The sequence below is a fragment of the Dunckerocampus dactyliophorus genome, chromosome 8 (assembly GCF_027744805.1).
Source record: "Dunckerocampus dactyliophorus isolate RoL2022-P2 chromosome 8, RoL_Ddac_1.1, whole genome shotgun sequence".
Lineage (NCBI taxonomy): Eukaryota > Metazoa > Chordata > Actinopteri > Syngnathiformes > Syngnathidae > Dunckerocampus > Dunckerocampus dactyliophorus.
Genome location: NC_072826.1, coordinates 20,788,944 through 20,933,084, shown reverse-complemented (window position 1 = coordinate 20,933,084; position 144,141 = coordinate 20,788,944). Strand labels below are relative to the sequence as shown.

The window sequence follows — 144,141 nt, the reverse complement described above, 5'->3', positions numbered from 1 at the left end:
GTGACATTGTTACTGCTGCCTTTGTAGAGACTCCACAAGGAACGTTGCTCATCACATAAAAGTCTGCCCTACATTACAACAGGTTTTTCATTCATTCATTTAGTAAAAGACATAAGATTAGCTACACCTGCACAAATCTGCCTTGACAGATAATAATGCTCAGTTCTGACACTGTTAAAGATGTATTAAATTTAACAATATGCTCATTATTGTGGTTACAGTCTGCGTGGGTGTACATCAGCAGAGCCATAAAGGAGGCATCATGACACTACAAGCAAGTCTGCTGCAACCCCCAAAGTCGCATACTGCGTTGTTTGGCAGCGTGCCTCACATTCTGTAGGAGGGAATTAACATAAGCCTGCAGTGAGCGTGTGTAAACGTCTATATGCATGACTGCGTACTGTACATGCCGATGAATACAGTTGCTTCTTGGAGGCCGGGTGCCAAACAGACGCATATTTCCCCCAATCGGCATGAAGGGTTAGAGGTCCAGGGTGTTGAGTAGAGTAGGGGGAGGAGGGCTCATTGTGGAGGCTATTTATAGATCCTCACCGAGGGCCCTTGTGTGTTAGTGATTGTCACTCGCTGCTCAATAGATGAGCAATCATCAAATCTCACTCAGTGCTGTTCCTATAGGAACGCCAGCAAAAACCAGTAAGCACTCTCCTTCATTGTCATATTGACTGGAAACCTACACAGGGGGATGTTGTGTTGTGTTCAGGGACATCCTTCCAGATGTACCGGTAGTAGATCAGTACCTAATGAAGTTTAGGTGAGTACATGCCTCTGATTTTTATGACAGCAGAACTTCTCAAGCGGCAGTACTGTAGAACGTAAACTTGGATATACTTACACAGAGTAGTCTGTGTACTGCTTGTATAGCAACAAAAATTTACTATCCACTGGGGTGTCACAAGACACTCACTTTACGAGACGAGACGAAACACGATTGGGTCTACGAGAACGAGACAAGACGAGATTTTAACATTATTTTTAAGAAAAGTAAAAGGGCTGGAAAACATTATGAAGAAAAATACATTGAACTGGTATTTTTATGTTTAACTCAAATGTTAATCAAATGAAAGACAGGGTCATACTGGTATTATAACAAAAATATGTATTGAAGTTAATGAACCACAAACGTTTTGCAATGAAAAACATTATTTATAGTGATTAAATAAAATGATCAAATACATTGCACTGTAAGGCCACACGGTGGCTGAGTGGTTAGCATGTTGGCCACACAGTCAGTAGATCTGAAAGATCTGGGTTCGAATCTCCATCTCTGTGTGGAGTTTGCATGTTCTCCCCGTGCATGCGTGGGTTTAGGGTCCAGTTTTCTCCCACATTCCAAAAACATGCATGTTAGGTTAATTGACAACTCTAAATTGCCCACAGTTGTGCGTGTGAATGGTTGTTTGTCTATATGTGCCCTGCGATTGGCTGGCGACCAGTCCAGGGTGCACCCCGCCTCTCACCCGAAGTCAGCTGGGATAGGGTCTAGCATACCCGCGACCGTAGTGAGGATAAGCGGCATAGAAGATGGATGGATGGATAGATAACAGTGTCATGACACAGGTACATTTTAAAATGTTTTTTCACAATAGCAATGCCATAGCTCACAGTCTGATAGACTTTTGGCTGCCATCGTCCCACGAGATAAATTTTCTCTAAACGAGGAATATTGTCACGTTTTAATCTCGCGACACACCGACTATCCACTGAACATGAGTCAACATTGTCGAAATAACTGGCAACACAAGTGAGTGGCAAGATGCCTACAGCAGCATGAGTGCTGCCAGCACCGAGGAGCTGTGGTCCAATGAGGAGAAACATGAAGTAGTTTGTGAACTATTGTAAGTGCTGGTATTGATGTCAGAGGAAGCAGGGCACAGGCCAGCATTGTCATCAATCAGTAAATCAAAGGTTTCATCCCTACTGTCTACTGCCAGATTCATTACCAATGGCGCCATCCTGTTTCCTGTATGGTTTGGTGTGAAGCGGATAAAGGGTTGATGGAAGGGGGTGTGGTTCTCCATATAAACAAGATGATCTCACCTCCTGTTTGAAATACAGGAAGAGTTTTCATTCATGAATTTGATGCGCTGACATTGGGCACACGGGTACAAGCAAGATGCCTCCCAACAGGAAGTCAAGGATACAGCAGAGCCAATAAAGCAAGTGAGATCACTGCCGGACTCTAAGGTTCCCTTCAATGAGTGCGATGCTTTCATCATATGCCGCCTTGGCCCACAGTGCTCTGCAATACACACTAAATAATATAAAATGAATCATGTGTTAAGTAAGATTCTTAACTTGTATGGCAACTAATGACTGCATAATAAAACTAAAATAAAGTAAAACTACTCACCTTTTGACGGACACATAATGGAGAAGGCACAGGATGGTGTTTGTCAAGTGTAACTGTCTGACCTGTCTGACCTGTCTGTGTCTTACAGGTAAATTCATTTGCACCCGTGGTTGATGGTTTAAGTACACTAGGTCCCCAACTTACGAACATCCGACTAGCGAACACTCGTGGATACGAACACAAGCCGACTGGTCTATATTTTATTTTATTTTGCCTTGTAGTCAGTCGCTCAATCAGTATTTATACTGCTACTGTACATGCTTGACCAGTAGAGGGCACTGTGACACTGCTGATGCAGCCTTAGACCTAATGAGACCAACAGAGGAAGAGTTAAACGCTGGGGAGATACAGTGTAAAGCTAAATGGAAAGCTGAAATGTACAACCCGGACAGAGCGTGTGATTAAAGTTTATGAAGAGTTAATAGGCCTGCTTAATTCTACACCACCCACAGAACAGTACCTCTTTTAGAAGAGTCTAACGACGACGACAATGTGTCCTTTTTTTCAATATCTCCTCCTCCAACTCCTCCACAACGACGTATGCTCGGCGACTCCTCTTCAAAGGTAAATAACATTTATCATTACGTATTATTATATCATTTTTATTATTGTTTTTTTCATTAATTATCCTGGTTTAATATTACTACTGCATCCAAACTCATATTTACATACATACGCATATACTGTATATGTATACACGTACATGTACTACCTATATCATTGGTAATATTACCTTTGCCCCTACTTAAGAACGATTCAACATAAGAACGGTCGTCTGAAACCAATTGTGTTTGTTAGTTGGGGACTTAGTGTACTGTATTTCATTTTACTATAAGAAAATGTTAAACACTGTAATAAACCAAAACACAGTAAAACTTGCCTGCCACTGTATAATCAAACTTAAAGTAAAACTACTCTGCACTTTGAAGACGGCTGAAATAAATAAAAAAAAAAGTTACATCAACTTGTGTATGTGATAGATGTTAAGTAACATTCTAACTGTCATATAACTACAAAGAGAAGTTAACCGCTATATAATAAAACTAAGATAAAGTAAAATTACTCTGCACTTTGAAGAGGCTTGAAATTAATAGTTTAAGAAGTTAAATTAGTGTATTTAATCAATGTTATGTAACATTTCTAACTGTCATATACATGGATTGAGTAGTTAGCCACTGTACTGTATAATAAAACTACCATAAAGTAACATCTAGTAAAGTAAACCATAAGGTAAAAACCACTGCACTTTGAATGCTCCTGAAATTAATTTTTAACAATGAAAATTCTATTACATATTAATATGTGTATTTAATGTATGCTAAGTACCAGTAACATTCTTAACAGTCAAATAAGTAGAATGAGTGGTTAACCACAGTAAAATAAAACTACCATATAGTAAAACTATTGGGTACTTTGAAGACACCTGAAATTAATTAAAAATATTTTATAAGTTTAATTAGTGTATTTAATTATTGTTAAGCCACATTGTTAACGATCGTCGAAGTAGAAATAGTTAATCACTGTACAGTTAAACCCCGACTTTTGTACACCCCAATTTTTGTAGGATTCGGTTTTCGTCAAAAATGTTGCCTCCGTTTTCATACACTGTCTCAGTTTTCGTGCAATATTGCACATAACAAACTAGGCAGTTTGCCCTGTTCTCAGGAGCGGACTTACCATGAGCTAAACACAGGCAATTGCCCACGGCCCTGAGATTTCCAGGGGCCTCCAAACATCTGAGTGATGCTTTTCATCACAAAGATGTGAGTATTAAAGCGGCAAACTATATTAAATGTTGGTTAATGTTCTTATCAATTACAGTAAACACATTGAGATGATTCACTTGTTAGGTAAATTATCCCCCAGGAGAATTTGAAGGACTTTTAAGGACTTTAACTAGCTCAGGAAATATGTGTTAGTAAATGATAAACAATATTTAAAATGTTATTTTTTTTCGGGGGAGGGGGATATATAAACATGGCTATGTAACTAGCAACTTAAGATCACAGATAACTAACAGATTTAAAAAGCAGGAAAAAGGCGGCCTAAATTACATATGCACCTTTTGTAAACATTTAAATTGAATAAAATACAAAAACTTTGTCAGTGCAGTACAAGGATGTGGAGGGCCCCCAAATGACGAAATACGCCCCTGCCTGTACTGTGTCATTCCGCAAAATCAAAATAAAATTGTTCTACACTTTGAAGACGCCTGAGATTAATAAAAAGTATCATCATAAAAGTGTACATTAAAGTCATTCAGTAAAACAGAATAAAGGTAAAATGCAGTAAAATTACTCATCGAAGACTCATAATGAAGAGTGAACCGGAAGGTGTTTGCAGAGTGATTCTACTGTCACTTGTTTCATGTTCCATGGTTGTCATTACATTTTTACCTTTTAGGCATCATACCACAAAAAAGTGAAACACATTTTCTTTAAATGTTCCAGATTGTAGCACTTTTGGAGGTTCCACAGCATCTTCCATATCTCCACATTCCTCACACCGCCCACACAATGCAATCTCAAGTGCAATGAGTCATTCCGGCGCGTTGCAAAATATGCTAATGCAACATTTAGATCAAATGCAGCTTTGATCTGTCGGGGGAGATTAGAGATGCGCCCGGTTTCCCTTTGAAACCTCTGAGAGGCGAGAATGAAGCCAACAGCGTGGAGAGGGTTAATCACCGCGCAGGGGGTGGGGGTGTGGAGAAGCTTTCCTGAAAGTCACATGGTCTGTGCCGGGAACCAGCGTAGAAGAGAGAGGGGAGAGGGACGTAGCGGGGGGCGGGGTTTGGGAGCATGTTGCCGTAGAAACAGAATCCTCAGTCGGCCGGTGTGAAGTCAGCGGCGCAATATGAGGTGGCGACTGCACTTGAGATGCTGCCGGTGCTGGGAGGTGGGTGGATGGTGGCGGGGTAAGGCAGGGCGGGGTTGTGACTCACACAGCGGAGGACACACTCTGAATTCTAATGGACACACATCCTTGAAAACACAGCTTCTTCCCATTCCACGATGGCTCAGCAAAACCTTGCATATCTTAAATACATCATATCGATGCCATTAGTGGACATTGTGGTGATGCGTTGAAAATGCTTACACAGGCACTTGTAATTGGTAAGAGTGTAATTGCACAGCCCGCCTATTGCAATTAAAGCAATAATATGTGTAAAGCAAGGTTAGAATTTGATTAACTACACTTTCCCCAAATAGCCTCGAGTGGGGCGGCTCACCAGCTGTGACGGGGGAAGTTCTCCTAATTATGCGGACCACTGCTGTTATTATAGAGGGTCTTTGATTTTAGCTAAAAGAGACATGTTGTGGTTGCACACAGAGCTCAAAGTAGTAAACATAAGGATGTAAGAAAAAAAAAAACTGTGCAATACCAACCACATGTTTTCTCATTTTGCTTGTCTTCCACAACCTAACATTAAATTATTATTATTTCTGCCAGTTTTCAATCTTATGACCATGAATTATTCATACTGTATATTATAATTTCATCTGGCATCTAGTGTGTGTCCTCGAAACTTGAGTTACTGCATCACTCTGTGTCTTTTTCTCATGTATATGTACTTCTTACCATGCAAACCATAACTACATATTTCACTTCACAAGCAACAATAATTAAAACAATAGGTTACCTCGCTAAAGTGAGTACACCCCTCACATTGCTGCAAATATTTATTATATCTGTTCATGAGACAACACTGAAAAAAATGGAACTTTAACACACTGTTAAGTAGTGGTGTAAGTGTGAATTTACTGCCCCCTCAGAATAACTCAACACACAACCATTAATGGCTGGCAACAAGAGTGAGTACAGTAATCCCTCAGCACTCCACGCTTTGAAATGTATTAATGAGTGAATCATGCTGTTTCATGGTTGAAAATGTCCCATCATTAGTTAAAAAATGTTACTCTATATGTTATATAATGTTACTGTTGGGTGAGATGCACAAGCACCAGACTTGATTGCTGGAACAACAGACTTTTATTGCAGGTTTGAATGTTCTCACAACAGGCACAATAATCCCTAACACGGGCTATTATTGTGGCCTTAACCCATGCCAAGCAAAAACTCAACTCTGAACCCATGTCGTCACTCCCTGTCTGCCCCTCACTCACCTCCCCTAGTTGGAACACATTTACAGCAACACACTTGAGCACCAGTCTTATTTATGTCTTAAATGGCTTATTTTCTTTTATTATGCCTAGACTAGATTGGGTAATACAAGTGTAATGGTGACTATAGGGGTGTTATTTCATTTTTAGAGGGCTCTAATAATGTTTAAAACCCTATTTAGAAGGTTGTAAAGAGGTTTTCTATGCTCTAACTACCAAAGTATTCCATTTATAAATAAATAATCCTATACTTTGTGGGAATTTACCCGGGTCGAGTCTGGAACCAATTAACCGCGATAAACGTGGAATTACTGTACATCCTTAAGTGAAAACATTCTAATTGGGCCCAATTAGTCACTTAACCTCCCCGGTGTCATGTGACTCGTTAATGTTAGCAGGTTTTAGATTGTCAACAAAATGCAACAGTGAAACTAACTACGATACCGTCTTTGCCGATTCCATCTGTTCACGGATCATCTTTCATTATCGTCCACTAGTGGCGAGTACCTACTGTATACATTCTATAGGCTACTTTAATGTATAATACGTGCGTGAGGTATACTGAAGAGAGAGGGCGAGGGTTCTGGTACTGAATCTAGTCTAAAATTGATCACTTTTAGAATATCAAAATCAAGCTAGCAGGAGGGTTTGCAGGGGGATTGGCGAGCTTTGTGTCAAAAATAGACATTTTTATGGGAGTGTCAATTATTTCGCCTTTCGAAGGTGGCTAAAAGGTCGATGGATGGCTAGACAGACAGACTCGAATTAATATATATTTGTCGTTGTGATTGAGCGGGCCCATGCACTCCGCTCTTCCTTTTAAGGCAAGCAGAGACGGGCTCATTTCCTGTCATCGCTGCGTGTAAAACTGGAAGTGGGGAGAAAAAAAAATCTGTGTGTGACGTTTTCTCGGTCACCACCCACAACTGCATCTCAAGGTTTGGGGTTGAGGAGGGAGGGAGCAAAGCGGACCAATAGGGAGCTTGCAGCCTTACTGACTGAAGAAAATAGCATGAGGCGGTCTGATGACCATCATTTAGTTTATTTGGGTTTGTCTTTGACGGTGACTCATCTGATTTTTGGTAACAGAAACAGTAGTGAGTCCCCTAAAGTGAAACTGTTTTTTGTCTGTTTCGATTATTTCTGTAAATGTCAAGCCTCCTATTGAGCCATCAACCCAGTTATGCCCTTAATAAACAGTCAGGCAAAGTAAAGATATGATTATCCTTTCAAGCAGCAGCATTGTTCCCCCCCAAAATTGGTATTCTGAGTGGCTAATCATACAAAGTTATGTTAATGGGCCACTTGACTGCATTAGCTACATGAAGGGTCATTCATTCAGCTATTGAGGATAAAAGACAAGCTGTCATTTGTGACAAGCGCATTTACAATATGAGGGTAAAACAGCAGCGTGGCAGACGTTTTGTTTTGTTGCAGCAAAAAGCGATTAGCCAACATAATCCCATAAAGAGGAGGGATGGATGTTCATAAGGAGAGTATGATGTATGCATACAGGGTGCTGTCCATGGTTCTGATTCAATACTAGGAGACGCTGTTGGCAAGCGGTGCTGAACACTTTTTAGTGCACCGAAATACTTGAAAAAAATGGAATATTTAAAAGGTTAATAGAAGAAAATTAGCTGAAGTAGCTTTAATAATGATACCAGTGTAACACTTTCTTCATTTCATTACCATGTAAGTTTTAATAAATCAATCTGATTATGCACACACACATATACATATATTTAAAATTTACCATTATATATCTCATATAACCCGCAACCCTAGTGAGGATAAGCGGCATAGAAGATGGATGGATGGATATCTCATATATATTTTTATATACATATTTTTATTTTATTATTTTGGATAAAACCCACAAACAGGGAGAACATGCAAGCAGAGCATGTCAAAGCAGAGATTCGCACCCAGGTCTTCCCTATCTCCTGTGTGTGGCCAACATGGTAACCACTCAGCCACCGTGTGACCTTACAGTGCAATGTATTTTATCATTTTATTTAATCACTATAAATATTTTCATTGCAAAACGTTTCTGGTTCATTAACTTCAATACATATTATATACCAGTATGACACTGTCTTTCATTTGATTAACATTTAAGTTTTATCATGATAAATATTTTTATATACTGTACACATAAATATACCAGTTTAATGTATTTTTCTTCATTTTTCTTCAATAATTCTACAAATGCGGGCCGCACGATGGAAGAGTTGGTAGCATGTTGGCCACACAGTCAGGAGATTGGGAAGGCCTTGGTCTGAATCTCTGCTTGGGCATCTCTGTGTGGAGTTTTCATGTCCTCCCCGTGCGTGGGTTTTCTCCGGGTACTCCGGTTCCCTCCCACATTCCAAAAACATGCGTGTTAGGTTAATTGGCAACTCTAAATTTTCCATAGCTATGATTGTGAGTGTGAATGGTTGTTTGTCTATATGTGCCCTGCGATTGGCTGGCATCCAGTCCAGGATGTACCCCGCCTCTTGCCCAAAGTAAGATGGGATAGGCTCCTGCATACCCCCACGGCCCTGATTAGGATAAGCAGCATAAAAAATGCAAATTTAGATTCACTGAAATTGAATTCAAATAAAATTGTCCTTTTCTGAAATATTGATGTTTAACTCATTGCATACATACACAGCATACAGACGATTTACTGATTTGCTGATTTGTATAATACAGTATATAGTTAATAATAACAACAACAACAACAACAATAATAATAATACATAATAAGTTTGTTAAAATGATTAATTAAATCATAAAATCTCCTTTACATCACGATTCGGTATATTACATTATTTATTAGGTCAAACTCAATGCCGTAGTACTGTATTGTATAGTAGGACTATAAAAGCAAGACGCTACAGTACATAACAGGAGCCCAATCGACCTTCTGCCACCATCTGCCGGTTGGAGGTGGTACTTTTACTGCATTGGTCCAATGCGAAGGGTTGGCGATACTGCATGTTTGTAATTACAGATACAGGGCCAGTATTACTCATACTGATAGCAATACTTTTTACTTGGACATTTTTGAAGATCATTTAATGATTTTGCGAGATTTCAAAGGTGCATTTTTCTTTATGTCTTTGTTAAAAACTCTATAATAATCTAAAATAATATGTCGTCAGTCTTTGAGCTTCACGTGTCGCATTATTCCGTATAAAAAAATAATGTGTACAGTAACGTAATGTCCCTGCTACGAACCGGATTCAAAACAGCTATCTGTTTCCGCGGACCGGCAATAGAGACGCACCACATCCGGTCCTACAGTTAAGTGCGTCCTCGCCCGCTTGCTGCTGCATTATTCATTTCCCGCTTGAATGAGGCATCTGTGCATGTTCGCAGCGACTTTAGCCCGAACAAAATATTTTGTCAACCCAAAGCACAACCACACTTGTGTGGCTACACTGCGTAAGTCGCAGTCCGGCTACAGTTGTCAGCGTGTAACATTTCACCTGCACGTCACAGGGAGGCAACGACACATGTCAAGTGAAGCCAAGAGGCTGTGTACCGAAGAGAGAATGGCCAACAAGAAGATAGGAACCCACAATGGAACCTTTCACTGCGACGAGGTTCTGGCCTGCTTCTTCCTCCGTCAGTTACCTGAATATAAGGTGGGTAGAACTTAATGTCGCCGTTGTACTAATTAGTCATTATAATATATGCTCAAGTGAGTTTATTATCATGGATGATTTAAGGCGTTGATATACATTGAGTATGTAGGTGATTATCATGGATGAGTTAAGATTATACCTTTCACTCCATGGTCTTAACGTGTCTTATTATACAGTAAGCCACTGGGGGGCGCTCTTATAAAGACATTGCTAAACAATGGCTGCCTATTTGTTAAAGACTCCAAAATGAAAAGCAATGCTCCCACAAAGCTCCCATAAATTACTAATATTACGACCTGTGTTTAAGATGCTGCATGACAAACACATCTTGTTTTACTATGGTGTCATAATTAACCTCATAATGATGATTCAAGCCTCCCTGGGACAGTCTATTCCACATTTGTGGTTGCATATTGCATAAGGACATTTGCAGCACATTAAATGTTACCCCTGCTTGGGAATTAGATCTAGTACCATTGCTATATCACAAATGCACCCTATATATTGTTAATAAAGCTTGGTTTTGATTGACACAGAGAGAGAACAATATGGCTATTATACTTGTTCTGTATTGTTAAATGAATATCTCTTTCACAGTTTGTAAAGGCTCAATTTTTGATAGTTTGTTCATTAGCTTCTGCAAGCGTGCCCTAAGAAGTGTTCAGTGAACATACAAGGTTACCGAATGATTGATTTGGCTTGTTAAAGGTCAAACTCTGCCTCCTTTGGGTCCAATTAGGCCAAGTAGGCCTCCACATTCAACAGTGAAGGGATTTCATTTTATGAGATACCTCTTAGACTGAGATGGTTTACGGAACCCAAAAAACAACATTTGAATGAATTAGATGTCATCGTGTCCCTCTTGACCACCCTTTGCTTGATAATTACACTTTCCCTTTCATTCCTTGGACAGGATGCAGAGATTGTACGGACCAGGGACCCCGCACTGCTGGCAGACTGTGATATTGTTGTAGATGTGGGAGGAGAGTTTGACCCGAAGAGGCATCGCTACGATCATCATCAGAGGTACGATGCAGTGATGTAAGAGTAGCTGGAGAGGGACAGCAAGCTGTGGTTCCAGGTTATTCGCCCGGTGGGAGAAGCCATGTCAGAAAACTTGATGTACAATTTCCAAATTGATTCCAAATTTTGGGAATAGATGTTGAGCTGTCAAAGTAGAAGATGGTGTTCAAATGAAGCCTGTCGGTCCAGGCTGTATAGCTTTGGCTGGCGATAGTGCCAAAGAGAAGCCAGAGCTTGAAAACCCTCTTCTGTCGTTTAAGTCTCCTGTTTTGGAACACTTGGCCTTTCCGGTGAAATAAAAGTGGAAAAGACGAAAGCAGTGTGTCGCCATTGTTCAGTAGAGCTGGGGAACAGGGCTACAACCTCCAACTATATTAATGTTACACTTCAACCAATAACACAATGTATATACTGTATTTGTGTGTGTGTGTGTGTGTGTGTGTGTGTGTGTGTGTATAGATACATACATACATGCATAATGTGTATATATATACTGCTAAAAAAAAGGGGGACACTCAACACTCAATTCACACTCAGTCAAAAGTGCTGCGCCATTATTCAAACTGTCCACTTAGAAAGCAACACAGATTGACAATAATTTTCACAATCTGTTGAGCAAATGGAGTAGACAACAGGTGGTGTGTTTTTCCACTTCAATTTTGAGCATTACTCCAAACCCAGACCTCCATGGGTTAATAAATTTGATTTCCTTTGATAATTTTTGTGTGATTTTGTTGCCAGCACATTCAACTATGTAAAGACAAAAGTATTTAATAAGAATATTTCATTAATTCACATCTATGATGTGTTATTTTAGTGTTCCGTTTATTTTGTTTAGCAATATATATATATATATATATATATATATATATATATATATATATATATATATATATATATATATATACACACACATACACACACACACACACACACACTCTCCTGATCAAAATCTTAAGACCAGTTGAAAAATTGCTAGAATTTGCATTTTGCACATTTGGAACTTAATGAGGTTTTAAGTAGAGCTACAATATGCAAAAACAAGAAGGGGGAGTGAGACAAAAAGCATTTTGAAAAAGTAATTTATTGAAAACAACAATTAAACTGAAATTGGCTGTTTATCAGCTGATAAAAAGTTTAAGACCATCGCTCAAAAAAATAACAGAAAACTCTCCAAACCAGAACAAAAAATGTTCTCAGTAGGACTCAGTAATGAGTAGCTCCACCGTTCTTGTTAATCACTTCCAAAATTGTTTTGGGCATGCTTGATGTGAGTGTTTCCAGGAGGCTAGTGGGAACATTGCTCCAAGTGGTGAAGATGGCTTCACGAAGGGCATCAACTGTCTGGAACTGATGGCCATTTTTATAAACTTCCCTTGCCATCCATCCCCAAATGTTCTCTATGGGATTTAAATGAGGGGAACATGCAGGATGGTCCAAAAGAGTGATGTTATTCTCCCTGAAGAAGTCCTTGGTCAAGCGAGCATTGTGAACTGCAGCGTTGTCCTGTTGAAAAACCCAGCTGTTACCACACAGACGAGGGCCCTCAGTCATGAGGGATGCCCGCTGCAACATCTGCACGTAAGCATCCGCCGTTTGACGACCCCGCACCACCTGAAGCTCCAGTGTTCCACTGAATGGAAAAAGCACCCCAGACCATGATGGACCCCCCTCCACTGTGCCGGGTAGAAAACATCTCAGGTGGGATCTCCTTGTCATGCCAGTAACGTTGGAAGCCATCTGGACCGTCAAGGTTACATTTTTTCTCATCAGAGAATAAAACTTTTTTCCACCTTTCAATGTCCCATGTTTGATGCTCCATGGCAAAGTCTAAACGGGCAGTTTTGTGGCGTTGAAGGATTCAAGGTCTTTGAATTCGAATTTGAATTTTTAAAGCCTTTTCCCGCAGATGCCGTCTGATGGTTATTGCGCTGCAGTCGGCACCAGTAAGGGCCTTAATGTGGGTAGAAGACCGCCCTGTGTCTTGATGGACAGCCAATTGGATCCTCTGGCTCAGCGCATGTGTGATTTTTTTTTTTTTGGGTCTACCACTTGACTTTTTTGTTCCATAATGCTCAGGATCTTTCAAAAAATGTAGAATGACTGTGAGAGACCTTGCTTATTCAGCTCGACAATCCGACCACGTTCAAAAAGAGAAAGCTTCTTAGCTTTAGCCATCAGGAGGGCATGACAGTGTGAATGCCTGACAGAAAATGACAATTTTGAGCAGCAATTTTTAGCCTGTGGTCTTAAACTTTTGATCAGCTGATAAACAGCCTATTTAATTGTTGTTTTCAATAAATTACTTTTTCAAAATTTTTGATTGGTCACTAGGTGTCAATAATGTTACATTATGTTACATTGATGAGACAATAGCCACCACAGGAAGTATTAAACCAGTAGTAAAAAATGAACAAGAAGAAGGAACTCTCCCAATTTTAAACTGTGAATCTATATTATGTCTTATTTTCTATTATGTCCACTATATTGGGTAATATGAGTGTTACGGAGGCGATAAGGGTGTTATTTCATGTCAAGTGTGCTCAAAGAGTGCTCAAATAATGAAACCGTATTAAGAAGGTTGTAAACGGGTTTTTTCTATTCTTTAACGTAAATACGAAAATATTCCATTTATTAAAAAAGGGAATCCTGCTTCTCGGAAAGTCACTTATCGCAGTCTGGTTGGAACCAATTAACCACGATAAATGAGGTATTATTATACATGCTTTCTACTGTATGCGTCATTTTAAAAATCAATTAAGCTCTTCACACAAAAGCTAGGCAGTTTTTGTTTGCAATTTGTTCCCTTACTGTATCAAAAACGAACTGAGCCGTCACCTTGAAACCGAGGTATGCACTGAGCCGTCATTATGGTGCTGTTACACCCATACATAACACCGATTTTCAGTTTTTTAGATGCATGAACCCGGTTAGACTTCAATCTATTGAATATGCTCTTTTTCAAAATATTTCCCTCAGTGCTGTGCTATTAATGTTAAACGCTTTTCCATGGCTCCCACAGTTCCCTAATTGCAGGTAGCCTGAAACGGCGGCTGTATTTTTGCTATAATTTTCCCAACAGAATGATAGCATTCACTCGCATAGTCATCAGCCTGTCACAGGTGAGCGGTCAGCTTGGCACACTGATAATAATTAGCCATCGATTTTCTTTTCTTCCACTCTCACCAAGCATATGATAAAGACATACTGGGTCCCTTTTCCTGGCAGGTGGCTGGTGATAATTAGTGCTCTTCTATTGATTGTCTGCCCCGCTGTGTGTTCACGAGGCACACAGGCTGCCACGACACCGCCAGGGGCCACAGGGGAATGTGTGTCGCTCACGTTTGCGCCGATGGAGGAGCAAGATGGTTGTGAAGGGTCTAAGTAGGCTGCGGTGTTTGTGAAGTTTTTATCGGAGAAATTCAGTTACAGTCAAACAGATGGAGATGACAGTTAAGCTAATAACTCATAGAAATGTAAATACACTCAAGCACAATCCATTCTGTGACCCTGCAATGTGTGTCCCCTAATCCACAAAATCAAACCCGACAGCACATTTGCTGAAATAAAGACGCGCCATATAATTAATGTGATGACTTCTCATCAGTTAGTACAGTACAGATAAAAGCTGTCACATTTTCTTAAATATATTAGTTGAAAAACTCCAAAGTAATCCACAAAGTCAAACCCGCAGCATGTTCGCTTAGATGAACATGTGGTAATGGTTTAATTTATCTTGAACATGCACACAATTACAGTGGAGCTCATCACATAACACAATTCACAATTCAAGAAGCAAAGCTTATTTAATCCTACCCTTGTGTGAATGCTTCTCGCCAGTTACATATGTTAATGGCACATTTTCTAAAGCATTTCTAAAAGCAATACCAATTCTCCAAAATAATCCACAGTCAAAACGTGTGGCAAGCTCATTTGAGTAAAGATGTTTTATACAATTTATGCGCTAAGTTCTCGCCATTTACAAATGCTAAATGTCACATTTTGTAAAATTAAATTGGTAGAAAGATTCCAAAATAATCCACAAAATGAAAACCTACGGCATGCTCCCTCAGGACGTGTCATATAATTGTAATTGTCATATACTGTAATCACCTGTTGCTAGGGATGCTCCGATCAGCATTTTATGCTGCCAATTCCGATACCGATAATCGACCACCGGTGCCGTATAAAGGGGAGAAGTTAGGACAATTCCAAGGTCCCCTGACTTCCAGGGGGCCCAAAAAATAGGTAATTCTTAAAAAATAAAAAGGCGGGGCGCCCAACATGATTATTTATTATTGTTTTGGGTTTGGCACACCTGCGCAGTGTGAAGGAAAATCATCCCCAAAATCAAAACCTACAGCACACTCCCTCAAATAAGGATGTGTCATATAATAAATAATAATAATAAACAGGACGGTCATCAGGGACTTTGTCAGCTGGAGTGAGCTTAACCAGCTGCAGCTCAACACCAGCAAGACAAAGGAGATGATCATTAACTTCCAGAGGAAAACATCTCACTTTACACCGGTGAACATCCAGGGAGCGGACATAGAGTTGGTAGACAGCTACAAATTCCTGGGTGTTCACCTTAACAACAAGCTGGACTGGTCCGTCAACACCCACGCCCTCTACAAGAAGGGCCAGAGTCGCCTTCACCTGCTGAGGAGACTGAGGTCCTTTGGTGTGTGCAGGACTCTTTTACGGACCTTTTATGACTCTGTGGTGGCCTCAGCCATCTTCTATGCTGTGGGCTGCTGGAGAGGGGGCAGCACGGACAGGGACAGGAGCAGGATAAATAGACTGATCAGGCGAGCTAGCTCTGTCCTGGACGGTCCTCTGGACTCCGTGGAGGAAGTGGGGGAGAGAAGGATGTTGGCTAAGCTGACATCCATCATGAACAACACCTCTCACCCGCTACATGACACTGTTGTTTCCCTGAGCAGCTCCTTCAGCACCAGACTGTTACACCCACGGTGTAAGAAGGAGAGGTTCCGCAGGTCCTTCATACCGACCGCTGTCAGGCTCTACAACACCTGCACCACCTGAACCATGTTGTAGACACTATGCTTTCTTTACACTGTTCTCTTTACTTGTCTTGCTGCTGTAACAAGTAAATTTCCCCGCTGTGGGATAAATAAAGTACATACAATACAATACAATACAATAATTAATGTGATTGCTCCTCACCAGTTACATATGATAAATGTCACATTTTCTAAAAGCAGTTTGTAAAAAGATGCCATAATAGTCCACAAAATCAAAGCCTACAGCTCGCTCGCTCAAAGATGTGTCATATAATTAATGCAATTGTTCCTCACCAGTTACATATGATAAACATCACATTTTCTAAAAGCAGTTGGTGGCAAGACTCCAAAATAATGCAGAAAATCAAAACCTACAGCTCGCTTCCTCAAATAAAGACATGTCATATAGTTAATGCGATTGCTCCCCACCAGTTACATATGATAAACATCACATTTTCTAAAAGCAATTGGTAGAAAGATTCCAAAAGAATCCACAAAATCAAAACCCACAGTTCGCTCGCTCAGTTAAAGACGTGTCATAAAATGAATGTGGTGACCAGTATCTTCAATGATGGGAAAGGGCTGGTCATCCAGCACCAACCTTTCCATAATAAACGCACAGATCGCTTTAGCCCTCGGGGCGTCTCTGTTTGCACTTTTCAAACGTTGGGCATTATAGCATGCTGGCGTTTCATGTGGCTGATAAGGTTTGATGTGTTGAAGCTCGATGTTTTGTTTTTTTTTTTTTTTTTCCCCTCATCGTGGAATGTTTACAGAACATTTGGCTAGATGTCTTCCTCTGAAAAAGTGACAAGTCCCACATGATCGGTGCCATGTTTGTTTACTCTGTGAGCTCAGGGTACGACAGGCCGTTTGGAGCACGTCACAGAAAAGGAGCGCTTAACTGGCTGAGCCTAACACACCTAAAAGACCGTATGGGTAATCTCATATATCTTTTTTTATTGGTTATTGTAGCTATGTTTTCAGATTTATCGATATAACAGTATGATGTCATAATTCCTAATATCGGTACAATAATTATCGTGCACCCCTGATTAAAAGGAATAAATAAATGTTGCAAGATGAATCCTGACCTGCATTGTGTTGGTTTTCATGTTTTTAATAAACAAAAGGTAAAGAATATGTGCATGGCTCAGATCAAGGGTACCCAATTTCCCTGCTGTGGGATTAATAAAGTACAATACAAGTGTTACATTTTGGGTAACATTTCAAACTTGTGGATAGACCTTGGTAATGTTATCAACACAAACTTCAAACATTGTAAAACACACACCCAACATACCAGAGCTCAAGACATCTTCCATTTCCCATAGCAACCCTCCGTACTTCACTGTTTCTTAAATGTAAAGTATATCACTCTGTGTCCACTTTATGCTGTTATCTCTGCATAGATTTGACTTTTGTCAGAAAAGTAACTTATATTTGAGAGAGTATCATAAAGTAAATAAAAACAAGTGACAAATCTAGATCTTGAGTTAAAGCTCTGAAAATATGGCAAAAATCAAATGCGGACACCGAGTTATGGACATTACATCTTCCATAGTGGCATGCAAACTTCCTTGCCATTCTGTAATCTGTGAACACATTACCCCACTACTGTTTTATGTTACATAGAACAATACAACACACATGCAGAATGTAGTTTTTTCAACTTAAACAACCCAACTTCTATATATTTGCATGAAATGCCACTCATCACAAACTGTAATGTACATAACTCGGTGTCCACTATGCCTTACATCTCTCTAGAAATTAATCTTTTGTAGGTAAATAGAACTGTATAGCAAAATTTAAGTAAATGTAACAAATATGCAACCACAAACTTACATATAGTGCAAATACTGTAAACATATTGCGAAAAAACAAATGCAGACACCGGATTATTTACATTACATGGAAAGATTTACCATTCTCAACCACCATACTTTCTCCGCACATCTTTTCTCTGGGACTCTGGTAACTTTGAACAGATAACACTTAAAATTTTCATGCATATTTCTACAGGTTTGAAAAAATATAAAGCGAAGAAAATAAACTTAAACCTGTATATCCACATTTAACACTGCTGTTATGGTAATTAGTAATTTGTGTTTACGGCTACCTACGAGAGGTCAAAACAACGGCTGTCAAAACGAGTTACACTGCTTGATAAACACAAAATTTGTAACTCACCCGACGAAAAAAATCATTTCAAAGTGCATAAAGATCTTCCCCAATATATATAAAAATGAAAAATTCTTACCTTAGACTTGACAATGGTTGTTAAACTGCCGATTGCTCTTCGAATTCAATGATACTGCTTCTCCGAAATCGTGACTGAACGTACATAACGCTGACACAAAATGGCGGACACGACGACAAATTGCCCTGCTGAACGCGTATTTGGCAAATAACCGGCGGAAGGATACAAGTTTTGTTTGGCCCAAGAGGGCACTTTTTATTTTCTAATTCAATATTTACTAGCAATACGCAATTTACGCTGTGAGCTCCAAGTGCACGTACATACCGGGCCGGACACGAAATTTGGGTGTGTTAGACTTTTGTTCAAAAAAGTCTTGTTTTACTCTTTTTTATACACAAAAAATCATTTTAGTTGCAGAGTTGAGTAATGATTCCATGAATATATACCATTTTAATCATCATGGGGTTTGTTTTTCCATGGAATTATGTTCTTCAAAATTTCATCGGCAGCCGGACACGAAGGTTATGTACGTGTCACTAATGATTACACAACGGTTATTTTTTTTTTTTACACTGAGAATATTTGAATAAAACACATTAGAAACGAATTTCAGACATCATTCTTTAATTCTAAGTAGAAATCATGACAAAATTATCAGAGAAAATATTGTTAATTTCACAACAAAAGTAACATGCTTTACATGTAACACTTCAATGTCCAAATATAGACACTTTTTTACAACGTAGCCGTGCTAGCGCAAAATAAAAACATGAACAGGCTTAATTTATGGTTTGGTAAGCTTCCTCACTCTATAAACCTCAGAGTGATAGGGACAATTTCAAATACTACTCAAGTGAAGTTGAAGACAGCAAAGGGTACCCTTGATCTGAGCCGTGCACGTGTAAAAGTTTAGATGCGCACTGAGCTGAAGTCTCCTGACTTTTGGTCTGAACGACGGCGTTTTGTTTGACTTTTGCAACGCATTCTTCTGTAATATTTGGTTAAACTGTGGATTGTACCACTTTGTGGGTTCCAAAGATGGACATTGTCTCCTAACCACAATAAAGTCCAAATTCACCACCATTTCCATCCATTCATTTTCTGAATGAAAGAGGATATGACACTCCAGATCCTTACAGTCTTCACTGGCCTCTTTTTCTGTTAGCATCTTTTTTTATTCTTCACTTTTCAGTTCAATTTTCCTCTCACTTGTTAATGAGCACAGAGATGCCCAGCTTGGCCAATTAGGCCCCTCTTAATGGCCCTGATTACCCCCCGCCTCCCTCACATGTCACTCATTCATTCGCCAGCCTCTTCTTATCTGCTGTGCCGCAGCGCACGCCTTCCAATTAAGCCTCAATTAAATGACCAGCAGTGGCTCGGTGCCACCATAGCCCACCCCCCATCTGTGCACGTGGCCCTGAGAATGGCGTTTTATTTGTGCATGCATGCTCGCAAACACGCTGCAACCTGCTATCTCTCCACTGCTACTCGATGCGAAGGCAGGGGAGCTTAATGGACTATTTATGGGCACCTCCAGTTATTGCTATTGACAACTGATACGCATCCAGTAATGCACATCAGATATCAGGATTTAGAACCAGGGTTGGACATTTGAATTGGATTTGATATTAAGCGAGCAATGGTAAATATTGATGTCATTGATTTGACGTTGGGTCAATTTTATGTACATTATGCAAACACTTGAAGATGTATTATTAGGTATTTTTACAGGTATTTATTATGCCTTAAGCTATTTGACATTACATATTAGGTTATGTCTCTGGCCCTAAAAACTCTTCACATCAATGCTATTTAAAAAAAACACAAACAGGTAGGATTGTAAGTTTTCTATTGATCGTCCTCCCCAGACGAATAACCGTTCTGGCGAGGAAGAGTGTAATCACTGTAAGGGTGTAAAGGTACGGTACAATCACGGTTCGGTATACTTTGGTTTTAAGGTCACGGTTCAGTTCATTTTCAGTACAGTAAGGGAACAAAATGCTAAACATAAAACTGTTTAGCTTTTGAATACACAGCTTTTTTTTTTTATTTGCAAAAATGGGAGTGTGTATTTACAGCACCGATGGACACTTAAAGTGCATATTTACATATGTGAGGGGGTTATAGAACACAATAATTATGGTAATGGTTTAATTTGAGCATGCATACAAGTTACAGTGAAATACATCACATAGTACAATTGGCATTTTCACATGTCCAAAAGGAGTAGGAAAAAGCAAAGCTTATTTATTTCTACCCCTCGTCCGTTTCGCATCAATTGCAATACATTTATTCACTTACTGTATTTCATTTCATTTTACCAGTTATTACATAGGAAAATTATAAATGATGTAACAATATGGTAATATAATTGTCAAATAGACATAACAGAACATAATGACAATGAACTCGCAGGAATGAAGAGTTAGTAATAATAATAATAAAGATAGAACAGAACATAGTTGGATCATGGGTGAATGGGTGAATGGGTGAAAACATAGGACAAGTAACAATGTTGTACAAGAGGAAGGGAGAGTTGTGCGATGTCGGTAGATTGGTCACTAAATGAGAAGGGGGCTGTATACTGGCAAAGACTTTTTATCAAATATGAAAGGAAAGAAATTCACAATAGTGATAAATAATAGTAATTGTGCTGTATTGGAGAGAGAAAGATAGGAGTGTGTGTGTGTCTGTGTGTATGTCTATGTGTATAATAAATAAAAAAAACACACAAAAAAGAGTAACTTTAAAACAAAATAGGCAGAATAAAAGTAAAATTGATTAAATAACAGCTTTAATGATTTCATAAACATAATTAGGGCTGGGAATCTCAGGATACCTTACGATACGATTCACGATACATGCTCACAATACCAATCATATACAGCAATAGGGTGAACCAAAAACTAAAAATGTTATATTTTGCAGCATATCGCTGTAGAAGTAGTACAACTGCGCGACATACTGTAATTATAAACAGGATTTTATTTTAGTAAACAAGATTTTATTTTAGTTGTCTGACAAACAGGGACACTATTTAAACTCATTCAAAAAACACATCTCATGTCTCCCAAGTTAGATCAAATCTTTTCAGAAAAATAATAAAAAGTAAATATTTAGTGTAATATAGTAGTACTGGGCCACACGGTGGTCTAGTGGTTAGCATGTTGGCCAACACAGTAACAGTCTGGAGATCGGGAAGACCTGGGTTCCATTCTCCCCTGGGCATTTCTGTTCGCATGTTCTCCCCGTGTGTTCGTGGGTTTTCTCCGGGTACTCCGGTTTCCTCCCACATTCCAAAAACATGCATGTTAGGTTAATTGGCGACTCTAAATTGTCCATAGGTATGAATGTGAGTGTGAATGATGGTTTGTCTATATGTGCCCTGCGATTGGCTGGCGACCAGTCCAGGGTGTACCCTGCCTGTCGTCCGAAGTCAGCTGGGATAAGCTCCAGCATACCCCCGCGACCCTAAAGAGGAGAAGCGGTATAGAAGATGGATGGATGGATAGTAGTAGTGACGTAATCAGCGGAAAGAGAGAGACAATGATGCGGACGAGGTTGAGGACAATGTTGACAATAAAGAAGTAAACTAAACACACATCTCCTGATTGAATCACACAACATTTAGCATTTGAATAGAAAAATCAACATTTCTCTTACTAGGCACAGTTTTCTCATTGAGCATGATGACGAACATAGTGTGGCTTTGCATGTATTGCTGTGCTGCCCTTGTGCCCTTTTTTGTGAGACACTTCTTATATAAGTCCGTGACCAGTAAAAGCCATAAAAGCCAAAGTGAGTCCACGACGCCGTAGTTTTCATGTGTAGCTACAAGCTGCAGCAAATATTGAGCAGAAATGGAGGAAGAAAAGGGGTATTTTGATTGGTAAATTTTGCTTCAAAGTCCTGGCAGATGGCTCTCACAACAAGCCAAAGTTATTTGTATCTACTGTTGCTGTGATTGTAATTGTCACGGACTACGTCCCTAATGAGGAGAACCGGCATAGAAGATGGATGGATGGATACGTCGTCGTCGACTTGCCAGAGAGAAGCGGGACGGTACTGAAGCACTGCCGTTATTTATTTATTTATTTTTTATTGACATAAAATTAAAATAACAAAAAAAAGACAGGTACAGCCTGGACTTTTTTTCCAAAGAGTTTATATACCACAAATATGCACATTAGCACTCAATAAGGTCATCAAATCTAACTGTATATGATTTTTTTGAATAAAATAAAACAATTTGATAGTTATCGTTGTAGTTGCATATCGAATTGTTTACCGCAAAGAGATTTACATCCCTACTTATTATAAAAACTTTTTTCATCTGCGATTGAATGTGATTAATTATGTGTTAACTGTGGACAAAATGGGATTAATCGCAATTAAATATTTTAATTGATTGACAGCCCTAGTCAAAACATGTATATTTAATATATTTAGGCAAATGTTACATATTTTTTGCCTAAATTAAGCATTTTCAGCCATATAAATGACCAAAAGCACTAAACAAATACAAATATAAGGTACTGTATATAAAAGACACATTCAATGATGTTGTTGAAATGTAGTATTCTACACTGGTCACTATGTGTCAGTGATGTTACTGTAATGTTCGGTGAGACACACAGACTTGATCACCGGAACAAAAAGCTTTTATTTCAGGTTTGAATGATCTCAAAATATTCACAATAATGCCTAATAAAAAAAAAAAAAATAAAAATAAAAATACAGGCTACTTTTGTTTTATACTGTAATTTTGAAATGTATTTTGTTAAATAAGGTTTGAACACATGACATAATGTATTTCTTATGACACTAGCCAAAAAAGCTCAATGTTACCCATCTGTACACAAACACCGAAGCCTGTGTTTAAAAAAACAAAAACAAAACAAACTCTTCACCCAGGCTGGAGATTTCCAAAAGCAATAGAGAAATATATGCATTTTGAAAAACCCATGTTGTTGTGGACATAGCCTGACGTAAAAAAAACAACAAAAAAAAGACTAACCCCAAGAAGTGGTGTAAAGTGTAAAGAGATGTGAGGAAAAAGAAGAATAAGAATATAAGAAATAATGCAAATCCAATTACCTACGCCGTTCCGGGCACCCAAAAATGTTCACACAAAACACTTTTTTACACGCAGAAAACAATTACAAATGCATATAAATGACGAATGAAATGGATAATTGAGCTTATAACATCACTTTTACCTTGATTGAAGACTTGGTTGTTGACAAAGACAGCAATGAGGCAGCGACGACTGTCGAGCAGAGATCCACACGGACACCACCTCCGTGTTTTGCTAGGAGTTAATTTTGGAGTTCAATAGCGTTGCTCACCTGTGTCAAAATGCTGCCACTTGCAACTTTTTTTTTGGCTCCATTGTGGGTTATTTTGACATGGAAGAATTAAAAAGGTCAAATGAAGAGCTAAGAAAGTCAGTGGAGTTGATGAGCCATCGAATGGAAGACATGACAAGTAAACAAGACAAACTAATCGACATGATTAAGGAGATCAAGAAATTAAAAAGACAAAATGAAGCGAAATATATAATTATTGCAAAACTAGAAAGTAGATTGTCTGTCTGACCTCGAACAATATACCCGCATGAACAATGTGATTGTTACTGGATTGCCAACACGACCCCGGTCTTTTGCTGCTGCAGTAATACCTAGGGGGGAAGGATCATTTTATGGAAATCAGGATTTGAATTCAATTGAACAGCAAATAGTAGACTTTCTGCAGGACAAGGGCATTAACATACAAAAGGATAATATAGAAGCCTGTCACACTCTCCCTCAGAAAGACAAAAGCAAACCAGCAGCCATTATCATGAGGTTCAACAACAAAAAATTTAAACACAAACTATTGAGACAAGGTAAGATGCTATAGGGAACAAACAGGTACCTTAATCAACACCTGACCAAAAACAATGCGGACATAGCAACAAGAGCTAGACATCTACGTAAAGAGACCCCATGATAATGGTTGCTGGTCAATATACGTGGAGAAGAACTGCCAAATTCATACTATAAACAACTGAAACTGGAGAACGATATTGATCCGCATATAAACTTCTTTTCACATATCAGAAATGACTGCAGTTACTACACAGAGGAACAATTCAATAATAACCTTCATATAGACAACAAGTTGTCCATCATTCACATCAATAGCAGAAGTATTTATGCAAATTATAACAACATCAGACAATACTTGAGTGAATTTAAGGAACCCTTCAAAATAATAGCAATCTCAGAAACTTTAATCGACGCTGACAAGGGCATGGACTTTGAGCTAGAAGGTTATGACATGAACCACGTCAATAGGAACAACAAAAGTGGAGGAGGAGTGGCCGTGTATGTAGATAAACATCTGAACTAAAGAACATGTCATTGGCTATTGATAACATTTTAGAATGCTTAACCATTGAAATTAGTAAAGAAAAAAGCAAACATGTATTAATAAGTTGTGTGTGTATATATAAGACATCTAAATGAAGTATTGAAACATTCGATGACTGGATCAAAGAAACATTTACAGATATCAGTCAAAAAACAATTTTTGTATGTGGAGATTTCAATAGACGACTTTATAAATACAATGCACAGTTTCAGTCTATATCCTAAAATCACCAGGCCAAGTAGGATTACAGATCATTGCGCAGCATTAATTGATAATATATTCTTTTTTAATAACAATGCAACTAGTGGGCTGCTAATTAAGTGATCATCTTCCAGTGTTCATAATCTATAATGAAAACTATTAAAAGGGAAAGATGGAAGATATCAGGACCTTCAAAAGATCAAATACAGAGGAACGTATTAGCGCCTTTAAGAAAGATCTAGATAAACAAAGATGGGAGTGCGTTTATAGTGAGAATGATATAAGTGAGGCATATAAAATCTTTCTTAACATTTATATGAAGTACTACGATAAACACTGCCGACTGAGAGTAGTATCTAATAAGCAAAAAAAGAGGAATCAGCTGTGGTTGACAAAAGGATTGCAAAATGCTCGTAAGAAGAAAAACACATTAGATAGAAGATTTAACATTCAAAAAACTAAAGAAGCAGAAAAACATATAAGATATATAAAAATAAGTTAAACATTTTGAGAGTGTGTAAGAAAGAATATTACAGTCAGTTATTAGACAAGAATAAAAACAATATCAGTGCAACATGGGGCATTCTAAACAGTATTATCAGGAATGGTGCTAAGAAAGCTGATTACCCTCACTATACAGAGGGAAATATTAGATATGATAATATGAACATGGCAGCCGAAAGGCTCAACACCTCAATACCGTAAAAGATACCACATTCCAGATACCAAAGATCGCAGAACCGCTGACATAGGTAATTTATCACTCCAGACTGGTAAATTTCCTAACAAAATGAAAACGGCTAAAGTAGTTTAACAATGGTTTCAAAAATGGAGACAAATATCAATTTACAAACTACCGACCAGTCTCCTTATTACCCCAATTTTTAAAAAATCATTTAAAAGCTATTCAACAATAGGCTGGACACATTTATTAGTAAGAATTCATTACTAGCGGACAGCCAATGCGGATACAGAACTAACATTTCAACTTCCATGGCACAAATCGAAATCACTGAGGAAATTATGCTATGCAGTGCTGTAGACCACAGTGTGCAGCTGCAGTATTTAAAGCCTTCGATACAATGAATCACAACATCCCAATTACAAAACTAGGAAGATATGAAATCAGAGGATTAGCTTTGAAATGGGTTAAAAGCTACGTAGCAGACAGGGGGCAATATGTGAAGCTAGGAGAATACACATCTGCGAGTTTGAAGGTATCGTGCTGCGTACCCAAGGGTCAATACTGGGACCAAAACTGTTTCCCCTATATATAAACATTTGAAAAGTTGTAACGGGCTTGAAACTGGTATTATTTGCAGACGATACAACCGCATTCTGCTGTGGAGATATCTTACATTGAAAATATACAACATAAAGTGGCTAGAAATACCTCAATACTGAATAAAGCTAAATTTGTTCTAGACCAAAAATCACTCCATACTCTCAACTGCTCTTTGATATTACCATATCTAACTTGTTGTGTGGAGATATGGGTAAACAACTATAAAAGTACACTACACTTATTAACTATGCTACAGAAAAGGTCAGTTAGGATGATCCATAATGCCGCAGGGAACATACAGGGAACATACAAACCCTTCATTCCTAAAATCACAATTATTAAAATTTGCAGATCTGGTAAACTATCAAACAGATAAAATTATACATAAAGCAAACTATAACATTTTACCCCAAAATGTAAAAAAAATTCTTCTCAACAAAAGAGAAGAAATATGGTCTTAGGGACAAATTAAACCTAAAACACTTATATGCACGGACAACACTAAAAACCTTCAGCATTTCTGTGTGTGAAATCAAGTTGTGGAACGGATTAAGTAAGGAACTCAAACAATGCACTAAAATGAGTGATTTCAAGAAACGTTACAAGCAGTTGATGTTTATAAAGTACAAGGAAGAAGACACCTGAGCCACTGTGCACGTACAATGCTATGTGTAACCAGTCTTGACTCCAAACTCTTCATTTTCAGTGGGTACTTTGTCCGTACTCACCATCAAACTGAGTCTCTGTCATTTAGCTGTATTTCATCAGCTATGATCAATTTCTTACCATGATAAAGTTGGTTGTACATTGAACAAATGTATTACAACTAATGTGAAACTGATGATTGGTTTGCCTCTTCCTACTCCTTCTTGGACATGCAGAATTGTGTTATGTGATGAGCTCCACTGTAATTTGTGTGCATGTTCAAGATGAATTAAACCATTAACATTCCCATTTTGCAGACGTGATCGATAAGAAAAGCAGAGAGTTGTGGCGTAACTGTGTTATGCTGATGTTATAGACGGGCGATGGAGCTGGGAGACAGTGACTTCGGGTTATGGTTTTTCCAGTTCAGAGCATCCTAACAGGCTTTTTTTGTAATAATGATATGTTACAAACACCGTTGGACTCACACGTATTAATAACAGGACAAGACATGTGCCTTACTGTATGCTAACAGGGAAATGAATGCGAACCGAGGCACAATTTTTACGTACATTTTTAATGTAAACCGAAGAAAACTGTACGCTAACTGAGGTACCGCTGTACTTTGGAAATTATGTGATGGAATTTCACTTTCAAAGCAGTAAGAATCCAGCATTGAGACACACATTACGCGTGGTATGTTGAGGTAGAGTGGTTTTTTAATAGTTGAGAATGTTACCGTAATCATTAATTCATGACGAGGCAGCCACACAAGACAGTTTGTTTGAACCCGTGTTGAAACTGCAGACTTCAAACTGCATACAAGTCTTTGAATGGTTTAAATGGGTCAAGTAAAAAAAAAAAAAAAAAAAAGATCAATAATATCCGCCATGATTTTGCATTGTGTCGTCATGTTTGTTGCTCATATTTATTCACTTTCAGGGCAGGACAAAAGGAAAAGCACCCACTTTCAAAGTGAAAGTAAATAAATCATGACACCACTTTCCTATTTGTGGAAAAAAGCAAAAAGCATCAGTCAGTCACAGCATTAGAGGCCATTTAGAAAGGCCTACATCAGCCTGGGTTGTTCCTCTGGATATACCATGATGTTATTCAGCTTGGGATGAGACACAGTATGTAGTACATTTTACTTTGTTGTTTGTTAAATTTTTATGTACGTTTTTGAATTGTGCGTTTTATTATTTGCATTGTAAGCTGCAGGATTCAATACACAGAGATTTTTACTGTAAAAAAAAATCTAATGTTACCCTTGGCAGATTTCAGGTTTTAGGGTGATTTTAGGCCCAATGTGTTAATATATTGCATACTGAAAGGAAGCCAACTAAAGCAAGATAAACAGTCTTTAAGGTGAGCTATAAGGGTAAACATAAACATACTAGCGGGAAGTCCTGCCCTGCACTACGCAGGGTTACTATATCAACTCTAATGAACAGTAAAAGTGTCCGTGTTAGTCTGGACATGTAATTGGTCACAAAACTCCTAAATTAACAAAAGCTCCTGTCAGGTAATGTGACAGGAAACATGGCACTGGTGCATCGCAGATAAGCTGCATTGTGACCTTTTTATATAAAACAATAGTGCCTTTTAAAGTCCACAACTTATTGTACATTTGTTATCTGTCTTGTCTTCCCTCTTAAACTTCAGGACTTTTGCAGAGACCTTCCACAGCCTGTGTCCAGACAAGCCGTGGGTCACCAAGCTCAGCTCAGCCGGCCTGGTTTATCTCCACTTTGGCCGTCAGCTGCTGGCCCAGCTGACGCAGCTGAAGGACGACGATAAGCAGCTGGAGGTCCTCTATGACAAAGTGAGATCCAGATGACCGCATTTGGCACTATAGCTGCGGATTCGCTTGCGCTGCGCACTAAAACAACTCAACAATCTTATTTTCCATTCCACATGGAGTCCAACATAACACGTGTCTGCTGTGTCTGTATAAATAAAAATGGATGTACCAATATGTGTTTAAATAGTGTTGTAGTGCTCTAATTATAGCTAAGCTGTTTATTTACTTAAACCGCTAAGAGTACATCAACAGCATCATTTTGAAACTTAAATAATGATTTGGATTTGAGAAAGTGGAAGAAAAACTTTGTAGCCCTCTTTGGCCACATGGTCCTTTATTAACAAGCATATTGCTACAACACAGCAGCAACAGAACCAATGTTGTAGTCGTGGTAAGGAGAAAACTGCTCAGTGAGCATGAATACCGGTGATGAGTTAATTGTAAACAACACTACGGCAAGTATAACACGCATGAGTTTCACATCTACAGTTGAGTAGTGCAAACTACTCACGATACTTCAAATGCAGAAACTGCCGTCTTGTGGGGTTAATTATTGGAAAAAAAAACTTCAGGAGGTTAACTACTTCGTTGGTTTGTCAGACCACACACCTGGTGACCATAAGTAGATACACTTATGGTATGGTGATACAAGTTTTAGAACACCACAATTTTTCCAGTTATTTACTGAAATTCAAGGCATTGAAGCCCAATGAATAGCTTGGAATGGTGCAAAGAAAAGTGCTAAACTGAAAAATAATGTGTACCGTATTTCAGAATTATACAAAAAGGCCTGTTTCACGGACCGCAAATTGGGTCAACAATTTAAAGCTGTTCTGCAGAAATGGATTGATCAAACCTTGGAAGTTGGTGCAACTAATTCCTACACGTTTTCCAAGTTCTGGAGTACTTAGTACCTCCTCTGTCTGCATAAAAACAGTGTTCGGAACACACTGTGGTACTATACCCTAGTGAACATGAGTTGAACAGCATTGTACCGGAGAAAGTAAGTTGTTGCTCCAAAAATGGCAAGAAAAAAGGAATTAACAATGGAAGAAAGACAGACCATCTTAACACTTAAAAATGTAGGTTTCCTGTCTGCAGATAAATAGGTCACCAAAATGTTAGAAACACATTTTTTATGATGCAGTACAACCACAATAATAAAAACATGTTTAAAACAAAAGACACATGCTCACAGCATGCAGAAAAAGGAAACCGTTTCTAAATGTTCTTTCTGCCTTCATCAGACAGTTGGCAGCGCAGAACGAACAGAAATAGGAGCATCTAATCGGTAATGTGACAATTCCACTGCGCCAGCTTCCAACTGAGGGCACCACAGTTCTAGTCAGTGTATTTTGGACACCGGGGGTCCGCCAGCATGAGGCCCCAGCGTACACTTTGCCAAATCTTATTGTCGCCCTAAAAATATTCACTGTTAACTTACATCATCTTCAGTCTGTTTAACGCCTCAAAAACACCTCAATTATTTGTTGACGTTTCATGTGTTCTTCCCATGCTTGTCTGGAATAACATCTTCTTTTCACACTTTGACTTTTACCTCATTGTAAAATGTCAAATGCTTGGTGACTGACCTTGAATGCACAGAGAAGAGTCTTTTATTACTTCATACATCCATTTCTGCACTGCTCTCCTATTGCTTCCAGTCTAACCTTTTGCAGTTAACTGTGAAATAGCAGCAGTCCTCTCTGGTTTAACGAGCTTGCCTTGCACTTAAGCCCTCGGTAACTACCAGTGCATTTGGACCTAATGGCTTTCAAGCACAATCTTAATTCCAACGTCCCTTCCTGCTTACCCGGGTTGAAAAGGGAGACAACGTGCATTAACATAAAACTGCAGATTTTCCGTGTCATTACAGATTCATTAAGTAAGCACTCCTCTGTCATTTTTTTTTCTCAAAGCTCTACGAGAAATTTGTGGAGGAGGTGGATGCCATTGACAACGGCATTTCACAGTGTGACGGCGAGGCACGATACACCATCACCACCACGCTGAGCGCACGTGTCAGCCACCTGAATCCACGCTGGAACAGCAAGAGTCAGGACACTGAGGTGTGTACGTGCTTTGTAGTGTAAATCATTCCATCTTGTGACAGAAAAGCCATATAAGCTCAGCATAACAAATAGGCAGTCAGAAACTCAAGCTCAGCAAAAACTCAGTCATCCCATTCTGTGTCAATATTCCAACTACAGAGGATGTCAAAAGCCCCAAAAGTCTTATAATTCGATTTCTGCCCTAATTTTCAGGATAAATATTCCTGAAAAATCTAACTACATTTTGAATTCTAACCATTATCATGCATGATGTCAGCAAAACTCAGTCTTCAGCTCAGTGAGCATCTAAAGCAGGGGTAGGGAACCTATGGCTCGGGAGCCAGATGTGGCTCTTTTGATGCCTGCATCTGGCTCTCAAACGTCTTAAAACGATAAAAATGTATTTTTGTTTTTTTGTTCGCTGACCTTTTAATGTACATTACAGAAATCACAGTGTTAAAAATAACACTCAACATATAAAACTTTGTTATGCATTTTAGTCCATCCATCCATTTTCTACCACAATGCGGGTGGCCAGAGCCAGTGCCAGCTGTCTCCAATATTTTCCGGGTCAAACACCAAAATTCGATTATCACTGGATAATGCGGTAGCCTATTCGCGGTAGCCTATTCGCATGAACTTCCCTTCCTTAAATCAAATAGTCAGATCGCTAATTCTGGAAAAAGAAAAAGAAAAAGATACGGAGTACGGAGTACGGTGCAAAAGCACATAGCACCAGAAGTCGCATTAATGGTAAGAAGTAATTTATTATTGGATTACTTCAGTGTAACAATGTTAATAAAAAGAATAACTTTAGAGGTCCTCCTTAAAAATGCCCACATTTACTTGTACTCAATGTTAAAAAATATTATATGGCTCTCAAGGAAATCCATTTTAAAATATGTGGCTTTTATGGCTCTCTTAGCCAAAAAGGTTCCCGACCCCTGATCTAAAGCAATGGTTTTCAAAGTGTGAGGCATAGCAACTTTAGAAAAATAAAGAAAAGCATCTTTTTCCAACCTGCTAAGCTAACTTTGAAGGTAAAATTGTTTTTTTAAACAATTCACCAAAAAGCTCTGTCAGCCGTCCCTCGCTACATCGCGCTTTGAATATCACTCCCTCCCTCTATCGCAGATTTCTGATCACTGTTTCTTTGTTGACTATGGCCTATTACTCTGTGTTGGAGTGGTACGTTTTTGCATGCTTATTTTGCACTTAGTTTCAAATACATTCTTACGTTTAGGATAAATACATTGGAACTTTCCCAATGTTAACAGTGACTTATGTCATATTACAGTATTGTCTGTCATATATACTATAATGGGTAATACAAGTATAAAGGTGACTATAGCGGTGTCATTTCATGTTTACAGGGCTCTGACAATGTTAAAAAAAACATTTTTAAAAGGTCATAAGCAGGTTTTCTATGCTCTAACTAAAAAAATATTCACTTTATTAATATTGAATCCTACTTCGGAAATGTACTTATTGCAGTCGGGTCTGGAACCAATTAACCACGATAAGCGAGTGACTGTACGGTTTTTACCATTATTAGAGCCCTCCAAACATGAAATACCACCTTTTATAGTCACCATCACACTCATATTACCCAAGATATTAGTTATAATCAGAGAAAATAAGACTTAAGAATTGCTTGTGTGTGGGCAGGAGGTGATGTAGGGGATGCAGAGTTGTGTTTCAGATGGAGTACGGCTGCAACAGTAGCCCATGTTATGATGATAATGATGACTATTATGTTTTTATTGTTCCTGTTGTGAGACAAATAATTATAAAATAATAAAAGCCTGTTTTTGGCGATCAAGTCTGGTGCACGTTACTAGTGACACCGAGTGTGCAGTGTAGACTACAGGTCATTTAGAACATTTTTATGCTTTAGGCGAAGAATATGTAACATTTGCTTAAATATGCATTTTTTGGACATAGCCAACCATGAAACAGTTATCATTTATTAATTAGTTTTGAAAAAACATGAGCGTGAGGCAGCAATCGAATCACAATATGTCGATGGACGAAGTAAAAAAAATAAAAATAAAGTCGGGCGTTTGCTAAGGCAGCTAAGATGTTTGTGTGAGAGCACACAGTGTGCGATGCATCCTGGAAAACATTTGGGACGATTGACAAATTGAATGACCAGCCCTCTGCTCCTATCCTCCTCCAACCCTTTGTATGAGCTACATTACCTAATCTCCTGGAAATTATATGGTGACATAATGTCATATATATTCAGAATAATGAAAACACACAATTAATTCCACAATTAATTTACATGGTACTAGTGCTGCAACTATAAAGGTATTGGTTAGGTCCTGGACAGGCCAAATCAACATAAACCAAATACAAACACTTAGTGGTTAGGTCCACAACATATCAGAAAAGAGGCAGAAGTGTCAATCACTGTTGTCCAAAGTCAAAGCTGATGTGTATGAATATCTTGTTTAGCCTAAAACACAAAGATAAAAGGTCTGATTTCATGGATGACTAAGAAAATAAAAAAAATTTACATTTGAGAGGCTTAACTGAGGATAAAAAAACGATTAATTGAAAATCAAAGTTGTTGATTAATTGGATAATTGATTAATCACTGACTCATTGATAAATTGTTGCTCTGCACATCTATTTAGTGAGTCTGGAAAAAGTGTGGAAATTTGAAATGTCAAATCTGTAGCAACCCTGGTTGAACAAACCCCTTGCAATCATCAATGTTTGTGTAGTGCACTCGCACAGGATTTATTTTTTTTAAACCACTGGGACTCAGATAACCCAGAGAGTTTGACTTTCCGCTTCCTCATTAGCGTAGTCAGGGAATGCCAGCAGGGAAACGGCACGTGTTATTGCGCGGACTCTCACAAGATAGCCACAACTCTACCTGTGCGTGTATGTGGACTATGTCAGCTGATATTTTTCCATTCTTTGGCCCCGCTCTCAGTGGACCATTGTGGCCTACTTCATTTGTGCCATTTCATTTCACACATTTCTAATTGTAGCTATGGCAGTTTCCGTCAATAACCTGCAACTCATGCAGCGATGTCGAGATCATACAGGACTTCATTGAAAAATTTGCCTGGCAAAAATCCTCAACAAACAATAATGGATTCTCATTTCCTCCATTCATTCTTTTTTAAAGCTCGGGATCATCACAGTTCCCTGCAGTGCAAGCCTGTTGCGGGAATTGCACACGTTCAAGTGTATTATATGCCTTCATTTTTCTTTGTTTCTCAGCAACGAATGGCATTGGTGCCAGACTTGTTTTCAATATAAATAAAAAGGGTAAAGACTTGTTAATGGGTTAGTTTATAGTGAACATGCTTAACATACACTTGCACATTCACCATGTCTGAAAAGGACTAGGAAGAAGCTGATTTTATTTCATCGAAATCCTAATGCTGGACTAGTTACTAAGCTAGTTGTTCTTTTTCTGTGTTTACAAGAGAAACTGGTCACACTTTGCAATCAAACAGAAGATGGACCAAGCTTTTTTCATTGCCTTAACTGTATGTGTTAATTCTACATGTCACCAGGAGGGTTTCAAAAAGGCTCTGGCAATGGTTGGGCAAGAGTTTCTGGACTGTTTGGATTTCTACAAGTCCTCATGGTTGCCAGCACGCCAGATTGTGGAAGACGCCGTCAACCAGCGACACAAGGTACAAAATCAATTTATCTCATAACATGACAAAAAATATAAAACCTTTTAAAGGAAAACAGCACTTTTTTTTTATTTTGCCCATCATCCACAATCCTTATGTGAGACATGAACACGCATATTTATCTTTTCTGTGTTCTAAAGATATAAAAACTGCTTAAAAAGAGGCAGCTAAGAATGCGTCTAATGAGACACTAGTTTTCCCGCTTACAAAGCCCTCTGAAAAAAACCTTCAGTATCGCCACATTTGCATAATGTGACCCGCATATTCGCGAAGCTACAGCGACATTGTTACAGTCATCCCTCGTTATTTGCTGTTTGAATATCTCTCCTTCACTATATCACGGTTTTTCAAACAATAATGAATTAACAGATGATGGCTGTTTCGTGGTTGACTATGGCCTATTATTAGTCAAAACAAGTTAATTTGTAGTATTGTGGTCACTAGGCATCAGTAACAATGAGACATGATGTTAGATTACATTACCCTTCACACTGCACACACTGGCTAGTTTGCTTGCTATATGCTAGCGGCGGCCGTCCCTGCAGTGATCACATAGCCTGCGAAATGTGAAGTATATAAAACGTGATGGAGGTTTTTGGAGGTGTTTTTGGAGGTGTGCTTTGTAGGCAGAATGGGTGTGTCCCATTACGTGCATTAATTAGCTGCATCTTTTACGCTGCTTTTATATCTCTAGAAGGCACAGAAGAGAGAGACGTGTGTTCTTGTCTCACATAAGGATTGTGGATGATGGGCAAAATTAAAATGCATAAAAGTGAAATATATCTACTCACCAGAGATGTCAATTTCTCCTCAGTCAGCCATTGTGGGTGTAACTTATCTTCTTGAACATTACATTGATTTGGCAACACATACAGTGAATGAAAAAATTATTAGACCTTCCTTGTTTCTTCAGTTTAAGGTACATTCGTTTGGACAAATATAATTACATCAAATTCAACTTTTGCATCAAAATTCTGCCATATTTAGTTATGTCACAGGAGCAAAATAGTAAGCCCCCGTCACACTAAGCACGAATCAAGCAGAACCAGCTGGATTGAAAAAGTTTCAAAACTTGCGCCACATTTGGGAGAGGATTTGAAATTCCTAAGAATGCCGTTTGAGTACTTAGTTTACGTTTCGAACCCGTCTTGCATTATTCTTGCTCGTTGGACTTGAATGCAGTTGGAACACAGTGGGAATATTAAGAATACTGTTAGAATGCAGTCAGAATATTTAGACAGCACTTCGAACGGCGTACGAATGCATTCAATTGCTGCCCGAAGTCTGGCTGCAAGCTGTTGCATCATCAGAAATAGGAGCTGGCTCTTCAGGGGCTTCTTGGGTTGCAGCACCTCTGTGCTGTCCACGGTGGCAGCCGGTGGTGGAGTTGGCGGCATGACACGATGTGCCGGCAGCCGGTGGTGGAGCTTGGTTCCTTTTTTCCTCGGCGACATGATGTCATGTGAATTGGCAACGCATCAAAGATGTTTAAGCGGCCTTAGCGTATGAATTGATGTGAAAAAGGCGACACTTTATAGTGATGTTTCAGCGCCACCTGGCTGCGTTTTTTTTCCCAATGTGATTAGAATATTTGGAATGCTGTTAGAATACCATAACAATATTTACAATGTAATCAGAGTGCAGTTAAAATACCTTTCAAATACCGTTGGATATTTTTCCACTTCGAATCCACCTTTAAAGTTTTTAGCATGCTCAAAACATTCTGGCCTGCCAAAAGAATGGGCCTTAATATTTGGAATGCGCTCAGAATGCAGTCAGAATGTTTTGAATGCACTTCAAATATCTAGGAATAAACCAGGAATTTTCATTCAGTGGCATTCTGGCTCATTCCACCTCTAGTGTGACGAGGGTATTAGAAACTGTTAGTGCCAGCTTTCTTGCAAAACATCAATAAACAGTCGTCATACAGTATTTGTCTTCCCAGAATTGTAATTCAGCGTTTTTAATTTGTTCCAATTATGCATACAACATCATAGCCTCTGCACTCTTGTGCGAAATAACATTATTGTCCTCTTTAGCTAACCTGTGGACTTCCCTGTCACCCCTATATATATATATATATATATATATATATATGGTCAAATCATTTGTTTCCTCTTACAGCAAATGGTTGGCTTACATCTTAGATGTTTATTGTTCTGTCAGCCATGTTTAGAAGCAAATGTGACCATTCAAACATATTAAAATTAAGTATGCACATTGTCATTATGTGTAGATTAAAATGCCCCCATTACCAAACACTTGAGTAACATCTTTTGTTTGTTTTTTTGTAATTGAATCTCTTGTATCACCTCTGAAAGTCTACCATGAGTGCATATTGATGTTCAGAAACTTGTTTGGACACTACAGTACATGACAGAATTTCCCCCTCCTGTCATGTGTCCAGGTAGATCCCAGTGGGCAGGTGCTGCTGTTCTGCCAGGGCGGGTGTCCTTGGAAGGAGCATCTGTTTGCCCTGGAAAAGGAGCTCCAAGTAGAGACACCAATCAAGTTTGTGCTTTACCCCGACCAGAACGGACATTGGAGGGTCCAGTGTGTCCCGGCGGGCCTCAACACCTTCCAAAACAGGTAATAACAGGCAACAGCAGCGAGTGGATTTGTTAACAACGTCTGCTTGACAAGGTTCTAGCTATACTAGAGCTCCTTGCACAACACAAATTATGCATGCGGGACCCAATTGAATACATAGTGACAGGCTGCACAGTCTCCCACATGTGTTAAGTTGACTCACTGCTTGCTGGAGCGTTTGACAACAACTCATGGAAGTACAGAAATCCTCGCTTGTAGAATGAGCAGAATCCTTTAGCGGAAACAGAGATCATTGCTCTGTAGAGAAACGAAAGGATGTAAACACATCTCAACAGAAGCAGCCCTGCCATCCTGCGTACTTCCCTTTTTATTTCTGGAAAACACCACATGTCCACTTGCCTACTGGACGAATGTTTTCATTTACAGCCAATTATTAGCAGGAATTCAACTCCTTTTGTGAAGGTGGATTTTAATGAATGCGAGTTCCAGAGGTGTAATCTCGGCAGCACCGCCCTCTATTGAACAAGTCTCTTTAATTAGAACGTCACCACAGGCGACCCACATCAACCCAGGGGAATGCTATGCATTGGAACAAGGTCAGACCAAATTTACATAACTATCTGCAACAGGCCACTATATTCAGTTTTAAAATTAGGGCATTTAAAATAAATGTGATTGTTCTTCATGTTCTCCTAAACTTGAAAGTTGGTAAAGTTAAAACAACAACAACAACAAACAAAACATTTATGGCTTCAAAACAGGATAGTAGGGCAATCTCCTAGATCAGGCGTGTCCACAGTGCGGCCCGTGGGCCACAGCTTTTTTTTATTGGCCTACAGATAAAATTAAACACATTATATAGAAAAAGGAAAACTGTAAAATGGTCCAAATCCCCCCAAAATGGTGGTGATGTCTAATTTGCATGTGCATGTATTGGGGAAAAAAAGGCTAAAAAAAAACAAGATACACTCCTGAATATTAAGTTAAATGTTAAGACCAGATGAAAAATTGCAACAATTTACATTTGGCACTGTTGGATCTTAAGGAGTTTCTATGTAGAGCTTCAAAAGAAGAAATGGGCGTGAGACAAAACACATTTTGAGCAAGCAATTTATTGCAAACCAGCATGAAAGTGAAATAGGCTGTTCATCAGCTGATCACAAGTTCAAGACCACAGCCTTTAAAAGCCAAAATCTTGGCAAAAATGTTGATTCAGTGTCATTTTCTGTCAGGTATTCATAATGTCATGATCTCTTGATGGCAAAGGCAAAAGATGCTTTCAGTGTATATATATTTAACCAGTATATATTTAAATAATTTTTTTTTTTTTTAGGTTATCCCTTTTTGCTCTGTTTTTCAAATTTTTGCTGGTTTTTAATGTTTATTTTACTACTACAATGAGCCACGGGCTCATAAAAAAACAAGCCGCTGCCCGCAAATGGCCCCCAGGCAGCTCTTTGGACACCCCTGGTTTACATATCAAACGATGGAAGAGTGTTTACAGTCTTGATAGCGCTATTGCTAGTCATGGCTCTGGCCAGTCAAAGGCTTGGCTGCACGCTTGTGGGGTTGTTCTGCATGTTTCACACCTTGCCTTTCACAGCAGTGGTAATTCACACTAGTCAGGCTTGTGGAGGTGCCTTGCATGTTTGGACCTCTGCTCCCACGGTGAATATTTTGCCTTTCGTGACCGCCTGTATTTTGATTAGAGTAAATGCATGATGTAAGAAAGGTAAATGCGTATTGTGTGGGAATTCAGAGCGGAGTTACAATGCATACCGCCACCTAACCAGTAGCGAGCAGGCTGCCACATGAAATGAATGTATGGGAAACACTGGTGTCGCAGGAATTCTCTTAAGTGTTTTTCGTGGTTTCGTGGTTGTGTAAATTTTGTCCAGTATAGTAGTAATAATAATAGTAAAGAATAATAGTAAGAATTTCAAGATTCAAGGTCCCTTTGTCACCAACACCACAAAGCTGAGATGTAGCCTCTTTGAAATGTGATTTGATTGCTTAGCATAGCTTCACCCACATTGGATTGATTGGATTACTGTGTTTAATGAGTTATAATGTTGGAAATAAAATACCTTTTGCAAATTAATTTCTCCAAAAACCTGCACATTTAAATGAATGATGCTCCTCATCCTCTAATCTTGCTGCTTAATGGCGACGATGCAGGGAGCAAGGGCTATGGTGTGACTGTCTCAGGTGATTAACACCTATCATGTCTGGCTCCTGTCAGCTCTGGAGGGGAAATGTTTACCCGGCGAGCCCGTCCACAAAGCTGCTCTATTAACGTCATCGGTGGCCCCACTGGGGCTCTGGAGTTGTTGACTCGCCGCCCCGAATCCCAGCATGCTACACACTTTGTAAAAGCTTGTATTTTCTGTGTGAGATATATATTGTTTTCATATTCAACCAACTGCTTGTCTTTTTCTCACCGAACTGTGGTTACTGTGCTGTCATTTGCAAACCATTCTGCTATTGGATATTGATCCCAGCTTTAACAAATGACACTGTACCACTGAATGGACACGCGTTGACACACGTTTACTTTAACATAAGTGCTTGTCAGATGGGCGCACACAGTGGAGCAGCCTGAAAGCGGGCTGTCTTCCTTGCTTTTTTTCTCGCTGGCCTCAATGTGTCTTTTTAAAAATGGCTGCAAGAAGCCTTTGTCTTCAACTGTGCTCTAGAGACAACCTGAAAGCAGGTGACAGGGTTGATTTGTGTTTTCTAAAGGTGAGGCAACGATTGAATGAATGAATGAATGGTATTGTAAGGATCAGCAGTTCAAACAAATGCCAATGGGTCCTTAGAGAACAAGCTACAGTATACAGGAACAGTTCATTATAGGGGTGTAATGTTTTAAGATGATGGGTCTGTTCAGTTTACTGGTACAATAATGGAACAAAAAACAAAACTTTAGCATTGAACAGCTTTATTTTATTTATTTATTTATTTTTTTAAGGAAATTCGGCAAACCGCTATATAATTCTCCAGTAAATACAATTCTCAAAAAAAAGAAAAAATTACTAATAATAAATGTCAAGAGATTAATAATGCCACAAAGCTGTGTCTTTGAATATCAGTGATGTTATTAGACCACCCTTGTTTCTTCAGTTTCTTATTCATGTTAATGCCTGATACAACTAAAGGTACCTTTGTTTGGACAAATATAACAATGACAACAAAAATAGGTCATAAGAGTTACATTTGTTGGCAGTACAATGCTATAGCTTTTCATGTAAGAAAAAGAAGTGATTTTTTTGTTATTATCAAGAAAACCATGGAAGCTGCTAGATATCAGCTCTTAAATTAAACTGCTATGAGCTATATTTGTTATCATAATTTATCTTTAGTTGTACCAGGAATGAAAATGAATCAATAAACTGAAGAAACAAGGGTGGTCTAATCATTTTTTCCATGACTGTAGGTTTTCAATGTAGTGAGTCCTCAGGACCCACAAGTGGTGATTTGATTGAGTCCCTGGGAAATTCAATGGGTCCTTGTTGTTTTTTTCTTAAATTGTAGTGTTAAACTCCTTTGATGGTGGTATGGTATGACATGGTTGTAGTTAATGTATTTGTTAATTTATGTTCAAAATGTATAAAACAAATACATTTCCAAATATGAAGTTTATTGCAAAACCACTGTCACAGTGGAATGACTTACAACATTCAAATAAAATAGCATTTTTGTAGCATAGCTGGTGCATTTGTTTGATTTGTGGATAGATGTGCTTCTTTTGTAGTGAAAATGTTGCGGTACATGAAATTGTCATCTAAAATGCGCAGCCAGTTGTACAGTATGTGGTGAGAAAAGTTGGCTTTTTTGGGGAGGTGGCTGCAGAAGGTAGAGGTACTTCTTTTGCAGTGGGCTCATCAGGCTCAGTACAGGAGGACAGAAGTACGTACAGGCAATGTTGAGGTACTGTCCCTAGGCTGATCTATAGTACTGGAAGCAGAAAATACAGATGCAATAAATAGTCTGTTGACTCGCGGTAAGTTTGATCTTTTTCTTTTGTGGCATTTTTGCGTTCTTTCCTTGCTTACTGGAGAAAAACAGGATCTGGTCGGAAGTGGCATGTATGCGCAGACGATGTCTGAGCTTAACTCTGTGAGGAACCACAACTCTTGTTAACTATTTAGCTTGTTAACTTTTGTTCCATCGTCACCATTTATTGGTAATCATTTAAGAGAGAAGGGGAGTGTTACTGCAGCTGGAACTAATGCCTTACAACACTCATTTTTATTGAACAAATGGGAGGAGAAGTATAAGATACAAGGAATAATGCTCTACAAGCCGGCCAATCACAGCCTTTACGGTTCCCGTACACAATGTTTCTAAATAATAAAACATACAGTATGTAAGTGCATATATAATAGTCATTGCATCCGGTTAGGAAACAAATTACAGCTGAGATAGCACTAATTAGTCACAAGCAGTGCCACTTAAGACCAGCCAAGCAACAATAAACAACTCAACAAAGAGATTGGCACATTAAGTTATCACATCAATAACTCAAAGAACAAAACGTCATGAAGACACAAACGATGCCTGTTTCTAACCACTGAAAGGTAGACAATGAGCTACACGCTGATTTTCAGCAACCTTTGTGCTCTGAGCAGGAAATAGAACATTGTGCTTTTTCGACTGCTGAGATGAGTGCGCAATGACGGTCTCAAAGAGCAACCACTGACAAGAAAAACAATCAGTAACGTCATTTTTACACTGTCGCGTCTCTGGAATACTTTCAGACCTAGATGATATCCTGTTGGTTACAGTTCGACCCTCACTTTGAGAAAAATAATACGGTGGTCCCCGTGCTGCCCATGCTCCTTATGTCCGGTGATGATGCGTTCAAGGGTGCTTTGTAATTCAGGCTTAACACGGAGCGTTAGGCGAATATAGACCTTCAGACATAAACTGAGTGAAACAAAATGCATACCTGGAAAGAAGATGTACAAAGGTACAAAAAATGTGTACATGTTGGCAGGTCGTTGCTAGTCACTTAAATTTAAACACGAGTTGATGTTTACAGTGAATAATTTTTCATGGTAAAAATGTAACAGTTTGTAGCCTCTTTACAAATTAAAAAAATATACAGTGGAACCTCTGTTAGTGTACGCCCCAGTTAGCATATTTTTTGGTTAACAAAAATTCATGGCAAAATTTTGCCTCTGGTTGCGTACATTTTCTGGTTAGCGTACAATATGGCCTGCATCTTTTCGTGTTCTTAACTGTGCTCTTAATGTATTCGAACCATAAAACGTCCTTGTTAGCAGCCTATTAGCTTGCTACTACATGGAAACAGGAACTGGAAGTCTGCTCCATCACCATCTTTGATGTCATCAGCGGTTGACTCTGTAGCTCTTTGGCCAACTAACACAGTTACGCCACAAGTCTCTCGTTTTCTTTTGATCACGGCTGCAAAATAAGCCAAAACGTAGCCAAAGAAAAGTTGCAAGTGCCCTCATAAAGAAGGTGAGCAATACTATTGAATTCAAGAAATAACTGTTAGCAAACAGGACGGTGGTGTCCCAGCCACATTGCCGTCTTTGTCAACAATCACATCTTCAATCAAGGTAAAAGTGATGTTAAATGTTGACTTATCCCTTTAATTCATCATTTATATGTTTTTTGAACTGTTTTCTGCATGTAAAACGTAATTGTACAACTCTAAAAATGTTTTCTGGAATGGATTAATTAGATTGGATTGGATCATTTCTTAGGAATCAGCGGGATAGAAAATGGATGGATGGATGGATGGATGGATGGATAATTTCTTCTGGGAAAAATGTATTCGGTTAGAGTCGGACCTTCTGGAAAGGATTAATGACGCTAACCAAGGTTCCACTATGTTAACAAAAAAATGTCAGTATTTTATACTCACCCCATTCACATTCCACCATTCTGTGATGTGCCATATTTCTATATTTACTGCAAGGTCTCGTAGCAATATTTGCTCGTTGGTAGGGATGAATCGGATACTCGTTGTATACGATACAGATCATGTAAATGTGTGAACAGATACAGATAGTGGTGTACTCGCTCATCCCTACTAGTTGGTATCAAGTAGTGAAATCCATTGCTCCATTGCCATGACAACTACTTAATATACTGTTAATATTAGCTTTAGATCAATCAAATTCCACATTATAGACACAAACTATTTCATATGTGCTAATGCATGGATTTAGGCATGCATGTGCCTGTGTAAGTTATTGCATGCATGTATCTCAGCAGTGTGCCATTGAAAAGAAAAGTGACATGCACATAAGTCTGACGCATCTCTGTGCTCATTCATCCCACTGCCTTGTCACAACACTTATTCATTCCTCACAACAATAAAACATCTCTCTCATATACATACGACATGTTCAGCAGTTACAAGTGTTTATTCAATTAAATTCCAGCTTACTGCCAGACGTGCTCAATCTTATCTCCCCCTCTCCTCGCCCCAAGCTCAAGTCATGCAGCATGCTTTGACTTGTTTTGTTATTGTGGCTGTGACCTCTATTTTCTACATACGCCGCACCTCCCAATACACACCCGCCCATTTCTGTGTAGCAGTGGATAATTTCATTAAAATCTGTCACATGCTATAAAGAATTTGCAGTATTTGTGTTGTCCCATGAACAAACACATTTGAATTCTATTATAAAATGTTAATTGTATTGATTTTTTTCCCCCTCCAGTCCTTTTTGAAAGTGTGCTCACCTAATGTTAAAACACAGAGACAGACGAGTTGGTTTTTAGATGGTTACTTATGCCTCTTTTCCACTGCACGGTACCTGCTTGGGTTGAGACTAGGGCTGCAACTAGCGATTATTTTAATAACCAATTAATCTGTTGATTTTTTTTTTTTATTAATCTGATTTAAAAAAAAAAACATTTTAAATTCCGCCTCTTTGCAGCAATTCCCTTAAGAATGCATGAATGGACTTTTTCTCTCCCCAAAATCATAGCGACGAGGAAGAGGAATTTCTCCGACACCGAAATTGAAGTAGAGAAGTATAAACAATCAACTGACAAACATCACAAACACTCTGCTGCAAATCAACAAGTCACTGGCACAGACTGCTACACGTGCATCAACAATAAATAAATAAGAAATAACAAATAAATAAACCTTAGGAGCAGGCTTTGTGTTTGGCATCGGCTCGTCTACCGTGGGGGGGAGGGGCAGCGCCTTGTTTGATGGTCAAGTTGTGAAGCACGTAGCAAGATGATACGGCCTGCGCTGGACAGGCACAGCCATAGCTATTTGTAGTTTCACTGTTCTACCACTAGGTTTTGTGTGTACGCATGGTAAGAGTTGTGTATAAATGTATGCATTATCCTATGCACAAGTACAAGTGGATAAATCCCATACTTTGGGAATGTTCTTACGCACGCACTATGCACACATCTCTGCAGTGGTTTGCTTCGCAAGATATCAGAAACAGTCAAAAGGTGACGTGTGTGAGTATCTTGTTTTGCCTGAAACACAAAGATAATACGTCTGCTTTCATGGATGATGAAAGGAAATAAAAAAAAATAGGCACATTTGAGAGGCTGAAATCAGGATATTTACAGTACATTTTTAAATGAAACGATTAATCGATTACCAAAATAGGTGTTGATTATCATCGATTCATCAATTAATCGTTGCAGCTCTAGTTGAGACAACTTACTTGTAGTTGATGCTTTTCCTTCGGTTGACGTAAACAACTGCTGACCGTCATTGTGTCATTGGAGAACCTAGAACCTTCAAAAGTAAATACAGTCAAACCTGTCTATAGCGGCCACTAAAGGGAAACGGCAAAAGTGGCCGCTATAGGCAGGTCGCCGTTATATACAGGTGGCCGCTACGACAGGTTTGACTGTACTAGGGATGCATGATTACATTTTTGCATTTTGCATTTTTATTTTCAAGCTGATACCAATAACTTTTTGTAGCTATTGTTTTCAACTTTTTTTTAACTGTAGTTTGTGCACACCTGGAGGTAAGGATTCCAACAAAGTTGGATTTGACAAACTGTACCTGCAGATTTGTCCTTCCAAAATATCATGACATCACTACAGTGCCTGACAAAAGTCTTGTCTCTTATCCAAGCTGGAGGAACAGTAAATACACTTTTAGTTTCTCATTTGGATTCAGAAATTGCTTGTATGAAAGGCAAAAGCTCCTAGATTATGTTTATTACAGCAAAATAAAGCCTTGTATCGTTCATTGAGTTTTATCATTTAATTACAGTAGAAAGGTCAGACTGTGCTTGGACAAAAGCCTTTTCACATACCAAAATAAGCAGGCAGGTACCCTGACTTTATGTTCTAATGTTTTATAGCAGGTTTGTGTGTTCAAAGGAAAATACCATTTCTACCATACATTATTTTGCTATGTGACAAGACTTTTGTCCAAGCACAATCTGACCTTTTTGTCCCAATTAAATGATAAAACTCCATGAATAATACAAGACTTTATTTTGCTATAATAAGCATAATCTAGAGGCTTTTGTCTTTGATATAAGCTATTTCAGATTCCAAATGAGCACCTAAAAGTGAAGTTCTTGTTTATTGTTCCTACAACTTGGATAAGCGACAAGACTTTTGTCAGACACTCTACTATTTACAAAACATAAATAGCGGCAGCGCAGAAGTACAAACCGTGGCTCCAAAGAGTTTACTGACAAAAGCTGGTATCTTCAACAATGGTAAAGGGCTGGCCGTCCAGCGGCATCATTTCCATGAGGAAATCGCAGATTGCTCTAGCCCTTACGTTTCTGGCAAACTTATTTGCACTTTTGAACCTCTGCGGCGATACGAACAAGCCCCGGGCGTCGTAGTGATGCTGCCGTTTCAGGTGGCCGATAAGGTTTCATGTGTTGAAGCGCAATGGGTTTTTTTTTTCCCCTCATCGCGGAATGCTTGCAGAGCATTTGGTAAAATATCTTCCTCTAAAACAGGGGTGTTGAATTTACAGCCTGCGGGCCAACTGACCCGTATCCATCCATCCATTTTCTATACCGCTTAATCCTCATTAGGGTCGCGGGGGCATGCTGGAGCCTATCCCAACTGACTTGGGGCGACAGGTGGCGTACACCCTGGACTGGTCGCCAGCCAATCACAGGGCACATATAGACAAACAACCATTCACACTCACATTCATACCTATGGACAATTTAGAGTCGCCAATTAACCTCACCTGCATGTTTTTGGGAATGTGGGAGGAAGCCGGAGTACCCGGAGAAAACCCACGCGCACACGGGGAGAACATGCAAACTCCACACAGAAATGCCCAGGGGAGAATCGAACCTAGGTCTTCCCGATCTCCAGACTGTTCCTGTGTTGGCCAACATGCTAACCACTGACCCGTATCAAAGTCTAAAAATATAATTGACTTTGGCCAGCGCACATGTACTTAACTGTTTTATACTTCTGAGTTTAAACACTAGGTGGAGCTACTGTCTTGAACAAGGCTCCCCTTCGGGCAATGGCTCAAGCCGGGGGAAGGTGTGCCGAGTACGGATGCAGGCTGGTAGGTACCCGCCGCATCATTAGCCTGAACAAAGAGGCTTGGCTTGGTGCTAATTAGCCGAGCTAATGCTTTGCAACATAGGCTACATTCACACTGCAGGTCAAGTCAAATTTTTTTTTGCTCAAATGTGACCTGTATCTTTTTTTCATGTCAGTGTGAACAGTACAATTCCGACTTTTTCAAATGCGACCCTGTTCGTATGTAGATACGTCATGGAAAGAACAAGAGTGGAATAGCGTCCTTTTTGGCCCCAGTGATGCAAACAAGTAGTATGACAAAACATCGATCTAACTCATTAACAACAACTGGGAAATAAACTCATATGTACTGCGAAGAGTGAAGACTTGCCACTTTGGAACCAGTTGTGCTAGTACGTTGCGTTGAAGCTAACAAGCTCCCAGCATGTACGCCAGTGCAGTAATTCTACGCTTGATCACAAAAAACCCCCACAAAAACAGGATGCCATTTGTCAAGTTTTTTGTTTCTTTTAATTCAAAGGTAATTCAATTAAACATGATCTCATTACATCGTCCCTTTAGGACATCAATAACGTCCTACTTCTGTACCTGATGGCAAACATATTTTAATATAATATAGTTATAGGTTTTAATTTATACTTTTACTGAGTATATTTCACACATACTGTATATTTGTACACATTGCATAACTGCATGAACCCCATAGCACATGACAACCGGGTAAATGTCTGGTCATACTGCTATACATGCGCTGCTATACATAGTACTCGGATGAATTGTACTGCATAGAATAAGCGAAATAATTTGAGTTAAAGTTCAGAGTGTATTATTCAAAGTGTTGTAAATATTTTTACTTTTGCTGCAAATGAATATCTGCTCCAAATATATCGGCATCCTTGACTAAAAATTGGTACCGGCCCTGAAAAAAACATACCGGTCAATCTTTACTCGGAAGCTTACTTGCTGCTGCGCCGGAGCTCCGGATATTGCACTGTTAGACTCCACAGTCTCTGCTTTGCTGCAGAGGCCCCTTTTCTGGCTGCCCTCAGTCTCCTCTTGGATAAAATTTCTCTGTGCTTTGGAGAAGTAAAGAGCCGATGCTCATTCTCTTCCGTTGTTTAGCACCTTCTTAGTTAGTTTATTATCCTCCTTTTGCGCTGCACAGTATGTACAAAGTTTGACATGGCTCTACTTGCTATATTAATCTTGATGCTTTTCCATTGGTTGAAAAAAAAACACGGCTGGTCGCTTATGGTCGAGCTGATTAACCATTATAACATTTAAGGATGCACAGCCAGTGACCCCTTGGATAAAATTTCTCCTTACCATAGACAGGAGACCCTCATTCTCATCCGTTGCTGTTACGTGTTAGCGTGTCTGGTTCTCATAGAATCAGCTGTCCCAAAACAAAGCGGGTAGACCTGAAGGTATTGGGCAGTCAAAAAGCAGCACTAGTTAATTATTGGTGGCGCACGGGCCAAAGAAAGAACCCATTATCTTTTGATGGATAAGTGTAAATGTGTGTATTGCAGAATTAAATTTCTGAGCCGTAATGTGTCCAGTGAGTATGTACTTTCTCCAAGTGCTACACACATTGGTAGTGTAGCTGGTGACATACTGTCATTCTCCCTCTTGCATATTGCATTTCCTGCAGCTCCTCTTCCTGTTAGCCCTTAACATCATCACTGATGATTCATTTGCCATGGAAAGTACTTTTGTCAGTCAGGCACACTTGGAGCCATTTCCTTAGCAAGACTGTCCTCTTGGATGGCAAATTCTAGTATTTTCGAGGCCATAATCATGGTTCAGTAAATACGGTACCTTGGTTTTAGGGTCACCATGAGGTTCACTTTGGGTACAGTAAGGTTGTAAAATCATAATTCCTATTTTGTATTTTAATAAATTGAAGTTCCTAATTGCCTGAAGTGCAGCGTGTCACTTGTCTGTTTTATGTATTTCACCGGGAAGGCCAAGTGTTCCCAAACAGAAAGGACAAAACATGATTTTTGAGCTCTGACTTCTGCTTGGCATGTATGCTTGCACTCCTAGAAAGCACGCATAAGAGATAAAATTGTAAATACAGCCAAACGTCTGCCGTCATCTTCCTCCTCGTTACTAATACAACGGCAGAAATGGGGGGGAAGGGTGGATGATCTGACCATGGGTTACATGGCAGTTCTTTTTTCACCTCCATTCGTCCTCCCACTAAACATTATCCCCCATCATTCCCCTCCTGCCTCGCCGTCTCAGTCCATGTGCAATATTTCTGTCGTTGCCCTACAAACAGCCTCTTCCTGTCACCTTTTTCATGGCCAAGCTTGCCTGTTTGCCATGAATCCTCCCCACCCCCCCAGCACCCGTCTCCCTATCTGGCCGCCCCACCTTTCGCACGTAACCTCATCTCTTTCCTCACACTTTTTTCCACTCCACCGCAGAATCTCATCAGGTGGCGGCGCCTATTCAACTCCAAAGACAGGCGGCTGATTAAGGCGGTAAAGCTGTTCAAAAGCTTTAATTGAATGCAAACACGGGACGGTTGGTGTGGCGCTCCTGTGAGAACAGAACAAAAGAACAATGGCTTGGATATATATATTTATTTATATACTGTGTATATATAAACCATTGCTCCAGATGGCTGTGTCTCTGAGTGTCCCAGTAGGCAGTTGCCGACTCTGCAAAAGGGGCGTTATTATCACCTGTGTCCCTGTCGCTGCACCTGGGAGGAAGGGAGGTCTATTTTTATCAGCATCAGATTGCTAGTAAGACTGTGAGTGAGGAAGAGAGAATCGGTCCCACCTTCTTGGTGATGTATTACATGGAATAGGTGTGCAGCTTGGCAGATATATGAGCTGAAGAAGGAAAAAATAGACCTCTCTTCTCAGAAAGACTGCCACAGGAACCCGGCCTACATCTTTGACTTGCGCGATAGAGTGGAGGTCTCTGTGCAGCACAGCTACTTTGCTAATTGTGGACGTATATTTAGAGCGGTCATCAGGAGAATCAGAGCTTCCTGACCTGTCATAACATACCCTCCCACTCCTTCCCTCATTACCAACCCCGTTGACCTTTTCCACGCAGCCTGACTTACAGCCATACAATGGAGCCATCGACCACTTGATTCATTTAACAGGGATTAGGGCTGTGCTTTGCCGTCCTCCCCAGGCTGCTTTTATGGGGATGAGCTTGTATTGACATGAAACCATAGCACAGGGGCTGCAACGTAAGGCGGGGGAACTACTGTCTGTTCTACTGCTTATTTTGTCATACACTTTAATAATGTTTTGGAACTGGCCGCAACATTAGGTGCAACTGCACTGATCAAGACAAGGTGAGCAAAAAATGTCTTTACTTAAGATAACTTCTGAACTGGACTTGACCCTGAGGGGTTTTATTAGAGATGCTCGCTATTGGCTTTTTTACCGATATACTGAGATTGTCCAGCACTTCATTTCCGATACCGATGTAAGCAGCAGCTCTTCGCTCAAACTGTCAAGTCACATCTCGTGTAATGAATGAACACATTATGCTTCTTTCGCTGTGATGCCACTGCATGCATTGCACAAATAAACACAGTTTGTGCAAAATAACAAAACAAATACTGCAATATGCAATGTAACTCATAGAAAAATTGCCATGTTTATTTTAAACATTTTGTCTAAACAAAACTCATAAAAAAAAAACTCTGTATGTAAGGCCCTGTCCACACAAATAAGGATATTTTCAAAAACGCACATCTGCCCCTCTCCGGTGTAAAAAAAAAATCTCTATCCACACGGTGACATTTTAAAGCTATTCCTGTCCACACGAATACGCATACACAGGCTGTCATGCACATGCCAAAGTAAGGGGGCGCTGCAGCTATGGGCTGTTTAGGCAGTTTTAACCAATCAGAGGCTCCGATGACATCATTTCGATGACGATGACGTATCATAACAAATATAGCGATGTACAGTAGAAGCTACATGTGGACTAGTAGTGAAGTAGCGTTACTTTTCAGTACGTTATTTCACATTTGTTAGCAAAATGTATTGAATGTAAAACTGAAAATGGATGAAACATGTTCTTTATTAAAATGTAGCAGATGTTGATCATCACTACAATGCTGACAAGTGTAGTTCATTTTATTGATCAAAAAAGAACTCCATCGGATGACTGGCTGTGATGCTATCGTTGCATATGCAGAACAAGGCAGGCATGTACTGTATAACAGGGACGCTTTCAATGTGCAGGCGAAGCAGCTCAGTCAATCGCAGTCACAAGCTTCTTGCCATGCTAACGTTACCACGCCATTCTTCCAAAATAACGACATGCTTGTGAAAGTTGTCCCACCAGCTAGAAGTCCGATCGGGTCTTGTCCCAAATTGCCATCGTTGGCGGGAGTGTCGTAGCCGTTTAGCGAGCAAGCGGCAGCAGTATACCGTCCTTCGAAGCCCACAATGGCGCCTTTGTTTTTCAACGTAAAGCGAAAGTAGGTGTATGTTTACTCTTATACACACAAAAAGTCATTTCAGCGTGCTTGAAAGCATCAAAGTTACTGTATGTTTTCCACTGCGCACATTAAATTATACTTATCTAATGTGGAAATAATGGCACATAATTGTTTCATTATTTGCCAGCAACAAGCCAAAAGCAAGCTTGCGGCGGATGAATATTGTTTGCAGAGCCACACAGACGATGAATGACATTGCTTATTAACTTTTTGCCCTTCATTGTCTCCGAAGCGGTGGTGCGCCAAAGAAAAGGAAATCCATCACCATGGAAGTGAAAATGAACATAATAAAAATATTTTTGATGATTACGGCTAAAGATGATTTAATTCTAGAGAGGTCATGCCTTCTGTGCGCTGTTACAAGGAGATCTGGGAGGAGAAGAGGACGTTGTCCTTCCAGACTAGCCTGGGACAATATTTTAAGAAGGTAGAAAGGCCTGCAAGACAACCAAAGAGATACACAAGTAAGGAGTTGTTTTTGGTTTATTGCTGTTTCATTTTATTTGTGTATTTCAGTATTTTGTTACTGTAATTTATGTCCTTCATGTGCTCTGTGTACAGTGTGAGTGACCGGTGATTATTTAGGTTTAAGTTCTGGGAACAGAACTGGTAACCCAAGGACTCGCCTGTATTCCTACTTTTCATCAAGCATCTGCGATTTCTTCCAAGAAGAAGCAGAGCATGAGGTTGGCTTGACATATTTAACAGTTTGAAGTCGTTTTAAGCAGAGAGCTATATCAGAATAAAAAATGGCGGTAAAGAAGGCACATAGAAAGCAGCGTTCGCAGGCAATTTAGATAAATGGCCCTTCACAATGAGAAGGAGAAACGCTCTGCGAGGCATTCAGGGGTGTAGTCTACATATGGCGGGTGGCAAACGAGCCACTCTGCATTTTTATGAATTTTTCCTCCTGCGTGCGCTCCCTTCAGAGACGCACCGTGTCGGTAAGGTCAACCCTCCCCGAACAAAATCTTTCCCCTGATTGACGGCAGACTCAGGTGGCCTCGTACGACTGCACCAGTCTGTGACTTTCCACATTACTGGAGGAGAAGAATAAAGCTGATTGCTTCTGTTGGCCTATTTGTGGCAGCTGATTGAGACCATGTGATGTTTCGGGCCGTTCACCTGCAGATCAGGAGGACATGAAGACATGCAGACGCAACAGTTTTTGCACATGACGGCGTGTGTCAACAGGAGGTGAATAGCTAACCTCATGCGGTGTTCATCTGTATGCAAACTCACCTGCCTTGTCTTCCCATGCCAGGCTGTCCCTGCTGGAGGAGTGGCGCGGCATCCGCGACCAGGACCTGTCAACGCTCAGCGGCATCGAGGGCTGCGTCTTCGTCCACGCTGCAGGCTTCATTGGCGGGAACACAACACAGGAAGGAGCCTTGGAGATGGCCCGGAGGACCCTGCAGGCTGCCGCACAGTCACCTGCCAACGGCGACTGTTGACTAATCGGGAAGGTCCTTTTGTTCAGTCCTGAAGAGGATGTGGATTTGTTAGCGTGTGGAAAAGCCTTCTGTGCTGGACTACAAAAAGTGGAAACCCAAGCAAGAGTAAATATCGTATACAGTCAAAAGTGCTTATTTTTTTCTTCAAAAGATCATTTTTCTTATTAAGCACACTGAGTTTACTTTAAGTATTACTTAAAGTAACTTAATCTAGTTTAGGTTTCCACATCTTGTAGTGTGTAAATTAGGTACACCAGCATACTCCAAAACAAGAGTTGTATTAAAGTTCAGCCTTTGCAAAGATAATATAAAACAAATATTAAAAGATAATAATTCGAATAGATTAGTTTCAATCTGCGATAAAGTAAAGTTTAAAATGGCAACCATGTTAATAAAGCCAGAAAACTACTAAAATGTAGACCTCCACCGAGGGCAAAGTGTCATAATTTGGATCAACACAATCGTACACCTTAACAAATGCTCACTTTCCCACATATTACTACAAAAAACATCCATCCATACACATACACAAACACACACACACACACACACACACACACACACAAACGAAAACACAAAATCTTGGATCCCGTCTTTATCTTTTGTCTTAGCATCAGTTGACTTTTTTTTTTTCAGGCAATATGACTTTAATTCTCCCAACACTAAGGCTTTATTATTTTTTTTTTTTAATCATTTGCGGGGAAAAAATCATTTGTGGAAAAAAAATCTTGGATTCCCATTTGTATCTTTTCTCTTTTTTTCAGATGATTTTTTTCTTTTCAATATGCAAATAAAAGAAATATCTTGATACATGTCAGTGAGTTAACCACAAAAACAGCAATGAAAGGTAAAAGGATATTATCTTTGTAAAGGCAGACTTTGTATTTGCATCCCATCCATTTTGCAGGTGTGTGGTCAGTCTTTTGACGTTTATTTGCAATAAAACACACTTCTCATTATATGTTTGTCTGTGCTTTTTTACAGTACGAGCTGAGGTCTGGCAGCAAAGCCAGCCCCCACCCCAAAAACACCCCCCGCCCATTTCATTGGCTTTTAGCCGTCAGCCAAGGTGCTCCCTCAAAGCCTGAGAATAAACCAGCACAGAGGGGATGGCTCCTTTCATTTCTGGCACGCTTGCATTAAGCAGCACACTACAAAGAGGCGCAAGCTATTTTCTGCCAGGCGGCCATCAAAGCGCCTAACTCGGCCCTGATTAATTCAGAGAAATTACATTTACAAAGCCCACAAAGAGGTGCCTCCTTATGGTGGTCCATGTTCTGGTGATGAGCAGTGCAGTGAGCTGGACTGTCAATTTCCTTTTGGTAAAATTGGATAAGGGGAAGGATTTTTTTCCCCCTACTGTTAAGCTTTTCTTCCCTCATAACCCTACCTGGTCCTCCCATCTTATTGCATTTGCTCCCATGGAAAGTCATGCATTTAGCATTACTTTCATTGTGTTCACTGGTGCAGACTGCTGATTTTGTTCAGCATTTTTGAATTCTTGATCTTGTCACTTTTGTGCTCGCACTAGCAATGAATGACTCACACGTTTGTGCTGGATTGTGCTGGACCTGAGCCAAGGTCTGAAGTGATAAGATCTACACACCATGTTGCGTTCAGTGGTGCGTGTTGTAATTATTATTGTATTTGAGTAAATGATTGAATGGCTGCGTAGTAATTGACGTCTCTGCAGAGCAAAGATGGTCACACTCTCTTCCTCCCAGCTTCTAATAAAAGGATTTTAATACATAGAAAGGGCTGATATGTAGAAATAAGCTTGCCGATGTCTCCATTCTCGCATCTGTTCTATTTTTATACTATCGTTCAGTGAGAGCACAAAATTTGTGCAAGATTTTGACAAGATTTCTCATTCATTAAAAAAAATCATAATAAATGAACTTCATTTGGCCGGCCTCCATATACAGTGGAACCTTGGTTAGCGTCAATTTGTTCCAGACGGTCAATTTTTCCCATAAGAAGCTTTTATAGTTCTACAATTATAGTTTTACATGCAGAAAACAATTTGAAATGCATATAAATACATGTAAATGATGGACAAAAGGGATAAATGAACACAGACGCGCTGTCCCCAAAGACCATGTGGCAGCAAGATCGACCACTACCACCTTCTTGTTTTGACATGAGTTTCTTGAATTCGATAGTGTTTCTCGACTCAATATTGTAACCCAAAATGGAACCAAAGAAAGTTGCAAGTACCAGATAATATATAAAAACACCACTGAATTCAATAAATAACTCTTGACAAAACAGGAAGATGGTGTCCGTGGGGTGTCTCGCTGCCACATCGTGTCTTTGGGAACAGTAGTCTTCAGTGAAGGAACCTTAAATGTTCATTTAGCCCTTTCATTCTTTTTTTTTTTTTTTTTACTGTAAAGTCTATGCATTTGGAATTGTTTTATGCATGTAAAACTATAAAAAGGTGCTTTGTGTTTATATTTTTGAGTCAACCGCTGATGTCATCATAGTCCCGCGACGTAACTTCAGGTTCTGGTTGCCGTTGTCATTGTCCAGTACGTACCCGGAACGCAATCGGTCCGGCGCATGCGCAAGGACTACGTCACTTCCTCCTTTAGTTCATTTTTACAGACAGCGCTTTTGCGACGTCACATGCTGTGGTAGTTATTTTTTTAAATGTATGAACATAAATGGTCAATGACCATACTTCATATACTGTATGTAATATGTTGGGAGGTTATTTTACAAGTGACTCTTGTTAAAATGCTTCGTTAGCATGGGGATGTTTCTATCGTCTTACGACACGCCAACACTGAGCTACATAAAACTTACGCGTAGCGCAGACTTAAACGTCATATCCGCTTACGTGTAACATACATAAATAAATAGAATAAAGCACATAAAATGCAGTTACATTTCAATGTAAACAAGCATAATTACAGTGCAATGATGGATGAATCTAGAGGATTCGGCTAGAATTTTTTTTCAGTGGCGGAAAAAAACGTAAAATAATTTATGGAACAAAGAAAAGAGGGATTGTAAATTGTCCACTTACACCATGGATATGATATAAAAAAAGAAGGTTGATTATGTTGTTATTTCTCACGTTTTTGGGAGTGGAGGGGGGACGTATATTGCTTGCTGCCGTAAAATAGATTGACGAATGGCGTAGATTACGCATGCCTAACAGGTGACTGCCGAAAAATAGGCCGACAGGATGTAGACGCGTTCTGCACATGCGTAGAACCCAGAAATGAGGAGGGAAAAAAGATTATTGCAAAGCCAAATGCCACAGCCCCCATGTGGGAATGTTAGTAATAAGCAAGGAGAGCCCATCAACATGAACGAGCCGGTATGCTGAATTTGTTCAAAAGTGGCAGCAACAGAAACGAAATGAAATTGCCCACCTAAACATATCCACCCGACCCGGTTTTCCCACCTGGGGGAAGAAAAAGTACACACCGACCGTCAACACTCACTGAAACGTTTGATTGGCAAAGTAAATACAACTGGAACAGTGCAAAACGGTGTGCGTTCACAGAAAGCCACAAAGAAATGCTGCAAACGTTTGACAGTACGAATTTCCTGTGAGAAAATCCATGCCACAAACGCCAATTCCACAACTTTACAGAGTGAAGATGACATATTAAAGGAGATATTGCATTATTATGGTGTATTTTATTATTAATATTATATATCAAAACAGTGGTTTATTTGATCTAAAAAAAATGTAGCTAAAAATAGAGTATTGTTGAGTGTCAATTTCTAGGGCAATATTTAAAAACACAGCTGCATTGTTTTGTGACTCAGTAAAATAAAAAAAGTTGGTATGTCTCATAGTTTTTCCTGGTTCTTTGGACCGTGTTGCTGTTGGAGAAGTAGTCAATGATAACACAATTTAAAAAAGTTTTCAAATTGTATTAAAAAAAAAAAGACCAATATATTTGGTTGCAGTGCTGGACACTATCATCAATGAGGAACATCGAGGAAGAACCCAGAACGAAAGTACACAGTCTATGGCGCAGTTGCCGTGCCCCTGTAGAAAGTGAAAGTTAAGCTTGTGTCAGTGAAAGCAGTGCATCTATTGTGTGTCTCCCTCTTGTCCCAGTGTTTTTCCATGAGTCCTATCTTCAGTAAATGTTGTGCCGCTCTGATTGAGCTCTTTGAGTGTATGTGTGTTACCTGAAGGCCTCAATGAGAAGTTATTAGTGTGTGTGTCAGTGAGGTGCATGGCTGGTGAGGCACTCAATTATTTTTGAAACTTGGAATTATTGTGCCCTAATCAATCTTAATACATTAAGATGCCTTTCGATAGGATAAGAAAGCGCAGTTTTGATCGTAGTTTGTTTGCAGGAGTGCACAAGAGCTACACAACCGATTTTGGCAGAACTTTATGGAGGAGTGGCACAGGTGCCGAGCAAAAACCCTTTAAATCCTGCAGCAAATCTGGAGCCATTCCCTTTGCACAAACACAGGTTGTGTAGTCCAGTCGTAACGTCAAGTATATTATGAACTAGAACGGGGTTTCCAACAGGTAGCTCAACAAAGGGTCAAGGAATATTTGCTTAAACTTTTTGTATTTTTAGAACTATTCAGTTCAGACATGACTGTATTTAAGGACCAGTGACCACAAAATAGCACAAAGACAATGAGCACACTGTTTGAGTAGGGCCCTACGAAATTTCTTTTCTTTTTTTTTTTTTTTTGCCAGATTACATTTGATTTTTTTTCAAATTCCATTTTTTTCTGTATACATTTTTTAAATTCTGTTTTTTTTTACACCTATTTTACCAGCATAGAATGTGTACTTTTGCGATAGCAAATAAAATGTATGCTAATTAAATGCGATATATATATATATATATATATATATATATATTATATCGTGTATATATATTATATATACACGATATTTTTTATGACACCCTTATTTTGTTGACACAGTTAGACAGTATGTGGCGAAGAGCGCGCTTATTTTGAAGGCCGGAAGTGTGTGGTATGTGTGTTGAGAATGTCCGTTGACAGTTAAGGTGAGCTGGGAGCAAGAATAAACGTTCCTCTCGTCTTTTTCTTTTTTAAGAACTTGCAGGACGTCAGAGGGCATGGTAAAACACTCGTTTGCATTAACCGCACTAGCATGCTCCGCTAAACCATAAGCTAACCGAGCTAGCTTCCTTTCACGCCCCGTACGAGACGAGTTTCAAAGCTTTTCAGGTCGCCGGTTTGACATGTTTAGTTCGGGAGGGGGGGCGACTACTGATTGTGATGAGATTCCGCCACGATTGAGCGGTGTGCCGGGGAAATGCTTCCCCACACAAATATTCCTTCTCCTCATGATGACAGTATTTCGATCACATCATGTCAATTCCCAGAGATTCCACATTTAACAACAGATTTAGTTTTTATTGGCCAGTTCGGCGATTTCGTTAATAAAGTACAATTTATGTTGCCAGTCACATAAATAAAACACAAACAGCTCACCTCACCGTTCTTTTTGTCAAAGTACCTCTCATACTCTAAAAGTCGTAAGAACCCTGCACTCGAAAGGAATGCTTGTTTTATTACAAAATGTGAGTTGCGGATATCAACATTTTGATAATGTTCTGGCAAACAAGTTTATTATGTTTGGGTTGAAATACGCGATGAAAATAAATGAGTAGCTCTCGGCCATTTTCATTTTGGAAAAGTAGCTTTCAGAGGAAAAAAGGTTGGAGAGCCCTGAACTAGGAAATAGCCTGCCAACATACAAACAAACAAAATTGCAATATATGTATGTATGTGTGTGTGTGTGTGTGTGTGTGTGTGTGTATATATACACATTATATATATATACTGTATATATATATATATATACATACATATATAATAGATGTCACGTTTTTTTCCACGTTTGCCAGAGAAAGAGTCTGTTTTTGCTGTTTGACTGACAATGGAATATTGTCATGGAATACAATAATGGAATATTCTGCCCCCAGGATAAAAAATGGTATTATGTCTGTGTGTTACGATTCAAATGTGATACCATGTTGACTTACCACAAATGCTGTAATTTTAGCCGCTACACTTATTTACCTAATCGAGGTGTTCCAGGGGTTCTCATTAAGTGGTGACCCACTTGGTAGAAGCATACCTTTTTTTTTAAATTTAAAAATAACCCTCAAAACACACGCCTGCCATCTTTTTTTTTTACAAAAATCCACTCAATCACATGAGCAAAATGTATTTCGGAGGAATGCAAACTACAAAAAAAAATCTGTACTATAATAGTAAATTGATATTTGTATATACAGTATCAACGAATAAAATAAAACATATTTTCAAAATGTTTGTATAAAATAAACATAATAGACTTCAGACCATTAATGACATTAAATATTTTAATTTTTGCCTTATTGTCCGCCACTCACTTTTGGTTTCCCGACCCACCAGTTGAGAAACCCTGACCTAAACCACAAAGACCACCTGATGTTAAGCCTTGGTCACAACCGCTCATGCAGACTCCTATGGCCCGTCTACGTGCAAAAAAACGCAAGAAATGCACGGAGGGTGCGTGTGTGACATGCTGATTTCCCAGCTGTAGACTGACTGCAGACCAGCCGCAGAGGTTCTTTGTCATGTCAAACTCTACGGGCGCTGAGGTTTTGGTTTTTTTTCAGGTTGCAAGACAAACTTATGCACTTCGTATGTCTTAATGCATCATCCACGTGGCCAACGTGTGTCTTTCTTATGTCCGGTTTTGGGCAAAATGTCAATTTGTTTGTACGTCGGAGTCCTACAAGTGCACCCCACATACGTAATCAATGTGGCCAACATACACCACGTTCAGATACTTCGTACGCCCTCCATGCGTGTATCCCTCATGGTCACCACAAATATGTTCTCCACGAACAAAAAAACCCCAGCAATTTGGGGAACGGCCAAAAATTCATACATCTAGTTGTGACCTCGGCTTTTAATTGGATGGAGGCGATAATTACAGATAGTTCATTTATCGTTATATCGGAAATGTGAAAACTCATTCTATATAACAAGTTCATTTTTCATCATTAATAATGGAGTGCATGAGAAAGTATAAAGCATTGCCACAACACAGCAGCAACAGAGCCAATGTTGCAATAGCGGAAAGGAGCAAACTGTGAACTATGGCATCGCTACTATGAACGTAATATGGAAGTAGCAGTGTGGTGGGCTTTACCCTGCAATCCAACCTATCTTGGTGTTCACAGCGCCAGGGAGCGATGTGTGGATGTTTATCCATCGGAGTTAAACAGCTGCCGTGCGTGTTAATATCCAAGCAGAAGCTGGAGTAATTCTACATTTGATCCAAGTTGCTAGATTCATCAGATCAAAACACGTAGATGTTCGGATTTGTCTGCACCAGTACCATGAATCACCATCTACATTAATAATCAGGTCTGCTATCAGGTCCGCTCAGAGCAGGTGTCCGATCACAGTGCACCACGGTGGCCACAGCAGGTGGCTCCCTCCGCTCTATAGTCTGGTTCTCCTGACCTCTGGAGCGGCACCAGGGCTGCCCGGAGCGTGTATGTCCGGCATGAAGGCGTAACGTAATACAATTTAGCGGCACGGTTGCTATATTGAGCATTAAAAGTGAACGGCAGGAAGTGTTTCTTGCATCATGCATTTATTCGGTAATTCAATACAAGCGGTCCACAAAGATGAAGTATCCGCCGCACAGGATCTCCACCTCTGATTGTGAAGCAGGCACGCTCCACCTCCGCCTAGCAGCACCTGGCCTCCTGGTGAAACACGCCTGGGCGTCCAAAGTGTGGCCCGTCTGTGGAACGTGGATCAATACAGAAAAGTAAATAAGATAACAGACAGTACGAATTGCCTTTGAGAAAATACACGTCACAAACGCCAATTCTGCCATTTTAGAGAGTGACAGACGACAATAAGATAGCATTATGCTATATTATAATTTATTATTATTATTATTGTTATATATTATATCAACAGTGGTGTATTTGGTATCAAAAATTGTTGAGAATAATATCGTTTTGCGTCAATTTGTGGGACAATGAGCATTTCAAAACTCTCCTGCATGGCTTTGTGACGAAATAAAAAGGTTTGTTTGTCCAGTCATTTTTTAAATTGTGCTTAAAACTCCTGTTGAAATCTCACCTCGCCTCGTTCTTGTGAACCCAATATCGTTTATAGTCTCATCTCGTGAGTTGGACGTCTCGTGACACCCCGATAAACAACAGTACGGCAAATTTAACATGCAGAAGGTTCACACCAACAGTGGAGTAGCGCTGACCAACATTTTACAGCGCATGAAGAGGTAGATAAAGCCGACCACTCAGGATTCTTGAAATGCAGCTACTGCTATCTTGTGGAGTTGACTAAAAACATCATCAACGCTGATGTTTTTTGACCCCGCACTAACTGGAGACCTCAGCAGTTATTTGCCTCTGTAGCCGACGCACCCGCCGAATATAGGAGACGTGTTGGTTCATTAAATGGAGGTGTTAACTGGATCGCATCTACGGTACTTTGTAATATATTTGACCACTTACGTAGCCAAAAAGGGTATCAAATGGTTTGACCCGGCACCCGGTTATTTGTTTTTTTGGACGATGGCCACTATAGTGGATCCTGTAGTTAATAGAATAAAGGCGTTAGAGCATTTCCTGTACGTTGATATTATTTTCTGTTGCACAGGTTGTTTCTATTTCATCTACTGCCTCGCTCTGGTTCGACCGTGCGCTGCAGATTGCAGATGTTTTTGTCGTGTGCATTTGTACCCAGCTCCAAAGCGGTTCCACTGTGCTACGGAGAGGCTGAGCGGAACACCTGACCCCATCCTGACCTGTTTTTAGTGGACTGAATCCTGTGAGAACGGCAGGCGGCTGACAAGGAACGCTCCGCTGCTTTTCCTTTATGACTCCTCACCACTCTATCAGGCTCACTCACATCCACACAGCAGGGCGGGTGTGCTCTTTTTTAAATGTCCTCCTTCCTCTTCGGTCCACACAATCACAACCTTGCTTGTTGCTGATGGATCTTTTTTTTTTTTCTCCTGCTGTCAGCCTGTGTTTGCAGTTTAGTTTCATTCCGCTTTGTGTTTTGCTGAAACAGATAATGCCCTCACTTGGCCGAGTCCACATTGTCAAGGCCATCCCCAAACAGATGCTCAACTCTTGTCATTGCTGCATATCATATGTGCTTCTTTGGCTTCTCTTTGCTCTTGGAAAAAAGTACAGCTTTTCCCCTTGCAGCTGCGTGTGTCCTCTGTCAGACAAGGAGACTGTCTGGAAGTGTAAAAAAAAAAAAATGTTTAAAAAGTCTCCAAAAAATAAATGAGAAACATTTCACTTGCAGCATTTTAGATCACACTTGTCAGGCCTAGAAATGTCAGTTTTGACTAAGTTGATGGGTGAAGGGCATGCATGCTGCATGGGGAGGCAGAGGAGGAAGCCATGAAGACCCTGAGGGCCTTTTGGCAGATTGACACTTTTTTTTTGTGCTTACTTACTTGCAAAAAGAGAAGAGGACACTCGCCACAGGAATATTAATTTTTTCATTTCATGGACACATGAAGTAGACATTTAAGAGTTTGGTTTAGACATGTACACATTTGAGCAAACATTTTATTATCGCTTCTCAAGGAGCAATACCATAGAAACTGATATACTTCAGAGAAGTCTGTGTACAGCGTAGTGTAGATTAGGGGTGTCCAAACTGTGGCCCGTGGGCCATAAGCGGCCTGCGGCTGTTTTGTTGTTGTTCTAAAATTCATTCTAAAAATACAACAGCAAAAAAAGGGACAAAAAAGACCTGTGATTTTACGAGAGTAAGGACAAAATATTAGGAGAAAAATGTAATAATATCAAAAGAAAAAATGAAGTTGAAAAATTGAAGGGAAAAAAAGTCCCAATATGACAAAGAAGTTGCAATATTAAGTTGGGTAAAAGTTATAATATTACCATAATTAAGTCAAAATATTATGAGACTTAAGCCTAAAAAAACGTACAAGAAGAAAGTTCAAATATTTGTAAAAAAAAATTTTAAAAAAGGAAAAACAAAGAAAAAAATGTAAATAGAAAAAGTTCATACTATGAATACGCTTTGTCACCGATAACACAAAGCCAAAATGCATGTTTTTTTTTCTTTAAATATAAAAAATGTCTTTGCACATATGCATGGGTTGGGTTCAAAAATGTAAATCTTTTGGCCCTCGGTGGAAAACATTTGGACACCCCTGGGCAAGATGTACTATCCACTGCAAATGAGTCAACACGCAGCCATTATTGTCTAAATAGTTGGAAACACAAGTGAGTGAACATGTCCAAATTGTGTCCTTGGTGTCAATATTTAGTGGGAACAGCATTTTTATCAACCACTGTCTTAATCCTCTTGATCATGGAATTGACCAGAGCTGCATAGGTTCCACTCCTCCATGATGACATCACCGACGTTGCTGGTGGATGTTACACACTCATCCACCTTCCTTCCTTTACTTATATTTTATTATTTTATCATTATTTTAATTTCTCCCTGTCTATTTTATTTCATTTTATGAAACAACAACTTTTAAACAAGCTCAGGTTAAGTGGACCTTTAAGTCAGAGTAGTTGGAGTTCACCGAAAGACTTCCCCCCTTTTGTGTGTCCCTAAACCCCCAAAATGAATAAAAATTTCCTTTGTCTTTTATCCCCGTGTCCCGATTTTGACAAGACTATAAAGTGCACACGATCGATGACATCGGTACAGTTCCACTTGGTCATTTCCTGAATTGACTTCATGAATTGAGTTCATGGGGAACACGATGCATGCATGGTAACATTTAAAGACAGGAAGTGAACAAGCTACCAGTAATTGCTGAAACGTGGAGAAAGGGTAGGACTGTATAACCTCTGCATCTTCCTACTTCTTTTCAGACACGTTGAATTGTGCAAATGGCAGCATGTGATGGAACCTTGTTAAGCATGCCCAAAACAAACAAACCCATGCCTATACTACCAGTCCAGGGTGTATCCCGCCTCTCTCTAGATACCTAGCGTACCCCCGCGACCCTAGTGAGAATAAGCGGCATGGACAATGGATGGGTGGATGGATATTATATATACCACCCTGTGTCTCGATGAACAGCCAATCGGATCCTCCGGCTCAGCGCAGGTGTGATTTTTTTGAGTCTACCACTTGACTTGTTTGTTCCATAATGCTCAGGATCTTTCAAAAAATGTAGAATGACTGATTTACTGCGCCCAACCTCAGCAGCAATGGCACGCTGTGAGAGGCCTTGCTTATGCAGCTCGACAATCCGACCACGTTCAAAAAGAGAAAGCTTCTTAGCGTTAGCCATCAGGAGGGCATGACAGTGTGAATGCCTGACAGAAAATGAACATTTTGAGCAGATTTGGGCTTTTATAGCCTGTGGTCTTAAACTTTTGATCAGCTGATAAACAGCCTATTTCAGTTTAATTGTTGTTTTCAATAAATTACTTTTTCAAAATGCTTTTTGTCTCACTCCCCCTTCTTGTTTTTGCATATTGTAGCTCTACTTAAAACTTCATTAAGATCCAAATGTGAAAAATGCTAATTCTAGCAATTTTTCAACTGGTCTTAAGATTTTGATCAGGAGAGTATGTTTTGACGTTTCTATTTTGTTTCAGATTTTATTTAACATTTTCTTGAAATATTCTCTGAAATATTTAATATATACAAATTATGCACTAAATATTATATACAAATATATGATGTATTTATAATTATTAAGTATTTTAATTTACATGTATGTACACTCCTGCTCCAAAACAGTACAATACAGTATTAGGGTCCTGTGTGCTGATATTATTATTCTCCATTAGCTAGGAAACTCTTTAAAATCTTTTCAGTGTTGTTGGGGGTCTCCTTCTCTCTTGTTGAATGATACAGCTCTTGCTTTGGATCTTATTATAATGTATTAGCATTTAAAAGGTTACTGCTAGTGACGTATTATTATTTGTATTTAATATTTTATTTCGTATTTTTGTATTTTACTATAGGATGTGTTGCACCTAATATTGTGACCAGTAAATCCCTATCATGTAAACTCATCTCCCAATCTATTTTTCACCATTCTTGACGCTTTTTTTTTTTTTTTGCACCCGTGCCATTTCATATTACACCCCCCACCCCCACCCCACCCCCTAACCCCCCCACCAACTTCCTGTCGTCTTTAAATATTCATGCCACCGCCTCTTCACATCCTCTTAAAGAGAGATCTTGTTGGACGACGCGAGTGAGAAATAGGAAAAGAGTAGAACTAGGAGGTCACGTGTAGGTAAACACGGATGAGGACAAGTAAAATGCACCTTGGTGGCGAGGGAGTGTGTGAGAGAGTGTGTGTATGTGAGAGAGAAAGCCACGCCCACTCCTCTTTATTTTAAGCGCGCGTTTCTCTCCCCTCCAGTCATTGATGAAGAGTCCGGCTGACGCGCGGCAGAGCAGAAGAAGAAAACACTCATAAAATGTTCTCATGTACGCGACAGAAAGATGACAGATAATCCGCCTTTGGGAAGAAGATGCTGAAAAGCCGCGAAGGGATTTGAAAGCCTTTTACTTGAGAGGAACCATTCACGGGTAAGTAGTTTCACTTCCTTTTTTTCCCTTTCTGTTGAAAAGTGGATTCCTCCCTTTTTAAACCCCGAAACACTTTGATTTAAAAGATGTTCTTGTCACTTGTACCTTCACGTGTGTCGTGTAGATTTGATCCTTCGCAGGAAATGACTATGTTCCAGTAATTCATGCAGTTACTTTCTTCATCGTTTTATATGAGACATTTTCAAAATAAAATTTCTTATTAAGTAATTGTTTGTAATGTATCTATTATTAATGGATTGGTTTTTATTATTGTAATGTATGTAGTTATTTCTGTATTATTTTTATTTATCTATTAATGGATTATGTTTTATTATTTTAATATATGTACTTATTCTTTATGTACTATTATTTTAGATTTTTTTTATTTATGTACTTATTTTTTTCATTATTTTTTATGTATCTGTTACTTATTTACTTATTTGTAACTTATTTATATATTTATTTAGTCGACATTTCTCTCCCGCCCCCCAGGCCCCCTTTCTTTCATTGCTGGGGTGTACAAAATGTGGCCCAGGCCGCGGCGTAAATTACAGATAAAATTCAACACAGCCCGAATTGGAAAAATTGCACAGAAAACAAAGAAAAAAATAGAAATGGCCTAAATACCCCTAAAATGCCACCTGCAAACCAAAATGGGAGACCATCTTTGAGACCGCCTTTGGCGGGTTTTCGTGCATATTTTCATGATGATGTATGCCCAATTTCCTGTCAATCAGACACTGCCGGCAGCCATTTGTCACTCTCCTGCGGGGGTGCTACTGAGCAGGTTTTGGGTGTTACGTCCGGGACTCCTAAAATATGTAAATTTGTGCTTGTATGATTGGGTACTTTTTTGAGTATGTTAAAAGCCCTCAAAAAGGCGATTTGTCTACCAGAAAATATTGTGGATCACTGAGAAACCGCTCAAAGACACACCTGCAGTTTAAGGGAGAAAAGGCTCCACTCGTTTATTCAGCAACCGTTTCTAAACGATAAGAAATGCCGTGGCACTGCCAGAAGTTACTCCTTACCTGGACATCCTTCCATCGAAAGGAGCGGAGCTCTTGGCAAACCTTGAGCTTAAAGGGCTGCACCTCACACTTAAGGAATTTAGCAAAACATTTTACGAAAGAAAAACCGTTAGACAACCTCATGCCAAGTTGACCTCTTATACAGTACAGTGCAGTTGGAGTTCACCGAAAGATTCTGCCCTGTTAGGGGTCTATAAAACCACCAAAACAAAGGAAAATGTTTGTTTTTATCCCTGTGTCATGATTTATCCTGATATGACAAGACTATAAAGTGACTCGAGTGACTTGACTCGAGTTCATGTATTGAGTTCATGGGGATTATGATGCATGCATGGTAACATTGAACTCATTCAATACCAGCCCGGGGTGTACCCCGCCTCTCGCCCCAAAGTCATCTGGGATAGGCTCCAGCTTATCCGCGACCCTAGTGTGGATAAGCGGCACAGAAAAGAGATGGATGGAATACCAATGACGTATTTATAACCCGAACGCCCGATCCCAAAGACGAATTTATACGTCTTTGAGTTTTTTTTGTGTGAGAGGCAAAAAGAGGTGATGAGGCAACTGCACACTAATGGATGTCACTTTTAGAGCCGTTCTAAGCCATAAAAACAGCCACAAGGTGGCAGAAGTGCATTTGGTAAGAGTTTGAATTGTGAATTTGAATGGAAAAACATACATGACAGCAAGGAGGAAGTGGAAGAACGTGGAGGAGTGTAGCGTGCAGAAGGTTATGCATTGAAGGGAAATTTTAAGACATGCACATGCACACACAGTTCAGTTCCAAATGTGAAAATTGTAAATAGTTCATGGTGTTATATTTGAAATGTAGCTGGTTTTCGCCCTTTTTTAGTCGGGAACTGATATTTTCCTGAAACTTACCTATGTTCTACTGCTGATTACTAAATAATCAAAAAAGGTAGAAACAAACTTTTTTTTTTCTGATGAAAGACGGGAGTTTAATCTTTTTTTTTTGGTCGTTTCCATGTTTATATAGCCATAGAACACAATATTCTCTGTGCTTTGAAAATCAATCAAAATCATCTAAAATGGCCAGTACTAACAGGTTTGTCTTTTGAAAAATGGTTGTTATTGAATGAGATAAAGAAAGGAAGTAATTGCTGAGACACGGAGAAAGGGCAGGGCTAGCTCTACATCTTCCGACTCTTTTTTTTTGGGCACGTTGAATTGTGCAAGTGGAAACATGTGACGTAACCTTGTTAATCATGTCCGAAACACATAAACCCATGCCTATATTACCAGAAGGAAGCATGCCAAGTGTAAATGGAAATAATAGGTCTCCAATTTTTGTCTTGCTGCATTTGCATGATCATGCATGCAGCAGGTAATGACTATCTGTGCTGCTGTTGTAGCGGAGTTTACGTAAAAACAAAAAACACCTCATTAATAAAATCATCACCAGCTGTGGAAACACACACACAGCCAACAGTCACTAGAGCAGCGTCTGATGTAATAAATATCGAGCAGACACCATTTTTGGCCCCACACAGTGCAGATCAAAAGTCTTGCAGTCAGACAGGTGAAGTAATGGGGCTTTAAAATAGATTCACACACGTATAATAGAGGCTGTCTGGCCACAGCCCGCACATTTTAATGAGATCCAAGTAGCAAAGGCACAGCTTCCAGTGTCTCTTTTGTCTGTTTGAATGATAAAATGCATAACATATCACAGCACGCACCACCGATATCATCCAAATATGCCACCTAGAGGTTCTAAGTAGCAAAGTTGATGTCACAGAAAACCATTGGGCCAAAAAACGAGCAAATTTTCTTTTCTTTTTTTTACATTTCGAGTTATAATTTATTTTATTATTATTATTATTATTATTATTATTATTATTATTATTTTTTACCTCTTTTGCTCCAATATAATTAATTAATTTTATTTCAATTAATTTTCTTAAAAAAACGTTTTTAAGACCCCCATTGAAAAAAGAAAGTACTGTTTTATGTATTTATTGAAAATTGTATATATAATTTTTTAGATATTTTATTATTATGTTATACTGTAGTATTTTTTTGTATTCATCCTATTCTATTTCCCCCTGACGTGAAATTGAACATTTTGTTTTTCAGTTTTTATTAGACTGCTCCATACTTTAGTTTAGATGTTTTCACAGTATATTTGTGATTTTAGCAGTACTTTATTAGTAATATTTTATTTGTATTATTTTTATTAGTATTTCTCCTCACTTTTTCATACTTTGCCTTAGATTTTTTTTTCATATTGTTATTATTTTGAGTCCCCCTTTTCCAGGAAATAGAACATATTCAATGAAATGTTCTGTAGTTTTTTAATGTTGTAGTATTTTTTTTTATTTTACTCACCTGTATCCTTATTAATTATTTTTATTTTTATTTCCTCTTGCGGTGACATTTTATTTTTACATTTTTGATTCATTCATTTTTTTCATAATTTACATTACTTTTTTTCTTATTTCCCCATTTTAGAAATGATTTTTCCCATATTTTATATTCCATTTTTTCATAGTTTATATTTAATTGTTTCACAATTTATATTGAATTTTCGAAATGTATTATTTTTATTTGTATTTCTCATCACCCTGAAACAGAACATTTGATTAGTAATTCCTGTTTTTTGTTTTTTAAATTCTCTCTAGCTCTGAAATAAAAAAATGCAATTTATTGAAAGTGCATATATTATTTTTGTTCTTAATTTAGAATTCTTCTATTTCACTTTTATTCAACCTTGCCCCAAAATCGAAAATGGTACAGTGTTATCCTCTGACGTCATTCCACATTAACCAGGAAATAACCTGGACCAACAAACAAGCATAAATACAGCATTCCGTATGCAGTCATGGAAAAAATGCTTAAGAGCACCCTTGTTTCTTCAGTTTCTTGTTCATTTTAATGCCTGATACAACTAAAGGTACATTTGTTTGGACAAATATAACAATGACAGCAAAAAAGCATAAGCAATTTTGGTTATCGTCAAGAAAACCATGGGAGTTGCTAGATATCAGCTCTTAAATTCAACTCTTATGAGCTATATTTGTTATCATCATTATATTTGTCCAAACAAATGTACCTTTAGTTGTACCAGGCATTACAATGGATCAATAAACTGAAGAGAAAAGGGTGGTCTAATAATAACTGCTATGTTTTTCTTCTCGCTCAAGCCTTGGCAGAGGTCTTTATTTTTACACACAATGTTAGCTAGAGCTATGGCATTATATCTTATTATGATGTGCAGTCTCATTTTGAACTTTTGCCTAAGTGCAAAAGGGAGGAGGCTCAGAGCCGCCCACTGCTGGCCTATTTATCCCTGCTATGTCTCTTATTGACGGTACGAGACGCGAGCTGGATTGATGTTCTCAGCTTTAATAGCGTGTGGTGGGCCCTACTTACACATCGATCCCACCCCCTTTTTGTCACCTCAATCCTTGCAATGCATGCATAACACACACACACAGCCATGAAATATGATGGAGTCAGTAGCTTATATGACATCATGGCAAGATAAATAGAGGGATAACTGAGACATATTGATGAGGGTCATGATTCTTTTCAAGACGCTCTTGTGGAGAAAGAACTGCAGGCGCTACTGTACTCACACAGCTTGGATGGTCAGGTCTCATCGTTTCAATGCCGAAATCTGCTGTTTACACATCAGGGAGTCTCCCTATTCAAATAAATGCTAATATCATGAAGCTTCCCTTCACAACAGCTACTGTTTGTCCATTCAGCATACTCAGACACGTCATTCTGTGAGACAAAAGACAAAATTAAGGCAAGGTTACAACTGTAGACCACAAAGATTCTCTTGTTTGTTTTATGTAGGAATTGTATTTTATTGATGAAACAAGTGTTTTTTCTTTTTCTTTTTTTTCATTATTTATTTAGATGTTTTTGGATTGAACAGATGATCTGTTTTCACTTTTATTTTATTGATTAATTGTTATTTTTTATTGTATTTTAATTTATGGGGTAATATTTTTCCATATTTTTCCATATTTTTTAGAGGTGTTATAAGACACTCGAGACGATACATGAGATTGGGCCTACGAAAACACGACGAGATTTTAGCATTGCTTTTAAGAAAAGTACAATGACAAAATATAAAAAAACATATGACACTATATTGCGATCTACTAATTTAATTTCTACTATGTTACACTCTTCTGCACTCTGTGTGTATGCTACTGGCCCCGCCTCCACCCACAGAGACAAAGAGACTGTATGACTGACAAAAGGGCTCACTCTCTTCATGCCGTTGTTCTATGGAACAAACGTACCAAGGTGCTGAAACCAATGCACAGGGTGAACCCTCTTCCACATGGCAACATATTGAGGCCGGCAAAATGATTGCGTTCATTTCATTTATTTTGTGGTTAATTAATTAATTTATTATCACCTCAAGCCTATTGGCCATGAGACATTTTTTTTCTGAACGAAAAATCTTCACATGTTCACATTTTAATCGTCTGAGATCTTGTGAGATGAGGGGAGGTCTTGTGACACCCCTGTTTTTATATTGTTTATACGCCGTTTTTTTTTTTTTTACATAACATTTTTTAACATACTAAAAGTAATGAGTGTGATTATTCATATTTCATTTATTTATATTGTTATTATTCAGATTTGTATTGTTATAAATTGAAGAGGTTATTTTATTTCGTATGCCAGTGTTACTACTACTTTTTTGCCATCATTAAACTCAAATACTGTAGATGTGTTTTAAAGTTTTTATTGTTTGAATTGAATGTTATTTTTTTATTTGAATATTTAATTTTTTATTTTTCTGATTTTTAGCATTTTTATGTCTTCATTATTGTTTGTATTGTATTGTATATGTGTATTGATTAAACAGGTTTTTTTTATATTTAAGTATCTTAAGTTATTTTTATATATTTTTTATATTTTATTATTGATAAAATGTAAAAAAACCCAAAATATTCACTTTTATTTTTATAATTTGTAATTTTTTTAAAATACACATTTCTAAATATATGTTAGTCTTGTTTATTTGCATTTTTTGTTTTGAGCAAGGGATTTTAAAATTATTTATTTATTTATTATTATTATTTTGATTTTATTTGTTCATGTTGATTAAGAGAGTTGGACAATATAGGCATATCGGTTATCGGCAAAAAAGCCAATATCGGACATCCCTAGTATCATTTGTATTTATATACCACTTCAATTTTTGTTATTATTTGTATTTTTTTATGTATAGTCGTCTGCAGGAAGTACATTCTCCCGAAAAAAATAAACCAAGGGACTTTCCTACTGCTAACTTGTGAGTCTATGTTATGTCTTATGCATGTCTTATATTTTCTGTTATTACATCTACTATATTGGTAATAAGAATGTAAAGGTGACTATAGGGGCGTTCTTTCATGTCTAGAGGACTCTAATAATGTTAAAAGACGTTTTTAGAAGGTCTTAAAGAGGTTTTCTGTGCTCTAACTACAAAAATATTCAATTTATAAATAAGAAATTCTACTTTGCGGAAATTCAGCAATTAATTCACCAATTAAGCGTTATAAATGAGGGATCACTGTAGTTTAAAATATATTTTGTTGGTATACTTCAACCTTGATGAGTAACACCTTTGGTGAGTGAAAGTTCCTTGTTGAATCACGTGTGACAAACTGACCAGTTTTCCTGTCGCTATCAGACTGCTGGTGACATCATCGTGGTGTGCGTCGGGGGGCTATGGTGAGGCCATGTGCCCGGGCCCGTGTGAGGACAGATGGACCAGCATCACCACGAGACGACGAGCTAAAGGCGGCGCCCTTCTGCCATGGCTGTGCATCCTGCTGTTTTCCACCTCTCTGTGGGGCCAAGCCTCCCCGCAGTGTCCAGCCAGCTGCCACTGTGCCTGGGACACGTCTACCGTGCTCTGCTCGGACGCCGGCCTGCAGGAGATCCCGCAGGGGATCCCGCCAGATACCGTCTCTCTCCACCTGGAGCGCAACAACATCCGCAGCATTCCCGAGAGTGCCTTCAGCGAGCTGGTCCACCTGCGGGACCTCTACTTGTCCCACAATCACATTGACACGCTGTCCTCGGGCGCCCTGCGGCATCTGGGGCCGGAGCTCCGCCTCCTGGACCTGTCGCACAACCAGCTGAGACAAGCCAGCAGGGACGAGTTCGGGTCAACGCAAGCAAAGACCCGCCTCTATCACAACCCGTGGCACTGCGACTGCACCCTGCAGGAGCTGATGGAGACTCTCAACCTGGAGCCAGAGACGGTGAACGGCATCGTTTGCGAGAGTTCCGTACGGGGGCTCGGCGAGTCCAGTAGGTGGGAGGAGCCCGGGGGGCTTGGAGAGCACGCCGGACAGCCTCTGGTCAGACTGTTGGACTCCGGGGTGAATTTCTGCAGCCTGCACAGGAAAACCACAGACGTGGCCATGCTGGTCACCATGTTTGTGTGGTTCTTCATGGTGATTGTCTATGTGGTCTACTATGTCAGGCAGAACCAAGCCGAGGCCCGCAGGCATTTGGAGTATCTGAAGAGCTTACCTAGCCCACGCAAGACCCCCACGGAGACAGACACCCTCAGCACTGGCTTCTGAACTCCTCATGTCCAATTTTCCTTCAGAGTTATTGTTCATCTGTCTCATGAAAGACAACTAGTTTACCCCCTGGTGCTCCTCCACTGGAAAGCAAAAGCAGAAGACAACCAAATAGGAACTTTATCACTCTTTTCACACCCTTTGCAGACCCTCATGAAGCTCTCCTTACAGGACTCTTTGACCACGTGACCCTTGAGAAAGGAGCTACACAGCTGGAGGGTATTTATCAGGTCCAAAAGGACAGGACACACAATTGTTTTCTTTCAATTAGAGGACAGAGGTTCACTAGGTAAGTGGTCAAGTCAAGGACATTTGTACCCAAATAACATTTTTATATTTATTCGCTGAGCGTGTGATTTATTATTTGATTTAAATGTTTATTTTACGATTGAGTATATGTGTTTAAAACAGTGTTTTCATGTTTTATATATGATTGAGCAAGATTTGAATTCAAAATTTTATGTATTTGTATTTTTATTGGTCGAACAGGGGATTTTTTTATTCATTATTTTATTTACTGATTCAGTTATTTTTGCTTTTAGATTTTTATTATTAGTATGTTTTCATTTTATTTATATTTTATTTATATTTGTTTTAATTGACTGAATTTAATCTCAATTTTTTACCTGTTTTATTTGCATTTGAATGATTTTTTCTTAGATGATTATTTTTTATTATTTCTATTTTAATATTAGTATTTTTATTGATTGAACAAGTAATTTATTGTTTTGTTTTTTTATTATTTTAATTAATTTTTTGTATGTTTATTGATTAAACAGATTATTTCTTTTAATTTAATATTGTATTTTAATGGTTAGCATTTTAATAATCATTTTGCTTTTCTATTTATTTGTTTGGATATTTTCATTTTAGTCATATTATTTCTTTATATTTTAGTTGATTGAATGCAATTTATATGAGTTTTACTCAATTTTTTATTTCTCTTTTTTATTATTTTTAATGTTCATTTTATTATTGCTGTTACTGATTATTATTATATTTAATTTATGTTTATTTTTGTATTTATTAAGTTACACCAATTTGCAATGTAGCAGTTCAACAGTTTTATCAGAACGAGAAAGCGTTTCTTGGTGGGCGGACGCACACATGACATTCAGCCAATCACCTTCTACATTTTTCTTAAGTGCCTGTCTTTTTTCCAGTTTTCCAGTATCGACGGTCTTCAAGATGGTTCTGTAAAACAATCAGGCTTTCTCATATTTTATTTTTTAATGGATTTTCACGCCGATGTGAAAAGAACAAGCAGTTATGATGAAAAAAGATACATTTTCAAATATAAAGTATGTGACGTAAGAAAAGCATCAAACTACAACAGATGAAATGGTTTTCGCATCATCATGTTATTGTAGCGGTCATTCTCAGGCTTCAATGTGATGTTTCACATTTGAATCTCCCAAAAACATTTCTTCATGTTCTCATGCGTCTTTTCTGTGTCAACTTCAACTGTGGGGTGTTTTTTATGTCTGACAAAAGTGTAGTTGAACTGTTTTTTTTTTTTTTCCAGTAATCAGATGTCCGTGTCGTGTAATGTGTCTTCTGTGCTGTCCTGCCATGCCCTCCACCGGGGAAGAAGACATGCTGTGATAGTTAGACTACTATGACACACGTTTTGGTCTTTGTGTGGGTTTTAATGTTCTTGTTTTTTACAGCTGGTTTACAGTATGAAGTCAAAGCTGGAACTTATTATCACATGACCTTCACAATAAACCTGAGTGTGGGCAAGCCTGTGTTTGGTGTCAACTTCAACCCCCCGACCCTAAAAAAGTCAAAATAGGTTATAATACAAATACGAATGAACTTATTTTTGTTGTGTTTTTAATGTCACAAACAGGGTCAGGGTCTCCAAAAAAATAGCGTCAAAGTTAAGTTGGCAACATGGATGCCTCTTGCTACATCTTCTTAATCTCTGGCAGACCTGGTCCGTATAATATGTGTTACGAAGCATACCGCCACCTACTGTACAGGGTTGTACCGACAAGCTACATTCACAGACTCATTATAATGTGTTTATGAGTGATGGCAAACAGTTCTTCTGCAGTGGTTCTTAACCGGTTTGGCTGCGGGACCCATCATCACCCCTCCATGACAAGCGGCGACCCAAGTTGTTGATATTTTTCAACTCAAACTTCTCAAATGCAGTGGAACCTTGGTTAGCGTCATTAATTGGTTCCAGCCTAATTGAAATGGACGTTAAGTGAATAAATTTTTGTCATAAGAAATAATGTAAATTCAATTAATCCGTTCCAGGCAACCAAAAATGTTAACACAAAACACCTTTTTATAGTTTTACATGCAGTAAACAATTCCAAATGTATATGAATTAGGGCTGTCAAAAATAGCGTTAACGGCGGGAACTAATTTATTTCATTAATTACCTACATTTTTTAGCGCAATTAAGGCATACGCCTTATGGCAAGCCACATCTCACTGTTATGACGACAGACGGCAGCACAGTGTAGTTCCCCACAGAGTGTCTGACGCTCTTTTATATCTTTAATCTAACCTGAATAACATTCCAACAACAAATATATGTATATACACGTACATGTACATGTACATGTATACGTATTTCCAACTCACAAACGCCTCTTGTCCCTTCGTCGTCGGAACAACACTTCCTCATTGTCACTACACGACCGCGAGATGGATTCAGGGACACTGAATCACGTCTTTGTTTTGCGTCTAAATAAACAGAAAGACAAAGAAAAACAATAAGTGGATATTCTTGTCACTCACTTTGTAAATGTAAATGTGGAAGTACAATTTTCTGCATTTAAGTATGCTCGGAAATCCTACAAAATACACTCAAAATGTGAATTCAGCTTAAACGACGTGGTGTGTTTGAACGCAACCCCTCATTGCTCACAATAACAGGTTATATTCTTATCACTCACTTCGTAACTCTTAATTTGGATGTACAATTTGGTACATTTTAATATGCTGGAAAATACACTGAAAGTACATTTATCTTAAATTACATGATGTCTTTGAACGCAAACCGTCATTGCGCATAATAACGCAGTTTAAATAAAGTGTGATTCAATGTTCTGCTACTATAAAAGAAGACAAGAATCTTGAACATTTAAGACACTATCATGGATTTCAAAGCGGAAGAAAAGAGAAACATAGAAATGCTTCTGACATTTATTACGTGTACTTCTACTGTACAGGAACATGTACTACTTCACATACATACAAAATACAACGTCAGCCTGTTCGCTTGGTTTTGTCTTTTATTTTCCAATTTACACTTAATTAAAACGTAACAAAAGAACAAGTCATGATCATAATATTCATATAATAACGCTATTATCAATAATAACACTATTATTCATCATCATAAAAATATACACAACCTCACGCACGCACGTGAGCCCTCTGGCGGGGGGCGGGGGGGGGGGCGAGGCAGAGGGATGCTTCTCATCGTATTGTTTTAGTCTAAAAAGACGAGGGGGGGGCTGTAAACAAATATTGATTGGTCTTATTTTAGTGTGCGCTGTGAGGTAGCTTTAACAAAAAAAAAAAGGAAAATAACCTTCTGGATTGGGACATTTCTTTGTTGACGTACAGGCGGCGTGGCTAAGACACAGAAGGTTAGCACCTGGTCATCAAAAAACAAAACCTTGCTATATATTTAGCACCATTGTTAGAAGTAATGCAGGAACATCAAGCTTGTGGGTTGCACAGAGCAGTGAAGCAGGCATAAGAGGAGGAAGACGAGGTGATTTTTGTTTCCAACATGTGTAAGTTGGCTTTTTATTGACAGCCCAACCTAAACAATAAATAAATAACACGCATGAAGCTTGCTCTCGCTCGTCTTGCCTGCTTTGTACTTCATGTGGGGCCTGAAAGGTGGGATGCCGGTGCCGTTCAGTGCAGATATCCTACTGAGTTCACTTGGGAGTGGGCAGGGGGGGAAGAAAGCACTCTTTATTGAGAAAATAAGTCCTGTTTTAATAATAACAATTATTTTAAAAAGTGTCTTGATTTCTCTCCTCTTTCATCTGAAGCTTCTTTTAATTTGATTTGCTCCTCGTTCTCTGTCGTCTTCTACAAGAAGCAGACGGCGCCCACTTCCACTCCGAACTCCTGGTCGGCTCCTCCGATGTCCATGGGAGCGATGTCCACGATGGGTAGACGGGAGGTCTTCTGCGATCGGTACTCAAACACAGTCTTGCCCCACTTGCCCGTGTGTTTCTGTGTAGGCAGACAACGCAAATTCAATACAGTGGATCCTCGGGCATTTGTGTTTTAGCATCGGACGCAATTGTCTTACTGTGCAGCCGTCCTCCATCACGCTGTACGTGAAGCGGCTGTTGCCCTCGGCCCGGATCTCCACGTCGTTGGAGCCCTGCAGCAGAACGGCCTTCTTCAGGTTGCCCGCGGCGGCGTCCATGTAGGCCACGCTGTTCTTACAGTGGTAGGTCAGGTTCTGGGAGGCCTCGGTGGACAGCAGCCTCAGGAAGGTCATCTGAATGGCGGCCGTGTTGGGCGCCAGGTTGTCGTCGCCGTAATTGAACTGTAAAAAGGAGTACGTAAGCTTGAGTTATGTGTGCAAGGAAACATTGTTATCCAAGAGGAGACTGGAGACTGTTAAGTATAAACCTGAACATTTAAAGGCCTACTGTAAAAAAAAAAAAAAAAGTAGTCAGAGGCCCTCTGTTAAACGGGAACAAGTACTTAATTTAAGTACTTACTGCAAAAACACTATTCAAAAATCCTCTACATGACTGCTCTATTGTTTTCAAGGACCTGCTGCAAAAACACTAGTCAAAGATCCTGTATATAACAGGAACGCTGTGCTATTTTTAAGAACAAACTGTAAAAAAACAAATATGATCGTCAAAGATCCTCTTGTCTATACAACAGAAGTGTGTTGCTGTATTTAGGAATCTACTGCCAAGTGTATATGTATGACAACACCACTCGCTGTTTTTACGTGGAATTACGTACGTGGAATCCTCCGTTCATGGTCTCTCCGAACCAAACGTGTTTGCGGTCCTTGCTCTTGCTGGACCACCAGTTCTTGCGAGGGACGCTGGCAGGTTTGGGATGGACACAGGACTCGCCGGTCTCCATGTTGCAGAAGACCTTGATGGCGTCCACGGTGCAGCCCTGGTTGGGGTCGATCCAGTACTCTCCTAAAGGGGGACATGGTTTAGCAAAGTGGAACAGCTGGCTGCTGCATGTCAGTGGCCGCCACTCACCGCTCTTCCAGTCGGGATGGCAGAGCTTGAGGTCCCTGCAGGTGCGAGCGGGGTTCTTCTTGGATCCCTCGGGGCTGCGGATGTTCTCGATCTGGTTGTTGAGGGACTTGAGCGTGGCATCCACCTCGGCGTCGTGCTGCCGCAGGTTTCCAGACGCCTGGTCAGCTCTCATGTACCTGAGAGGATCGGGGGACTTCTCTGTCTGACCCAAGCCGGCGAAGGCAGACATGTCGATGCCAGGGCCAGGGGGGCCAGGAGGACCTGGGGGTCCGGGGTTTCCAGGAGGACCCTGATGGTCGAAAAAGGGTATTCATCTTGTCACCCATGTTCTATCTTACTATCTTTCAGGTTCTTTGTCATCCTACTCACAGAGGGACCAGTCTCTCCACTGCGACCACGTGGTCCGGGGGGTCCAATGGGTCCGGGAAGACCATTCGAACCGTCCTTTCCAGCAGGTCCGATAGGTCCAGGTGGTCCCTGTGATCAAAAATGGAGACTGGTTTTAACTACAATGTTTTAATATAATTGCAAGTCCTGTCAGAGTGTGTCCTCACTCTTTGTCCAGAAGGTCCAGCAGGTCCAGTCGCACCCTGGTCTCCAGATTGACCCTAGGACACAGCAAAGTACCTTTTTACACACTATTCCAATTTGCAGGAGATGACTATCTAGATAGACAATGGGTCCTTACTGGAGGTCCAGGCAGACCCTGTAGACCAGTGAAGCCCCTGTGTCCCTTCTGTCCTCTCTCACCAGACTCTCCACCCTCACCCTTATCACCACGGGGTCCTTGGGGTCCCTGGGAACATAAAGAAATCATAAATAAATACTAAAATTAAAAAAAAGAGTACAAATAAACATACTGATATAGTTATTTTTAAAATAATATGAAGTAAAAATAAAATAAAAAAGGTATAAATAAAAATACTGATGCAGTCATTAATAAATTAAAATAAATAAATAATAAAATAATATTAAGCAAAATAAAATAAAATTTAAATGTCAACATAAACATACTAACATTGTCGTTCATAAAATAAAATAAATAAATAAAATATCAAGCAAAAATAAAATAAAATGAAAATGTTAACATAAACATACAGCTATAGTCATTAATAAAATAAAACACAAATAGTAAAACAAAATTATACTATCAAGTAAAAACAAAATAATATAAAGTAAAGATGAAATAAAATAAAAAGGTAAAAAATAAATGCAGGTAAAACTAAATACAAATACCAAAAAAAATAGTTGCTTTAAAGTAAAAATAAAATTATTTGAAGTAAAAATGAAATAAAATGAAAAGCTAAAAATAAACATATTGATGTAGTCATTAATAAAATAAAATACAATAACTGCCCCAAAAAAATTAAATGCTATAAAGTAGAAAATAAAATAAAAAGGTAAATAGAAACATACTGATATAGTCAATAAAATATGAATAATGAAAAATAAAATAATATAAAAATAACAAACGTAATCATACTTACATATATAGTCATTAATAAAATTAAATACAAATAATGAAAATAAAATAATAGTAGGTATAAATTGAATATTGTTCACTAATAGCTGTTTTTGTGTTATATTTTCAACTAGCCAGTCAATTCGGATGTTTGGCATCAAGCGCTGCCCTTGCTTCCAAATCTATCAGTTTCACTTTTGTTGTATTTTCTTTGTCATTTTTGTTTGCGTATCAGGTTATCAGTGGTAAAAATAATATTGAGCGCAACATCATGAAAAATAGTCAAACAAATACGTACGGGCATTCCTCTGGCTCCAGCAGGTCCAGGAGGTCCAGCGGGTCCTTGTGCACCCTGAGGAGGAAAAACAAAATGTGGTGAGTTGATTGTTAGTGTAGCATTAACATTCTTTCTCACGTGTTGGACTTACAGCCTCTCCTCTGTCTCCTTGTTTGCCAGTAGGCCCAACTGGGCCGGCGGCGCCGGGAGCACCGGGCGCACCAGGAGCACCAGCAGGACCGGTGTTACCACGGTCACCCTAAGAATACACAGAGAGTACACAAAAGGTATAACAAGGTCGCTAATAAACCACAAAAGGTCCCATGTGATGGAAAAAGTAGCATTTTAATGATGTTAGGTGTCCCTACAGCCTCTTTACGATCACCGAATGTGAGAAAAATCAATCATCTCCCTCATTTGTTTACTCCACTTTTGAGAGAATGGACGCTTTTGAAGTTGTAGCCGGAGGGGAAAAATATTAAAACACAGTGTGGGACCTTTCATGAAAAGCCTCACCTTGATTCCAGGAGAACCATCTCTACCAGGTGGTCCATCAGATCCAGGGTTGCCCTGTCACATGACACAACAAACAGTGAATAAACACCATGACATGGTGTACAGTACATGTGATAAAAATAAAGCCAAGCATTTTAATGGCCGGTGCCTGCTGTGTGCTGCCCTTTCACTGACCTCTCTGCCCGGCTCTCCCGCAGGTCCGGTGAGTCCAGGTGGTCCGACAGGTCCAGGGGGTCCGCGGTCTCCGCCCCCACCAGGGGCACCTTGCTTTCCAGGCTCACCCTGTGAGAAGGAGGAGGAGCAGGAGGAGGAGGTGACTCATCTCTCGTAACTCTTCTGCTAAGATGACTTTTGGAGTCCTCTCCAGTTACAGTTAACATTTGTAGTCGTGACTGATTGTAGACACACGTGACGCTCCATCAGCCATGATGAATATAAATAGCATCATGGCCTGTAGAAGCAAATGAGCTGATGCTATTTTAATACGGCTCAAAGTAAAAAAAATTTTTGAATTAATTAAAAATGGTTTAAATATAGAGGGTTTTTCTTTGAAGACATTTCATATTACACAACTGTATATACTGTATTAAAAGTTCAGGCATGATACAGTTTTTCTAGAATGATAACTGATGGAAATTGAGTGCACAAGCATATTTTAGAGACAATAATAATAATATTTATAATAATAAATGAATAAGGAGGAATAATTCTGGGAATAATAAGTTATTTTTCTTTAAATTTTATTTGAATTAAAACGTAAATTGTTGTAAAAATAAGTATAGTTTAGAGGCTATAATAATAATAATAATAATAATAATAATAATAATAATAATACGAATAATAATATGAATTTATATTATTATATTTATATTTAAAAAAAATAAATACACACTGTTGTTAAATTATGGGCCCACAAGCAGTCATATCATATACAGTAATAACAATAATAATGACAATAATTATACTTAATACTTTAGAAATACAAATAATTATCACTATATTAATAATTATAATACTGATAATCATTATAATTATTTATTTTTTAAATTTAGAATGATAACTGCTGTTATGTAAATGTTCACATGCAAAAATAAAGTACATTTTCCAATAGAAATACTTGAAATACATGAAAATTATTTATGAATAATAAAATAATAATAATCATAATAAAAATAATAATTCATATATGTTTTGCAATAATTATCAGATGTAAAATGACAGGGGAAGACCAGTCCCAATGCCCAGTGAATGACGATGCCTTCCTGTGGTCACGTACGACACGGCTGCCTGCTGATCACCATGACAACCTAATAATATGCAACCAGGGGACTGACGGATGCAGATAGACATCTGATATTGAGAAATATTAACATATGTTCTGGAAATATATAAATAGACATACCTGCACATAGACACAAGAAGCTTTCATCCAAAATATTGGAAAAAATCCTACATATGAGGTGCATGAACATGCCCCAAGACGTCACAACCACCACATGTAGTCAGTAGATGTCATTATGGGCTTACGACAGATTTGTAAATATGACTCAATAGCTTTTTGCAGTTACGTAACACTGACAATCAGAAGGATTAGTGGTGGCTTGATAAGATCAATGATTATACAATAGTACGTTAAAGGAAGTGTATTTTTAGGCACTCACAGAGGGTCCGGGCAGGCCGGGGAAGCCTCTTTCACCACGCTGTCCGGGAAGACCCACAATACCACGCTGGCCGGCCAAACCCTGAGGACCAGAAGGACCTAGCGCACCCTGGGAAGAGACACAGAAGCCATTGAAGAGTAAGAAATTGACATTTAGTAGTATTTGCACATACTACTATCCAGTCTTACTGGTGTCACCCACCACATCCAACAGATGGCAATTTTCTATTTTAATTTCTAACCAATATCTCTTTTGTATTTCATACAGAGCAGACAGCCTGGTAGGTGTGGCTTGTGTATACTATTGGGTTTTATTGGTCTATAAGGCAGCTTCGACTGTGCTCAACGAATCCTGCCTAGCAACAAGTGAGCAAAAACATGCGTTTTTGTAATTAATTGTTAATGTACGTTGTTTTATAGTAGTGTACATCGGAATCCCACAAGTGGTGCAGTTTTGAGTTAGTTAGTGCACAAGACAAACAAAACTTAGAATTCAAACCATCGTCACGTGTGGCATCAGCAAATCTGGCAAGACTTCAGCATCCAAATGAGTGACTCCGTGTTTTGCTTTTTCTTTGGCTTTTTTGTTTGTGATGCCACCACAGGGTGGACTAACAGGGTACCAGTGTTGGCAGAGAGGAATAGTGTGATGATAACCATAGAACAAGATAAAATTTTTTATAATGCAACATTGCCTTTTTAGTTTACAAGGGCCTTGTACGAAAGTTTGACACTGAAACAGATGAATTCACTTTACAGTGTTCCCTTGTTTATCGCAGGGGGATAGGTTCCCAAAATAGCCTGCAATAAGTGAAATCTGCAAGGTAGCCAACTTAATTTTGTTCACAATTATTATATATGTTTTAAGGCTGTAAAACCTCTCACTGTACACTTCATACACTTTTCTCAAATAGGAACTAACATTTTCTCACATTTCTCTCTCGTTTAAGCAATCTCAAAAAAGTTCAAACCTTCGTTTGAGTTTTAATGACCAACCTACAGGTTGGACACAAGAAATTATTAAGTCACTCATGCGTACTCCACTCCTGTTGCTCTTCCTTCGAGTCAAAGATTCATTTACAAGCTACCAAGCAGGCATGCTAGCAATAACACAGGAAACACGGAAGGGCGGCACAAAGGAGATTGACTGACAATGGCCTACAGCCAATCAGGACGCAGAAAACAATGGGTGCTGCAGACAGACGAGAGAGGAAAAAGAGACCCTCATCTTCCCATAATGCAATTCTTCGTAAAGGTCCAGGTTAGGCCTGGAAGAGTGTTCATACACTGTAATAAAAAATTTTTTAAAAATCAGCAAAACAGCAAATCCGCGAAAGATGAACCATGATAGAGCGAGGAAACACTGTATTATCATTTGGAGGTTCCGCTGCATTGCCAATGTACGTGAAATCAGTGTAATGTAGTGAGTAGTGTAGTGATATGATATGATATGATATGATATGATATGATATGATATGATATGATTTTCCCCTTTTATTTTATTTTATTTTTTTTTACTGGATATGGTTTTATTTTTTATTATTTGTATTTTAATTGATTAATTAAGTCATCCTTTTAAATGTTTAATTTTTTACCTTTTTATTTTATTTTTACTTTAGTTTACTTTACTTTACTTTTTTATTATTATTTGCATTTTTGTATTTTATTTTATTAATTAAGTCAACTTTTCTTTTTTTTTCTTTTTTTTTTTTTTACCTACCATGATGTACCTATCTGTTGACTTCATCATCTGCTGTCATTTGTTCCACCTGCTAGCTTACAACTACAGCGTCATCCATCAAAATGGATTTGTCCATCATATTTGCTCTACTTTCTACACAGTGCCTCGGTCCACTTTATGAAGCCAGAGTGAGTCCTCCCATGAGACACACACACACACACACACACACACACACATGCACACCCACAGAGCTGACAAAGACGTGGATGTGATGATGAAGATTACAGGTATGTAATAGATGTTTTCAATCATTTGTGAGCTGTCATTATCTTGACAGAACTTGTCAACTGTTGGCGATCGCTGTGTGTGTGTGTGTGTGTGTCAGTGTGTTAGCCTCCTCTGTTATTACACTCAATGACAGCTGGCGAAAGAGAAAGGGTCTATTCCTGATGGATTTGCGCTCTTGAACAGAAATGTCCCAAACAAAAATGTTAAACAAATAGTCGCCCACGCCCTAAAGAGCACTGTTTCAATCACCACCAGGTTTGGGACGATGATGACAATAATCATAATGATGACACACTCACAGGTGGACCGTCCTCTCCAGCATCTCCCTTCTCTCCGGGTGCTCCGGCAGGACCACGAAGCCCAGCGTCACCCTGTCTGCCAGGGGGGCCGCCGTCTCCCCTCACGCCTTTGGGGCCGTCTTTACCAGGGGGCCCGGCAGGACCAGCGGGTCCAGGGTTACCCTAGGAAACATCAAATTCAATTACAGTGCAAGCAGCAAGAACAGTCAAAACAAATGCTCTGGTAATGTAAAAGCTCCAATTGGATGTATTTACCTAAACCACAAACTTTTTTACCTTGAATTATGATTTGGAGTGCATGAGAAAGTGAAAAAGGAAATATTGCACAACACAGCAGCAACACAACCAATGTTGTAATATGCCTGTGACTCATTCATCCAGTTCAATGTACTGTAGGGACTGTTCAGGTCGTCTGAGAAGACGTTTTCACTCTCATCTGAGCAGACTTCTTCAGTTTATGCTCAAAGACTACCTGTAGATAGGACAGCTCTCGTCTGAGGGGCTGTCATGCTTGAAGACTAGATAGGACAGCTCTAGTCTGTAGGGCTGTCCTATCAGTTCATGCTCAAAAATTAGATAGGAGAGCTCTAGTCTGAGGGGGCTGTCCAATCAGTTCATGTTCAAAGACTAGGGCTGTCCTATCTAGTCGTTGAGCATGACAGCCCCTCAAACTAGAGCTGTCCTATGCATCGCCTCCCAGTCTGGAGTACACGGGAAAGGGCGGCTCGGTTCGCAACCACTTGTTGAACTTGTTTCATTTTTACTTTCATGCTGTTATCGCTGCGATATAGGGCAATATTTTTCCATTTTCCTTCATTTCTCAATGAATCATTAATGCATTTAGCAGTGGTTACGTATGCAAGTCAGTGCTGATCCAAATTAGGATTGTTTGAACTTACATTGGGCCCAGGGGGTCCGACACGGCCAGCAGCTCCAGGGAATCCAGTGGCGCCCTGAAAGAGAATGATATGATGAAGTCAGTCCGACAGGATGGAAAAAATCTATCTCAAGATAAAATCAATACAAGTGATGTCATTGGCTGTAGGTGATCTTCATGATGTCACTTACAGGAGGTCCTTGAGCACCACGTGCACCTTTAGGTCCAGAAACACCAGTGGGACCCTGACAGAGAATTATAAAGTCAGGGTTCTGTGGCATACTTGTTTATATTGTATCGTATGGTAAAACAAAAAAATAATGATTATAATGTAAAGTATGACAAGTAAAATTACTGCTTTAAAATGTGGTAACTGGTAATAATGACATCTATCCCTCAATATTTCAAAACACTCACAGCAGGTCCAGGGGCACCAGAAGGTCCTTGTGGTCCAGGGGCGCCGGCGTCACCCTTCTGCCCAGATTCTCCTTGGTCTCCCTTGAGTCCAGGTTGGCCATCAGCACCCTGGTGGAGAGACACAGCATTAGCTTGTGGTAGCTAATGTTAGCCTGGACACTATGCTATGTGTTAGTATTTAGCACAAACATTAACCCAAATTCATACCTTTATTTTTATTATTATTTTTTTCAATCCATTTTGGCTGTATTTGTGGTGGACCGCCACAAATGAATGTATGGGAAATACCTGTACTGCTATATGTTGACATTTTATTTAATTTGGATTCCTGGCTTTTAATTTGTAGTTTTTAGATTTGCCCAATAGATGGCAGTACTTTTTCCCATTCAAAGCAAGCAGCGAAGTTTCACTACAAGGGTGCCTTGCTCTGAAATGATAAGTGTGTTGCAATTGATTTTGGACGATGATGTGTATGTAAAGTGTGTGTTATTTGTTATTTTCAATAAGACAATATAATTAATATAAATATAATATAGCTCCTTTAAAATATAAAAAAATAGTAATATGTAATATTTTTACAGTAGATTTAGGGAAGCTGACATTTCTTGTCCTTAGGAGCAAATGACTGAGGGACTTTAAATAGCTTTTTAAGGGTTTAAAAGAAGTTAATTCTCTAAGACTAGATAGGACAACTGCCCATAACCTAGAGCTGTCCTGTCTAGAGATTACTATTGCAACAACACATCATCAGTAAGGTAAAACTCATGACGGTCTAAGGACTAGATAGGACTAGATAGGACAGCTGCCAATAGACTAGACCTGTCCTATTTAGTGTGTTTGAGCATGAACTGTTCAGGTTGTCTCAGACCTTTCGCCTCTCACCCAAGCAGGCTTGATCAGGTCATGCTTATAGACTAGACAGGACAGCTGCCCATGGACTAGAGTTGTCCTATCTAATTGATCTGTTGCAGTCCAAATGTATTCATGGCGGGCCACCACAAATAAATGAACTGGATAAAGACTAGATAGGACAGCTACCCATAGGCTAGAGCTGTCCTATCTAGTCTTTGAGCATAAACTTTTTAGGTTGTCTTAGAAGACATTTCGCCTCTCACTCGAGCAAGATTCGTTAGTTTTGTTCAAAGACTAGATAGGACAGCTGCCCATAGACTAGAGCTGTCCTATCTAGTTCTTGAACATGGACTGACAAAGCCTGCATGGATGAGATAGAAAACAACTTCTAAGACAACCCAAATAGTCCAGTTTTAAAGGAGTAAACAGCATTGTTTTAGTTCACTTTACTTCCCCTTATACAATTAAACATACACAAAAGTGAAGTGTCCAAGTAAGAGGGTCAGAGAGCTGTTTTTCTAGCATCGCTATCTATTTTGAGTGTGGGTGGTGGTAATTGAGAAGGGAACTCATGGCAACACAGTGCAGCGTTTATCACCCTGACACATATTCAATAACGTGAACGTCATACATGAGGGGAAAAAGTGTTTATTAAAAACATTTATGTGATGTTGGGCTGGCAGAGTAACGACTTCCTTGTCTTCTCGGGATAATCACATTAAAATGTCAACATAAAACATTGCGCAAGGAAGACAAATAAGAGTGTTGGAGGTAATTTGTCCCTCTGCCTATCTCAGTGAAGCCTTGTATTATAGGAAAATGTAATTCATGTTGATTTAGTGTCGTCTAGGCATGGTTTTAATGATGCTTGTGTTACTCACAGGGGGTCCAGCAAAGCCAGCAGGCCCGGGAGGTCCGGTCTCACCTCGGTCACCCTGTAAAAGAGGACACGACGGTAAATCGATGGTGCATTTACATCATTCTATTTGTCTGCTATCATGGTGACACTTACAGGAGCACCACGGGTACCAGGAGCTCCAGAAGGACCAGCAGGACCGGATTCACCCTTGAAACAAAACACAATGGCTGCATCAGCAACATGCATAAAGTTTTAGTTGTCAACAAAGCAAACTGATAAATCCACCTTACCTTCTCACCATTGGGACCACCAGGACCAGGAGGACCAATGGGACCAGTAAGACCCTGGAATAGCACAACAGTTGTGTTCAGGTTCGTGGACAAAAATAATGGAGTAAAATCTATAATGTCAGTGGTGCTTGTATGAAGACCATCATGGATGTTAAACTCACCCTGCCACCATCTTTTCCAGGAGCACCTTCAGGTCCTTTCTCTCCAAGATCACCCTAGTAAAAAAAAAGAAAATTTTACAAGTAATGTCATCAATCATTTGTGTACAGATGTATTAAAGATCGGGGAAATCCCGGTAATATACAAGGTTTATCTATGATTTACTTACTCTGTCTCCTTTAGGTCCAGGAATACCAGAGGCTCCTCTCTCTCCAGGCATACCCTGTAGGCCAGGGGGTCCCTGAGCTCCAGCACCACCAGCCGGTCCAATGGCTCCCTACAGTACATGGTGATACATGGTGATTTAGGCTATACAATTTATTTATATTACTTGTTATGTATTAATTTATTGTATTTTTATTTTTTATTTACTATTATAAATCAATGTTATAATGGCAATATAAACAATCAAAATTTTAATACTTAATATATATTATATATAAGTATAATATGGATCAGGGGTCGGCAACCCAAGCCATTTTGCTTCTGCTTCCAGTAAAAAAAAAAAAAAAAAATACTCTGGAGCCGCAAAACATTACACATCTTATAAACTTGTCAAAGTTGTATCTTTTTGAAATGTTACCTGTTACAACAACAAAATTCAACAAATGAAAGCGCAGCGAGCACGTTTGGGCCTCCTCTGAAATCATTTAACACTGAACTCCATAAGCCTCTTTCAATGGGTCCCATCTTTGTTAAAATACAAACAAAATGTAGCCAACTTTAACATAAAAAAGCTCATCAGATTTCACATTTCTGCATGAGTGTTGTTTACTCAATAAGGTTTACGCCTGCGCTGAATTGTCATCAATAACCACTTGTCCTGTCCTTGAGTGTCTTTGGAGAGAGAGGCGTTCTTTCATTCTTTCATTTTCTCATTTCTTGTTTATTTTTTTATTTGGAAAATGGATGCTGTGATATTTATAGAAATGGTTCTTTCATGTTTTCTCCATCTGTGAACGGATTTCCCCTTCTTCTCATCTCATGTGCAGCCAAGTGTTGCCAACTTGGCCATTTTCTTGCTAAATCTGGCGACTTTCCAAACCCTCTTGGTGACTTACTTTCCCAAAAGCGACTCATGGCCACCTCACAGCGGTCACAAGCAGTGTCAGTGTCGCGTGGCACACTATCTGCCTCTCCCAGAGTCACTATCGCGGCAATTAGCGTGTCATGGGCTTTGAACACATAGCTACAGCACGCTTCTCATTATTAAACATATTGCTGTGCTCTTGTTAATTACCGTATATAGTTTAATTTTACTGTGCAGTAACTTGCTTCAGACTCAACTCCAAACACTGTTGTCAACTCCTCAGTAAGAAAATAATTACATCCGGACTCGCCTCCAGCCTTCACTTGTTATCTTGCAGTTAGGACTACTTGTTTCAATTATCACACAACTTTCTTCCATCACACGTTCTGACACACTGACAGGTAAGTGACCAAGTCCGAATGAGGCTTGAGTGTAATGAGTATTAATTTAATGAAAATTAAGAAACACTTAAGTTTTAGATCCCGCTCTGTAAATCAGGGCGAGATCCACCTCGCGCATGCGTGATTCATGGGTGCGCAGAGCTCCACTACTGTATGCTCTCAGTGTGCCGCGGGAGCTGACAATGCGGAGCTGACTGCTTCGAGGCGGGGCGGACCTGTCAGCAGCACCCGCTGCTGCTCATTGACATCAGAAACTTTAGAACAATACGTGCTTTCACTTTAAGTCCCCAAATACCAGAATACCAGAACGGCAGAAAAAGTTTCTAGATTTGTCACTAGTCGCTTTTCCAAAACCCACCAAGAGAGTTTGGAATGTTGCTAGATTTAGCGACAAAGTCACCAAGTTGGCAACACTGACTCCAAACTCCCTCACCTTTTATCTCTTCTATATACTACTATATACACTGCTCAAAAAAATTAAAGGAAGACTTTGAAAACACATCAGATCTAAACTGGGGGAAAAATGATCTTGAATATCTTTCCTGATAATAAGTGGGTGATGTATTAGTAACAAAATGATTGATAGAAATGAAAATGATCACTCTATAGAGGGGGGAAATGTGTGTGTGTGTGCGTGTGTGTTTGTGTATATGTATATATATAATGTAAAGTAATAGGAAATATTACTATTTCATACAACTGAATTCATATGCTACATTTTCTGTATTTGTATTTAGGTATTATGTATTTATTATTTAATCTCCATTGTTTTAATTGTATTAAACTACTGATGCATTTAATTTAAATATGTTATAATAACAATGATAATATGTTGATATAATATTACAAAGAGCAGGTAGGATTGAAAAAGCTCTTCTTCTTCCTACTGCTTTTCAACATGAGGAATTGTGAATTGTGATATGTGATGCATACTGAAGTGAAATGAAATGTTAAAATGTTCAAATAAATTCAATTAAATCAAATATTATAGTAAATATGTTAACATTTTTCATTATTGATATTCTAATATCACTGGCGTAAGACACTCATTTGTTATTATTATTAAATGCCTGCCTATATACTGTAATTGTATTAATATTACACTATTATTCATATCATTCAAAAGAAAAAAATTATGGTGATAATAATAAGAATAATACTACAATAACTTGTAATAGTGTGATTGTTAATATACATATATGTATATACAGCATATGTACACCTACAATATATATACTGTACATATCAATGTCATAATAAAATGTACACATTAATGACGTGTTTCTTGTTTATTTTCATCTTGTATGATTTATTGTATTAAAATGATTACATTTCTATATTATAGGTCAAACACCGCAGGTATGGTAGAAGTGTAAAGGCAAGTGTACCTAATACTGTGTCCAGTAAGTGTATAAAATATGCCTCACAACAAAAGAAAGTTTGGTTGTCGTCATTTGTTTACTTGCTGCTGTCTGACATCATACGATGATAAGAAAAATAAGCTCTCTCTGGTGGCGGAGTGAAAACACGCTTTGGATTGCAGCTGTGCCAAGTACATGTGTAATGAAATAATCACATTTAATGGGCTTGGTGGTGGGCAAATGTTGTGAATCCTTATTGCTTCTGACTGTGAGCCTAATAGAAAAGGGGACCCTAAAAGCATAATCATCTCATGCAGCAAAACACCAGACAGCTATTGATTTGGAGTCTAATAAGTCAAGAGACAAGATGTACTTATGTGCCTCTCAGAGCAGATACGCTACTCACCTTGGGTCCATCAGTTCCAGGAGTTCCGGGCAAACCTCTGGGTCCCTGCAGACCCTGAGGGCCGGCAGCTCCTCTCTCTCCGGGGAAACCTCGCTCCCCCTGCATGTCAACAGTCAGTCAACACATCATCAATAACTTGAGACATCATTAAACATTGGACAGGCAGCATGGGTTCGTTCCATTAGCATACCCTGGGTCCAGTGGCACCGGCAGCTCCACCCTCTCCAGGAACACCCTGAGGAGGAACAACAGGAAGTATTACATTACAGTCATATGCACTATGCTAAGGAATATGACTAAAAAGAAGTAAAAATGTGATGTAAGAGTCACACGGTGAGGCTCGGTTGGTATAGAGAGCGAGCTGGAAGGTCACGAGCGGCAAACTCATCACATTGTGTTCTCCTAAACCATTGTGGTCTAAATATATTGTCCTCAAGCCTACAAGAGCCTCCTGCTTGACCTGATTTACTGCTGTAAGAGCACGTACCTGATCTCCAGGCTTGCCTCCCTCACCTGGGGGACCAGGGGGGCCGGGCAGACCCTGTACAAAGACATGACAAAATGATCACAGGTTTGTGTAAACATTTCTGTCTTAATACTGCATTAGTATTCCTATTACTACTACTAATACTACATTATTATCACGGGTGTCACGAGCCGTTGTTCTATGGAACAAACGTGCAAAGGTGCTGAAACCAATGCACACAGTGAATCCTCCTCCTGCCTGTTTGGAGGCGAGAGACGAGGAAAACAGACACGCATGTACATGACAATATATTGAGGCCGGCAAAATTATCAAGTTAATTTTCACTTATTGTGTGATGAATTAATTTGTTATTGTCCCAGGCCTAGCACCCACGAGACATTTTTATTTTCAATATCATTATGTATTTTTCAATATCATATTTTCATCCCGCTAGAGCTTGTGACACCCCTAATTATTATCATTATCATTAAATAGAAGATACAACATTTGAGTCATGGAAAAAAGTGGAATTAATAAAAAAAAAAAACATTTTCTTCAACTTCAATACGTCTGACAATGTATGTTGTTTACTTTATTTATTTTTATTTTATTTTTACCATAGCTGGTAAATAGAATTTGACGTCAAGAAAACCTGCTTTTCATGTCACTTTTGATTATTCATTGTTTACTGTTATCACTTCCTGCTACCTGCTGTTATCTGTTATTTTATCTACAAGTCTGATATTAAATCAATTGTATTCATCCATCCATCCATCCTTTTTCTATGCCTCTTATCCTCATTCGGGTCACAGGGGTATGCTGGAGTCTATCCCAGCTGACTGGGGGCGAGAGGCAGGGTACACCCTGGACTGGTCGCCAGCCAATCGCAGGGCTCTTCTTTTATAATGATTATTTTTCTTATTTTCGCCACTCTTCAACTTTTGTTTTTAGAAATGTAAATAAGCTTTGCTTCTTGCTGCAGTTATCTGTCATACAAATCTGATATTGAATCAATTAATCTCAATAATAAAAAAAATAAAACAGCCAATTAATCATGTAAAAATCATACAAAACCAATGTTTTTCTTTTTCTTATTACTTTTAATTTACATTTTTTGTTCAATTAGTCTTTAACTTTTATTTTTGGAAATGTAAATAAGCATCACTTCCTGCTGCAGTTATATGTCATTCAAGTCTGATATTAAAATAATTAAATTCAATAATTAAAAAATAAAAAGGCTGACTACTCATGAAAATAAACCACAGTAAAAATCTGTATTATTGGCCTCACATTAGTATTTTGTTCAATTGTTCATTTATCTCAACTATTCTTGGTTAAAATAACCAAGCAATTAAAATTCTAATTATAATTCAATAATAGAAAAATAAAAAAAGATGATTCATGTCGAAAAATTGCAATAAAAATGTGTATGTTTCTCTTTACTATAATTTTCAATTGACATTTTTTTGCACCAGTCTTCAGCTTTTATTATTATAAATGTAAATACGTGTCACTTACTCATTTAGTTACCTGTTCTACACAGCTGATATATTTCAATTAAATTCAATCATAATATTTTTTAAACGTGTATTATTATTGTATATATTCATTAAAAAACACAATAATTTTTTTGGTGTTTTTTTGGTATTTTCTTTCCTTTTTAAAATTTCCAGCAGTATTCAAGTTTATTTTTGGAAATGCCAACACAGATGTGACACTTACCTGAAATCCAGAAGGACCAGGCTGACCTTGCTCTCCTCTCTCGCCAGCAGGACCCTAAAGACAAAAGTCCTCCATATAATGAATAAATTAATACATAATAAACAAAGGCACTTTACTTATGACTTTTAGACATATGCTATAATTTAATTTTTAACGGGATGAGCCCTGTTTGTGTGATGTGTGTTAATGATACATACAGCAGGTCCGGGGGGTCCAGCAGCACCAGTTTCTCCATCTTTGCCAGGCAGACCCTGAGGAAAGGAGGCCAAAAGTGACGTCAGCTTACCTGGTAGCTTCAAATTCCATCTAAGCTATTGACAAGGAATCAGCGGTGGTTTGTACATACTCTCAGACCAGGAGCTCCAGCCAATCCCTTCTCCCCAGACTTGCCAGGCTCACCCTAAAACACAATAAAGTGCAGCAGTCAGTTGACGGGCAGCGGCAGATTGACATTTTGCTGAAAAAATGCAAAAAACTTGTCAAAAATGTTTTTAAAAAAAGAAAATATAGTGCATCCTGGTATGTTTCCTGGTATGCAGCCTAACTGATTGGGTAGTGCCCCGTCAGAAATGTAAATGGTGATAGCTTTAGCTTAGCTCAGCAACGTGCATTACACAAGTGATGGTGCCCCATAAATTCCGCCTAGCAACAAGTGCCTAGCATCTAAATGGAACTGGTAGTGGTGCAGAAACTGTATCCATATTTAGCTTAGCTTACTGTCGCTCCCTTGGGTCCGGGGAATCCCATAACGCCAGGCTGTCCGCGGGCGCCCTGAGGGCCGGGGGGTCCTGGGCGGCCGTCCTCACCAGGCGCTCCCTACACGGTAAGAACAATGTTAGCTGTGAAGCTAAGTGGGCTAATCCAGCAAGTGAAGAGGTGAATGAAGAGAGGCTAATACAAAATGTGCGTGCTATGAACTGAGGTGTGCGTTGAGGTGACACACTGGGAATGAAGCTGATTACAGGTAATGACTGGATTCATTCAATTTGATGAAGCTCTTATAAGTCATTAAGCGTCGCTAGCACAATTACTAAAAGCCTCTCAGTGGCAGGGATGAAGTGAAATAAATGCCCCAAAGGTGCACTGTCGTCTGTTGATTGACAGCGGCCACATTAGAGCGCCAGAATTGGATTTAATGCACTCACAGAAGGTCCCACTTTGCCTTGGGGACCAGCATCACCAGGACGTCCTGTAAGGCCCTGTCAGAGCACAGAAGCACACCATCAACAAAACAGCTCATTTGCATACAGATGAGATAAACAAAGGTGCAAGGCATTGTGGGAATGGACTCTTAAGGAAGGAGTTTCTACTTGAGCAAGAAATGTGCCACCATCCGCTTTCTCCACGGTGGATTATTTTCAAGCATGTTCCATCTTTAACTACAGTGTTCCCCACAACACTGTAAAGTATCTCTGGCAGGGGCGGTGGTTGGGGAAGGGGTCGCTTCTTTCTACTCCATTTTGGAGATGCTGAATAGTGTAACTGTAAACATATGCTGTACTTCAATATAACTTTATATATTTTATAAAATATATCATGCGGCGTACCCCAGGGGTCAATACTGGGACCAAAAGTGTTCACTCTATATATGTGACATCTGTAAAGTCACAAAACACCTAAAGCTAGTATTACTACTGCATTTTGTTCTGGAGAAAGTACGCAAGAGTTAATAAAAAACAGTCACAGATGAATTGACTATACTAAAAAGATGGTTTGATAAAAACAGATTATCCCCGAACCTAAGTAAAACTAAAATAATGCTATTTACTAATAGCAAAAAGGACATTTTTGTACAAATACACGGCATGGACATTGACAGGGTGAGCGAAAATACATTTCTCGGCATTATAGTAGATGACAAAATGAGTTGGAAATCCCACATTAAGAATATACAACATAGAGTGGCAAGAAATACTTCAATACTGATAAAGCAAAATCTGTCCTGGACCAAAAATCACTCCATACTCTGTATTGTTCTCTGGTTTTACCATATCTAACTTATTGTGTGGAGATACTGTAGGGGGTAATAACTATAAAAGTACACTTCACTCACTAATTGTGCTACAAAAAAGGTCAGTTAGGATAATCCATAATGCCACTTATAGAAAACATACAAACCCTTTATTGTGAAAGTCACAGTGATTAAAATTAGCTGATTTGGTAAGCACTCAAACAGCTAAAATTATGCATAAAACAAACAGGAACCTGCTGCCCAAATCTAATCTCTACTACACTTACTACTTATTTCTCATTTCTTGTCTTCATGTCTGTACTCGCTCAACAACAAACTACGTTCCTGTCAATGATTAACTTTTCATCATTAATTGCTATATCCATCCATCTACAGTATTTACTATGCCACTTATCCTTGCTAGGGTCGCGGAGGTATGCTGGAGTCTATCTCAGCTGACTTTATACACCATGGACTGGTCGCCAGCCAATCGCAGGGCATAATTATTCTATATTTATCATGATTTATTATCAATGTTACATAAGTTATCAATATATGCCAACCCTTAACTCCTATTGTACCACATTGCGATACTGCCTTATCATTTTCTTGTGATATTTCCATTTGGTTTCTACAGGTATTTCAAAATTGGTAAATGGTACATGTTGAACACAGGAAGTGCACAAACAAATGTGTTAGCGATTGATGTGAAACGGAAAGTGGGTACGATTAAATGAGCTTTGCTTCTTCCTACTTCTTTTTTGGACATGTGGAACTGTGAATTGTAGCATGTGATGTACTCCAATGTAACCTGTACGCATGTTCAAAATAAAATTAAACCATTACTATAACATTTTTATAGCAGTTTATGGGAAACTGATATGCTCTGGTCACTAGAGTCAATTATGTGAGTTTTTTTTAAAGGCCGTTTTAAGGGTTAAAAAAGCATACATGACGTTTCCTTGGCTCTGTTTAAGTGTGTGGGAATTTGAAATATAATGTCATTGTACATCTCATATCTCCCTATATTGCAGTGTTGAGGGGGGTTGGCCCTGGAGTACCCAGCATGCCTTGCAGGTGCAGTTAACGGTTAAAGTTACGTGTTTGTTGTTAGAGTTTAGTCGTTGTTACCCACATAGAATGGTAGCTCATTGTTGTTGTGTTTTAACTTATCTGTTATGAGTTGTACTGTTTATTTTTTGCTTTGTACCATAAGTAAGACGCCGTTCTGCTTGATGACAATCGGTCTGTTTGCACTGTGTTGACAAGCTCGTTGTTGGCTAAACCCTGAGCTAATCATCTTGGACAGGCACGATCTGATCTGTCCCTGCAACTTACTCGAGCACCTGGCAGACCAGATTCTCCAGGACGGCCTGGGTCGCCATTAGCACCCTTGGGTCCACTGGCGCCAGCCGGTCCACGCTCACCGGGGGCACCCTGCATTAGGAGAGAGCATAATCAAAAAGGATCTGGGAAGAAGACACCTTTCTTAACACTCACCACCATCCCCCAAAACGGCCTCTCCTTTTGATGGTGTGAAGCAGTTTCATTGACCCGCTGTGAGATGAGCTGATTAAATTCTGGCAGCTTCATTTTGGGATAAATGGGATTGTGTGCGGGAAGATAACGTTAAATGGGATTCTGGCACTGACATATGAAGCGGTCATTTGTGTGGCAATGATGTCAGGGCTATGCTGCCATCTGGTGGCCAGACTGGGAATTACATGAATTATTGGCTGTTGCTTTGACGTGAAAACACGACAGTATGTACCCGACACTGTAAGGCTGCATTCACAAAACAAATAAACTTGGTGCGTATCTTGGTGTGGTTCCTTAAGTGTTCATGTTACAGTAAAGTAAAGTAAAGTCTTGATTGCACAGCTTTTTTAATGTACTGTATTACGTAACATAACTCCAATTTTCAAATAACAAAATGCTGTTATTACAAGTTATTATTCTGCTATATTTACCCTATTAGATTTAATGGAAAGCTTGTAAAATATACTTTTAAAGAGGCCGTTGTCATGCACAAAGAGTACGGATGCTTTTTGCTGTCATTTTAACACCGGTCCGTGTCCCTGGTCTGTGTCCGTGTCACATTTGAGCTCAAGTGAACCTAACCGCATCAGAGTTCACTTGGTTGTATACTTGTTTCGCATGATCCCCTTTGCACTCGGCCAAAGGAACCATAATAGCAGAAGGAACGTACCAGAGCTCCTTTCAACCCAGTGCTTCTGAAATAGCCCCCCTTGGGACGTGAGAGGCAGGGAGCACTTTCAATGTTAGTGCAGACCTGCCAACATGTACAAATTCATTGTACTCAACTTACAATTTGAGTCTTGAACAGCTCTCAATATTGTTGAATTTTCCTGGTTTCAGTTTATTATCAGTTTCTCAATAGTATTTCAAATCGAGGGGGTGTGAAAACATTTCTGTCCCCTGTGGGGGCATGACAGAAAATAACTGAGAACCACTGTTTTAACCCAACCAAACATGACAAGTGTGAATGCAACCTTAGTAAGGATGTGAACACATTTTTCCATGCACCACTGAACCCGATTGTGCAATTTGACAAAAATGTTATTAGGAGTTAATGAGGTGCAAAATATTCTCCCCGTGTGCTCTGTGTGAAGTCACAGAAGCAATACCATGCACTATTATTAGAGACACAAGGCTTTTTAAAGCCAAATTATAAAGTGTTTTGGAAGAATAGGCATAGAATCACACCACTATGGCTTCGACTTGAGGCCAGAAGTGGTAAGACCGGCTCATAAATGTAATTTTGGTGAGTATATTTGTATAAGGTGCAATTTGTATCAGTTGGACTCTCACATTGCAGACACAAACATCATTTGTCAGGTTTATATGCGTCACTGTTGGGGCGGCGGCGTGTCCTTATCGCTCGCTTCCTGCTTTTCTCGAGGGCATATTCTCATCATTTTTCTGCAGACTCACCTTGGGACCAGCCAGACCATCTTGACCTGGGAAACCACGGTTACCGGGAGCTCCCTGGAGAGAAAGTACCAAGCCACAGTCACCATTATGACAGCAATATTCATCATTCAGTATTTCATTCATTTTCTATAACGCTTGTGGTTTGAATGATCTCACAACAGGCATGTGCTACTGTTGCGGCCGTAACCCCTACCAAGCTAAAACTCAACTCTGAACCCCGGCTGTCACTTCCTGTCCGTCACCTCCACTCGGTTCCCCTAGCACTGGAACACATTTACGGTAACACACACGAGATGAGTCATAGTTATGTCTTATTTTCTGTTATTATTTCTAATATATTGGGTAATACGAGGGTAAAGATGACTATAGGGGTGTTATTTAATTTCGAGAGGGCTCTAATAATGTTTAAAATTTATTTAGAAAGTCATAAATAACAATTTTTTTTAAATAATAATACATAAAATAAAAAAAGAAGGTCGTAAACAAGTTTTCTATGCTGTAACTACAAAATATTCATTCATTCATCTAGGCCGGTTATCCTCACAAGGGTCACAGGAGTATGCTGGAGCCTATCCCAGTGGACTTTAGGTGAGAGGTGGAGTACACCCTGGACTGGTCACCAGCCAGTCAAAGACTAAAAAATTCCATTTATACATAAAGAATTCTACTCAAATTCACAGTGGTCGGGTCAAGATTTCATGACTATCGTAGCAGATAATATTATGTGTGTATAGCATTAAGTATAACACAATGGAATGAAATCTGAAAGGGCTCACCCTCTCTCCGGGAGGTCCAAGTGGTCCAGCAGCACCAGGCTCACCTCTGGGTCCCCTCTTACCCTCTTCTCCCTGTGGGCCAGGGGCGCCCTGAAGACCTGCTGGCCCCTGCACAAAACATCCATAAGAGATTGTGTCAGAACAGGAAGAAGTATATGTTCAAATATGTTGCATATGCTAAAAAATGTGCATTCTTTGGATTGCATGGTATTTATTTATTTATTTATTTATTTATTTACTTATTTATTTCTTTTACTTCTTTCTTCTAATACAAGGATTTAGAACATTACAATAAAAAAGAAGGATATACAGTGCTTAACAAATGTTTATGTAAGGGCTATTTGATCTAGAAGCTCTGACACTGTAATTACATTTTTTTTGGATACATTTAATTATTATTGTCACCCTTAAATTATACTAAAGAACAGAAAAAAACATCATAAATAGCAAATTATTTTACTTTTTAAATGTACATCCTTAAACAGAAAAAATAGTTGCCCAAGGAGGTCATAAAAATCCAACCCATAAACTATAAACAATAAAATAATAATAATCAACATATTAAATAATAAAATAATACTTATTGCAATATTGAAATAATAAATAGGGTAATTCTTTATTATGTGTTAGTATTTATTTGTATCAGTTTGTCATTTGCCAGACAAAAATAACTTTTAAAACAAGATTTCTAAAATATTTCTGTTTTCTAGTTAATAATACATGTTTATATTGAATGATTTCTTCACAGCTAACTTCAATACTGTAATTTACTGGCACAATTATTCAAAATGGAAACCATTCAATGCTTTCCGTTTGACAGCTCGAGACAGGCTACGCCAATCGATGCCAGCGGGTTTGATCACTCCCTTATCAAACCTATTGCTGTTCGACTTCTCTGCATCTTTGTTTACACGCTTTACCAAGCTGTCACTGGCAACAGCTAGCTAGCTCGCTAGTTAGAGTTATCTGCCTAGCTTCTCGTCTTCGGACTCCAAATGTGTCTTTTTAGCACAGTGACAATCTGTTTTTAAAACAAACAAGCGATGCGTTTATTTTGGAGCTCGTTTTTCTCCCACGGGGAAGTGGATATCACGTTCATGAGGTACGTACTAACTTTTTCAACTGTCACTGAACAATTTTCCTCTCTTGTTGTCATTAATACTAATTATGTATTGTCCTCAAAACAATATTTGTGTGTGGTTGTTTAATGAACATAAACACATAGTGTGTCCAGCGTTATGATGGTGATACGATCACACGGGTCTTTTATCTCGCCAGCTGATTTTATTTGACCAAAAGGTCAAAAAATATTTGCTTCAGTCGCTTTAGTAGCCTTTTATTTTAACTGTTGAATTCAAACTTTATGCCTTTATATAATGACAAATCACCACAAAATAGCATGAAGATGATGGCTACACTGTTTGATTGGAGATCTGCTTGGTAAATAAAGCAGTGTACAATTTAAATGTGGCCAGTCATAAATAAAACACAAATAGAGTTGAAAGTTGGACACCCCTGCAACCTGGACACTGAACTTATTCTGTTTTAAGTAAAGCAGGATAGATTTCTATTTCTATTTATATACGGTGGTGTGAAAAAGTTTTTGCCCCCTTCCCTTCCATTGTATTTTTTTTGCATGTTTGTCACACTTAAATGTTTCAGATCATCAAACAAATTGAAATATTAGTCAATGGCAACACAACTGGACACAAAATGTGTGAAAAAGTGTGAAAAAGTGATTGCCCCCTAATTCTGATAACAACTGCAATCAAGCGTTTGTGATAACTTGCAATGAGTCTCTTACAGCGCTGTGGAGGAATTTTGGCCCACTCGTCTTTGCTGAATTGTTGTAATTCAGCCACATTGGAGGGTTTTCCAGCATGAACCGCCTTTTTAAGGTCATACCCCAGCATCTCAATAGGATTCAGGACTTTGACTAGGCCACTCCAAAGTCTTCATTTTGATTTTCTTCAGCCATTCAGAGGTGGACTTGCTGGTGTGTTTTGGATCATTGTCCTGCTGCAGAACCCAGGTTGGTTTTATCTTGAGGTCACGAACAGATGGACAGACATTCTCCTTCAGGATTTTTTGATAGACAGCAGAATTCATGGTTCCATTTATCACAGCAAGTCTTCCAGGTCCTGAAGCAGCAAAAGAGCCCCAGACCATCACACTACCACCATATTTTACTGTTGGTATGATGTTCTTTTTCTGAAATGTGCCGTTACTTTTACACCACATGTAATGGGACACACACCTTCCAGAAAGTTCAACTTTTGTCTTGTCAGACCGCAGAGTATTTTCCCAAAGGTCTTGGGGATCATCAAGATGTTTTCTGCCAAAATTGAGATGAGCCTTAATGTTCTTTTTGTTCAGCAGTGGTTTTCGTCTTGGAACTCTGCCATGCAGGCCGTTTTTGCCCAGTGTCTTTCTTATGGTGAAGTCATGAACACTGACCTTAACTGAGGCAAGTGAGACCTACAGTTCTTTGGATGTTGTTGTGGGGTCTTTTGTGACCTCTTGGATGAATCGTCACTGCGCTCTTGGGGTAATTTTGGTTGGCCACCCACTCCTGGGAAGGTTCATCATCATTCCATGTTTTCGGCATTTGTGGATAATGGCTCTCACTGTGGTCCGCTGGAGTCCCAAAGCTTTAGAAATGGCTTTATAACCTTTTCCAGACCGATAGATCTCAATTAATCTCAATTAAGTTATGTCTTTTTGGAGAGGACAATCACTTTTTCACACTGGAATAGACTTTACAACATCCTTGCTTGTGTACAAGTCTTTTCATCTCTGACATGTTAGAGCTCTCCTGAACGTGCCCAGAGTCAGGTCAAGACTTCAGGATTCAGGCCCAAGTTTAGTTTTCTTTTACACTGTATTCCAAAAGAATGAAAGCACACTTACAAACTCTCCTTTAGGGCCGGCCTCTCCCTTAAATCCTGCGATACCCGGGTCTCCCTGAAGGAGTAAACACAAAAACCAGACATCATCATCATGTCATCTTCAAGTACTAAAGTGGAAACTATTTGTTTCCCAAGCAGCTCTTTATCACTGCTGCATGAATCAACTCTGTGATCACGTACAGATGTTCCTTTTGGCCCGAGAGGTCCCGTCGCTCCCTGAGGACCGGGAGGCCCACGAGGTCCGGGAAAACCGGGAGCACCGGCAATACCGGGAGCGCCCTACAAAAGCAAGACACTCAGACTCAGTACTTTCCACTGAATGGTAATGGAGTTCAAAATACTGAGGAATACTCACAGCGGATCCTTTCGCCCCAGGGATGCCATCAGTACCCGGGTTTCCCTTTTAAGAACAACATAGAACTCGGTCATCATAGTGCCTTGCTTATAACCACTATGTCATATTAATACTCATCACTTACAGAAGCACCAGAAGGTCCAGATGAGCCAGGAGTGCCAGACTCTCCACGGGGTCCCTGAGCACCCTCTGGTCCACGAGCACCAGTAGGACCAGCTTCTCCCTGTCAGAAAGCATGCAAAGTTCTGTTTTAAGATTTTTTTCTCATACAAACAGTCACTGGGCTAAAAATAAATGAGCATATAGTCTTAATTCTCCGTGACCATATAAGGACATCCTGTGCTGATTCCAGTAGGTATAAAAGCCCCGATTTGGCGTTTGACCAATGTAGTTTGACCATTAACTCCACAAGTGGGCTATGCTTTTTCTTTGTTTTTTTTTGTGACGCCACCTCAGAAGGGCAGCCGCGATGTCAAAGAGGAAAAGTGTGACGATAACCATAGAACCATGACTGGAATACACAAAAGCAACGGGCTGCTTTACAGTAAGTTAACTTCCTTTCATACACGTCTGACAGTTAAAGAGTGTTTCAATGCCACTTAAAACATTGACTCTCCAGTTAATAAAGGTTACGTGATGGCCACAGTTTGGTCCTGGATGTACAAATTGAATTTGCCTTACTTCCTATGGGGAAAACTGGCTATGAATAACTTGGGAGTCAACTTGGGAGTCAATCTTTGCTGATGTTTCACAGGGTTGTTTTGAATTGACAGCTAAGCAATAGCACACCAAGTGGCCGACCAGGAAAATGACACTTATTGTGCACCGCTGTACTACTTTCTTTTGTGATATTTGTGCTTATAAACTCGAAGAAATAATAGATTTTTTTGTTATTTTGGGGTGTAAATATTTATTATTGTTATTATTTATTATCCTGGCTTGAATGAAAGGAGAAGGATCACCTAAACCAGCGGTGTCGGAACTTTTTCCACTGAGGGCCGCATTCAGAAAAATGAAAGGATGCGGGGGATGTACATTAAAGATGATAAAAAAAGGTAGGTCAATACAGTGGATCCCTGCACATTCGCGGTTCAGCAATCACAGCCCCATCAAATTTGAGGGGATTTAGTAAAAAAAAGAATTATACATCCATCCATCCGTCCGTTTTCTCTGCCGCTTATCCTCACAAGGAAGCTGGAGCCTATGCTGGAGCCTATCCCAGCTGACTTTGGGCGAGAGGCGGGCTACACCCTGGACTGGTCGCCAGCCAATCGCAGGGCACATATAGACAAACAATCATTCACACTCACATTCATACCTATGGACAATTTAGAGTCTCCAATTAAAAAAAAAACAACCATTTTTTAATTTATATTCTGCAAAAATGGGTTGTTTTTTCCGCAGAAAACACATCTCATTTCACCATAAGTCAGTACTAATTTATAAATTGGTGACAAAGCAAAATTAGTGTATTATCTAATCATATATTTAATTAATAATTATATGACTTTATTTTTACAATACGAGAAGGGTCAAGAAAAAATGAACTATGAGCCAGAAATGGTCCCCGGGCCACAACGTTGCACACCCGTGGCCTAAGTTGACTATAACATGGATCCACAAATGGCCCATGACCATCAGATGGGGACAGAATGCCCATCCCACTGAAATATGAACATAATATCATATTTCCACTTCAGCATGCTACTCAAAGCCAAATACGTGACGCTTTCCAGAGGAGTTAGGAACAAAAATAACATTTCTACTGGAAGAAGGCGCAATACTTTGAGCCCCGTCCTCCTTGCCCCCTTCCTAATTGGACACTTGCCAGATATTTTCCCACACTTCCTGTTATTATAGCATGGCGGTGAATGGAATTCCTCTGCTACTGCGGCAGCATTATAGGATATAGGAGCCCACACAGTACTGACGCTTTTATTCTTCATGGCTCTCAGTCAAGGAAGAATATTTGGCAAGAATGGAAGTTCAAAAAGAAATCCTTAGCATTTAAATGTTCTTTTTGAGTTGCACATTTCTAGTCTAGCCTTGGTTTAATCAGCTAATCCTCCACAGAAGCACACAGCACAAATATAAAACTGCATCTGGAGTCCAGTTTCCATTCGTAAATCCCCAAAGAGTAAAAGGAGTAGACAGCAAAGCATCAACGCTGAGACCGTTTGCACATGAATAAATCAAAGCGAGACAGGTTCGACTAAGACCCCGTGTCCAAGTTTCCACACTGATGGACGTTTTAAAGTGCTTTTCAGTCCAGTGCAGCTTTCTCTCATTTCACCAAAGCTTGGCTGCTTTGGCCCAAAAATACTCCTCCGCTCGACTCAGGGAAAGCCTTACAGAAAAGCAGAAAACAGTTTATAAAGGCTAAAGTGGCTACATACTTGGTTAAAAGCCTCACTTGAACCTGGAATGCAACGGAAACGTCATCACTGTCTTTAACGCCAATGTCAGCACGCTCATTGTAGATAGAGATAGGCGTTCCCGTCTGCACAGGCCTCAAAGTGGCAATAAACAGCAAGCAGGGTAGTTAACTACAGTGACTCACCTTTGCACCAGGAGAACCAGGGAAGCCTGGAGCGCCAGAAGGACCGAGGGGACCCTATAGAGGAAAAAAGTCAACAACCTTAGAGACCCTCATATGGTGGTTATAGAACACATAGGGTAATTTAGAACTAAAAAGATGCATTCATTTTTAGATATTTTTATTTTACAATGTACGTTTTGACAAATATTTTTTATATTTATGATTAATTCTACAATAAATTAATATGACAAGGCTCTAGCTTTAGAGATGCCACGAGTTGACAGTATTTCTCCTGTTCTCTCTCCAGCCTATCAAAGGAGGAGCAGTTTGACTTATTTTTGTTGCGTTATGTGGATATGGTTAACTTATTTTTACACTTGTATAACAGTTAAGGATGTTAAAACGGTAATAAAAGTTGAACAAATGAATGGACTTCACATTATTTCCTATGGGAAACATTGTTGAGTCTAACAATAGACACTTTCTATGGGAAGTTTGGAGAAAATTGGATACTTCCGTGGAAATACATAGGAATTAAATAAAAATGGATGGAAATTTACAGTTCTAAAAAAAACAAAACACATTTTATTTCTTATTAGCAGACATGCATGGAAAGTAAGCTAATAAAAGTTCAAACAATAAGAATATAATTTAATACTATTTAAAATAGAGTATACTTTTTCAATTATTATTAATGAAGACAATTGTAATTAAAGGAAAAAAAACATCAAAAAAGCTTATTAACTTTATGGGATGCAACGTGCATGATGAAGTCAACAAAATTTGCAAAAAAAGGCTTTTTTTTTCCCCAACTTCATTTAAATTGGTTGGGGAATAAACCTGCAATTTTGCACATTTCCTGTTTTTCCTCATTAGTTCCTGCAAATGTCCATATATTTACGATACTTCCCATACCGTCGTCATTCAGTAAAAAATACGTGCGGTATTACTAAATTGTGTGTGTTTTTTTTGTGCTTTATTTCAACATTAAAAATGATTTTTTCCCTGGGTTTTTTGGAGATACATGTTTTTTTCCACTGTACATCAACAGTATTCAATATTTATGTGAATTCCCCTGTGGTGTTCTAATATTTCTGTGACTAGACAAAAAAATGAAAGGACTTCTTTAAAATAAGATACCTACCGGAGGACCAGCAGGGCCGGGCAAACCATCATTACCACGGGCACCCTACAATACAGTCATGCAAAGTTAGTGCATGTGAAAAGTAAAGCAAAGGCTGAGTGTTAAGACACGGGGACGCTCACAGCAACTCCGCTTGGTCCGGGACGACCTCTCTCACCGGGCAAACCACGAGGTCCCTGCATGGGCACAAGGAAGATGTAACTTTAAGACCGTACTCGAAAAAATGATTAGACCACCCTTGTTTCTTTTTTTTCTTGTTCATTTTAATACCTGATATAACTAAAGGTATATTTGCTTAGACAAATATAATAATGACAACAAAAATAGCTCATTTGAGTTACCTGTACATTTTTTGGCAGTAAAATGCTATAGCTATTCATGTAAGAACTTAAGTGATTTTCGTTATTATCTAGAAAACCCTTTTAAGTTGCTAAATATCAGCTCTTAAATGAAACTCTTATGAGCTATATTTGTTATCATCATTATATTTGTCCAAACAAATGTACCTTTAGTTGTACCAGGCATTAAAATGGATCAATAAACTGAAGAAACAAGGGTGGTCTAATAGTATTTTCCATGACTGTATGATGCTGGCTGGTTGTGACATCCACACACATACGTACCATTGGTCCAGGAGCTCCATTCTCTCCTGGAGCACCAGCTTCTCCCTACACACAGGAAGGATGTTAGCATCATAGCATCTGCATCATCCATAAATATAGCTGGTACCTTAGATCCAAGAGCTCCAGTCTCTCCCTTCGTGCCATCAAGACCTGGGTAACCCTGCAAAAGAGAAGATTCCATGCACACAATTAATAAACAATAACAAATCATGCTAATTGTTGTGAACCAACAAGAAGACTTACTCGGTGTCCCTTGATGCCAGGCAGGCCAGGGGTTCCTGGGAATCCACGGGCTCCCTAAATGGCAAGAAGACATAATGGAACCACATCAAGGTGGTCAGGGTCACCTAAGTGATTTTTTTTAAATTGCCATATACAATAAGGGGGACTTGTGGAATCAGCACTTACCTGAGGTCCAGGAGCTCCACGTTCACCAGATTTTCCAGATTTGCCAGCCTCACCCTAAATCAGACACAATGTGATAAATACTAGGAAATTTTATTATTTATTATTTTTATGATTATTTTGTTTTTCAGTCTTTTAATATTGAATACGATGCATCATCCATCTTATATATTACATTTTATTTTTATTTTAATATTGAATACGATTTATCATCCATGTTATATATTTTATATTACTTCACGTAAAATTAATATTATTTTATAAATATGAAAATGATCTAATATTTAACATTATTTATGATATATTTGTATCTTTAATAATATATATTTGACCATATTTAAGATTATACTGACCTTAACATATAACAATATATAATAGTGCCCCTAGTGGAGGCACACTGACATTGTCTGCTGCCATCCAGTGGCCAAAGGCAGAAATTACATTTGACTTCAAATTCAGATTATTTATTCAGAAAAAAGGGGGTTTAATTTGATGATACTGGAATATCAGAATTAGACTAAATAAAGTCAACTTTACAGATAGTTTAGAAAAAAAATAAGATAACAATAAATGGAAGCACAAATGAATACATTAAATTATATTGAAAGTATTAAAGATTAGAATAGTATGTTAATCATTCTAATCAATACATCTCAAATGCAAAATAAAACAATATAATTACAAAAATAAACCCAATTTTTCAGTTATTTCCCATTACGTTTTCTAGCCATTCTTAGATGCACTTTCGTTTTTTTTTTTCCATTCACAATGAGATCACCACTATTTCCTCCTTTAAAGTTTCACAGAACACACTCACATCATCTCCAGGTTTTCCGGAAGGTCCTGGCGGTCCACGGGGTCCCATGGGGCCCTATAAGCGGCGAAAAAGCAAGCCCAAGTAAGACATGTGGACATACCGTAAGTGACCATTTGTAAGCAGTGTCTTCTGACTGCACAGTGTACACATTAAAAGTCATCACTATAGAAGACTCTGTGAACGGGTCAAATTTTCCCTTGACTTCACAAGGCCACGTGGTTCACACGAGACTGCCGGCACACCTGTCAAGTTGTTTCCTGGTTGGGAAGCGGTGATTTTAATCGCACTTAATGATGCGGCCTTTTATGGGGGAAACGCCACAGGGGCAGCTTAGCACAGCGGCGTGGAAGGAAGCCCTCCAGCTCCGTCCACATGCCGAGGGATTGTGAAAGACCAGAGAGGGTCGTGTGATTTCTCGAAGCTTCATAAGCGGGAAATAAAAAGGACGAGGGGTAATACGCCGCAACGCAACATGGATCCTCTTGTTAAATAAAATATCTGAAATAAATCTGCAGTTCTGCACTCTGCTTTGCACCATCACAGTTCACATATAAATAATAGATGGGTAGCATATACTGTAGCCATAGCGAGATTCCACATGAAAGAGCTGAAAATGAATAGGATGGCACTGCATGGAACCTCTTTTAAGTGCAAACATAAAGGCTCAGGAAAAAGGTTGGTCAAGATGATAGACTCCTGCAAGACTTTTAAGTCCTGACAGAAAACATACATATACAGTATATACAGTATAAATATATATACACACAGTATATACTGTAGATAGAGGGGGAGTTGGTTGTTATTCTGGATACCGGTGATGTGTGAAACTTACAGATTGTCCAGGCTCTCCAGCCTCTCCTGGGTTGCCTTGGAAACCTTGAGGGCCCTGGAGGAGAAAACAGAAGTGCATAAACAACCAGCTAAAAATGACATTATCTATTGTGGTCTTTAATTAAAAAAAAAAAATAAAAATAAAAAGCTAAAATATGAAGAACTAATATTGTGTTCTGAAAAAAAAAATGCAATAAAAGGCTGAAATATGAAGAAATTGTTTTACGCTGTAAAAAGAAATAATATAAAAGGCTGAAACAAGACGCTAAAAACGAAACGAAAAAATAAAAATACTTTTGTGTTCCATAAAATCAAATAAAAAGCTCCAATTAAAAAGCTAAAACTGACAGCTTTTTTTGAGTTGACTAAAATAAAACAAAAATAACACATACATATCTTTTTTCATGTCATGTCTTTTTTCTGCTGTATGAAATAAAATTAATTCAAATCGAATAGTAGTATGCTGAATCCTATCGTGTAATAAAATAAAAGGCTGAAGTAAGAAGCTAAAAATGAAATATAAAATATTTATAATATATAATAAAAACAATAAATAGTAGAACAATCTAATAAAATGTTTCATTTCTATTCTTAATTTAACATTTGAAATAGAATTATGCAAACACTACCTTGCTCCTTTAGCTTCATAATACTTTGCTGAAGGGTGGCACATGAGCCAAAGAAGGAAAATACACTTTAATCGGATGCACACCTGGAATATTGGTAATATAGAATATTTGGATAACACTTTCTTTTGTTGTTGAGTGACTCATGCCTTCATCCTAACAACAATATTTCCGAAAATGCGTGAGATAGCCTTGATGGAGGTCTGTGCGCTACTGACTTGCTACGGACTCATTGAAATGTACGAACGATAGAGCTTTGTCTCCTCCTGGAAACACAGGAGGCTTCCAAACATCCAACACAGCCTTATCAAAGCTAGCACACGGCGACTACGTCAAGTTGAGACCCGTCAGCGCGGGCACGGCCTGCCTAATAACTTTCCTCTGGAGGCTGGAGAGAAGCTCCCAGGAGGCCTACAGGTAGAGCAGGCAAGAGGTTAAGATGAGGGCGGGGCATGTTAACATATAAATAAGACACGAATTGTCAGGTGTTCCGTGGGGGGGAAAAACACCCTGGAGCCTTCAGATGGAAAAGTATTCCACAGCCAGCGCTATCAAACATGTAAACATCTAGTTGGTACCATCTGAAACATGCAGTGTTGCATTCATGGACTTTAGCAGAGTTGGAAAAGCAGAGAGTGGTGACTTACAGCTTGTGTGGTGTAAAGTTAGTACTTACAGGAGATCCAGTGGGGCCAGGTGGTCCTCTGGGACCCATCGGGCCCTGAGTGTGAGGTGGGGAAGAGAGACAATCAGGAAACTTGACATGGAATAGTCACCAAAAAACCTTCAGTATTGCTGAAGCACACAGTTGGCCATGACATAAGGTACACCGCACATCCAATTTATGGACCTGCATTTGCCTTTATGAAGCGAATAATACTCATTTCTTCATTTAATATCATGTTATACAGCTACATTTGAATATGTGGCTCACAGGTAATTGGCTTGTGGCGTAAGAGGTGAGTTTAGATGGCTATTTACGTAACTGACTTAGCTTCATACATTTGTATTTGTACGTGACTCTAATATGATTGGATTTTTAGGAAAAGAAAAGCTTTGGTGTTCCTGAGTACCACTAGATGGAGCCTGCGTACCACTCGTACTACTTGAACCACAGTTTGAGAATCCTTGATAAACGCATCACAACATTTCGTTTGAAGGTAAATATCAGAAACACCTCTCAGTGTGAAGCAATGCACTTCACAACACCGCAGAGTCCAACCACAATAAACTTTTCGCTAAATTGGGCACTGTTGCCTTTGCCTTGTGTTTTCCACTGTGCAGGTGCGCCTAATGTTAAGACCAGTGAGCGTATGTAAGGATGTTTTGGTCTGTTTAAGCTCTGTCAGAGCTACAAAGCCAAATGACGTGAAGCTACACAATCCACATCACCTTAATGACAAACACTGTTGTCTTGCTTTGGTTTTCGATTGAGCAGGTGCGCCACATGCTAAGGCCAGTGGGCGCATGTGAAATCTGTCAGGAGCTATAAAACACACATGACCTGATGCTACACAATCCGTATCGCCTTAATAATAAACATTGTTCAATTGAGCACTGTTGTCTTCCAGTTGTTATCAATTGTGCATGCGTACATCCTTAAAGCCGGCACGTGAACGTAAGGATGTTTTGGTTGATTTAAGTTGTGTCAGAAGCTAGGAAACACACACGCCCTGAATCTACACAATCCGCATCACCACGGTGACATACTTATTGTTCAGATAAGCACTGTTGCCTTCCTTTTGTTTTGGATTGTGCATGTGTACCAAGTGTTAAGGCCAGTGAGCATATGGAAAGATCAGCTTTGGTTGTTTTAAGAAAACCCGCAGGCATGAAGCTCCCAAACTTCATCACCTCCACTGTGAAAATTAAGTCGTCTGAAATTCCAAAGTGGCATCCATGCTTCTGCTCTTGCCCCATAGTTCAAAGGTCACCGGCATGTGTAGGGTTAGGTGAACTCCGCGTGACTCCTTTTTGGGGGGAATGAAAAAAAAAAAAATCAAAACAGGGCAACTCTGCAGCAGCAGGTGAGATTCCTGCGACTCATTTCTCCTCCACTCAGCTTCAGTGAGCTTTCTGGCTGGAATCACACGCCACAAGTCCTAACCTCAGCCCCCCCCCGCCTCAAGAATCACACTCTGTCAAGCTGATGATCCAAGCACACACCACTGTGGAAGCGTTAACAAGTTCCTCAAATGTTTTCACTGACGAGTGACAGCTATTCCCTTTCAGTCCGGATATAAACGTTCCTTTCAGCCTCTTTGGACGCTGCATTTGAAAAATACAAATAAAAAATACAAACTGCAGCCAAATAAAATGCACCACAGTGCTTCCTCACATGGAATGAAAGTCACCTTTGAGTGGGAGTGGGGAAGCCTTCGCCACGGTGGCTGTAGACCTACAGTATCAATGGGGCACTGTATCTTCACGTCTTCTGCATGTACTGTATGTGTGTCTTTGAGAGGGTCTCAGTAGAAATCTTGTTCCACAGTCTGCTATGATTTGGGGTCTTGATGGCCAAGGTAAACCTGCTGGTCCCATCCTGGGTCCATGAGGAGTTAACGTTCAAACAAGAAGACTGGATTAAACATCCTCTTGGACTCCTCAAGCAGCAAGATGAGAATTCCTTATTCCATATTGGGCTCTCCAAGACTTCACAGTGCGGAATGAAGTTACGATTTAAATCCTTCTCTCTTGATTAAAAAATGGAAAAAGATGATGTATCCATCTTGGAACGACCATGAACAGCATCCCTGGTCCCGGTATAAGAAAATACAGCATCCAGAAAAGTCCTCTTGTAGAATAAAAGCTAAGTTTGTTTTGACACCTTTTTGTACGACATTTACCAGCAGGCCAATGAGAAACAAGGAAAGAGGATAAATGATGTTTCTCGCTCACCATAGGTCCTTGCATCACACCCATCTGAGCGCCGCCGGCCTTCTCGTCAAAACCGCCCGCCATCTGAGCAGCAAAGTTCTAAAAAAACGAAAGAAGAAGGAATTAGAGTCATCGTTAGGTGCTATTAGGGGATTTTTCTCGCTTTTGTTTTGTTTTCTTGACTGCATGAGGAAAAGAACTGCTGTTAAATGGCACGACATACATAAAAATTGACTTGATGCTAGCAGACTGAGAAACTTTGCCATACATGGGCGGTTTAATTAGCCGCAGAGTTTCGCCATTCGCAGGTGGGTCCAGAACGGAACCCCCATGAAAAGTGGGGATCTACTGTATATACATACAGTAGTTTATTCAAATCTTGCATTTGCCCTGGTTTCAATTTTATATACTGCATTTCATTGTGGTACACTTATCGAGCATTTTTGCTTGTTTGTCGAAATGCTTTAGTTTGTAAGTGTTGCAGTCCCAACCCATGACATCATTTTCATGTTAATTATCATTAAGAGAGAGTGTTCTTCTGTAATTTTAACAGTGGTTGACTTACTTTTACACTTTTATGAGCATTAAGAAAGTTTGAATTGCTGCAGTTAAAGGGGGTGTCACGAGACCCACAAGATGAGACGATACACGAGTTTGGGTCTACAAGAGCGAGACGAGACAAGATTTTAACATTTCTTTTAAGAAAAATACAATGAAAAGGTATTAAAAAATACATGACAATATATTGCAATCTACTAATATACGTTCTGCTATGTTATACTCTTCCGCACTCTGTGTGTACGCACCCCGCCTCCACCCACCAAGACGAAGAGACTGTATGACCCCGTTCACGCTGTTGTTCTATGGAACAAACAGGCCAAGGTGCTGAAACCAATGCACAGAGTGAACTCTCTTCGTGCCTGTTTGAAGGCGAGAGACGAGGAAAACAGAAACGCATGCACATGGCAATATATCGAGGCCGGCAAAATGATCACGTTCATTTTCATTTATTGTGTGCTTAATTTGTTTATTATCGTTTCAAGCCTAGTGACCACAAGACAAATTTTTTTCTAAACAAGAAATCTTGTCATGTTTTAATCTCGCGAGATCTTGTGACACCCCTAACAGTTGGTAAAGCTATTGTGATTTCCTGAAGGTGACAGTTTGCCTGTGGAGCAGATCATGAATCTATGAATTATTCCATATAGTCCCTAATTTCCTGCAGTAAAAATGGTTTAGGCGGAGCGAAATGGATGGATGGATGGATGGAAAAATGGTTTAAAAAATATATCAATATCAGAGGTCAAAAACAATTTTGTTTGGTTTGTTTCTTTTCTCCTCATATTGGAAATATGTAATTTATAAATGGTGTACACTACATTACTTTTATGACAAAAAATATATTATTTAATCGTTTTTGCTTTTCATTTCCTGTTAAATTTTTCATTATTATCATAACTTTGTACTTAGGTTATGTTGATGAGGCTGCTCTGTCTCAATAACGTATCGGCTCCATTTAAGGTTTCTTGAGCAATAAATAATGTACACGAACATTTGGACTACAGGGAAGAAATTATGCCTTGATTAAGTAAATTTGAAAGCTTGTTGGGCACCAACAGAGGGCGAGCAGAGGGCATGCCAACAGTTTGCATCTGCCTCTCCTTCACAAAGAGTCTCCTTGTTTATGCATGCCCCCCCTCCAAAAAAAGCTCTTTTCCTACCCCTCTGCAAGTCTCTTTACCTGCCCTCCACTGTCCATTTTCCTCCTCCAAAGAATGAGAGGCATTTTCTATCCAACATCTTTTATGCCATTTAGCATCCTCTGCTTCTTCTTACTCCACCCCCACTACTCATCATGGGAAAGGACACTTACTCCGCCAAGGCCAGGAGGTCCGTTAGGTCCTGGAGGTCCAGGGGGGCCGGGGTTTCCAGGGGTGCCAGGCTCGCCATCTCTGCCACGGGGGCCGGAGGTTCCCTAAAAATAATGACAAAGTAGACCTGGTTGGACTTCAGGCCTGGTTTTCGCATATTTCCACCTACATTTCCGGTTTGATACTCTTATATTGTATTTCTGTTTCCTGTTTCCTGTAGTCTGTACCTTCACTTTCACTGAGAGCACTTTGAGCAGACTGCCCCCACGACCATGTGGCCACACCCTGAGGTGACGCTACAAACAAACACTAGTAAAACGTAACAAGTTCATGATTAACACTTGATTACAGTACATTTAGACATAAGGGGATTATTTTCCTTTATTGGTAGTTTGATTCATAAAAAAGTAAAAAAAGTTCATATTTTGGTTGCCTTACTTCAAGACAGTCAACATATTAGGCACACCTCTCAGTATGATGCAGTGCAGTTAGACAACACTGCAAACTACAACCACACTAATAAATATATCATTCTGTTCATGTTTTAATGGGATTTTTCCCCCTCAGAAATACCAATTATTGTACTTTTTGGATTTCAATAAACTAACTAGGGAAGCACTTGGAGAGCGCAGACCTCCGCCAAGCGGCATAGTTCCATGTTCCATGGATCCAGATGGTGATCCGGATCACCCCCAAAATTTAAACTGTTCTTCCACATCCCATTTCCGCCAATTCCTGAAAATTTCATCCAAATCCATTCAGAATTTTTCAAGTTAACACAAACAAACAAACAAACAAACTAGAGAAGCACTTGGAGATCTCCGCCAAGCGCCATAGTTCCCCCCCATATTGTGATTCACACCAAAATAATAATCCTACAGTTTTTGGATCAGTCTTTAATATTTAGTATTTTTTTGTGACGTTATGTGCACAAATGCCGAAAATGGTCCTATTTTACAATGTTAAAGAATCCTTTCACAAATTCCTGGATCTAGATGGTGATCCGGATCACCTGCAAAATTTAATCAGTTCTTCCATGTCCCATTTCCGACAATTCCTGAAAATTTCATCGAAATCCATTCTGAACTTTTCAAGTTATTTTGAACACAAACAAACAAACAGACAAACAGATAAACGCCGGCAAAAAGATAACCTCCGTGCTGCGCTTACGCTTTATATAATATCCACTTTTTTTTTTTGCTCTGTTTTCATACTTTGCACTTTACACTTTTGTAAATTCATGTTTTTGACAACTTGATGCACAAAAGTGACATATATTTGCTACATGCTGTAGTGGGTTTAGACAGTGTAATAAACAAAACCTTGCAAGTATCACTAAATTACTGAATGGGGTTGTTTAAAGTAATATATGCTGCTAATTTAAGATTTATACTGTCATTCTTTTCAGTTGAATAATATCATATAAAGCTGGTATATAGTATAAAGTATCCCACAAGAGTGAGTACACTGCTCACGTGTCACCTTCATTTTCCTACGGTATATCTTCTTAATCTGGCACGCCAAAGCTTTTCATGTGGCCCGCCAAACAACACCCAGAGTTGCAACTTTCATCTTTATTATTCTGACTATGAATAAGCTAACTGAGCAGTAAGATGTCTCTACTGTATGTATAACAACATTTGTTGTTATCTGTTGCTAGTTATGTAGAAAAAAAGTCATTGTTTGATGGCTTTGCTTTATTCCACTCTAGAAATGTGTGTTTTCTACACTCTGACAGTGAAAGTATTATTTCATGACTCATTGAAAAATGCGCCCACGGCTGAAACCTTTTTAATATGTTGCCTTGACGTCTTTTGCGTCATCATTTTCGTTTTCTCGTATACATGTAATGTTTGATAGCAAATTCTAACTGGACGTAATACATGGATTGTGTGTCGAATGAATGCTATGTGGCTATTTTGACTGACCGGTACTCAGGTTATGTACACAACTAATGAGGAATGATGTGTAATTATCTTTATTGCCATACTGAATTGAAATGTGAATTATTAGATGATAACAACTACATTGATTATCTGTAAACTCTGAAACTGTGAATGTGAAATACTAATCATTAGTATTTGGTATAGTAGTTTTAAAGTTTATATGTTTTATAGTAATAGTTACATCATGTGGACGTTAACTTGCATGCTGAAAAAGTGTGTGCATCCCTGATATACATGTACGATGTACTCATATTTATAAATATAGTACACATTTATATATTTAGAAATATATGTTTGATGTTTATAGTAGCAGGTAGCTCTTTGGGGCTTTTAGGTATTTTAGAAGTGGCGCGCATGCTGAGAAAGTGTGAGCACCGCTGATCTAAAGCGTTCAGTCTTGCTAGAAAAGCGGTCGTTAATGTAGTACTCCTTCCGCTCTGCAGGAGGCAACAGCGAGGTGCAAGGGGGGGTCACAATAAAGCAGCAGCAGAAGAAGTACAACTACGGCGCTATCAACTCTACAAAGAGGAAAAGTAGACCCTGAAAATTGGACTTTTAACAGCAACTGGACTACAAAGTATTGTCAGAAATAGCGGTAACTAATTTATTTAGTTAAATACGTTAACATTTTTTGCGTCATTAACACATACGCATCATGTCAACCCACAGCTCGCTGTTATGACGGCAGAGGGAGCCACAATAGCGTCCCCACAGAGTCACACGGAGTCTGCCACTCTTTAATAACTTAATTCTGACCTCAACACATCAACAGCAATGCAATTCCAACAACGTATACTGTACTGTATATACTGTATATACTGTACTGTATATACTGTACTGTATATACTGTATATACTTTATAAACTGTATCTCCAACTCACAAACACATCTCTAGTCAGTTTGTCCTTGGACACGACAGTTTCTCATTGTCACTAGATGACAGCGAGGTGTATTCACTGACACGCCGAAAATCACAACAACCTCTGTATTGTGCATGTATGTGTTCTAAATAAACAGAAAGACAAATAAAAACAGTAAGTGGATAGTCTTATCTCTCACTAACGTAACTCTTACTGCGGAAGTACAATTTGCTGCATTTAAGTATGCTCGGAAAGCCCAGAAAATACATCTACACTCAAAACACTCAACTTAAGTTCGGTGGTGTCATAATAATGCAAATGTTCTGCTACTATTAAAGAGATTGGTGTCTTTGTGAACAATCATGTCTTCAATGGAGGTAAAAGTAACCGGAAATGTTCATTTATCCCTTTCATTCATCACTTATATGCATTTAGAATAGTTTTATACATGTACAGCTATTAAAATGTGTTTTAGGTTAACATTTTTGAGACTCAACTGTGTTAGCAAAGAACTACAGACTCAACCACTGATGACATCATAGACGGACAATGGAGCTGACTTCCACTTCCCGTTTCCATGTATTAGCAACTTAACAGGCTGCTCACAAGGAGGTTTTGTGAGTAAAAAAACATGAAGAACACAGTTGGACTCATGCAGTGTATTAACTCAGCCATGTTCAGAGCAGAAAGCTCCGTACTGCCAGAGTTTTTGGGCATTTCTGCTGAACTTTCAAGACCCACAGAATATTGACTTTTAGGACTACATAAACATTGAAACTATCTAAAGAAACTTTAGACTCTCTTCTTTCATCAGAAAAAAAAGTTTGTTTCTAGCCTTTTTGGGTCTTTAGATATTGGTGGTAGAACATAGGGTACCTTCAGCAAAAACACCTGATTTTGACCAAAAAACAGAGAAAACAAGCTTTTTCTGCAGAGAAGCAAAATGAAGCGGAGTGACGGTGGGGTCTGCTGGATGTGGGGATGAATCCCTGCTGCTGACCGATCCAGACGCCAGCCACTCGTCAGAAGAATCATGGTCGGGTTCTGAGTCACCTGACTCTGAACTGCTTCCAGTGTCAGGCTCGGGTGGCGCGCCACATGGCTCAGCAACGCTAACTACTAGCTTGTTGCTTCGGCTGCCATTGTCCATGCATTTGTGTCTACGTCACCTACATCACCCGTGTCACTTCTATCTTTCGTGATCGCGTCACTACTAAAGGCAGATCCACCGCCAGACAAGCTCTGTGACAGTGTTAGCTGCCTGTATTTTTTTGTCTCCGCTCGATTTCTGCATGTGTTTCGCCATTTTCCTCTCTCAACCCACAATCTGTCTTCTTCATAGACAATCTGTGGCCACTGTATTTAAAAGTTGTAAAGTGGAAATGTTGAACGTTCCACTTGCTGAAATACAGTGGATCTCGGCATATTGGCAATTTAGCATTTGCGACCCTGCAAATTTGCAGATTTTTGATCGAAACATTTCTTTATTTGTGAGAAATCCTGCCCTTATGTGCTTTTAATCTCCTTAATTAGGGTGTTTTATGGTAGAAAACCCGTCAGATTTACCCAGCATGCTTTGTGGGTTATAGGATTGTTTTGCATGTGTGTTGGTGTGTGTATATTTTGATGCCGCTCAGTGTGGTGCCGTTACATTGTGTGTTCCACATGTGCTACTTTTGGTTTTCACTGTAAGTGAGGAAGGTGTTTAAGTTGATGACCTCCTGTTGGTTTGTGTTGTGTGTAAATGTAGAGCTTCCATACAGTAGTGCCGCATAGCCCAGGTTTGATTAGAGTGGCAACATTTTTTTTTACGAGCGACGCAATTCCTCGCCGCTTTTCACCATTCACGGGCGGTCCCGGAATGTAATCCAAGCAAAAAGCGGGGGTCTACTGAATACTGTAAAGGTGTGGAATGGAGTGGACCTTCTGGTGTCCTCATGTCTAACTCCTCATGAGTGACAGGAAATGTTTAAATATTGTACTTAAGGTGGATAATTCAAGGTGTCAGATGATGATGATTCACGAGGTCAGACCAGTCTAATGCATGTGGTGACATATCGCAAGAATGTGCTGAGGGGCTCCTTCAACTTTCCATCAAAGCCATTGTGTTTTGTCCACATTGACACAGACATGCGGCATTGATGCTCTGAACAAAGTTCCCACACTGAGAGGCCTCAGACGTTTACGTTACTGGACCACATCTGTTAACCAAGCCTGGCAGACCACACGGCCTTAATGCAAACGGCACATGACAGCTTGGAGGGGGCTGCTCAGAAGAAAAGCTACCATTCTGCACCCTCACCCGTACCACTTTAACACCAATCAATGCGACACATTTATTTTCCAATATTTCAAAGTCAAGAGTGGAGCAAACTGACCCTCTCTCCTTTTTCTCCTCTTGGTCCTCGGGGTCCCTGCTCTCCTGGTGGGCCCTGGGTGAGCAAGCCAAAGAAGAGTTAGTTAGATGAAGAAACATACTCCCACATCTTTGGCTGAATGGAAAAGTATAAATGAACGTACCATTGGGCCAGATGGTCCTCTTGGTCCTACAACCTGCGTGAAGAAAACTTCAGTTAGCTTTAATATGATGTTCGGCATAAAGAGCACAACTCTATACTATATAATCACATCATTCTGGTCCCTTTTTGCAAAAGCTTTCCAGATGCATTTGCGCAGGACTCTTTTAGATGTCTTTCCACACGCCCCCACTCATCAGAGCGTTAATTGCTAACCTCTAAAGGGAAAGCATTTAAAGAAAGATAGCGTAAACAATTCCTGTTTTATTTGCTGCCACAGACGAGCAAGCGCTCAGAGGGGCAAAGCATTTCCAGGTGGCCTCTGTGGATTCGTAAGCAGCAGCCTATGGAGGCCGACACAGGTTATTATATTTCATATTGTGTGAGGAGTACACATATCCAATTTTATCTAATACTCGAGGTGATTCTTGTATGCGTAAAGAAAGAACGTTAACTTACATCAGTGATATCTCCGGGTTCGCCTTTTTGGCCCTGTGAGCGAAAGCAAAGCAAAAAACATCAATAAAATGATTATCCATGTAATTCCTGCACATACATTAGCAGTTTTTTTTGTGTATTTCCCTTGAAAAAGAGGCCTCTGCTCTAATAAATGCCATGCCTCCATTAATGGCCGGCGCATCGTCCCTTTCAATAAAAACATGCAGCACCTCAGTTAGACTGGGAGGCTGTGATTACCTTTTACAGCTTTACAGATGTCAGTGGGAGTTTAAAGAGAAAGTACTGCTGTGCTGTATGTAGCGTGGAGCAGAAAGTTCTTAACATTTCAACATTGACACAAAAAGATTCCATGTGGGGCAAAAAGTAGTGTCCAAGAAAAATTATGAAAAAAAAAAAGAGACGTAGCCCGACCCTTAAGTGACTGAAGAAGCCTGTAAAAAAATATACAATCATATAAAAATATTTGTAATAATACATATTATGTTGCAATATATATGTAGAAATATATATATATATATATAAATAAAAAATAAATAAAATACATATATTTGATTAGCATTATTTTGCACTCTCTGCAGTTGAGTAAACAAATACCTCAGAGGTTTGATGTGTTTTAGCTTGTTTGGTGCATTCTGAGGCACAGTGACTCCCTGATAGATTGCTGGATGTTGTCAATGTATATGATAATAATGTAATACTACTTTTCAACATGTCAATACAATTAGCACGTAAAGTGAAGTTTTCACATGACATTAATTAAAAAAAAGCTTACATTCAGTTCTTGTATTTGATGATAACATTATATTTAGTTATTTTTCAGTATTTTGCTACTAATGGCCCCTTACACCATTTGCATCCCTAGGGAAAAATAAATAAAAGCACAATAAAATTTACTGTAAAATACATATTTTATCAAGCATTGTGTCCTGCACATTGATCTGACTGCATATTTAATAAATACAATTGAAAAGTTTACTACCTTACCACCTTAAGTTAATACCTTGAAGACTGCAAATATAGCATTTGTTGCCTGTCCCTGCTTCCTAAAATGTGACTTTTGAAATATGAATTCATTCATTTTTTTGGCCGTTTGTCTTCATTAGGGTCACGGGGGTATGCTGGAGCCTATCCCAGCTAACTTCGGGCGAGAGGCGGGGTACACCCTGGACTGGTCACCAGCCAATCGCAGGGCACATATAGACAAACAACCATTCACACTCACATTCATACCTATGGACAATTTAGAGTCACCAATTAACCTAACATGCATGTTTTTGGAATGTGGGAGGAAACCGGAGTACCCGGAGAAACGCCACACACACACGGGGAGAACATGCAAACTCCACATAGAGATGCCCAAGGGAGAATCGAACCCAGATCTCCTGACTGTGTGGCCAACATGCTAACCAGAAGGCCACCGTGCAGCGACTTTTGAAATATAATAATTATATTTTTTCAGATTTCTTTTTATATATTTGTGTTACTCCTTATCCAAACTACCTGTTAAGTTTCCATCCATCCATTTTCTATGCGCTTATCCTTACTAGGGTCGCGTGTATGCTGGAGCCTATCCCAGCTGACTTTGGGCGGAGGCGGGGTACACCCTGGACTGGTTGCCAGCCAATCACAAGGCACATATAGATAAACAACCATTCACACTCACATTCATACCTATGGACAATTTAGAGTCTCCAATTAACCTAACATGCATGTTTTTGGAATGTGGGAGGAAACCGGAGTACCCGGAGAAAACCCACACACGCACGAGGAGAACATGCAAACTCCAAAGGAAATTTGATTCCCGGATCTTCTCAATCTCCTGACTGTGTGGCCAACATGCTAACCACTAGGCCACCGTGCGGCCCACCTGTTAAGTTTATTTTCTTAAAAAGAACAAAACAAGTTAGTTAAAATTCACATTTAAGTCTTGTCCCCAGGTTTTCGTTCAGTCCTGTTACCCTAGCATATTACATTCTCTGAAGTGTTACATGGTCCCCACTAAGTTACAGTAATGTGCTTAGTGTCAACATGCTATTAGCATAAATGCCACGTGGCTTTATTTCATGTATTTGCTAATTCTATAGAGGCCAATATACTGTACATATTAAGTATTACATATGTGTATTGTCAGATTTAGAGAAATTTAAGTTTATTTTGAGAGTTACGACAAGCAAATGGCACCGCTTCAGTGGAATGGTCCTAGTATTGCCTTGTAGTGAGGCCATTCGTCGTGCATACAGTATGTCCTCCAGTATCTTGAGATACATAAAGACGTCATGTGGAAAATAACAAGTGACAACTGAAAGTCTAAACCCATAAACTGTGAGATATGAGTTTGGCAATGACACAGCTTGAGTCGCAGGTGTTAAAGGTCCTTCATTAAGCACACATAGCTCACCTTAGCGCCAGGTGTTCCTGTGACGTGGCCCAGCAGTAGAGACAAGAGACAGTGTTAGCAAAACAAGATAACAAAAACAACACAAGACATTCTAATATTAAAAAAACACGCTGGAAACTTGCATCTAAATTCACGCTACTCTCAAGAAAAACTGACTTTTTTGCTCCCCCAATGGCCCATTAGGATGTTGCTGACTCTCCATCTTTATTGTAAGGGCTTTAAAGCACAAGCAAAGCAGCTGCTTATTACCATCCTCCAAGCAGCAGGTGATGGTAGAAAGCGTCATAGCAAAACTACATTTTACAAGCTAAATGCACATATGAGTAACTTAATGCTGCTTAATGTTACTTCTACAGTATGCCTCTCTATAGCTGATACATGCTATCTAATACCTCCTAGACATATTGGCACGGTCCAATGAAAAGCATGTACTGTACAAGTATCTGCACATTTTGCAATTCAAAAAACATCCCACGTAAAAAAATGTACAAATATTGCAGATACAGTCCAAGTTTAGACACACTTCCCTATGGAGGGAAAGGCTTCTTGAGACGTCATCTGTACGTCTGTGAAGAAAGTGTCGTTTCGCTCCTCATCCGAAGAGCTTCGTCAGCGAACTAATAAGTGCTGGTAGCCTAGGCCTTAAATACAGTAAGAGTGGGCGGAATTGGTGTGCCAACACCCTCCTTCTATTGGTTCCTTACACTAAGCCTGGGCGGAGTAGTGGTATAATGCTCTCCGGCTATTAACACCTCTGATAAAAGGGAAGTGTCGCTCCCTGAGTTGGGTATGAACGACTCTGATACTGGCTCGTTAGCATCTATTGTTCTGGCTCGGCCCTGCCTTCACCTCATTTGCAAGACTAAGAGCTGTGGGTTTTGGTCTCAGTAACCTGCTGAACACAGGGTCCAAATTAAACCAATAGAAGGAGGGGTTGGCACACCAATTCCGCCCACTCTTACTGTATTTAAGGCCTAGGCTACCAGCACTTATTAGTTCGCTGACGAAGCTCTTCGGATGAGGAGCGAAACATCCGACACTTTCTTCACAGAAGTACAGATGATGTCTCAAGAAGCCTTTCCCTCGATGGACAACTCCTGTACGACTGAGAGCCTACACAGACACACTTCCCTATGCTTTTGAGTGCAAAGATGTCTCCAAACTTTTGCAACACTAACAATGCATGGCGTGTCACAAGACCTCGAGAAATTACAATGTGACAAGATTTCGATAGGCCACTAGGCCTGGGCCGATTACCGTATAAATAAATAAGTAATAATCATACAATTTGGGGTGCAACAATATGTGTATCTGTATCGAACCGCTCAATACACATGCGTACCGAACCGTGTATGCAGTTTTAGATTTATTTGATCAACTTCTGACGGCACTCTGTGCTGAAAGCTCAGTGTATCTGCTGCAATCGACTACTCTGGTTGATGTTGCATTGTCAAGCACAGAGCCACTGAGCTCGGCCTTCCACCTTCATACCATGCTGAAAATGTTGACCAATGAGAAAAATTTGAAAAACGTTGGCAATTTCAATAACGTTCTAATTAAAAAAGGCAAGGTAATTTATTTTTTCTATCGAAAAAGCATCGAACCGTAACACAAACGTATCAAACCGAACCGAATCGTGAATTTTGTCTATTGCTGCACCCCTACGTGCAAGAAATGAAAATGAAGTCGATCATTTTGCCGGCCTCAATATATTGCCATGTCCATGCGTGTCCGTTTTCCTCGTCTCTCGCCTCCAAATGGTGTAAAGTTCACTCAGTGCATTACTTTCAGCACCTTGCTGCGTTTGTTCCATAGAACAACAGCATGAACAAAGTGAGCCCTTTTGTCAACCATACAACTTTATCTTTGTGGGTGGAGGCAGGGCCCCAACTGCCCCACAGAGTGCAGAAGAGTGTAACGTCGTAGAAATTAAATGAGTAGATTGCAATATATTGTCATATGTTTTTTGTACATTTTTTTCAGTGTACTTTTCTTACAAAATCTTGTGTCATCCTCATAGACCCAATCTTGTGTGTCTCGTGACACCCCTACTAATGGTAGTTTTAACAAAGTTAAAACATATTGGGTTCGTGCACCGAATCTCCTAATTTTGTTATGTAAAAATATATTTTTGTCAAAATCTCAACGAGAAAAACTCACAAAAATGACAGTTACCGTACAAAAATAAATATCTACAGCACCAATGAAATGTTTAGACACACTTCCCCCATGCTTATGAGTGACAAGGTGACTAAACGTTTGCACCACTGATGCATATTATTTAATAAAGTTAGGCAAATAACATATTTTTGGAGATGTGCACTGAATCAGATGTTTTTATTTTATATTTCATCTGAAAATCACAAAGATTGCAGAGACAGTGCAATAGAGAGGCAGACAGTGCCAGTCATAAGTTTAGACACACTTCCCCATGCGATTGAATGAGACGGTGTTTTTTTTTTGTCTTTTTGTTATTACTTTTTCTTATTAAAAAATATGTTTTTATAAATCAAAATCTTAAATCCTAAATCCAGATACAGTACAGTAAAGGGTCAAACGTTATGAAAGAAGAAGCTGTCTCTAACCTTTTGACTTGTACTGTACAGTTTATTGATCCTCTGTGGATACATTTTTTAAAAAGAATAACATGCTTTTCATTGGACGGAGACAACATCATAAAGATATTGCAGTGTGTTCAATTTGAAATTTCCGATTTTAGTCGATAAAAAAGGCAAACTGCTGCACAGAAGAAGTCGGATAACACGGAAAAATAAAGTCAAACGACTTCTCATCAGTTAACAACAGTCTTTAACACCGCAGGTATCCATGGCTGCTTTGAGAGCCTGCTTTCTAAACACAATCCATAACAAAGCGTCAATTGCCACATTCATTAAAAATATAAAAGCAACTTTGTCATTTAAACAGGCATGCACTGCAGAGAGCGACGCTCTAGATTTCACTCATGCTACCCCAGTGATTTTTTTTCTTCCAACAGCAGCTTTTGAAAAAAGTATATATCTACAGTATATGCCGTATAAAAGGTCATTGATGGAGTCTATCACAGTTTTGGCCACCACATCGCAAGCACAAATGCACAAGAGCGATTATGGAGGAGAAATGTGAAGCCCTCTCTCCTTGACTTGAAGTATTTCCTTAATGACTCCCACATGCTTTCACCGTGCTCAGGCTACAGGAAAGACTATTCCGAGCAAGGTGGGGCCAAGGTGAGCCTGCTGCTGTGGAAAAACTAAAAAAAAAAAAAATGTAGGGAAGCATTGCAGTGGAATCTGCTGAACTGTGTCACTCTTGCTTGATTGGATCATGTGTTTGTTTTAGGGCAGAAACAAAGAACGATACAGGTGGTCCTCGTGTTACGACCTTCCGTGGTTCTGACGCACTCCCAAAGAAAGCAAAAGAATACGTAGGTGCATTTTGCTACACTGAGGAAGGACAACGTCACTTTTGCTCTTTTTAGTTAATTTTTTCCCTTCCCTTTTTCCCCTTTTGATGGCTGTGCATGAAAGGAAAGTAAAAGTGAAAAGTGAAGTGAAATTAGGCATCGTTAAATGTCCAGAAAGTGGAGAAACGCAGATAGAGATGGTGTTCTTCAACTTTTGGAAAGATCTTCTCCTATAAAATGGACAGTGATAACTAATGCTGTCTCTCCCTCTCTTGCAACGCCCCTTCCAGTGTGCAAGATGACCTTAGGGATAAAAGTAAGGAGATGTTGTCTCTTTTATGTTATTTTATGTATTTATTACTGTATTTTATACATCCTTCATGTGTTCTGTGTACAGTATGAGTGACTTAGGAGTTCTATCGTTCTATCGAGCTATCATTTAGTTCCGACTTCCACTAAAACTCGACTTACAAATCCGTTGCAGCAATGGAATTCGTACGTAGACAGAGGACCTCCTGTATTGTCGTTTCCTACCACCAAAACAAACAACATGCAGGGTAATTTATTTATGATGAAGCGTGAGATAAATAAATTACAACCAATGGGTGGAGCTGGGTCAGCGGCGCAGATGGGGCAACACTCTCCGAATGGGATTTCAGGTTTGGGGCAGTCTCTGAGCTCCTCGCAGACAATGTCGTCACACAGGACGGTCCCGGTGTCGCACACGCAGATGCGACACGGCTCGGGCTTCCACACGTCCTTGTCGCTATAGCGCTCGCCGTCTTGTGTACAGCTAAATGCATCCTCCTCTGTGCCACGCAGAGGGGATGGAGTACACAGCGTGGAAGGGAAATGAGAATAGGATGAGAAGTGTTACATGCTGTCTAATATCAAACACCAGCTATTTCATTTCATGTGGCTATTTTACAAATAACAATAAATATTGGAAAAGTAACCAAAAACCATGCTCAAAAAAAATGATAAATTTCACAGAAATGACAAAACTCATTAGGCCTATCTAATAATTTGGAGTGCATGAGAAAGTGGGAATGAAAACATAGTTCTTAAACCTTGTACACCGGGTACCAACACAGAAATAAAGTTAAAGATTTTGCTACCTTCGCTTATCCTGACGTAGCTGAAGGGTGTCCAAACCTTTTCCCACTGAATATATACTGAAAAATGAAAGGATGCAGTCGCTCAAACTAACCCTCTGTGAAAATTGTGGTTTTTATCTGCAGAAAAATCATCTCATTCACCCTAAGTCAGTAATCATTTTTAAATAACACAGGTCAAATCAACATACATGTACCACCATTTTTTACATCTTTATGTCTTTATGCTTCTCTGCTAATTTTTTTTCGCCAAGCGTTGAGGTTTCGCACTTTACCATATTCTGTGGTCCTTGAACGCACCATGCTTGAGTTTGAGTTGAGTTGCAAACGAGAGACTTATACTGTTGTCCTTTGCCACTTTGTGCTTCTTGCGTCTTCACTCTATCACGGTTTTTCAGTAATACATTCATTAATAAATCAGTTTCCTGATTGAATTAAATATGCTAAAGTAAATGTTAGGTATTTTTTTGCCTAGATGAAGCATTTTTGTTTGTTTTGGTTTTTTGTTTACAAAATCACTGCTTTAATTGTATAAAGAATAATGTAAATAGTCAACTAGTGCATGTTGAATACAGGAAGTGAACAAATGTATTAGCAATTAATGTGAAACGGAGAGGGGGTAGGATTACATAAGCGCTGCTTCTTCCTACTCCTTTTCGGACGTGTGCAATTGAGAACTGCAACATGAAGCATTAAATGTAAACTGTATGCACGTTCCAAATAAATGAAACCATAAGAATCATAACATAACATAAAAATGTCTAAGTGAACTAAAATGCAAATAGGAGGCATTCATTCACATTCAAAGACGTAGCGATGACGTACTATTCTACAGAGGCCACTAGGTGTCAGTAATGTTACTGTAGTATTTGGTGACACACACAAGCACCAGACTTGATCGCCGGAACAAAATGCTTTTATTGCAAGTTTGAATGATCTCAAAACAGGCACAATAATCCCTAATAAAAAAACAAGATAATGTTGCGGCCGTTACACATGCAAAGTTGAAACTCAATTCTGAACCCCTAATGTCACATCCTGTCCGCCCCTCACTCAGCTCCCCTTGGGAATGCATGTACAATAACATACACAAGCTTATTTATGTCTTAAATGGCTTATTTTCTCTGATTATGTCCACTATGTTGGGTAATAGGAGTGTAAAGGTGACTGTACGGGTGTTATTTTATGTCAAGAGGGCTCTAATAGCATTAAAAAAACATATTTAGAAGGTCGTAAACAGGTTTTCTATGCTCTCACTACGGGAAGCATTCTCTTTATAAATATGGAATCCGACTTATCACTGTAGGGTCTTGAACCTGCCATAAACGAGGGATATAACTTCCACATACAACTTCTACACCATGACTCAGATTCTATGTGTTCATGGATCATCTTACATTATCATTCATTAGTGGTGAGTAGCTATACATTTAATACTTTAAATGTGTTTTAATAAGTGCGTGAGGCATATTTACAACTTAAACCTGGATTTTGTCACATGGACAGTGGCACTTTAAGAGAGAAGGGGAGGGTTCTGGAGCTAATTTAATCTAATAATTACAAAAGCCACAAATGTTGATCCAAAATTGGAGCAGAACGTCAACATCTAGCTACGTGGTGGGTTTGGAGGGGGAGGAGCAAGTAGTGTGTCAAAAAAAGACATGTTGTTTGAATGTATCTATTAGGATTTTCGCCATTCGGGGTGGCCTTCAAACGAATGACCTACGAATAGCGAAGATCTACTGTATATTTAAAGAAAAACATGGTTGAAAAAGCATATTATTATTTGTTATTAGTATTAATTCGTTTTTGGTTTTGTTTTCTTGTTTAATTGTATTTTAAGAATGTGCTGCGGGCCAATAAAAAACAGACAAATGGCAAATGGCTGTGGGACGCACTTCGGACACCCCTGACTTACAGTACAGCAGCTGATCAAGGGCATAAGGGGCTGACGCAGCACAGTCTGAAAATATAATTTAACAAGTAAAAAATAAATAAAAAATTACATGTAACGAGAATAATGTCAAATTATTATGGGAATAAAATCATAAAAATATAATTTAACAATAAGACAAAAAAAACATATTACAAGAATAAAGTCAAAATATTATGAGAATAAAGTCATAATTACGAGAGGAAAATTTCCAAAAAAAAGTTGAAATAATTGGAAAATAGAAAAAAAAACAGAAATGGAATTTTTTTTTTATTTTATTAATTAATTTATTAATTTTATTTTTAACTCATTCAATCCCAGACATTTTTCAAAAGACAACCCCTTCAGTACCGTCCATTTTAGACGATTTTAACTGATTTTTCAAGGCACGCAAGGTGTTCTATGGCTATATAATTGTGGAACCTACCAAAAGAAAGATTAGACTCCTGTCTTTCATCAGAAAAAAAAAAATTTTCTACCTTTTTCCGCTCTATAGTAATCAGCAGTAGAACATTGGTAAGTTTCAGGAAAATATCAGTTCCTGACTAGAAAAGGGAGAAAACAAGTTTTTTTGTGAACAGAAAGAAGCATAACTTTCACTTTCACAATATTTTTTGCTTTTGTGACAGCTCAAATATGTAAACAACTATACCACAACATAAACAACACAAAAAAGTTATTATTATTATTATTATTTTCTACATCAAAATAACAATTTATTTACAAATATAACACCATGAACTAGTTACAATTTTCACATTTGGAACTGAACTATGTAAGTTGGAACTGAACTATGTGTGTGCACGTGCGTGCGTGTGCATGCGTTCAAATTTCCCTACAATGCATCATTTCTTTTGTGCGGTACACAATGCAATAGCTGCCTTTACGTATGCAAGGGCTTCCTCTTCCTGTCAGGTGTGATTCTCCTTTCTCTCATGATGCATTTCTGCCACTTAGTCGCCGTTTTTATGGCATTACAATTGCGCTCAAGCCTAATCCATTGGTGAGGAGTTGCATCACCACCTCCTTTAGCCTCTTGCGCAAAAACAGCGTAACATACATATAAATACATTATTGAATGAGTTAAGAGAATAAAGTCAAAATATAAAGAGAAAACTCATATCCTGACGAGAAAAAAAGTAGCACGAGATGTGACGAGAATAAACGCGTCATATTATGAAGAAAAATAATGTCATGAAACAAACACAACAAAATAACGTAATTTTTGGAGTATAAGCTGGGGAAAAATTATAATATTATGGGAATAAAGTCATAATATTACAAAAAGAAAATGTACCAAGATTATTTATGAAGAAAGTTGAAATATTTGGAAAATTAAAACAAAAATACAACAGCAAAAATGGGAAAAAAAGAGCAAAGACCGAAGTTCATATTAATAATACGCTTTTTCACCTATATCACAAACCTGAGATGCACTTTTTTCTTGAAACATACAGTATATAACTTATATATATATATATATATCAAATATATCAAAGTGGCACTTGCGTCCTTTCATTTTTCAGTACATGGCCCTCAGCGGAAAAAGTTTGGACAGTCCTGTTCTAGTAAAATTCAGAGTATTAAAAATATGCCAAAAAAACGATTCATGAAAATACCTACACATTTTATATAAGAAATATAATGTGAACATTGTTTTTTACATTATGGCAGTTATTCAAATTATGTTTAGAACCATTCTACAGCATCCTAGAATGTTCTAGCTTAATCCGGAGCATTCTAATCTACAATTAATTTGATATTAAAAAAATGAATGAAAACACCTAATACCTTTACATTCATTTGTCTTTTCATGGTTTTTACATTACGGCAGTTACTCATATGGTGTTTTGAACCATTCTGCAGGATTCTGGAAGATTCTAAACATATTCCACAGCATTCTCATCTATTATAACATGTATATAATTAATATAATATAACAGAGAATCATATTTTTACATAAATGTAGTATTTTTTATTTCGTGACAGTTACTCATATTGTATTTTGAACCATTCTACATGATCCTGGAAGGTCCTAGCATAATCCAGAGCATTGTAATCTACTATAAATTTGAAGTAATAAATAATAATAATAATCATACTGAATATTTTCTGTCATATGCCGTAACACATCTTCTTAGAGTTTTTCACCACTTAAAAATACACATTCAACACACAAAAATATCAGAACTTGCCCAGAATATGACAAATTTTGTGCTACACCAAGCGGGATGCTCCGAAGCCATCACACATTTTTCCACAAACCGCAGCATGCAACTTCTACAGTGACCACAGGGTGGCAGTGTAACATTACACGATTAAACCTTGCAGGAAACAACTGCACAGGCGCTGCAGACCCAAATATAGGGCTGGTTTACATTCATTGAAGAGACAGCCTTGGCATTCAGAGCACCACTTTGGGGGTGTGGCTTCATTCAATGCAGCTACTGTACATTCAACAATGAGCTTGCTGGAGTTGATTTTTCCAGACATGCTGACAAGAGATGCTGTGATGGGATGTGGAACTGATGGCAGGGAGAGAGAGAGAGAGAGGGAAGGGGTGGCGTACTTTTCAGGTACAGTATCCATGTTTATCTTTTGGAACGCCGCTCAGGTGAAGGTGACCTGAAGGCCCCCTGGGAGCCATGAATGAGGGCCTTTCTGGAGGCGCACAGAGCAGCCAATTCACTAACTTCTGTCCAAACACAGGGTGCATTTTGGGAGCCCACCTGGGTGCTGCCAGAGGTGGAAAAGTGGTCACCTGACCATGAAATCTGACTGTACTAATAAGACTCGTCGCTCACATGTTGGCAGCTTTGCTCAGCAGACGAGTATAAAAAAAATGAAAGCCATAAAGTGTTCCCAGGTGCATCTTGAGGACAGGACTCTGTTTTCCATCTGCCGGCTTAGATTTCAGCATTCTGGGCCTTTTGTGAAGGGTCTCAAATGGTCTTAAGTGAGCAGCAGACAACTTTTATACCAGTCTGTCTGGCCCTAGTTAGCACCGAGGAAAGAAGGGGGTGCATTATACTCTTTTTGGAGAGGGTAACCTGAGACCCGCAAAGGCCTTTGTGGCATTTATTGTGGTGAGACTATCCTCCCTAAATGCACCTTTAATTTGTCTAATCTTATATATGCATGTAGTATTATAACACGAAGCACTGCTGCATACAGGCTGACTGTCACAGTTGATATCTAATCATTTATGCAGATGGAAAACTTATGGAAGGTAACTCCTGGGTCTCAAGTTTCCACTGGATGCTAAATCTAAAGAAGCTATCTGTTTTTTTTTGTTTCGCACTATAAAATCAGATATAATAACCAATTTATTTGCAAAATATTCACATTTTCCATGCAAATATTGCATATTCATGCACTTTCCCCCAACGGAGACAAGCTAGGATTCGCCTGGATGCCCTCTGACAGCAAAGGAATGTGAACACTTTTCACCAAAAGCCCCTTGAGCCTGACCACCTTCACTGTTTTTTTTTTTTGCCCACCCCTCCCCCCTCCAGCTTCAGTCTATATGAAGTGAATCTGCAGTTAAAAGGAGTTCCTGTCAGTGCTCATAAAGCACCCACAGGTGTTCATCTTCTGACAGGAGGGAGGGGAAAGCACCCAGGGGGAGTTCAAGTCCAACTTAGACAAACTTCAAGGTGAACTGGCTCCATCTTTGTGAGGTTACCTGAACGCACCATCACTTTTACGCACACCCACAGACGCATCCATGGAGTTTATACCACAAAATAAATTGCGGTTAAATCAGTAACATCAACATTTATTTGTGGTAGCTTCCAAATAACTATTAGTCACACAACCACCTGTGTTTTAGTCCCCAAACTGTTGTCAATCAGTGCGTAAAAGCGCAGCTCCTTGCGCAAAAGCATAGCATTTGGCTATATAAGAAGTGAAGTACTCACGGTTGTCGTCCTCCTGGCATCTGACAACGGCTAATAGGCACACTTGGGTGGCTGCAAGTAGCAGTACAGTCCTTGAATCCAGGTAGCTGAACATGTCTAAATATTAGACATGCAGTGGCCCTGGAGGGAAGAAAGAAGGGCTGCGCAGGGAGCTCAGCTCAGTGTTTAGTGTGTGTCCCTGTGTGTGTCCCCCAGTAATTTCAAAGCCGGACCATTCGACAGTTCGAACCCTTTCCCAAACACCGACGAGGAGGGGAAATCCGGCAGGCGGCAGGACTCGGACCTGCAACACAGACCTCAGCACCGGCCGCTTTGAGGCCAGAAGCGGTAGTTTTATGTTGCCTTCAATGATTCTTCGTATATTCTCCAAATATTGGGCCGGCCCTTTACCCCCAGTGAGGCTGAAATCTGAGCCCATTTTCCCTCCCATATGTCTGCCAGGTCCCCCCTCTTTAGTCCTAGACCACTCCTTTCCCCACGTGCTGCCACTGATTACCCCCACAAAAAACTTTCCCCCCCACGTTACTTCCCTCCTCCCCCGTTCTTTCCTGCAGGGAGCGTAGATAGCTTTTCATTGGGCTCACTCTGAGGCTTTGTTGTTGAACTGTGCTACCTCAATGAGCCCCATCAGGTGTCACATGCTTGGGAACACCTTCTCATTCAATATGGTTAATCATAAAGTGTCTCCAAACTTTTGACTGATATCAATATTTTGTTTATCACACTTTAGTCTTACTACGGACTATCCAATACATGTATCTACTGTATATCATGTTTTTCTATGGATTTTAATACTTTTTTTGCTTCACGCTTTGACAACTTTTAGCTTCTTCTTTTCTTTAGCATTTCTTTAGCATCTCTCTAAATACTGTGAACCAAGGGTGTCCAAAGTATGGCTCGGGGGCCATTTGTAGCCCGTGAAAGATATATATTTTTTTCGGCCCTCAGCAAGAAAACTAACAAAAACAGTCAGAAAAATGAAAAAAGAGCAGTGCTTTTACGAGAATAATGTAGAAATATTTGAATAAATTTTATCCATCTATCTTCTATGCCGCTTATCCTCACTGCTGTTGCGGGTATGATGGAGCCTATCCCAGCTGATTCCGGGGAGAGGCCCGGTACACCCTGGACTGGTCGCCATGCATGTTTTTGGTACGTGGGAGGAAATCGGAGTACCCGGAGAAAACCCACACATGCATGGGGAGAACACTCCACACAGATTTCCTGATCTCCTGACTGTGTGGCCAACATGCTAACCACTAGGCCACCGTGCGACCTAGAACAAAGTCATACTACTAATATATATATTAAAAAAATGTTAACATTACAACATTTTGAGAGAGCATAATGTCATAATACCATGAGATGTAATTTTCACACAAATTTTTGCAATATTAGTAACAAAAAAAAGAATAAAAGGTGCAATTTTTTGGAAAATTAGGATGTTAATAAAGTCAAAATATTACGGGCATGAAGTCAGAGTGTTATTAAAAAAATGACAAGAGGACAGTTGAAATATAATATGACAAAAACAACAGCAAAACTGGAAACATGAGTAGTGGAGAAAAAATAATAATACATCCATCCATCCATTTTCTATAACGCTTCTCGTCATTAGGGTCGCGGGGGTATGCTGGAGCCTATCCCAGCTGACTTCGGGCGACAGGCGGGGTACGCCCTGGACTGGTTGCCAGCCCATCGCAGGGCACATATAGACAAACAACCTAATAATACATAAAATATATTATATAGAGTATTTTGACTTTACCATATGTGGCTGTAGCTGGGAAAATTTTGGACACCCCTGCTGTAAACAAAACAGTTTTCCTGTTTTGTGTAAATTGTTTTTGCATATTATCACATGAATGCAAATGCATGCATCAATAAGAAGATACAGTATCTGAGCAGCTGTTTTTGTTACTGTATATATCTTCTCAAGGGACAATGCTGAATTTGGACATACTTTTTAGTGTAGCCAGCTTGTATGGTAGTATAGATGAATAAAATAAGTCTACACACAGCTATTATTGTTTAAGTAGCTGGAAGATAACTGTGTCTTGCCTACAGTCAATCATGGTGGTGGTAAAGGTCATGGTCTGGGGTGCCATGAGTGCTGCCGGCAGGCAGTGGGGTACATGAATGTACAGTATGTGACATTGCGAAGCAGAAACTGGACCACATGGCAGTTTTCACACATGATACGGAGCCCAAACACACCTCCAATATGACAAGTGTCTTCCTGTGGAAGACGAAGGAAAAGGTGGACGAGGGAAAGGTGTCGAACATCCACCAGCTCCACCAGTGATGTCATTATGGTGGAGTGTAAAAGGAGTCCAGTAACAACCTGCACAACTCTGGTCAATGTCCAAGAGGATTAAGGCATCGCTAGATTGCATTAATGCTCACACTAAATATTCACACCAAGGACGCAATTCGGACACGAGGTATACTCACTTGTGTTGCCAGCTATTTAGACAATCATGGCAGGAAAACTATACTGTTATAAAAGCTGTACACTCACCACTCTACCATCTATCCATTTCTAGTTTATTGTCCCTTGAAAAGAATTATATCATGCAAACAGTAGATCTCTGCTTTTGAGCGGGTTTTTCACCAAGACCACTCACAAATGGCATGCTGGGAACGTGTGCACATGGGCTTTCCAGCATGCCCTACGGGTTATAAATTAGTATAAAGTATTATTGTTTTGTATGTACATTAGTGTGGAAGCGTCTATTTTGATACTCGCATCGTCCGTGTGGTACAGTTACATTGTGCGGCCCCCACGTGTTATTTTTGGTTTGCACTGTGAGCAAGTGAGGCATTTGGGTGGATGACTTCCTGTTGGTGTGTGATGTAGTGATGGTAAACTTGAGTCCTTATGCTGACTTGAGTTTTTATGAGTCACTCACTCACATCGGTTCCACATCCCATCACAGCATCTCTTGTCAGCAAGTCTGGAAAAACCTACTCCAGCAAGCTCATTGTTGAGTCACTCGCTAATGAATCGAGTACTTGATTCACTTGAGTCGGGTGTCACTGTTGCGCATTAACAAGAAAACGCAACAAAAGCAAATCTCGCACGTAAACTCCCATAGATGTAAACACCGCATTGCCCCTTAAACAAATGCAAGGAAATGAAACCAAACGTAATAAAGCACCTTTCTACAAAGTTTTTGGAGGCTGGCTTTACCGTAGTAATCCATAATATTATCCTACAGCATAATATTATAACGGACAAATACAATCAAAAGTGTTTGGTCAGCCTTACTTGTGAAAGGCAATCCCGTGAGATGCTGTTTGGACTTCAACCCGGTTGGTACAATTCCATGCAGAACATGAATTAGGCATCTTCCCCGTTCTCTCTTGCCACATCCAATATATCGGTGGAAATTGATTTATTTCTCTAAAGGTTAAACTGCTAAATTTGAATGATATACTGTAAAGTAACTATGTACGAAATGTTTAGCATAATGAACTTCTTTACTGTACTTCCAAATGAAGCCTCTTCCAGCCAGCCAAGCTGTAGGCACCCGGCTGTGCCTAACAGGGATGAATACCCATGAGTTTCAGCAAAAAGCGTGCGAGTTTTAACGACTCCGTCAATACTCAACCATCTCTAGTGTGATGTGTGAGTAATGGTGTTCATTGTGGGGAATATAAACACAAAATGGTGGGTTTTCCCACAACCTATATATCATTTTTGATCATAACGCCACAAATATGCATAGAGTATTTTAGACATCTTTCAATAACCACTATGCAAACGTGAACTAAATAAGCGTCTATTATATACAGGTGCTCTATTCATCGGGGTCTGACAAGAAGAAGTGGTGCAGAAAAGTCAGGACCAGTAAAACTGATGGTGTTTGCCCCGACAGGTTGGTTCAAAAGCACAAATATTTTGGGTGGCTGAGCGAGACCACAACATTGCACCGGCAGTGTTTCTATTATTTTGCTTCGCTTGTGCAGCTAAATAAGGTGAAGCATAACAACACACATGGGCTGGACCAATCAGAAAGTACTGTAGCTCTTTCATTTGAATTATGCTGCCAAAATATGAATTAAATGCGAACCTGATACCTAAATTACAGTCAACAAATGTACTGTATGTACACTTTTAGAGTACAGGACCAAAAAGTTAAAGGCTAAATTTAAACAAGAGGGCTTGGAGGGGGGATAGTTTTGGCTGCATCATTTCTGCAAGGTCTCCTCACCCCTCGGCAGGTTCTGACCTGTGGGCTTTGAACTTTGATCCCCCTGGACCGCTTTATTGGACACAGGAGCAGCTGGTGCAGCGCTGATTCTATTCCCTGCCGGAGAGGTGTGCTTGTCTAAGAATTACACAGCATGTTTGTTTGTTTGTGAGGGTCATTAATGGAGTTCATACTTGAGTGTGGCACATAAACAATTATGGCAATATCCTGCCGTAAACACCTGCAAGTCCCACAGTCTCCAGACTTCTTGGACAGAAGCGCACTAGGAGACTTCTCAATGCAAAAACAATTGAAGTACTTAATCCTTCATTAGCAGTTGACCGTTTACACTTGATTTCCTATTTACATGCCAACATGGACATTTTTGGAGTGTCTGACTGTGTGTCATTGCAAATTATAATGGTTTCCTATTTGCATTTCCTTGCAGCTTTAGGATCAAAGTGTCAGGATGGCTGACTAGCAATTATGCATCCATAGACTGGATACCTAATATCAGCTTTTAGTGTCTGGAGGCAGTCTGCTCTTCAATCTGCTATGGAGGTTATGTGTGTGCTTCTACAAGCATGCTAGTTTTTTTTTATATGAATACATCCAGGTTGGACTACATACCATCCCTCTCTTCCCTCAAAAACAACAAAAACTCATTCTAAAACTTCACAAACAGCACTTTAGATCCTCACACCGTTTTTCCTGGTTATGTCACGTCTGTTGCTAGGAACAATTCACTGGGTACAATTTAAAAGCACAATCATCATACACCAGGCATACTCATATATATGTTTTTTATCTATTCTTTATAGGTTTTGTCCCGTTGAGGTCAAAGATCTTTAAGTATTTAGAACGCACAGAAAAGAGAAAGACGTCTGCTCATGTCTCACATAAGGATTTTAGTTGATGGGCAAAATTTAAAAAAAAAGGGCAGTTCTCCTTTAAGTATGTGTCACACAAGAGTAAAAATAAGTTAAACAAATAAAGCCAGAGCAGAGTACCACTTTCATGTGTGGAGTAAATATTTAATGTAATTGTTGACAAGGTGCCCATCCACAATGGCTCCATGACACCATTACACACTTTTGGGTCCTGACCCACCAGCTGAGAATTAGAGATGTGCATGTTTTTTAACGTAATTAAACCGGTATCATGTCAGGGCGTGATTAAATGCAGGGCAAGTCGTTGAGAGAGTGGAACTGTACATGTGCTTTTTATAGGCTACGGCACGTGATCGTCGGCCGTACGCTGCCACGTATTGGTTTGCATAAGTTAGACTGGCGTTGGGCATAAGTTGTGAACGCCTGCAACACGCTATGCATTCGTTGGTATAAGTTGTCTATAAGTTATAGAAACATTCTATGTACAGTAAGTTACTAATACGTCATGTATACGTCAAACTCGTTATGAATACGCTATGTATACACCCAAAATTGAAAAAAAACGTCCACAGTTCAACGTATGCCATCAAAATGAACACGTCGGGCATGCGCTGGCTCAATCGTCAAGGTGTGACCGGGCCTTTAGTCTGAGCCCGTACGTGCACTAGTCGAGATTCAAGATTCCAGAGTTTTATTGTCCTATGCACAGTGAAACAGGGAGTTATACTACGCAATGAAATTCTTATTCTGTTCATTCTCCCTAAAAAAAAAGAAAGAAAACACAAGAAAATGAATAAGAACAGAAGAGACATCAATAGCAATAAGTTAAAAGCAACAAGAACAGAGAGAGACATTAATACCAATAAATTAAAAGCAACAATAATATGTTCAGTGTTATAAATGTGTGTGTCGTCCTCCTGACGTAGAAGAAAGCCAAAGTCTGAGAGGCTGAATGAAAATTCATGGTGGACTCTGGCGATGTTCAAAAGTGTCTCTCTGCTGTAATTTACAGCGTGAGTGCTCTGTACGTCCAATATGAACAATAAAATCACAATAAATAGAAAAAACATATAATCTAGTCTGGGTTGCGTTTCATTGGCGGTAGGTGATAAACTTAACAAATCCAGAAAAGTTCTCTTTAAAGGAAGTATTTGTACATTTTGCAGTATTTGCTAAATGTGAGTAAGCAGCCTATTGGATCACATCATAGCACGCATCTGTTACCTAACGGTGATGTCATAGCTTGTGTTATTCCACTGAATGTGTCACAAGGCCTCAGTTCACGTTAGCCACCCATCTCCTCACTTTCAGCTCCCCTTCTTCCCTCTCTTGCATTCCATCCTTCCCACCCACCGTACCTCTCTTTTTTTCCCCTCCGTCTGCCTCCTCCTATCCTTTCTCTCATCGTCACCCCCTTTTACTCCCTTGATTTTCTTTCCAGACTTCATTCCTAAACAGCTTCAGACATCATTTCAGCTTCCTTAGGTCCTCCACGCAAACGACAAGAAGTTGCTGTGACAATGTTACTGCGTCGTAAATTGCTTGGGAGGCTTGACAAAAACAATGAACTGCGGAGAGCCTTTAGACTTTTCAGCTACGGTGTTGCTATGACACACATTTCATATCCAGAGTGCCAGTGTTTATTTTCTCATTGGAGACTGTGTCACCTTTGACCCCCAAGGCTCTGTCGGAGGGACATAAGTGTGTCACAGCAGCACTAACCAAAAATCTTCTGGAAAAATAAAGTAAAGGCTCCAGTTAGCACCTCTATTTGAGACTCCTAAAGGCGCCGGGTGCGTCGTCTACAAAACCAATGGCTGAAGGTAACTTCCTGATGTGAAGACGGCACGATTCATTGATTTTTGGTCAAAAGAAATTATTTTTAATCCGAAAACACATCTCATTCACCATAAATTGGTAATCATTTATATGTACAGTGGGACTTGGGTTAATGTCAAAAATGTATGCCAAAATTTTGCCTCGATTTACGTACATTTTCCGGTTAGAGTACAATACAGTGTGCATCTTGTCGTGTTATTAATACACTGGGTGAGTCCAACTGCATATTTTTGATCACAAAACGTCCTCAGCTTTTAACAAAGAAGCTAGCTTGTGAAACTACAAAATGGCAGCCGGAACCGGAAGTCAGCTAGGTAGCCCATTGACGATGAAATCAGCGTTTTACTCTGAAAAGTGTTAACACAGAACAACTTTTTATAGCTTTGCGCGCATAAAACAATTGTAAATGCATATAAATGACTAATGAAAGGGCTGAATGAATTACTTTTACCTTCAGTGAAGATGAGATTCTTGATGTGCGTTTTCCCAAAGACACAATGTGGCAGTGAGACACAACACAGACACCATTTTCCTGTTTTGTCATGAGTGTGTTTTTCACACTTCTTTATCAAAATGCTGGCACTTGAAAGTTTCTGTGGCTTCATTCTGTGGCTTCAACTCATGGCAAAACAGAGAGATGGTGTCTATGTGCTGTCTCGCTGCCACATCCTGTCTTTGGGAAGAGTTACATCAAGACTCACGTCTTCATTGAAGGTAAAAGTAACCTTAAACGTTCATTTATCCCGTTCATTCATCATTTATATGTATTTATATGCATTTGCTTTTTTTTTTTCATTATGTAAAACAATAATTGTGTTTACATTTTTGGCTTTATGGAAGAAATTAATTGGATTTACATTATTTCTTATGGGAAAAATGGATTCTGTTACTGTTACTGAACATGTTAAAAAAAGCCCACAATTTTTACGTTTATGTCTTGATGCTTCACTGATAATGTCAAGTGTTGAGATTTCGCACTTAGTTATGAACACACCACAGTTGTGTGCTGTACCTGGCTGCACCATGACTCAGATTCACCTTTACTGCAAATGTCGATTCGAAAATCAGAGCATAGTCTCAACGGCAAGCTAGCAGGTGAGTTTGGGGGGGGACGAGCGGGCTGTGCGTCAAAAATAGACAGGTGCATCCATTGCTTGCGGATTTTTGCCATTTGCTGATAGCCTTGGGCCGTAACTCCGGCAAAAAGGCTGGGACCTACTGTATTTGTATTTCAATCAGAAATACAGCAAATGCTCCAATGAACGCCACTATTTGAGTCTCCTATAAACGCCAGGGTCTGTAATTAGTGCAGTCTCCAAAAAAATGGACATTAGCAGCTGTGAATGTGGCTGTGACTTTTGTAGCGTTTGATTTACTCCACAAGATGGCATTACCGTGGATCCCCGCGCATACATGATTCAGCATTCATAATGGATTTATACATTATTTATTTACTGTATTTGTGTGAAAATAGTCTTTTTTTTCGCAGACAACACTTCTCACCTTAATTAATTAATTAATATTAATCAATCGGTACCAATGTATAATGCAATGTATAATGTATAAATGAAAAAAACAAACCAAAAGAAGTGATGTACTGTAGCTGCATTCGAAGTACCATGAGTGGTCAACATCCAGCAGCTTTATCTACCTCTTCATGCGCTTTAAAATGCCGGTTGGCGCCACTGGTGTGTGTTAGACCTCCCGTACTGTCGTTCACAACAAAACTCATCAGTGGTGTTAATGTTGGCTCAAATCATTACTAAAGCTAGAAAATGAAGTTTTCTATATAATGTGTTTTCAAATTTAATAACAGCCTCTCTCCAATTAGCGCCTGCTTCCAATTTAAAACCCCCTTTAGGTAAATAAGCATCCCCGGCTGTAATTAGAGCCTTCACGTTAAAAAAAAGATCCATTTTGAGGTTGAAGTTAGCTGACATCAGTTAAAGTCATACGTCAATGATAGGACCCGTGATATCTGCACGTGGAGTTTTGAATAGAGAATTACAATTGACAGGTGTACCTAATAAAAATGACTTTGATTCCATCCGTGTGGAATCTAGGACATTTTTAGACCACAAGTATCCCTACAATGTGCACCAACAACAAAACTGCATTTGTCTTACGAACAGAAAGGTTTGTTGATGGAGCAGGAAGAAAAAGGGCTGGGAACTCACAGTCTGAAGTGTTTCCAGCCTGACTAAATAAACGACCCAAAAATCGCCCAAACAAATGAGAGTTCATTGATGTCAGAGACTTCCATGGGAGTATTCATAGGTTAATTGTATTTGTATGCAGTGGTCATCTTGTTGCTTGCTGCTGCTGCATGTGCTATTCCCATTTTTACACAGGATATGAAGATCCAGCCCATGCTTTGATATGAATAGCATGCAGTACTGTCTGAGTGCAGTATGATGCGTTGCGCAGATGGAAATGCTTAGCCTTGTTACTGTCATCCTTTTCATCCTAGTCCTAGTTATGCATGTGTATTTTACCCCGAGTGTAGACACGTGTGTGTGTGTGTGTGTGTGTGTGTGTAAGGGAGAGGCTATCTTTGTGTACCTGCTCGAGACTGAAGACACACGCCTCTGTCTGGCTCGCAGCACATCGAGTCAACAGGACAGCCTGCATCATGTTTGCGTAAGTCAGCGGCCGTCTCGCACAAAGCTCTCACTATGCGAATGAGCAGCAGCTGACGCCACACTGTCAGTCCCACGTCAAGAAAATCATCTTTCAAAGAGAACATTTGATGAATGGTCATTTAGTGGCATTTTGTATATGCACTGAAATTAAACTGATCTATTTTTGTGGGTTACTATTCGGGGCGTAACGGTACTCCACAATCAGCGCGTACCTCGGTTTTAAGGTCACGGTTTGGTTCATTTTGGGTACAGTAAGGGAAGAAAACATACAACTGCTGAGCTTTTGTGTTAACAGCTTAAATGATTTTTTAAAATGAAACATAACAAACTGCAAGCAGGTCATTGTTCAATAAACACAAATACAAAAATATATAAATATAAAACATATAAATATGAAATAACAAATAATATCTGACAAGGTTTCTTTTTAGGAAAGAACAACGATGCAGAAAAGTGCAACAGTAACAGCTTGAATGTTGTGAATGATTAGTCCAGTTCCTTATCGGCTGAAGTGCAGTATTAGTAGTTGCAACTTGTAGCCCCGCCCCTCATCAGTGATGGGAAACTCGATTCCTTTTCCTGACTGGAGTTCTTATGAGGCACTCACCGAAGTGAATCGGGTCCTCAATTCACTCGAGTCACTCGTCACAGAGCGCATGTGCAAAAACTCGCACATGTGAGTTCAGCAGCTGAGCTGAACTGACCTGTTGGTGAGTGAAACTCGAGTCTTTTTCAAGTACCTGTGAGTCAGTCAAACCCGAGACTTCGTTGAGTTCCCGTGAGTGAGTGAAATGCAAGTCTTTGTCGAGTTCCTGTGAGTCAGTTAAACTTGACTTTTCGGCGACGACGCGAGAGACATTGAGACTCGAGTCTTTGTTGCATCTCTGCGTCCCACTGACCTGTCCACTTGTACGTGTGGGACACTCCACTTTGAGAGAGTGACAGAGGGGAGGAGAAGCGTGACGACGATGAGGTGGTGGAAATATCACGAGCGCCCACGAATGCTGACGCATAACTCAATTACTTCACATAGTTGTCATGCTCAGATATTGTCTTTGTACTGTTGATTAATGATATCATGATGGGTGTGAATGGGTGAATGATTCCATGCAGAATTCAATCAGGGTTTAATAACAGCACAACTAGAAAGACGTCTGAAGTTTTCATAGTGTATTTCTGGCAGAGGCAGTTTTCATTTCTCCTTGGTTCAGCTGCTGTGAATGCGTCTGCTTTGTCTATCAGCGTGATGGGCCGTCCCACCTCTCCAAGCAGGTCCAGCTTTTGGACTTGCAAAGGTATTTGACTTTCAGTAAGGCTGCCTGGTTTCCTGTTTTCAATACTTTTCATCACCGCTCCACCACTATGTTTGCTGCCCCTGTCTTATATGCGAATAATGATGATTCAAAATAATAATCATACCACAAGTATTGTACAAGTGTGCATTGTCATTGCCCTTAATAACACAGTGAAAGTGTGTGTTGTCTTTAACCTTCCTGTCTGCGGTCCCAATCAAATGCCATCTTTCTTCTTTTAAAAAAAATGGCTTTGGTGTCATGTTCCTGGAGAGCAACAAAAAGTAGCAAAAAATATCAACAAACAGAAAAAGTTGTGGTGTATAACTGGTAAATACAGTAATCACTCATTTAGCGCAGTTAATTGGTTCCAGACCAGGTTGTGATAACCGCCAATTTATAAATGTACGATTTTTGTAGTTAGAACATTGAAAACCAGTTTACAACCTTGTAAATATGGTTTTTAGCATTATTAGAGCCCTCTAGATATGAAATAACACCCCTATAGTCACTTTTACGCTCCTGTTACCTAATATAGTAGACATTATAAGAGAGAGAAAATAAGACTCATGGTCGTGTGTGTTGCTGTAAACGTGTTACATTACAGTAACATTACTGACACCTAGTGACCAGTGTGGATTACTACATATCATCACGTCTTTGAATGCATCTCCTGAATACCTTCAATTGGTATTTTTGTTCATTTAGTCGTGTTTATGCTTGAAAATGCTTAATTTAAGCAAAAAATGTGTAAAATTTGCTTAAATATGCTTTTTTCTTTTACTACTAATAAGGTGTATTCAACCACAGAAAAAGCATGATTTATTAATGAGTAGATTTTTGAAAAACTGTGATAAAGTGAAGCCACAAATTTCAAAACGTGAGGCGAGGTATTACTGTATAGCATAATGTTTATTTATGAAGGCACTGCTGCAACAGTTTTTGGCAAGCTCGCATTGCAAGTCAATGTCCACACAATTCTACAACTTCAAGCAGGCAAAAAAGCTAAATAATTTCTAAGATTGTAAGGAAAATCTCAATGTACCGTTGTGTGAAAAAGTGTTTGCCACTTTTCTAATTTTTTTTTATTTTTTTGGCACACTGAAATGTTACAGATTATGAAATAAATTGCAATTTTTGTCAATCACAACACGACCAAACACAAAATGCAGTTTTAAAATAAAATGTTTTAT

At 39.3% G+C, this 144,141-nt stretch overlaps 3 protein-coding genes and 1 long non-coding RNA gene across 7 annotated transcripts; 2 read left to right on the top strand and 2 right to left on the bottom strand.

Moving 5' to 3' along the window:
• Window positions 1-9,775: 9,775 nt before the first annotated feature.
• Window positions 9,776-53,407, top strand: myg1 (myg1 exonuclease). The gene is made up of 7 exons (XM_054784874.1): window positions 9,776-10,133; window positions 11,047-11,159; window positions 28,600-28,759; window positions 30,658-30,807; window positions 34,329-34,451; window positions 36,862-37,043; window positions 52,259-53,407. The coding sequence occupies exons 1-7, from the start codon at window positions 9,840-9,842 to the stop codon at window positions 52,446-52,448; spliced, it is 1,212 nt and encodes a 403-aa protein (XP_054640849.1). The 5' UTR covers window positions 9,776-9,839; the 3' UTR covers window positions 52,449-53,407.
• Window positions 53,408-61,187: 7,780 nt separating this feature from the next.
• On the bottom strand, window positions 61,188-75,267 carry LOC129186983 (uncharacterized). 3 transcript variants are annotated; one of them, XR_008572330.1, is made up of 4 exons: window positions 75,214-75,267; window positions 71,688-72,695; window positions 69,643-69,793; window positions 61,188-61,699 (listed from the first exon to the last, which is right to left on the bottom strand). It is a non-coding gene; the product is annotated as an uncharacterized LOC129186983 (long non-coding RNA). The 3 variants fall into 3 exon arrangements; XR_008572329.1 differs by lacking the exon at window positions 61,188-61,699 and having other exon boundaries at window positions 69,135-69,793; window positions 71,688-72,420; window positions 72,560-72,695; XR_008572328.1 differs by lacking the exon at window positions 61,188-61,699 and having other exon boundaries at window positions 69,135-69,793.
• LOC129186982 (leucine-rich repeat-containing protein 3-like) lies at window positions 64,698-74,347 on the top strand. Its single transcript, XM_054785794.1, has 2 exons — window positions 64,698-65,012; window positions 71,709-74,347. Exon 2 carries the CDS (start codon window positions 71,758-71,760, stop codon window positions 72,610-72,612), a length of 855 nt encoding a protein of 284 aa, XP_054641769.1. The 5' UTR covers window positions 64,698-65,012; window positions 71,709-71,757; the 3' UTR covers window positions 72,613-74,347.
• A 552-nt stretch (window positions 75,268-75,819) lies between the features above and the next one.
• col2a1b (collagen, type II, alpha 1b) lies at window positions 75,820-132,500 on the bottom strand. Of its 2 annotated transcripts, XM_054785047.1 has the most exons (54): window positions 132,090-132,500; window positions 125,721-125,930; window positions 121,722-121,738; window positions 119,324-119,356; window positions 118,869-118,901; window positions 118,727-118,780; window positions 113,545-113,646; window positions 111,693-111,770; window positions 109,471-109,515; window positions 108,170-108,223; window positions 107,338-107,391; window positions 106,524-106,577; window positions 106,359-106,412; window positions 106,222-106,275; window positions 106,116-106,160; window positions 105,615-105,668; window positions 105,493-105,537; window positions 104,370-104,423; window positions 101,934-102,032; window positions 101,810-101,854; window positions 101,635-101,733; window positions 101,456-101,509; window positions 98,546-98,653; window positions 97,770-97,823; window positions 96,153-96,251; window positions 94,009-94,062; window positions 93,581-93,679; window positions 93,210-93,263; window positions 93,061-93,114; window positions 92,864-92,917; window positions 91,163-91,216; window positions 90,866-90,910; window positions 90,676-90,774; window positions 87,647-87,754; window positions 87,480-87,533; window positions 87,319-87,372; window positions 87,182-87,235; window positions 87,051-87,104; window positions 85,318-85,425; window positions 85,092-85,145; window positions 84,923-84,976; window positions 84,024-84,185; window positions 81,757-81,864; window positions 80,270-80,377; window positions 80,096-80,149; window positions 79,731-79,838; window positions 79,601-79,654; window positions 78,529-78,636; window positions 78,395-78,448; window positions 78,210-78,317; window positions 77,841-78,129; window positions 77,587-77,774; window positions 76,910-77,152; window positions 75,820-76,830 (listed from the first exon to the last, which is right to left on the bottom strand). In XM_054785047.1, exons 1-54 carry the CDS (start codon window positions 132,181-132,183, stop codon window positions 76,684-76,686), a joined length of 4,476 nt encoding a protein of 1,491 aa, XP_054641022.1. In that variant the 5' UTR covers window positions 132,184-132,500; the 3' UTR covers window positions 75,820-76,683. The 2 variants fall into 2 exon arrangements, with proteins under 2 accessions (XP_054641022.1, XP_054641023.1); XM_054785048.1 differs by lacking the exon at window positions 125,721-125,930.
• Window positions 132,501-144,141: the final 11,641 nt, after the last annotated feature.

Excerpts from the sequence above, each read along its gene's own strand:
- LOC129186982 (XM_054785794.1), top strand. The coding sequence starts at position 71,758 with ATGTGCCCGGGCCCGTGTGAGGACAGATGGACCAGCATCACCACGAGA.
- col2a1b (XM_054785047.1), bottom strand. The coding sequence starts at position 132,183 with ATGTTCAGCTACCTGGATTCAAGGACTGTACTGCTACTTGCAGCCACC. Across the intron at positions 106,413-106,523 it reads GTGGAGCTCCTGGACCTCAG|GGAGCCCGTGGATTCCCAGG; the intron begins GTAAGTGCTGAT and ends CTTGCCATTTAG. Across the intron at positions 76,831-76,909 it reads TGATGGAGGACGGCTGCACA|AAACACACGGGCAAGTGGGG; the intron begins GTAAGACAATTG and ends CTGCCTACACAG.
- myg1 (XM_054784874.1), top strand. The coding sequence starts at position 9,840 with ATGAGGCATCTGTGCATGTTCGCAGCGACTTTAGCCCGAACAAAATAT. Across the intron at positions 28,760-30,657 it reads TGGAGGTCCTCTATGACAAA|CTCTACGAGAAATTTGTGGA; the intron begins GTGAGATCCAGA and ends TTTTTCTCAAAG. Across the intron at positions 37,044-52,258 it reads CTCAACACCTTCCAAAACAG|GCTGTCCCTGCTGGAGGAGT; the intron begins GTAATAACAGGC and ends TTCCCATGCCAG.